We start from the raw sequence: 121,896 nt of genomic DNA on the forward strand, positions 1-121,896 counted from the left end.
AGCGTTGTTTATTGGGCCGATTCATATTAAGATGGCTGCGGATCCTCAGCGGAATGGTGGGGTGGAAGGTACATATTATTTGTCTCTTGATTTGAATTTTTCTTCGTTTGCGGTCGCGGAAGGTTTTAGGCTGGATGATTGTACTGACGAGTGAAATCAGTAGACGAGACGGAGAAGGAAGTGCTGGAGCGTCAAGGTATGTTATCTATGGTTTTGACGGATATGTATGTGATAACTGATTGGTCTACTCTTACCTACAGCTGCAGACGACTCGCAAGCATCCGACAACGACGGCGGTGAGCGCCCCGTCCGCCACAAATTAAAAGAAACCTCGATCACTTCGGCACCCAAGACTTCGACGGACGGCGACGCCAACATGACCGGCAATACGCAGGAAGGAAGCTCCAGCAGGGCCAGCAGCAGGGGCAGGAAGCGATCATTCGATGAGGATGAGCCGGAGAAGAACGAAGACGATGCAGGCCACCGTCGCAAGCGGTCGCGCGACTCGAACTCCGAGGAGGAGAATGCAAATGCCGATGTCGACGTGGAAGTCCCGCAGCCACAGAAGGGAGAGGAAGTGACACGGGATATTGCGGTTCCGAAGAAGAAGAGGAGCAGGGATCAGTTGGATAAGGATGAATCGACAGTCGGTGCTTCGGGCGAGAAAGCGGAGCAGAATGCTGCGGAGGAGGCCTCGACGGAAAAGTCTGAAGTCGAAGGACAGCCCGAGAAGAAGAGACATACGGATGATGCGCGAGAGAAGGAATTGGTGAGTCCTATGTGGGTATGGTGTGTTGAGTATAGAAGCTGATGCGCTGCGGTGCTTGACAGGCTCCTATTACCAGCGCGTTTGCGAATACATCGTCGGTTTCACCATTTGGGGCCATCGGTGCGAAGACCAAGGAAGAAGCAAAACCCGCTGCCGCCACATCATCAACTGCTTTTGCTGCGTCAAGTCTGGCCGCATTTGCCAGCTCGGAACAATCGCCCTTTGGCTCCCTCGGAAGCTCCACGCCCTCTGTCTTCAAGTCGCCGGCGTCGACGGACTCTCCTCAGCCGGCTGCTACTGGATTTGCTTCTGCAGCCGGCACATCGGGATTCGCTGCGCTGGGGTCCGGTTTCTCTGGGTTCAGCGGTGGTTTTGCGGCAGCCAAGCCCGCCGGTGGACTTACGAGCTTTGCCTCCCCTAGTGCTCCCAGTGTTCTGAGCGGCTCCAAGACGTCTGCTTTCGGAGCACCCGAAGACGAGGAAGAAAAGGAGGAAGATGAAGAACAAGCCGGTGACAGCGGTCCGGGGGAGTTCGAGCAAGACAAGACGGACGAGAGATTTTTCGAACGTCCGAGTAAGTGGTCTATCGAATTTCGAATCATTGGATCGAAGCTAATGAAGCGCAGTCGAGACGGGCGAGGAGAACGAGAAGACATACTTCTCATGTAAAGCCAAGCTTTTCCACTTCACGAACAAAGAGTGGAGAGAGCGTGGCATTGGGACCTTCAAGGTCAACGTCCGTGTCACGGACGGAGTAGAGGACAAGAAGGCAGCTCGCATGATCATGCGCGCAGACGGTGTGCTGCGCGTGATGCTGAACACGCCCATCTTCAAGGGAATGACAGTTGGTGATGGACAGGGCAAGGAGCCCAAGTCGAAGCAGATCAACCTAGCCAGTTTGGAAAGTGGCCGCTCTGTTCCGATCTTGCTCAGAGTAAGTCACCCATCGTTACCTACAACAGCTAAATCAAAGCTGACCGATCCCCGTAGACCGGAAGCGAAGACCTCGCCAAAGAATTATACCGCGTTGTTCGCGACCTCCAGGAATACCAGTGAGCATGAACATGCAATAGCAGCAGCAGCACACACAAACGTGTCTATTGGATACCTTCAAAAAAGCGCCAGTAATTGAATACGACTACCACCATCGCCAGCAGCAGTCCTAGTCCCTATCAACGGACTAGAATCTAGGAACTACTACACCATCTACATAGGAAAGAGAAAAAAAAAAAAAAAAAAATCAACCAAATGGGTTGGCATTTTGCATTTGGGCCGAGGAGTCAAGAAACCGGGGTTGTGTCTTGCGCGTGGCTTGGGGGAATTACCATCAACCTATTTATTTTACTTTTTTTTTTACTTTCTTTTGTTTATTTCATTTATCACTTTTTTTTTTTTTTTTTTTTTTTTTTTTTTTTTTTTTTTTTTTTTTTTCTTTTTTTTTTTTTTTTTTTTTTTTTTCCTTAGTATACACAGCCATTCTCTTCGTGTATGTTTTCCTTGGGTTTAGGAGGTATTTATTACTACTAGTATATTAAGTTGTATACCGTTTGCAGCTGATACTGGTAGAGAAGATACTAGGGAGTAGATAGTGGGTGGTGAAGTGAGGGTGATCGATCCACAATAACTAACTAGTCATAGACTGATCTAGCCCTAGTTCTTAAGTTCTTACGTGGTAGTAACTTAGGTACGTACATAGTTTTGGATCGACATTCACGAGAAGCTAAGCTACATAAGCTAATCTTATCGCTGATCAGATGAGAAATCATCATGCAGAGTTGATGTTGATCAGGTGGGACGATGTCTGCATGCGTGTATATGCAGTGTCTATCATTCTCACTATTTGGTAGTTCGTACAGTTGTAGCAGCAGGTACGAGTCAGTTTGATAATACTATGTTATGTTACGTATCGACTTGATGTGTCATGTTGGATGATAGCTCATAGTTATCCCTGCTACTACTATCTATCTAGTACTGCATACAGTGCCTAATGACTACTAGGTACCATTTCTGAGATACTGATATCAAATGATAGATGAATATGTGCTATCGACCTGCGATGGTATAAAACTAATGTGAATAGAAGAAGGCTGTCCTGCAAGCAAGCAAGCAAGCAGTACGTATCTCGCCAAATAATCAACAATTGCCAAAGGAAGCAAGCAAGCAGTACAATATGTCCATAACCCATATACACGAACCCATCCCATAAGCAGATACACCCTAATGATCCCCACGACAAAAGACAGAAAGAAGGAAGGGAAGGGGGAGGGGGGGAGGGGAATATCACTGCGACTTAACCAACCACCCCACAGCACCCAACATCAACCCCGCCAACAGCACCGTCAAAATCCACGCGCCAGCTCTATCCCCCGTCTCAATTTTCTCCTTCGCCGTCGGATCCTTCTCATCCTCACTCGTATCAATATGGTGTTCTGCCGCATCGGGATTCTCATCGATCGTCTGCGGTCCCGACATCCCATCCCCCAACATCATCAACGCCCCCGTCACCCCGCCCAACGCACTCATCTGCACTTCCAGCCCCATGCTCCCGTCCCAGGTATCCTGGTGCCAGCGCACGCCGCACAGATTCTCCAGGCCGTCGCCGGTGCCCGAACACTGCTTCGAGATGGCTGCCGCGGAGCCTTGCAGTTTGGGGAGGATGATGTCGTGTGTCGACGGGACAAGGAGGGCCGTGAATGCGAGCCACATTGCCACGTACCCCTTGAAGCCGAGCTGGTTGCGGTCGCAGGATAGGATGGGTTCGCAGGTTACTTCCGAGAGAACGGTGCCGTCGGAGTAGTCTTGGGGGAAGAATTTGGTCGTGATGGAGGTGAGGAGGTTGTTTACTCGTTCTTCCCATTTGGTGGAGCCGTTCGTCTGTTTCATTTTATTCTTTGTTAGAGAGCTGTTTGTGAAGAAGCAGAAGCAGTGGGGTGGAGGACGTACGTAGTTATACATGAACGCCGCACCAGATAGATACGTCCCGTAGTTATACGTCCATTGGTTATTCCCGATGTCCTTGCAGTTGGCTTCGTTGGAGGTACTATCTGCCACATTCCAGATCGTGGCATTCGTGTTCAGGAGCGGTGTTGTCTCCGACCAGTCGAAGATCTTCTCCGCCCATTCGGCATACGTATCGTTCTTGGTGAATCGGGCGAGTCGGGCAGACAGCTCAAAGAGGCCCCCGTTCGAGATGGCGTTCTTCATTGTGTAGCCGGCCTGGTAGGGCCAGATCTGCCAGCGCATGCCGCCATCGCAGGTGGTGTCGTCCCAGCGGTTGACTTGCATGTTGAAGACGGCGCGCGCGAGAGACGTCCATGAGGGCTTGCCGGAGACTTCGGGGAAGCCTGTTTCGGAGGCGGTGATGGCGGCGAGGCCCCAGAACATTTGGTCGTCGTTTCCCTGTAGATATCGATATATCGTTAGTCGAGCTGCTAGCTGGGATTATACTGGGTGATATCGAAAGAGGGAGTGGGGGTCGTACCAGCCATTGACTGTAGTTGGAGGAGAAATAGTCGTAGTTTTCTCCCGCTTGAAACATCAGATCATGCTGCACGACGGAGTTGTAGGTGTCGACCCCCGAAGCCTGCCAGAATTGGATCAGGGTCATGAACATGGCCCCCGCGATGTACCAGGTGTCGGTGAGCTTGCCGGGAATGCCTTCGGTTTGGTTCTGTTTGTAGAAGACCATCAAGGGGTCGGCGATGGTGGAGCCGGCGGTTGTGAGGGAGTCTATTGACATGATGTTTAGCGATGGACATGTAGCTGGGCATTGGATGTGGGTAATGGCATACCGGCATCGTTGACTTGTATACCCAGATCGGAGTAGGCCCGTTGGCTGTGTAACAGGAGCAGCAGAGAGGCGGTTAAGTGGTGACTGCGCATGGTGAAATGGGAGTCTGACGGAGGACCATCCAGCTATGTTGGAGAGTACAACCAGACCGACAGGAAAAGCAGCCGAAGTGATAGAAACGACCAGGCAGCCATAATGAATTAATGGTGGAATTTTTCAGGGGGTCAGACTGAGACGCCAAGGGAGGCAAAGACCCTTGGCACGCCTGGCCAAGAGCGACATTTTGGGCGGAAACGAAGACAAGCTGTTGGGATGCTATATTTGGGACAAAGGAGTGTCGCGGTTGGCTGGGATGAGATCTTGAGGGATGGCCGGAATAGCGGACAATATCTGGATAAAGATGGACGAGAAGATACTGATGATGGAAGTGATGATGAGCATTCAGGGTCTCAAGAACAGGACCCTTTTTTCCCCGGATTCCGCATAACAACACCTCTTATGATCGCCGCCTGACAGCCCTAAACGGGTTATTCTTAGCGCGCGCGAACCGTTCCCCAATTGGAACTGAAACAGAGACTCGCCGTCCTGACACTTGACACTTGATCAGAGCTCCTTTACGAGGAACTGTGGTTCGCTGTCTGACCAGCAGTTCTAATTAGAGAAACACTAAGCTAGTCACCATATTGCATACTGACAGTCCAGATGCCCATTCCTGGTCCCCATGCAAACCCGGCCATGCGCTCGGATGTCGTGGCGTCTTAGTTTTCAATACTCACGAAAACGGTTACCCACTCACAATGACCACATCAATAATGGCGTTTTTATTGCAAGATTATCTTTCGGAGAATAATCCCTCCCCAAAAAGCAAAAACAATCAGCAAAAGTATATCCGACCGAAACGCGATTCGAACGCGCAACCTTTTGTGCCGAAAACAAACGCGCTACCATTGCGCCATTCGGCCAGTATTTCTGACTAACAATGTCCGACTAGCCTTGTTGTGTACTCCAAATGAAAGACTATCGGCCGATGTCCTATTTAGGTAATATTGGATGCACGTGACATCGCGTTTCTGCGCATCCGAAACCTGCTTCACTTCGAATATTGATATGAGAACGCGCACCCACCGCATCCACAATGTGGCGTCAGTATGGCCGGTTCGAAAGCACAAGCGGACAATGCAGATACCTCATCGGGCCGGAAACGAGCCCAAGATGAGCCAGAGCCAGAGCAAGATGTCCCCGAGCATGCCGACCCCGTATCCAACAGCGCGTCGACAGACCCAGCGCCAAAGAAAAGGCAACGTCGCAAGCCCCCTCCGAAGTCACCGGCAGAGACGCCGGAGAAAGAAGACAGCACAAGTGCCAGCTCAATTGCAGAGAAACCTTCCAAGGGAAAACGCAAACCCGCTCAACTAAAGCGAACTCCGTCCGCCCCATGGCCGGAGGCATTCAAGAGCCTCGCCCGGACACACCGCGCCCTGAACCTCGTGTACACCTTCTGCTGCACGCGAAACCACTTTGCCACCACTTTCGACAACATCAGGAATGCGGTTCAGGCGCAAATGCAAGGCCAGGAGCTGACCGTGGAGGATGTTGCGCGGGTGAAAGTTCTCGTGCCGCGCGCGGTGCGCTTCGAGTATGTCGATGAAGCCAAGCTGGAGGTCATGACGACTGGAGAACGCGAAGGGACACAACTAGGCTATGGAAGGGATGCACTCGGTGATGCGGGAATGCCCACGACAAAGACACTTCTCTTCGAGCTGCTGGACGGAGATCTGAAGAGACAAGTGAGGCATCCGCAGACCGGGGAGCCAACCAAGCCCGTGCGGCGCATGAAGAACGAGGATCTGAAGATGCCGGTGTACAGCCAGAAGCAAATGCTAGACTTGATCGAGAAGCGAAACAAGAAATTCACCGATGCAATCGACGCCTTTCTCGTCCAGTGCGAAGACGAAGCCGTCGACCCAGTCCAGAAACTGGAGACGGAAAAGCACGCCTGGATTCCTCATCCGCCGGATGACGATACCCCCATCACTGCACCCTCCACTCTCCCACAGCAAATCCCCAAAGAACGCAAATCCATGTCAGAGATCGTGGAAGAGATTCGCCAAATGGACTGGTATACAGCACAAATCGTCCCCGAAGGCCACCGAGTCTTCGACCCCCAGCCCGCCATCTACGGCGACCTCACCTTTCCACTCTCCCAGAACCTCGTCAACGCCCTATACAATACTAAGAACATCACTCAATTCTACTCCCACCAAGCCGAAGCTATCAACCACCTCCACGCCGGCCACCACGTCATCGTATCCACCTCCACCAGCTCCGGCAAATCCCTCATCTACCAAGTCCCCATGCTACACGAACTGGAACACAACCCCTCCACCCGCGGCCTATACATCTTCCCAACCAAAGCCCTAGCCCAAGATCAACGCCGCAGCATGCAAGAGCTCCTCCAATTTATAGACGGCCTACAAGGCACCCTCGTTGAGACCTTCGACGGCGACACACCCATGTCCAACCGCAACCTCATCCGCGACGAAGCCCGCATCATCTTCACCAACCCGGATATGCTCCACATCACCATCCTCCCCCAAGAAGCCGCCTGGCGGACCTTCCTCCAGAACCTCAAATTCGTCGTCGTCGACGAACTCCACGTCTACAACGGCCTCTTCGGCACCCACGTCGCCTTCATCATGCGTCGTCTCCGCCGCATCTGCGCCGCCGTCGGCAACCACTCCGTCCAATTCATCTCCTGCTCCGCCACCGTCGCCAACCCCTCCCAACACATGCACGCCATCTTCGGCGTCGACCCCCACTCCATCCACCTCATCGACTCCGACGGCTCCCCCTCCGGCCGCAAGGAATTCCTCTGCTGGAACACCCCCTACAAAGACCCCAACGACCCCTCCTCCGGCCGCGCCGACAGCGTCTCCGAAACAGCCCGTCTCTTCTCCCAACTCATCCTCCGCGGCGCCCGCGTCATCGCCTTCTGCCGCATCCGCAAGCTCTGCGAAGTCCTCCTCCAAGCCGTGCGCACCGAACTCGCCGCCCTCGACCGTCCCGAAATCGCCAACATGGTCATGGGCTACCGCGGCGGCTACAGCCCACAAGACCGCCGCAATATCGAAAAGGACATGTTCGAGGGCCGTCTCCTCGGCATCGTAGCCACCAACGCCCTCGAACTAGGCGTCGACATCGGCTCCCTCGACGCAGTCATCACCCTAGGATTCCCCTACTCCATCTCCAACCTCCGCCAACAAAGCGGCCGCGCCGGCCGCCGGAACAAGGATTCACTCTCCATCCTAGTCGGAGACCGCTACGCCACAGACCAGCATTACATGCGCAACCCCGACGAACTGTTCACGAAACCAAACACAGAGCTGCAAATCGACCTGTCGAACGACCTCATCCTCGAAGCGCATCTCCAATGCGCCGCTTACGAAAAACCCCTCTCCCCTGCTATCGACGAAGTATACTTCGGTCCTCAACTCCACACCCTCCTCGAATCCCGCCTCCTCCAAGATAAATATATCCCCTCCCTCTACCACACCCACCCGCGCTTCCTTCCCAACCCGTCCCGCTCCATCGCCATCCGCGATACCGAGGACCAGCACTTCGCCGTCATAGACACGACGAACGCCCGCAACGCCGTCCTCGAAGAAGTCGAAGCCTCCCGCGCCTTCTTCACCATCTACGAGGGGGGTATTTTCCTCCACCAGGGGCAGACGTATCTTGTGCACGAACTCAACACATCGATGTACTTCGCCCGCGTCTCGCGCGTCCATGTGGATTATACCACCCAGCAACGCGATTACACCGACATTGACCCCATCGAGACGGAGAATATTCGTCTTCTCTCTACACCTACACCCTCACACACTACACCTTCATCCTCAAACTCAACCCCCACTCCACAACCCACTAATACCAACACCAATATCAACACAAATACAAACACAACAGTAACAGTAAGTAAAGCCTACTTCGGCTCGATCCTCGTCCACGCCGTAGTCTACGGATTCTTCAAAATCGACAAACGAGGACGCATCCTCGACGCCGTACCCGTGGACAACAACCCCCCGATCGACATTCACACGAAAGGAATGTGGATCGACATCCCCCCGCTAGCTCTGGAAATCCTCTCATCAAGAAACCTCAACATCGCAGCGGCGATACATGCAGCCGAGCACGCGATCTTGTCGCTATTACCTACTTTCGTGGTCTCTTCGCCAGGGGACGTGCGGACGGAATGTAAGGTTGCGAAGAAGGAGTTGGGGAGGAAGTTACAGATGGCTGTACAGGATGCAAAAGGGTCAGTGGGGATGGATAAGCAGAAGTTGCAGAAGATTCTGCATCCACCTGCGAGACAGAGGCCCGCGAGATTGACGTTTTATGATGCGAAGGGGGGAGCATGTGGGTCGGGGATTGCGGCGAAGGCGTTTGAGTTTGTGGATGTGTTGTTGGAACGGGCTGTGAGGCGGATTGAGGCGTGTGGGTGTGTGATGCCGCAGGGGTGTTTGGAGTGTTGTTGTGATGAGAGGTGTAAGGAGATGAATGAGGTGATGAGTAAGGCTGGGGCGGGGGTGGTGTTGAGGTGTTTGCTGGGGTGGGAGGTGGATGTGGATGCGTTGCCGTGGGGGGAGGAGATGGGGGTTGCGGATAATATTGGGGAGTTGAGGGGGGGATTGGAGACGGTGGTGCCTGCTGTTGAGGTGCCGGGGAGAGTTGGATTATCTAGAGGTCAGGCTGGTTCTGGTTCTTAGGACGGATGTGTATAGAGTGTGTTTATTGTTCTGTATGTGTGTAGACCGTATATTGGGTATCTAGCGCATGTATAAGATCCAATGGGTATGTAGGTATGTAGGTATGTCAATAAGTAGACAGATTCCTATCCAATGTCTTGCTCCAGGCCAATCCTCGTGTGGTATCCGGGTATCATTTCGTTCCAGTCTTGCATGTCACCTTGCGAGAGCAAACGAATGTGGGTTGGGTCATCAGACAACCAGTGATTATTCATTAAGGTGTAGCGGTGACCATGGCGTGACCGGGTGGAGGAGGGTAAGAATCATCGTTGGATTCGTTACTATGGAACTCGATGCTGTGCTTGGGTGTTTGTATGTACTCGTTCGTTATGCACAGTGAAACATGCTGCGTCTGTTGTGCAACCAGCTGCAGTGGTACAGCAGGCTATCATGATCGACCTTCCGTGTTCACCGATGCGGGACTCCCCTCGCTGGAGGGGTCGTCCAGGCTGATGTTCCAGAACAGCGTCTTCATATGGCTGACATCCTCGCGGAAGTTATCTCGAGGGTGGCTCGTGCGTTCTTCCGTCATCGCTCGCACCTCACGGATGATGCTCGGGTATCCTTCATCGTCTGGCAACCACCAGCGATTGACTTCGGGTTTTTGCCACGAGGCTGCCAGTGCCGCCCGGAATGTGGCTGCAACGACGTATCTAATCCAACACGGTTAGCTGATATCTAGTGTCGTCCTAATTGGCAATACTTACCCGCTTTGCTCCAGCTGAGCGAACTTCCTCCGCGCCCACATTATATACCGTTCGTCGCGCGGACAGAACATGGCAGCCATCCCGATGCTGTTCTTGAACGCCAAGATGCATCCGCTTTCCTTCATCGGCCATCGATCAACCGCCTCCATCAGCCGGACCAGCTCTACCGAGAGGGATTGCAGTTCTTCCACCGATGATTGCTTCACCGAAAGAAGTGACTGATACTTGTACATAGCCTTGGTGGAGTAGTAATCAACCCACGTCATGTTGACTTCCCACAATGGCCCGTGGTGCATGCCCCCAGGAACATACGGATCCACGACATCGTCCGAGGTCAAGGGGACGCGATTAGGGTACTCCTGCACGGTGTATTCAGAGTCGTTGAACGATTCCAGGATGGTCCGTACCCTTTCCAAGGTCTGTCCCAACAGTTCGTTCTGGACGATAAACTCATTCACAGGAATCAGTCCACGCGACAACTTCGCATACAGCGACGCCATTTCCAAGCCAAACCGGCGGTTGATCGAATTTGCCAACGCCAATTGCTTCGTGGCATCGTTTGGATGGCGGGCGGCCTCCTGAGCATCAAATTCCTCTTTCGCAATATACCAGTCACGACTTAGTATCGTCTCATTTCCGGCCAAGATCCCTGCTACCACGTCGAACCGGGCGTACCAGACGAAGATGTTGCTGTGAAGCTCGTTCAGGTTGGCAGACTCTGGCGTTAGAATCTCCCGCACCAAGGCATGAGCAGCCTGATGGTGGCCAATAAGGTTGACCCAGTCCCCGACAGATTCCTGGCGAGTCAGTATGGTTCTGAAAAGCACAAAAACAGGCTGAATGTCTTACCTCGAAAGTGGTGAGGACAAGCACCGTGATCAGGGTCGCCTCATTATGCGGCTCACCTGAGCCTAGGGACTTGCGCAGGAGCTTCAACGCGAAGTTGTAATATTTCAAGAAGGTGTAAAGCTTCCCACTGTTATTTTGAACACAGTGGTGATATGCAGAAAACCCCACAACGGCGTACAGCAGGGGATCATACTGCAACGCCAGCTCAATGATACTCTGATGAACAAACCGGTCATTGACCGGTTTTAAGAAATAATGACGGTAGGTGATGAATTCTTGGTGGTAGTTGAGATAAAATCGCAGGTCGTCGGGCAGATGTGCTATACTGGGCAGAGTTAATCCATATGGTTCGGGCAAGGTGACACCGACGCTGGCCGACCGAGCGCTTAGCGAGTCATATCTAGATGACGTATCCGAGGACGGGGACGGCGAATTACTATGCTCAATGCGTGCACCACCCGAGTCGGTCGCAACAGCATGCTTTCCACCCTGCTGCTTCAAAGACTGACCACTTTGTCTTCTGGGGAGGTTGGGTTTGGACCATGTGGGTGCGGCTGTTGGGGACAGTCGGGTACTTGACCCGACACTAGCTCCATCTTCATCCTCGTCGGCGATGGGCTCCAAGACGCGGAAGTCCTCGGATCCCGGGTGACCGGAAGTCTCATTTCCACGCAACAGTGATCCTCTGGGCTTGGACACACTACGGGTTCCTGACTTGGATGCACCTGTGGCTGACGGATAGACGCAGTCGCGGTTACCCTTCCGACATCTGTCGCAGACGGGACGTGCTTCGTCGCACTTGATGCGACGGGATCGACAGGTGAAACAGCCACTGCGAGTGCGCTTATGCTTCTTCTGGTCGGAGGTGGGTTGAAGGAGCGACTGGGCCTTTGGGGGCACGGACGGATAGGAGGCGGCGACGGCGGTGGGAGGTAGCGGCGGTTGGGGTTGCGCGGATGGATTGTGCCAAAATGCGACACTATCGGGGTATTGTCCGGTCCCTAGAATGGAGTAGGCGGAGAGAGGAGGGTTCTGGTCCTGCAGCGACAGGAATGAAGGAGTATAGCCAGTCAAGGCGGCCTGGGAACTGGAGTATGGAGGTGCCATGGTGTGATTCGCATCGAAGAGCCCAAGCGGTAGAGGGCCGAGATGGCCGGCATCGACTACAGTCGTTCAGCACCGGATAGATGGGCACCGATGGCGGGGAGGCCCGATCCGCATAGCCAGCACGCACTGAAAGGGAGCTGATGGGAGGAGAAAGATGACAGGAGGAGGAGGTTGAGTCAGAGGAACGCTGATGGAAGATGAGAAAGTTGGTAGCAAACAGTTGGTGTCCGGGTGATTGCAGGAAACAAAGAGAAGGAACGCGGAAGGGAGGGGAGGGCAAAGGTAGAGTAAGAGTTAAGAGGGTTTGGAAGCCACCAACCACGCAGCAGAACAATAGGAAATAAATCAGAAGAGAGGAATGGAAAAAGAGGATAAAAGAAGTCAAATAGTGTGAGAGGAATAGGATGTAAAAATAGAAAGCGAAATGGGAAGAGAAAGAGAAAGAGAAAGAGAGAGGATTGGGGATGGGGCTGACCGGAAGAGGCAATGCATCCAAAAGCAATCCAAGCAATCAATCAAGGGCACCACAACTTTAACTTCCCATCCTTCCCCTTAGTCTCGTTGCTCCTCTATTATCTGGATGACCCGCCAGCGCTAGAACATGGTGGTTCTCACCTTAATTCTATCCCATTCGTCTGTCCGGCATTAATTAAGCCCGCCCTAATTTGGAGTCAAGCCTCCCTAGTGGCCTGGCGGTTGGAGTATCAACCTGAACCTTTTTGCTGCTGCTAGTCCTACTACTAGATGGATACTACTACTGCTACTTGCTCCAGTGGGCCACGTTGGATCTCGATGATCGTCCTCTCACGCACGACCTGTCGATGGATTATCCACGTCTGTTGGGAAAATCCGTTCTTTGCCCCTGCCCAGGTTTACGATCCCCATCACGGAGGAGGTTTCGGAAGGTGCCGACAAGCTGGATACTACCACTCCGTAGTATACAACTCTGTACACGCCGGCCGGTGGTGGCTAGCTGATTGCCTCCCTCCCTCTCCCCCATGAGATCACTTCACTCTATCCTGCCGCCACAATGTCACGCAGTCGTCACTCTAACTATCACTCCTATCTAGACCCATCCACGGATCAGATTACAGCCAGCAAAAGTTCATCCTCCTGCCAAGAGGCTTGCGCACAAGACAAGGGAATAGTTTCCTCCCCGCCAAGCGGGGACGGCGTCATTCTCAGCCACGGCTTCTCCCCGACGACAGTACAAGCCATGGTTCCGTGGGTGTCCGCTCAATCACAAAGCCTAGGGCATTGTCTCAAATAAAGTAGAAGCTAGTCCGGACATTCTGCTCGGAGGCTGTAACAGCGTCATGAATCAGGCCAGCAGTCTGGGTGCAACCGGAGCCGTGGGTGGGTGGATCCGCCCGGCTCCGAGAAACCTATCCTTCACATTGTAGAAACCCGAGTGAACGATCTCCGAGTCAGGGTGGCCATGCTTGCCTTGATCGTTCAATCCATGAATACGGTGCCTGCGGATGCTGCTAAGGTGATCCCTGCGCAAATCCCGGATGTTGTGTGGTGTTTTGACTCGTGAAGACGCCGACAACCACGGCATTGTAGCTAGCCTAGACTTATACGGACTCGTAAAGTATTAGTGTTCATAACATTGCATTCTTGCTCCTCCACCTTAAGAGTCATTGCAATTGCAGTGGATGCGGTCAAACCTTCTTTGAAGGGCCAGCAACCACTAACGCCGTCCCATTGCCACGGGCGACTCCGCCAGCCCCAGCTGGGATCCACTTGAAGCCGCCAGAATGCTCCTCGGCTAATCTGAAACTGCCCCTAACCAATGACACCACCCGATCTGGGAAACATTTGCCGAGACGTTCGTTCGCCCACGCACTCGGAAAAGCTCTGAAGCAGCTCTGGGGTCCCCGTCTGTCACCGGAAATGGGGTTATAGCACCCGCTGTGAACTATAGCAGGGGCGACTGGACGACATCCATGATGGGGTCGCTCAGCCAGCCAGGCAAGCTGGGAAATATTGAATTTAAACTGCGCCAAGGTGATATGATGGGCCGCATTGCGTCGTCGTCGTCGGCCGTAAGAAATGGCCACCACGACGGCGTGGCCTCGCAGGGAGGCAAATTGGATTCGGGTCAGTCGGATGTTCCTGATCGACACTGAGGGTTTGACAGCTGAGTAGGCTGAGTGGCCTCCGCTGGTGACTGGTCGCCGTCCACCCAGATCTAGCTGGGGCCACCAATCTAACCGGCACTGGGCGAGTCTTGACGGCCCTAGTCTCAGCCGTAGGTCCCCTAACAAATTTATCGCCTCGTACTTCGACGCATCGCTGCGGCCCACATTTGCCCTAATCCACTCTTTACATCAATTCCTTGTCTGCGACGAGACCAAGAAGAATATGACATATTCAGAGAGAGACAGTGAGAAGAGGAGCTTACCTACTGTCAGCCGGTCGGCACCTGAATTTGGTTCGCCGCTGGAAACGTGGCAGAGAAAAGTAAGGTTTGCTGAGAACTGGTGCCGACGGTCGCACGTTGTCCTTATCCACCATATCCATGATTAAACAGGTAACCACCACGAACTGTGGACCAAAGGTAATAATTCACCCCTCTCAAAGAAGGCAGGCGTCCGGAGAAGCTGTGGGTGTCTCCATGTGGACAGTATGTTTGCTTCTTCTTAAAGTGTGCCAAAAACGGACGGTTCCCCTTTCCATGCGGACCCGGCATGAGGCATCTGGCCCTGACCTTTCTTCTTCCACCACCAATCACGGAGACTATGGAAATTAACCGTACCTTTCTGGAAGAGCCCGGAGCCTCAGGCGGCTGGGACAACGGATATGCGGAGGACCAACTGCTCCGTCTGTGGAGGGGATTTGTGGCTAGTCAATCAACAACTTGGCATTAAGGAAATGAGGCCCATATAGTGACTGCTCATAGGCTGCGCAAACTAGGTGATTTCTGGGATACCTGGTCCATCAGGACGATCCTTGCAGTTCTTTGAACTGGAGAGTAGGCAATAATACGTTCTTTCTCCATCCTAGGATAATTTGGGACGCTCTTGTTGATCAATAAACTATGAATAGAGTGATCATCCTTGCTATTGTGTATTCCTTTTTATCCGGCCTTGTATGCATGAATGATATGCAGCCATTGGCCAGTCCGGACCTGCACTCATTATGGCTGCACGAGTCATCGAGAGTAAAGAGTGCAGGAAGCCCCGGGCATGGCAAATGGCATGTGCCGCGGGTTCACTAGTGTTCGGGGAACATAGTCGGGGATCTCCAGTCACCCAGGGACCCAATCAGCCAGTACTTTGTAATAGCAGACTGCTCCACCACAAATGACCCTCGGGATTTCCGCTGAATAATTTCTGGACCTAGACTATAGCACTCACGCACAACATATCGATCAGAGAACGTTTTCAAACGGGGTCTCTGATGGGGCATGGCGGATATCAGATCACGCGGAAAGGCTTCAAAATGCGTTGCTTCCACTCGATGATTGCTGCTAGGAGGGTAGATCTAGATTCTGCAGATCATCACATTGATATTATCCTTCCCGTAATCCCCATTGTTGCTCTCCCAGTGGTCGAGAGTCATGGCAGCGCAAGGAGAAACGCAAGAGCCAACAGAAGAATACGAGTACGTGCTATGATCCGGGCCGCAGGCCGGAAGTCAACCAAGTACCCAGCTGGATTGGGCCGCTAGTTAATTTTGTTTCCGGTGAAGCTATGCTGCGAATGGAGCGAGTAAGGGCAAGGGAAAGAGTTCCGTGCTGCTAGTACGGTGGCCACCAGTAGAAGTGCCGAGCCACGACCCGTCCAGCGTTGTTCTATCACCATATCATTGTCGTCCGGGTGGAGTCGGCGCGCATACCTTCCCAACGCAGGATACTAGACGTTATTCCTCGAGCCCACTCATGATGTTACCCTAGCATAGATAGTGTACGTGGGTACAAACTAGCAAGGGCCACAGCAAAAGCACTTTGTCTTCGGGGGGGACGGAAAAGCCGTGATGCACATCAGCCGTTGGATCCTCACGCTGGCCTATCAATGCGTCGAATTAACTGAGAAGTGCATTAGGAGAGGGGAAGGTTTCATCCGTCGGAGGCCTCTGTCGTAACGTACCATCGGAGGTGATGTATTCGTGTCGAGGGTAGAAACTGTGGACCAGAGGGCTCATTCAGAATTACTGGACCTGTTTAAGCTCCGCTTTACTGAATCGTTCAGGCCAGAGGGCTGACTCTGCAAAACATTCAGATATGGACAGTAGCAGCCATGCCAAGTAAGTATCCTTGTGAAACAAGAAATTGAGCCCTGAAACTAGCATCAGTAGTAGACACTGGAACCCGAGGGAGGAGAAGGGGAAGGGGATCGGAAAGTGGGGAGAGAGCAACCAGGCGGAGACCAGGCATGGCATGACCTTCCTTAGAGTAAGGATTTAATCTCTTCTGGGGCGTCAACCAGACGATCTTCAACTTGTTGGGCCAATCTCGATGATGACCAGACAGGAGAACTCTGGTTTTAGTGCATTGGAGCTGCCGGTGTGTTTTCTTGCTGGGTCCAAGCGCATGCTTTGTGTGTGTGCAGCCTGAGGCCTTGTCTGTCCCTTCTGCCCGAGTGCCTTGGGAAAGAAAGCAAGCAATTCGTGCCCATTTGAGCTGCCTCTTTCAGTATGGAAAGTACGAACGTGCTCCTGCCTTAAACCTTGGTGCACTAGCAGGGAGCCATGCCGGCCCAGCAGAAGTACTACGTGACTGTCCAGGGAGAAACCACGCTAAAAAAACCCTAGCAAATTGCTGTGACCGTGCTTTCAACCGGTTTAGACTGGGATTTACCAGCCAGCAGTCACTTGGCAAGAGGGGAAAGTAGATTCTGAAGTCCGGTCCATGTGGGAGCCACTTGATCTCGTATCTGCGCGTCCAATACGTACTACGACTCTCTAGTATCCGGTGACTATAGTGCCATTATATTAAAAGACGAGACGGCGCCGGATGCTCTAGCCATTCATCGTGAGTCTCTCCATCCAAGGGAGTTAGTTCCCAGAGAGGGTTAAAACTCCGTCCCAACCTAACAACCATATGAGGAATGTCAAACGCCCTCGTATGAAGAGCGCGCGTCCATTGCTGAAGTAGCGTTTTAATAGTCGACTTATCAACCCAGCAGACATTATAAATGCCTCTCAGTCCATTTCGTAGTAGTATATGGTATCTTAGACCCCAATAGTTAGTAACAATCATCACTCATAGCCAAAAACACTGATCCACCAGCCACACCCCTCTCACGTAAGAGCAATAAAATCTACCTGCTCTCCTTGACCTCCTGGATCGTAAGCTTCACCCCCTCAATGACCACTCCCCACTCAACCTCATGCACCTTCTGCTCAAACTTATGCAGATCCTCATCCTCCCTCTTCACAAACGGAATTTCTCTGACCAGAATGGGCTGCCCCATATCCACCTCCGAAATAACTCTATGGATCATAACACCCGTCTTATCGATTTTCCCTTCCAACCAAGCAGCATGCGCACGCTCAATAGCGTTCTATTATACCCACCCATCCCAGAATTACGTCAGCATGATTCCTTCTTCCCACGGATAAATTTTAGAGTGCACAAGATAAGGGGGGAACGAATGAAGAAGAGACAAATAAGAAGAATAAACATACCGCCCCATTAAACGCCCCGGGCAGAGCCGGGTGCAGATTAATGATATTAATCTTAGCTTCCTCCAACGGCTCCAAGAACCTCGGCGACAGAACATGCATGAATCCCAAACAAGCCACCATTTCCGGCTTGTCAGCCAGTACCAATCGGGCCAATTCGGCGTCGTACTCTTCCCGCGCCGCCTGAATACCCTCTGGTGTAGCAGGGTGCTGTTTCTTGTATTTCACCAGGTTGTGGTATTGCGTGGGGATGTTGGCCTGTCGAGCCCGCTCGAGACCATACGCATTCTGGCGGTTGGAGATGACGCGCACGATCTGCGTCGAGAGTTGTCCTTGCTGTGTCTTGTCTATCACTGCTTGGAGGTTGGAGCCATTGCCGGATATGAGAACGGTAAGGCGCACGGGTGTGTCCATATTGGCCATCTCTAATAATTATGTCCTTTCTGTTGATTGGGAGAGGGAGACGTGGTTTTGGGAAGGGATCGAGGGACTAGGATCGGGGGTGTTTTGGTCTCGTAGCGGGGTAGGTCGGAAATTTTCTGGAGTGGGTTCTTTTCTTGGTTTCCCTGGCTGTAGAGGATCAGCAACTTTCACTCAATTGATCCCACGGTGAGGGGTAATATTCGCGCACCAGGCACGCGGCGAGTCTTAGCAATGGCGCGGAGTTTAGGCCTAAGAGAGTCGGACTTCAAGGCACAATCCAACTGCGTAACGAGCCAGTGGATGGCAGCCAGACGCGGGGTGGTGAACTGCGGTGGGCTGAGTCAGCCGAGGGGCGGAGATGCGGGACTTTCGCCGGGGTTGGGCTCCGCTCCGCCACTCCCAAGTCAGTGTGTCTGGTTGGCCCAAGCTTATGGCTGGTCTCTACTCAAGAGTACGACGACGAATAGCGTTTCAATCTCAAAATAACAGGCTGTATGCAACTAATATGTACCAAGTCAACTGCTATTGCCGTGACTGCCCTGGCCAGAAACCCCTTGCTACCAATGCGCAATCGCCCAAGAGCCGTAGCTCAACCAGAGAGGGGAATAATACAAAAGGGAAGAGACCAGTAAACGAGAACTCAAAGACTGAAGTTATGTCACAGGAGCCAGATATCATGCACTCGAGTAGGTCCCGTATTTATGGCAGACTGCGGCGGGCCACAAAACCGCAACCACTCTGACATGCCTCACGCGTCAGCTGCCACACCTCCTTGAGAACCCTCCCACGGCCCTTGGCCAGAAAAGACCACTTGCTTAATAAATCAAGAAAAGTGTTCGCCGTGCCTGCCCTCCGTGAAGTGAAAAATAAACCAGTGAAAGACGTTCGTTAGGGTATGAGATAGAACGCTTCATGCTAAGCTTCAAATAAGTCAAGTTTATGTGGAGAAATGATGAATCGAAAGAAAATGACCAACGCAGCGCATGTCCTCCTACTTACGCTGCTGCTGCGCTAGGTGCATCAGGCGTGGGTTGATTATTCGACGTCTCGGCTACACCTTGGCCTCGGCAAAGTGGGCATGAATTACGGCCCGTGGTCAACCACTGGTAGAAAGTCAGTCAGTCTTTGAACCCTCCGAGGAAAGAAATGGACGAACCTGATCAATGCAATCCCGGTGGAAAAGGTGTTTGCATTTGGTCAGTTGCCGAAGCTCCTCTGCCGCCTCGTAGTCACTGAGACAGATCAAGCACCGCTCGCCTTCGGGAAGTTGGATGGCGCCAGCGCCTTCCAGACCTTCTGCAACCAGCGAGCCGGCATACTCCACAAGGCGGAACAGTCCACCGGCCGTAGAGAGATCCTCCTGGGTCGCAACAGGTGGCTTGACAGGCCCAAGCAGAGACGAGAGCAAGATCATGTCTTCGTACGTTGGATTCTACACACGCGTTAGCCACAAAACGCATCGACCAGGGAAGAAAGAGGTTGAGCGAAGAGGGTTAAAGTTGAGATCTCTTACATCAGTAAACAGACTTGGCGTTGCAAAAGCAGGGTGATTCTCTGAAAGATTGGTCCCGACAACGTAAATCAGCCAGCTTCTTCCCGTGGGTGGTGTAGCATTGTCGGGTTCTACGACACCGTTACGCCGGACAGCACCAGACCCTAGGTCACGATGGCGTGCATATTCTGAGTCACTTCGACGTCGCTGGCGCGTATTCAGCGGAATACCGTCTTCAGCGGGCTCAACCGTGGGTTGCATCGGTCGGTTGGTGTCAATCGGAGGCAGGGTACCTGGTGACATGGCCGAAGCAGTCGAAGGTCTCCGACTAGGAGTGGACGCGCTGGATGACACGGCGGATAATCCCGGTTCAGCTGGCGTCGAAGGAGGAGGATGGGGACCTGGAGGGCTTTCCGAAAGCACCGAAGGGGCTGCAGATAGTGAGCCTAATGGGGCCCGGGTGCCCGCGTCAGACAGCCGCCGCAGTGGGGTCGGTCCTCCTTGTGAAGAAATCTCACTGCCCGTGGGAAGTCCACTAGGATGCTGCTCGCCCTGGAGCCGGATAGGTGGAAGCCTTGGCCGCCCATCTGGACGTGGCGGAAATCCAGAGCCGTTCTCGTGATTGCGTGCTAGATTCCCAGGCGTTAGGAACGGCAAGCGGAGCAAGGCATCCAGTCCAGTTCCTGGATTACCTGGCTGATCGCCGCTAGGCCCGTTCCCAGAGGGGACCGATCGTACACCAACCACTACGAGAGTAACAGTACGTCCTTCAGGTCCATCAGTAGGGTTGTCCACATCCATTCCGCCGCCGTTGTTATCGGTGTTCTCAGCGTTTGCCGTTGGACGATTCAATGGACCGCTCGGTCGAGTACCATCTGAATTGGCAAAGCGGAAGACTCTCAGGAAGTTAACCGGGGTCGGAGGACCGTTGTCGCCTGCCGCACTCTCTCCTTCGTTGGGGGCCGTCTGGGTGGACGTGGCGTGCTGTAAGCTCTGTATGAAATTATCCAACGAACCATCAAGGCCATCATTACCCAGAGCCTGAATGTTGGGCATAACTGGACCAGCTGTGCCAGAGAGCTGAGCGGCAATGGCGGCAGCGGCCAGTTGAAGGACACGCGACAAAGGGGTCTGTTCCTCTCGACGCATGGCTCGAGACGGTCTTGCTCGCAGCAATCCCGGGAGTTGCCGTAAGCCAGGTGGGCCTTGTGTAGACTGCGATGACATAGGCGAGGTAGGACGGGTACTGCCTACAGCAGGTTCTACCGAATCAAGCTCATGGGGCTCATCAAAGTCCATCTGGCTATCCATTGACCTTGAATAAGGAAGAAATCCGTCGGCGTCTTCACTAGAGACTGGGTCCAGGGGTGGTTGTGGGATCGGTCCTGATTCTTGGGCCGATGCGTTCGGGAAAGATTGGCCGAACATGTGGCCAATTGGTCCTGACAGTGAGTTTCGGACACGATGCAGCCGAGCACTGCGGCGCCATGAGCTTCGCGTAGGTTCTGGGGTGATCTCTGTGGTAGGGTCGAGGAATGAGCCGGAACGAGCGGGATCTGACGAGAGAGTTGGATCATTGCGGGGGATGAAGTACGGCCCACGTAAGGAGCGTCGCCTAGAGACGCTTCTCGAGCTGAGGGAATTGAACGGGCTAAAACGGGCGCTGCTATGCGTGGCTTCCGATCTTGGAATCGTCCTTGACACGATACCGTGGCGATGGGCGTGACCTTCTGCTGGTGTTTCTTCTTCGCTGCTTAGCAATCCACGGATCACCGAATTAGGAAGGATCCTAGAACCCAATCGCGACATGGTTGACTGCCTTCTGGCAGCCATTCGGGCAAATATATCCGATCGATATTCCCGCTGGCCTGGCTCATATTGCGGGTCGTTCTCCTCCTGTATTGTTCTCATATGTCGTTGTTCACCACCTGAGAGGTTGGGATGCCATATCTCGGCAGAAGGATCCGGATGAGCGGGGGCTCCTGAAGTTGTTGGAGTGTTGTCATGGTCTGTCTCTGTTCCCGACCGGGGCTGGTAGTCCCCAGTCTGCTCCGTGTTGTAGCTGTTATTCATTGCTTCATCCCTATTTCTGCGGACACGGATCGCGTGGAAAGTAGGAAAGTGTTCTGGAGGGGTACTGTGACGACGATTCCGTTGTGTGGAGGAAGACTGTCCCATAGTAACAATAACGCAAGGACGTGGCGATGGGAGTCTATAAGCCGCCTATTGCCATCGAAAGGTGGATGACTAAAGGTGCAACCAGCATTAGTAAGATGGCAGACACAGCAGTGACTCACTTCAGGCACGGTCCGATGGGCAGAAGTGAAGGCAGGGAAATCGCGACCAAGAACAGATGGTGAAGTGGTGGCCGATAAGACAGCTCTTGCAGGCAATACACTCTGACAACGCCACTAAGAAGGGTCCCGACTCCTGAGGACCCTGGAATTGGCCCTGATAGTTTCAGGCAGAACGTACCATTGGGCAGTCTTCAGTGAAATGACATGAATTCAATTCTTGTGCGAAATTATTGTTCTCGATTTGCAATTCAAGGTCCAAATGTGTTACTGCAGGCGGGCGTTGGGAAGTGAACGTGCCTGATCGCACCGTGTGGTAGGCCGTTCGGAGTCCAGGCGGCTGCGAACGAGCGTTGGGCAAAAGGCGGAAACTGGGAGGTCGGCAGAGTGAAGAGGAGCAATTTCCCCCGCTAAGAAGATCCTAAAAGGTGTAGAAAACTATCTGAAGGCCAGCCAGCAGGTGCCGATTCCTTTTAAAGGGAGCCACAAAGGAAGGACGTGTGATGGGATTAAACGCCGTACGACATTCGGGGGGAGCGACCCCACGACTTAACCGGAGGCTACCGTAGTTGTTGCAGCTTAGAGACGGGTAAGTATGGGAGTTGTTGGCGAGACAGTTGTCCAGCAGTGAACATGAATGCCAGGGTGAAAGAGAGATCAAGAAGTGCGAGAAGCCCTGGGGGCCTCTGATAGATGATGAAGCACGGAGGGAGCGCCCCGAGGATGAGGAGGATGACGATGATGGAGAGGAGATGATGAATGATAACAGTTGGTTTCGGTTTGGCTGCTGGTCGGGCGGTTTTGGTTTTGGTTTCGGCTTGGCTTCGTTTTGCTTACTTGACCTACAGTCCGTCCCATCTTGGCCTAGTCCCTTCGCGGGTGGTCTTACATAGTAGCTTCTGATTGGTCTTAATCTTTAAGGCGATCTTGCCCGTGACTCCAACTGTCCCTGAAACGGTTTAGTGGCCCGGCGGTTTCGGCGGTTTCGCCCTCCTGGATCCGATCTAGTGTTATCTACTAATGGACTAGCGCCCAATGTGTTCAAAGGCGGCATGATTTGTGGCACTGCTGATTGGACAAGAAGTCTGAAATAAATTGCCTCAGGTGTCTCCTCCCATTTTTGGACTTCTCTGAACATGTACTGCGGACCTTCTTTACTTCCGATTCTATCCATCCTTTACGATCGATGATCGTCGGTGATACAGATTAGTGATGGGGTATTTGTGGACGTCATTCCTATAAACAAGACACATTGAATACGCTCAAGCCACTCGTCCCCATCACTTTTCATGCGGTGATCCTTGCTGTCAAGGCCCACGGGACCTCCCCGTACCTCAATAGTCCTCCTCTTCTGGAATAGGCCGTTGGCATTATTGTCATCCGTGTCTCTATGGCATCTGTTCCTGCTGCAGCAGTCTTTTCTTTGCCTCTCGCCCCATGGCAACAACCTGCCAGTGTGCGCGTAGCTCAGTACGAGCCTAGGAAGCGCAAGAAGGATTTCTCCGACTGGGGGGACGATGATGACGATGTTGATGGCGACACAACAGATGCGGCATCAGAGGCAGCTCCTGGTCCATCACTCACCCTCTCCCCGGATGAAGCCCATCAATATCGCATTGCTGGCCTTGCCTTCAACCAAGAATTACCTGGGGGCAATTTCCCACATGCCCCGGTTAAAGATCAACCGACCCGTCGGCAGACACGAAACCAAGTCCTGAAAGAGTTGACTTCGTTGCCATCTCCAATCTATCCTCCTCAGTCTGCAGCCCATCAAGGGAATCTACGTCTTCAGCATCTGGCCGTGCTATCTTCCATTTTGCACCGTTGCCTCCTGCAGAAAGACTTCGTTCGAGCGGGCAGGGCGTGGGGGTTAATCCTCCGTGAAGAAATTGGGGGCATCCCAATTGACGTCCGCACTGAAGGGAGATGGGGCATTGGTGCAGAAATTTTGCTCCGGCGTGACTGCCAGGTCTCGGACACGTCTCCTGATAATGCACAGGAACGTGATGCAGAGCCGTCTGAGGCACCGCCTTCCAAACTCTTATTCACAAGGCAGGGTTTTGAGAAGGCCAAGCAGTATTACGAAACCCTCATCATTCAGCACCCATACCGAAAAGCGGCACCTGATGCTATAAGCTCACTACACTTTTATCCTGCCATGTTTGGACTTTGGGTGTATGTCACCCAAGAGGAGAGCAATGTTTGTCGACAGAAAATCTGGGACGCCCATGGCGCGTCCCCTGACGATTCGGAAGGAGAGGATTCTGCGCTCGATATACAACACCATGATGTCACCCGACAGAAGACGCATGCGCTGATTGCCAGTGTTAGGAAGAGTGAGCTGGAACAGGCTCAGAAGATTGCAGCCAGGATGGACGAGATTCTCGGATCTCCCCCATACTCCGACTCTCCTGAGTTACTGGAGCTCCGCGGAATGATCTCTCTCTGGATCGCTGATTTATTTGTCTCATCACTGCCATATGGGCGAGCAGAGGGAGATATGGACGATTATGATTCCGATGAGACCGGTTCATCATCCGCCGAAGATCTTCAAGACTCGCTTCAAGAGCGGCGAGAGCGCCGACTTGCAGTTGAGAGGAAGGAATACGAGGTACAGAAGTCGCAGGATTATTTTGCGAAGGCCAAACAGCGTGGCAAAGGGGTCACCTCTACGTTTGGAGACCTGCATATAGATGATGATGATGCTTCATTTGGGTATGCGGATTAACGAGACATGCTTAAAGATATGTATGGATGTATTTTACCAACACAAATAAAATAAATGTAAAATCAGATAATGATATTCACAAAGTATTCATAATCTATAAACTTCCCTCTCATCTCTCAGCTCATTTGTAAGAAGCTGGATAAAACTGGCAGTATTGATGCCCATCGGTCACACGTGACCTCGTGTGGATGCCTTGCGCGTGCCTGAAGAATCAACGCGTTAGCCATTTTCGACCTCCTCTCAGAGCCATCGATTCAATATCCTCACAACCATGACCGGACCCACACGTTCTAGATAACAATTGTAAATTGCAAGTCATCCACAATCATTCCGGCATATCGATCAGCCCCTTCCCCACTTGCTCTTTGTTGAATACTACCCTTCCTTCTCCTCACCCCGCTCAGACTCGGGTAACCATGGGAGTGGGCGATTATGTGCACTCAAAAGAGGCTGGCCAGCCTCGACCACGCACAACTGAAGCCTCAAACCAGTCACGGCAGGCTCTAGCCGCACAAGCAAGGGTTGACGTCCCTCCAACAAATCTGGTGGCGCCGGTGCCCCTGCCAATCAACAAATCAATTCCCCTGGAGCATTATTCAACACCGGCATTTAGCGAGCAGATGCCTCAGGCGCCCGCGGAAAATGGCGTGCATAGAGACATGTTTGACACCGATGTGGAAGGCATCGACGACTCGACTATCGCTGCGACGAGTGTTATGGGCGCAGAGGATGCTCCACTTCAATTCCAATTACGACCCGCCACAGTTCCTCAATATCAGGAGGCAGCGCCAGTAGCGGATGAGAGGCCACTGCATCCGTCTCGATTGCCACGCCGTGCTTACGATGGCAAGTGGTACGAGAATCTTGGAGACAACGCTATGAAATCAGCTGGTTTCGACTCAGAAGATGCCGATGATGCAAGTCAATTGACCTCCATGGCTGGAGACGATGAACGATCTGATACAACTGAGGACGGGAACTACGCCCGCAGATACAGATCCTCCACCGAGGAACCATTAAGCAAACGACTACAGAGCTTTTGGACCGCCAGCAGGAGATCTTATCACAATCCAGAACCACAAGCATATCCCGAACCATCAAAGACTGCTGCTGCTCCTCCTCCTCTGCGGCAATCCACATCCGACGCCAGATTATCAAAACAGGCTCTACCCAATAGGAAAGTCACACTGCCACGCAGTATGACAGCAACTCCACGGACACGATTCAGTCCACCAAAGCCATCTCTCCTAGAACAACTGGACATAACCCCAACTCGTCGAACCTCAGGTCCTCGACCCCAACCCGGCAAAGAACCAGGTATCACCAGCACTACCAACCACCACCAGCGCCACAACTCCGACGACAACCACCTCTTCAACACCAGCCGCGACAGCCTACCACCCCTAACCACCTTTGACATGACCAACATCGACGACCTAGACGTCGACGACGATGACCACGACCCAATCAACGACCCCTTCGCCCGCCGCAACTCCGTCCAACGCATCGTCTCAGAGGACGACCCCGACTTCCAACCCACCAAGAGCACCATCACCATCGGCACCAGTACCAAAAACAAGAAACGTAACCTCGAATCCGACTACCCACCCGAAATCCTGCGCCAAAAATCCTTCAAGGACCTCCAATCCGAACCCTTCGACCACACCCCAACCGCACCCGCCAAATCCACCCCCACCACCACCACGCCAGCCCCCAACACAGGCCCCAACGCCACCTCAGACGAGAAAATTGACTTCCTACTAAACTCCGAAGACAAAGACCGCCGCGACTTCTTCTCCACGCTCACGATGAACGAATGGGAAGATTACGGCGATCTCCTCATCGACCAATTCAGCAACGCACTTTCCAAGATGAAAGATCTCCGCCATGCAAGACGGAAAACGGCGGCATTGTTTGAGGCGGACATTGCGAGGAGGAATGAGGTGGTGGAGGAGCAGTCTGCTGATTTGACGAGGAAGTTGGAGGAGATGAGGAGTGGGGGGGCGGAGGTGTTGAGGGGGAGGACGCCTTGATTTTATTTTACCTAATATATGATATAAGTGAGAGGAGTTTAACTTGCATATATACTTAATGGCCTTCTCGGCGAAGGATGTACTCGCTTGTGTTGATTCTATTTCTATGTTTTTTTTATTGGGGTTGTGGTATGTGCGTGCATGGACTGGAGAATTGCACTTTATCACCAACATTTCGATCATGATTTCGTTTATTGTTATAGGATTAAGACTGTATTTGTTTCTTGTTGTTTCTCGGGATATTCAAGGTTTATGATAGAGCTTACGTGAGGATGACCATCACTATACCATGTTTCAATTACTGCTTTGTTATGTATGGTTTTCGCTGAACAATCCTCATATCACCATCATCATTTAGCAATATCATTATACTCCACACCTATACTCCCCCAGCTCATAGCTTGAAAGTAAAATCTGCATTTGATTAAACACTAGCACTGCTAGCTATGTCTTCGACCTAAATGGCTGCAAATGCAAGACTTGACTGAACCTGGACACTTGAAAACACTGAACACCAGCAGTGGTCTACAATCTCAATGATATAACACACACATAAACACAGAACGCGGAATCGCCATGGAGAAAAGAAAGGATACAACGAAGAGGGAGATAGTATGAACAACCATGTGGGAATCATATGCTTTAGGAAAAGAAAACGGAGAGGAAAGCATGCAGTCAAGTTCAGTGGTTCTGTTTCGATAGCGCTACTGCAAGGCGCTTGTAGTCATCCAGCAAAACAGATACATCGGCGATGGTAAGCTCGTTGGCGTTTTGCATCTGGAGGAAACGTTGAATAGGCGGGTCCACCCGCTCTACACGGGGCGGGGCGGTGTGCACGCTCGACGAGGAAGTCTCTCGGGAGAGGATCGAGGCTCTGATTCTCTCAGTGGGTGTGTTGGGCGATGGCATCGAACCAGGAGTGTCAGGAGTTCCAGGGACACCGCGTCCAAAGTTGCGGATCATACCGGGGATGTGGTTGAGTGGGTTGAGGGTGTTTCCAAAGTTTCGCACAGATTCAAGTGGTGTAGGCGCCTGCGAGGTCGCGCTTGCTGGGGAAGCCTGGGGCTCTTCCTTCTGGGGGCCTTGAGAGACAGTTGCTTTTCTGGAGCTGCCCTGGGTCCGAACACTCTCGACACTCCGGTCGCGTGGTGTTCTCTGGCCACTGACCAGCCCTAGGAATGTATCCTCAGCCTTCGATCCGATGCGCCTTAGTTGTGGGCGGTCAACGGGACGAGACTCTCTTCCGGCATTTTCGTCCTGGTTCAGGCTATGCTCCGTAGATATAGGGTTGTTGACCAGACGTCGAGCATCTGCCAAGGTCTTGGGCAGTACTGGGTTCCCATCTTTGACAGGGAACTGATTGGACTGCAACTCTTTGAGGCGGCCAAACAGGAAATTGAAACTGCTGTCCAAGGATGCTCCAATGTTCTTGAGCCCCTGGTCGGCAGTGTTACGAACAGCATCGTTAGCAGCACCGAGCACCTTGGCAGGGGGCTGGAAGAGGTTGTTCAGCCGCCGTTGTTGGGTGCTCGCCGATGACTGAGGTCTGGGCAAGCTATCCGAAGCTTCTTGTCCAACTGATTTGGAGAGTTCAGGTGAGGCTGTCACTGGTGTAACCGACGATACTGCTGCTTCCTTGGTGGTAGTAGGAGACGGGAGGGAGTCGACCTTTCCGGCCGCAGTTGAAACATCATTGGATGCCTTGGTCTGGCCTTCAAAGGCCTCCTCGCCGCGCAATTCAGACAGATCTACATTTTCAAGAAAGCTAATGGCCGCTTCCAGATTAGTCAAACAATATGCGGTTTCACCGTCTATCTTATTGGATGACCTAAACCGCTGGATGAATTGTAGGTTGCTTATAACGTTAATCCCCTCAGGAGGGCAAGTGATCAAGGAATAGATCAGGGTAGGTAATATCTCGTCAGCAGAAGAAGATGATGGCAGGAGCTTAGTCAAGGCATCAACTATGGCCTTGTGCGCGGCGGCAAGTTGTTGAAGTTTGCCCAAAGGATACTTGTCATCGTTCATCTTTGCCAAGCAGTCTCGCGCAGCAGAAAGACATTCATCCGCTTCTTTTTGCTTGTCTTCATCGATAGCACTCAGGTCGATCTCGACACCGAGATCCTTCAGATTAATGCCAACTACAGAGAGAGCCGCTGTTTTTGAGCGCAGTTTCTCGTCTCTGATTTCATCCAATGTACTCTTATGTCTCCATAGCTTGTCGTAAATAGTCTCACAAGCTCTCCGTTCCACGGCTTCTTCCAAGGCAACACGCTTGGTTGCAAGATGCTTTCGCGCAGTCCTCCTTTCAGTGACTTCTGATGCTGTCAACATCTGGCGGCCATCTGAACCTGTATTACTAGACTTGCCCTGCGCGGCACGGTACGGGGAAGGGTCACGGTTTATCCGGGAAGCAAGAGCAGAGATATGTGTAGCTATGTGTGATTCGGCTCGGACGTAGAATTCTTGAAACCGGCTCGATACTTTCTCGATAGTGGGAGGAGAGGAGTGTACCTTGGCAGTAAGAGAGTGGACAAATCTGCCAGTAATAACATCAGCATCACATCAACGTGTAGTGATAGTAGAGGTCCGACTGTACCTGTCTGTCATACTTGCAAGCTCTATTGGTAGTTCCTCCGTGTGACCCAAGCTACCTCGAGAGAGCACCGAGGTCTCCTCACTCTGCTGCGCATCGTCGCCGTAGCCCAAGTCGGCAGAGCCTGATTTCTCAAACAGGTCAGGGCTGCTGTTCCGGTCCTCCTCGGCCGTGGACAAGGGTAACGGGAGCGCCTCGGCGTCTACCGACTCTGGTATTGCCACGGACTGAACAGTCTTGGCTCTGGAACGAACGAAAGGGCTCGTCTCGGGAGCGTCCATCCTTGGGAACGAGCGGGCCGTGTGTAGGCGCGGCTTTGCAGCGCCATCGTCGGCAGAATTGGCAGACATGGTTATCTTTGAAAGAGTGACAACGAGGTATCAGTCCGACAAGTGTTGGGCTTTCAGCTGCTCATATGATCGGCTCATACGAATGCAGTAGTTGGGGCCGGTGCGTATAGATGACACCTGGAACTTTAATCTGGCAACCCCAACCGAACGGACGGGTTCAGGGGGAGAGGGCAAGAACTAGATCTGGGTGGGATTAGTTGTCCAAACCACACATCATGAGCAAACTACCTCGCAGGCCAGTTTCAAAAGACGTCAGACCTCTAAGAAGATGAGAGGAAAGTCAACAATCAATAGTGGCTCATGATTGCGCGGCGGAGTAAGCGTCGGCGAAACCCAAAAGCGGCGGACGTCACGCGCCAATCACGTGTGGCAGTCACGCTTTCTCCGCAATCGGGATTCCCGATGCGGCCTGTCACGATAAGTGATCTTCGCCTAGCTTGGAGTCGGTTTTTGATGCATTCCTACCAAGCGAACATGCGAAAGAGTTCGAGTTCAATTCAAAGAGAAAAGGTATCAAAAACGCAACTTTCTTACTATTCGTTCACAATCGTGGCTATGTCAAACAAGCATGACTAAATGAAGCGTCAATTGAGTAAATAGGTATCATAGCTATCTAACATTCATCATTCTATGATGACTATGCACGTGGAGTAAAGAACAAGGCTAAATCAGAACAAGGGTAAGATACTGTAATTTACAGACGGGAAGACTTGGAGTGGTCAGCCTTGGCCTCGGTAGCCTTCTCGATGCGGGCACCCAGATCGGGGTTGACACGATGGAACATGCCGTAGGTGGCCTTGCGAACACGCTCGTGGGCGGCGCACAAGTGAGAGGAAACGTTGTGGACAAAGTTGTCCTGCTGGCCGGGCTGGCGACCCAAGACCTGCCAAAGGCCGTTGGCCTGCACATAGTCCTCATCGGTGACGGGCAGCTGCTCAACAACGACGGAACCGGCCCACTTCTCGTGCTCCTGACTAGCCTTCACGGGCTGGTAGTTGTAAGGACGGAAGGTGGAGGGATAGTTGGGGTTGGCTCCGTAGTTGCCGTGCACGTTCATGTACCCATCACGGTGCCAGGGGCTGAACGAGCGGAGCGGGCAGTTGACGGGGATCTGCTCGTAGTTGCCGCTCAGACGGTGGCGCTGGGTGTCAGGGTAGGAGAAGAGGCGGGACTGCAAGACAGGGTCGGCAGAGGGCTCCACGCCCGGCACCATGTGCGAGGGGGAAAAGGCGGCCTGCTCAACCTCGGCGAAGTAGTTCTCGGGGTTCTTGTTCAGAGTGAGCTTGCCGAAGCGGCGCAGAGGAACCTCACTCTGAGGCCAGACCTTAGTCAGGTCAAAGACGCTCCAGCGGAACTTCTCGGCCTGCTCGGGGCTCAGAACCTGGACGTAGCAAGTCCATGAGGGGTTCTCGCCACGCGAGATGGCGTCGAACAGGTCCTGGGTGTGCCAGTCGGGGTTTTCAGCCGCCAGGCGAGTGGCCTCCTCGTTGTTGAAGGTCTTGTTGCCCTGGTCGGTCTTCAGGTGGATCTGGACGTAGTTGAAGGTGCCGTCGGGCTTGATCCACTTGTAAGTATGGCCGGAGTAGCCGTTCATGTGGCGGTAAGAGTAAGGCGTGCCACGGTCACTGAAGAGGTGCATGACCTGGTGAACGGCTTCTTGGTGGGTGGAAAGGTAGTCCCAGAACATGGTGGCATCCTTGAGGTTGGTCTGGGGGTTGCGCTTCTGGGTGTGAATGAAGATGGGGAACTTGGCGGGATCACGGAGGAAGAAGACAGGGGTGTTGTTGAAGACCCAGTCCCAATTGCCCTCTTCAGTATAGAACTTGATAGCGAAGCCACGGGGATCACGCGCGCTGTCCGCAGAGCCCTTCTCACCACCAACGGTTGAGAAGCGAGTGAACAGCTTGGTCTTCTTGCCAATGCCCTTGAGCATGTCGATGACAGTGATGTCGCTGATGTCATCGGTGACCTCGAACTCACCAAAGGCGCCAGCACCCTTGGCGTGGACAACACGCTCTGGGATTCTCTCTCTGTCGAAATGTGCGAGGAGGTCGATCAGGTGGAAGTCCTGAAGCAGAAGGGGTCCGTTGCGGCCAACGCGCTGGGCAGCCTGGGGGTCCATAACCTGAGATGTGTCAGTATGTTATCCGTAAGTGGACCATATGATGTCGGCGCAGCATACTGGACAGCCATTGGAGGTGGTGTAGATGGGCTTCTCATTGTAGCGGTAGGTCTCTATAGGACAGACCTGAGTTAGTCCTTCTGTTACGCTTCAAAAGGATTAAAAGGCAGGAAAGTATAAACATACTGGGTTGGTCGTCCTTGCCCATGGTGACGGTTTGTGATGTGAGCTAATTGAGAGTAATGCAAGAGGAATGATTTGAAGATTGCGACAAGCCGGGGAGAGGAAGATGTGGTCCGGCGGGCTAATATAGCTGAATGCGGGGTTTAAGTAGATTGGAGAGCTAAGCAGTGGTTCGTTGATAGGGACAAGGAAGTCCTTGGGAGGAATGCGGGGAGTAAAAAAGGCCACGGAATGGGGTCCCAATGAAGGAAGAAGTAATTGCAAGAACTGAAGCAGCAGCGGCAAGGGAAGAAGAGATTATAAGGAAAAGAGCAGACGATCCATTGAAAGATTTGAAGGCGGGTGGCTCGTCGCCGAGGGAGGCAGATGGGGAACCCCGTGCAGCAACAGCCAATGATGAGGCCGGGGAAGGTCAACGCGGTGGTTCCACGGAATCGCCTGCCTCGATCAGTCCCGCTGCCCGTCCGATTTCCCGCCGGTTCAGGTACTATGACTTATGCCATTGACCTGAGATCAATTGATAGTTGAGCTCACTTATAGAACTCTATATTGGCCTGAAGCTATCCAAATGCTTCTGGGCAGCAATGAAAGAAAGTCAAAGATTCATTTGCACATTAACTTTTCTCGGAAGCACGAAACAAAGAATATGACCCAAAAGGAGCTTTCCGATACGCTAATTTACCCCGCACAGTTGCAGCCAATTCCGTCAGGGGTGTCCACCAATCAGCATCATCTCGATGTCAGAATGTCAACTAATTCTAGATTTCCCCGCGCTATTTCCACTGAAGGGAAATTGACTATATTAACTATATTGAGGACGATGTGGAGGATAACTCTGTTCTAGATAGTTCACTAATATAAGTGGTGTGGTGTGGACGGAGATCCCTAACACGTAACCACCTAGACGAGCACTGAAACGGCCCGAGGTGGGCATGCAAAGATCCCGGGAGCCTACAAAATGCGCTAAGATTCGAGGTTAGTTTATCCGCTAGTGATTTAGTTGGCTGTTGTGGTCTGATAAAGTGATAATCAATCTTAGTCAATGGACCTGGCCAGAAGTTGCCTGCCTTTCTGCAGCCCGCCAGCCCTGCAGGCACTAATACTCAGTACTACCGGTTGGCCGTCTGGACCTTCCGCGATCCCATCGTAGAAATCCTATCCGGGCGTATTTCTTGCCTCATTGGGAAAGTGGCTGACTTTGCTGATTCTCTGCAAGAGGAAGGCAATCCTCTTTGACCTTCCTAATCAGGTGATGTGATACTTCGAGCTGTTGTTCGTTCGTTCGCTGTTACCTAAAATAGTTATTAAATGAGATCTTCATGATAAACATAGCTAGCTGGATGAACGGTATATGATCAAGGGGAGTAAAGTGATGATGTCTCGATCGCGATAAAAATACCCCCCACATTCTTTGGAACACAAGTATCCCTGTATAATTTTCTCCGCCCAGGACCTTTCCATTCGCTACTGTGCGATATTCATGAATACAATTGGCCGAGGTAACCATTTGTCTGTCTCCAGCACCGATTGCGGCTATGATTGTCGGCTTGTCAAGTCAAAATAATGATCACCCGATTCCTTGACGTTATTGCGAAAGTTATTTCTCTACCGACAGCTACGTCAGATTCAACGGGGAGTTCCCCGCGGAAAGCTCCGCCCTCCGAAGCGGAGCGAAATTCTCCTAGTGGAATAGGAACCCGAGCAGCAGATGCCTCGGAACACCCGCCCGCTCGGTTCCGATCGCGTTCATGCGAGTTTCTAGTTTACGCTTCATGCTTTGAGTTTTACTCATCCTCAGAAAGTCGATTTGTCCTGCAAACACGCAATTCATATAGATACAATCAAATCAGTTATTAAGCCATACCCATTTGAGCGAGAAAGCAATTAACATCCGTCAAGCCCATTACATAGCAGATTCATCAAGTCATGTCATATCCAATCGGACCTCGCCATCACCTTTACTTCCGATCAGCATTCGCACCGGATCTGTCGCCATTGATGCTGCTAAGGATGTCTCCAGTCGACTGTCCGACGCCCCGGGTTGTGTTGCCCAGGCCTTCAGTGGCACCGCCAACAGTCTTTCCAAGACCCTGAGTCGCACCGCCGGCAGTCTGACCGAGTCCGCCCACAGTGTTTCCCACAGTGTCTCCGAGTCCTCCCACAGTGCTTCCAACAGTGTCACCGAGTCCGCCCACGGTCTTTCCTAGGGTATCGCCGACACCTCCAAGGAGGTTCGCTATATACTTACGCATTAGCAACAGGTGTGTAATGGTATCGAGGTATTATGGGATTTGGTACCCAGGGGTGCGAGAACTTCAGAACGCGATCGACTAGTTAAGTCAAGGCACAAACTAGGGAGAATATAACATAGGAACAGTAGGTGCGAGGGTCGATGGTCACTTACGGTTGTTGTTGTTATCGTTGCCAGAAGACATGACGTCGATATCGCGGCAGCAAAGCTACTTCAGTGAGGAAGTTCTTGGAGGAAAGAAAATTATATCTTGAATGGAAGTATGATTCTTAACCAGACTGATGATGCAGTATAGATCGAATCCATCGCCAAATGTTGTGATATCTGTTCTTTTTATATACCAAGGTACATAGGCACATGTGTCCAACATCGAAAGTCGCCACGGGACGCTCCATCCCCCTATGATATCATCGTGTTCTGAAACCAAGATGGTACCACAACCCGCAGCCAATAAATTCGGGCAATCGAAAATCTGATGGCAGCGCCTGATGACGCTCGTCCGCAAAATGATGAAATAAGGCCCTGGCCGTTATGACAGTGGCGCGACGACCCCTACCTGCGATGCTGGTTATGGTGCTCATTGGTCCCCACAAACATCCGCATACGTAGGGAATATGCGAGTAAATATGGTACTATAGCAGCACGAGACCATATCTTTCTAACCAGATATAGGGTTTAGGCAGCGATGGGAACCATCTTCCTAACCAACCTGCACTGTCAGACTTAATTTGCGCAACAACTATCGACCAAGCGGAATGATCTGGGCAGTTGCAGTATTGGGACTCATCCCTTCACTCTGGTCCACTGGTCCACGCCGTCGGGATGGCTAGTACTAATGACCAGTGACTACCAATAGAGAAATGGCCCGTCAGATCATCGATAGGAACGGGCTTAGGTTCTAGTACGATCCGCCTGAATTCATATTGTATAATATAGCCGTCAACCACTTGTAACTCACGGACGAACAGAAAAATGCCCCCAATATCAACTTGAATCAGATAACACCTTTGTATCCTCGCTCATAATGGATCCCCCCTATCCATCACCCACCCCAACTTTAGCTTGTTCCGACCTAGGACATGGGAACCTAAAAAATTATCTTCCAATCGACCAGGGGGCTGTCAGGGTATTAGCAGATGCACGTGATCGAAGGTCTCCAAGTTACCCAGCCTATGTTCAACGAGCATGTTTTTGGGCACCCTCATTCTCTTCACCTGGATGAGTAACTCGACCACATTCCGAACCACAACAGGATAATCTTCCTCTTTCAATGCCACGACTAACAATCGCAGGTGCACAAGATCGTACCGTCCACATTGGTCCTCGTGAAACCGGCCACGCATGTCATGTACCGAGAAAAAAGTTTCATGGGAGGGGTTGACGTCCTTCGTGAACGGGTATTGCGCGAGCGAGATGTCGAAGCCGTGGAGGTAGAGGTGGTTAGAGGGGGGTAGGGTGGAGGGCGTCTGTTACGGAGGCGAGCCAGATCCTATTTCTCTCACCTTGGTAGACCTCGTCTTTCTTGCCTTTTTTATAACGTTCAGGGTTTGTGGTTCTCCAGCGTATAGTTGGGGATAGGCGTACCCCGTGCCGGTAGCGACAGCTCGCCATGGTGCATGATAATAAGTACGTAGGGAATGATAGCGTAGAGCCCACCAACAGTCACACAGTTGACAACAAGAAAGAGATGTTGAGAAAAGAGATGAATTAAGACAAGGGAAGATGCGATCTCAAATACCATCACATCCGCTGCCGCCGTCCCTCTCCCAAGAGTCCGGAAACCCCCCCTCACACGCCCTCTCTAGTAACCTCACTAGTCCCCTCTCCGATACAAGCAGAGACATGCATCCCTCACAGAACGGCGAATTCCCTGGCGCGATTCACTTCAGCTTGACAATCCCGCGAGTAATGGTGGATCATCAGCCTATTTGGGAACCGTGATACCATGTCCTACTCTTACAGACCCGTCTGAAACTACATTCCATGTCCTGTTGTAGAGAGACTAGTTATCAAACCCCAGTTGCGGGAGCAAGTCAGGGACTTTGCCAGTATAGGCTGCTTATGACAAAAAGAGCCCATCCACAAGAGCAATTAGTATGAACAATTATATTAGATCTCCGAGCTTAGGGTTCGAAAAACAGTTCGCTCCAAAACACATCTTGGATCCTGCTCTTCGCGTGTGCAAGCCCGTTGGTTCCAATACGTCCTACCTATCTATCCTTTCAAGATGATATCAACAAGGAATAATCATCACGAGTGGCCAGCGATGGATTTTGGTAGATTCTGGACATGTACCGGAGTTTCCTTGGCTAACATATCAATGCTGTTGTTCTGTTGCTTGAAGATCTCCACTTCACATCCGCCTCGAAGGATGGCCACTCGTAAAGTTGCCAGTATATTATTTGCGGCGTTTGAATGGAGGTAGACGGCACCATTGAACAAGGTGGTAGCATCCTTCCCTAGTGCCAAGCGCATCATCGACTCGCCTCCAGGGTGTTCATGAATAAACTTCGACACATCGTGAACGACTCCACCGATTAGTATTAAAAGATGACCCTGCGTAACCTTATCATGATACTCATCCCACTCCATAACAGGTAGCTCACTGAGTGGCGGCCCCCAGTCAAGAGATTCTCTTTCAACATTCAGTTTCTTGAAGACTTGCTGTAGCCGGCTCTTACCAATCTCATTTTGCCGGAAACGTTTCAAATCGTAGGCTAGTCCCAGTTGTTCGCAGAGCCTGATAGCCCACTTGGTAATATCAGGCTGATACCATTCAATCCCATTGCGGTAGTCGGAGGGAAACTCATGGTGGAAATTGTGATACCCCTCTCCCATCGTGATGAGAGCAGTGATGAGATGATCTCGGGATGAGCGGCGGTCATCGTAGGGCTGTTCCCCAATCCAATGAGCCAATGAATTCACACAGAACGTCGCCTGGTTAACAAAAAAAGACCGAAGGATGCCTGCATAGAGGAAGCCTCCGTACCAGTCGTTCCAGCCCAGGCCAGCGACTAGGGTTGGGAACCCCCATCCCATGAAGAAAGCAGCAAGGAAGTAGTACCTATGCTGCAGCGCCACCACACAGTCATTCTGGAGATCGGATATATCCACCCTGTTGTTTTTCCGGGGCTGTTTCGTGATCACCCAGAGAATATGTGCATGCAGCAGACCCTTCTTGACATTATATGGGTCCTGATCTGTGTCAGTATATCGATGGTGGGCTCTATGTTCTCGAACCCAGAATTTGATAGAACCTTGCACCGCTCCTGCACCAAATGCTGCTAGCAGCCACTTGAGTGTTGGGGAGGCGGAGTAGGATCGATGGGCCCATAATCGGTGGTATCCTGAGAGTTATTCACGTATCAGTACTATATTATTGGTCTGAATGCTACATATACCCATACGTCGACTGCACTTGACCCGCTACTTGAGGACTCACCTGCGGTCACGGATATTGCAGTTGTAACGTAGTATATAATCGACAGTACCAGTGTTTTCCGATGCATAGGAACCCAGGGAACTTGTAGGAAGGCAACAAGAGGAATGGTTATCAGCATGGTAAAGTTGAACCAACGGACTTTATTACACCAGGACGAAAGGGTCGTTATAAAATCGTCTTGGTGTGATTGGCCTGCTGTTGGTATTTTCTCAGGCTGGGTGCTGTGTAGCCCTTCTATCACCTTAGGATTCCTCTTTCTTTCACCCATTGTGACGGTATCTGGAGTTGGGGGAAATCTCTGGAAACAGGAAGCTAGAAGCAGTTCGCTGGACACATCCTGGTGGAAGACGCCCGTTGTTAAATATATCCACAGTTTGTGGGATGCTTAGGTCGACGCATGCAGGCAACGTCATCTCTAAACTTAAATCTCGATATTTCCAAGGTCGTCTGATTGTCCTCCCTGTTTTCATTTTCGTTACTTTTTTTAATGGATACGTCCAACGACAATAGAGTGACCGATGTATATCCCATTATGCCTAACATCCGGGGAATGCGGATCCCCGGATGTATTGTGCAGAGACAAGTGTAATATTTAGGTCAATATACGGCGAGTACTTACTCGACTGGCTAAGATGTGAGCCAAGCAGGTCTGGTTGACGAGATTTCTCCAGTCAAAGAGAAGGTATGGCCACATCTCATCGCTGCCTACGGAGAAAAGGATGCCCTTTCTTGGTACTACCGATGGCAGATCTTTTTTATTGCATCTGCATATTGCACTAATTGTGAAGGTGGTCCCCTTCCTGGCAAATGAAATTGTGAGGTAGTTCCTGGTGTGACACCGTTACCAACGAGCAGCCGATGATCACCTGAACGACTGCCTCTGGATCGGAAGCTCTGTTACGGGCAAAACTGGTGTAGAACTCCAGCGATAGCACTTGAAAATCGAGGAACTGCACATCATCAGACGATTTGTTTCAAGCCGAAGGAGACCGCATACTTTCTGCGGGTCTGCGGCAAGGCCCCCTGCTATTCCTGTGGATCCATACCGCACCGTAATGGGCATAGTAGTACTTTCGACAAGGTGTCGTAGATACTGACGGAAACGACATTCTAACCCTTGTTCTATGTTAGTGGCCATTCAACCTATGCCCTCCTTTGGGGCTAGAGGCTGGGGCTGCATCAGAAGTCTTCTCCGTAACCGTAGTTTAATCGCTTCAAAAACAATGCGCGGGCCAATAAGGAAACCGACCCATCCCCATGAGAGAGCGATTCAATACTTCTCCCTTTAGCAGAGAGCAGACAGCTTGATCCCTGGTCCCTTGGAACGAATGCTCGCTACCATTTTAATCTTACCTTCGGGGGTCATCAATGAAATCCTGCTATTAAGGGGGGGTTCCCCGGATATGGTGGCCAAGTGATCTATTGTGGAAATGGAGTACTCTCCTTCCAGAGAGTTGAATGGGGAGACATAGAGCTCCTTGATGCATTTCGAGGGCACCATTGTTATTGCATCGCGCTCAATGGTTGATTTTTCTAATAGTTTTACGTGATATGCAAGACATTCTTCAAAGGTGTTGTTCACTTCAAGTACAAGACCCGTCAATGTCCGTTCCGCAGAATACGTATACCAGTAGGTTGCAGGGTTGAATGAATACCCCAAAATTTTAGGAGCGGTAAGTAAATAGACATCAGAGAAGTCTACCATCCCGTTCCAGGCACAAAAACGTACTGCCCCTCGGCCTTCTTTTCACCTCTCCATCGGACAAATGTCCCTATCCAGAGGTACGAATAGGAGAATATATACACACTGGGAGAGAGACGAGTATGCCTCAGTGTGCATGGATAAAGAGAAGTGTCACACATTCTTTTTACGTGCCTCCAAGTTCATATCATTGCCGGACAAGGATAAATAAAATAGTGGTTTGATATCGCAGATGATGGGTCCGTATATAACTAAAATGTTCATAAGCTGATCCTTGCCAGATACAAAGCTGCTAATATGTCTCCATTATGTACAATTTCATAGTTCCTGTCAAGGCGAGTGAGAGTCCATAAGTTAAGCTGCTTCCGTAATATGTGTAATTCTTCCAACCATGACCCAAGGTTAATCGATTACCATTATGAAGCCCAATGAGGGGATAGGAAACGATCAAGCAATCCTCACCGCCAGTTCCTTTACCGCTAGTTCCCTTCACAGAAAACGCAACAACCCGAGGCACTTACGGATTGGTCTCCTTGCGATGCTAGTTCAAGCACGAGCTTTACAGACTTTCTGTCAGTTGACGTTCATCGCTCGAAGCAATCATGATGCCTATGGACTTACCATTAGATTTCGGATGGATGGAATGAAAGCTACTAGTCCTACAATTTTCCTTTTCCCAATTACCTAACCGCCTAGCCCTGATAAAGCGCGCTAGTAGATAGTTGATCTTTGTGCAACTTCGAGTGCGACTTGTCTCCAATAGTCCGTGTACTGTGTTACACAATCCTTAAGGAGCCTGCGTAATCTCTTTCATTTTACGTAACTAGCACCCTGACCAGCTCCGATGTAATTGATAAGAGGGTAACACAACATATGCAAGACGCTGCATCATTCAGACACGGGACATACGTCAATGAAATTGACCTACTACAATTGACCCCAGTACTTTTGTTAGTACAGTGAGAAGGTGCAGGGATCTGAATCCTTTGTTTTCTACTGTTCATATGATTATCAATACCTCAGATGGCCATTCAGCGTTTGCATTCAAGGCTTCACCATGGCGATCTAAAGAAGGCGGTGCCGTATGGGAGATCTACCGCTTCAAGAATCCAAATCCCTGCAACTCTCCACCGTACTAACAACTCACCGGGGTCAACCAGAGTAGAAGATTTTGGGTCTCGTCCAAATTTTAATCAACGTTGCTCAGGAAGTTCTGATTCTAACCCGTAATAATCCTAAACTCAGTTTCTCTGACCACTCCTTCTTGTGAGATCACACTAGAAAATTATCTCCAAATATGGAATCCCTTCGCCAAATCATAATCGAAAAGCCCCTATCCAGCGCCAGTGAAATTCTTGAGCAGCAATTAGATGGACTTTCAGAGGCTAAGCAGTTAGATCTGCTAACAGAGTTGCTCACAATTGGTCATGAGGCCGATGAAAGAATGGCCGAAGTGATATATGCCGCCTGGTGCCACCTATGCGAGAAGGATCTCTGGTCCATTCAGTACGACACCCTAGAGCAATATAGAAGAGTCGGTGGGTACAAGGGCTGTAGCAATTATCGTCAACTTCCATGAATTGGCACGCGATCTCAGTCTAAGGGATATCGCCCACAACAATGACCTCAACAGTGACAGAAGTCAGAACCTACCAACAACACGCGGCAAGCGTTTCAGGCAATACAGACAATAATGAATTTTCCGGTCCTACAGACAGACCGGCAACCACCTTCGACGCGATAACCGATCATGCCAGCCTGCATAGAGAAGCCGAGTATCCCAGCGGCACGAAGTTCTGGCTCCTCATGCTCACCCTAGCTGCCGTTCTAATCTTAAGCAGCATAGACATGAACATCGTCGCCACAGCCGTACCTAGCATAACGGACTACTTTCACACTGTTGCAGACGTCGGATGGTATTCCTCTGCATTCAGACTCTGCCAGTGTTCCTTCCAGTTTGTTTTCTGCAAGGCGTACAAGCTCTTCTCTATCAAGACCGTCTTCTTACTTGCCAATGCCATCTCCATAGCAGGTTCGCTACTCTGCGGCGCCGCCAGTACCTCGACCATGCTGGTCGTAGGTCGGGCTATAGCTGGCCTAGGATCCGCAGGCCTTCTTTCCGGGTGCTTCATTATCCTCGTACAATCAACACCTTTACACAAACGACCCATATTCACCGGCATGATGGGCGCCATCGAAGGCCTAGCTACGCTATCCGCACCACTTCTCGGCGGAGCCATCGTGCAGTCCATTGGCTGGCGATGGTGTTTCTACATCAACGCACCTCTCGGTGCCGCTACCCTAGCACTGACCATATGTTGTTTCTCAGACCCGCCAAAATCCAGCGCCATCGCCCGCATGAGCCTCAAACAAAAGATCACGCACCTCGACCTGACAAGCAACCTCTTATTCATCCCAGCACTAACATCCCTCTTCCTAGCCTTTTCCTGGGCCGGCACCAAGTACTCCTGGACCAGCGGCCCAGTAATAGCCTCTCTGATCACCTTCACCATCCTTATGGCCGCCTTCATCTACAACCAAAAACGCCTCGGAGACGCCGCCGCCCTTCCCCTCCGCATCATGAAACACCGCAGCGTCATCGCCGGCTGCATCTTCATCATGTGCGGCAACAGCACCGGCAACGTCCTCGAATACTACCTGCCCACCTACTACCAAATCGTACGCGGATACACCCCCGCCAAAAGCGGCTACATGATGCTCCCTATCATCATCGCCGGCACCGTCGGTGCACTCATCCACGGCTTCGGAACCAGCGCTATCGGCTACTACGCCCCGTTTATGCTTTTCGCGTCGCTCATGATGCCCGTTGCCGCGGGCCTCATCACCACCTTCAAGATCAATACTAGTTTCGCGGAATTGATCATATACACTGCCTTCTCTGGCTTGGCCTACGGTATTGGTTTCTCCGGTCCGCAGAACGCTGTCCAGACGGTGTTGCCCGTGGAGGACGTGCCGCTGGGTACGTCTATCATGCTTTTCGCTCAGTCGTTTGGTCCCGCTGTGGCGATTGCTGTTGCGCAGGTCTTGTTCGTGGATCAGCTCTCGGTGAATCTGAGGGGGCTTGCGTCTGGCATTGATGGGGTGGGTATCGAGAATAGTGGTTTATCACAACTTGTGGCAGATATGTCGCCGGCTAAGACGAGGGATGTTCTCGTGGCGATTGATAGAAGTCTTATACAGACCTGGTATTTGGTGATTGGACTCGCATGTGCCACGATGGTGGGGAGTTTGATGATTGAGTGGCGGTCGGTGAAATCGAGACGCGATTAGATATCATCCAGCAATACCCTACACAACACTCTATATAAACGGATAACCTTACACTCCCTCCTCATGAAGATTGAATGCAGCCCTCCCCGGATCGCCCACCCTCCCCACCTCCAACAACACCCTCCAAACCCAAACCCCCAAATCTACCTCCCGAAAAGCCCTCCCAAACCACTCCTTCCCATTCTTTGCAATTGCCTCCGCCTCTCCCTCCCCTCCCTACTCGACGTAAAATACCTCACCACCTCCGGTACCTCCTCCATCCCCAAACTAACAGGGATGTAATGTACCCAAGGCCATAGCCTCTCGTCATGCCACTCTCTAAACAGGGTCTGTTTCAGGGGTGCTGAATTCGACACTAACAGGCTATAAAACCTCCCGCTAATACCGTTCCCATCTAGGTCATATACAAGTTTTGACTGTAGACCCTGGTCTTTATCGGCCCAAGAGTGCGGGTGGAAGAAGCGGCGTTGGGCACGGCAGGAGGAGGGTGAGCAGTTGAAGATGCGGGTGAATGAGATGGTGTAAAGACGGGTGTTGAGGAAGGTGGATCTTTGTGAAGAGACCGAGGTTGGGGTTTGGTGGAGGTAGGTGTAGTGGTGGTGTGAAGGGTTTGTGACTAGGCTAACAAAGCGTTGGCGGTGGAAGTTGTGCCAATCGTTGGTATTTCTGGCGAAGGCGCCGGTTGTAGAACCGGCCCAGTAGAGGGTGTTTTGTTTTTGATGCCATGGGATGTCTTTTTCGGGGGTGTATTGGAAGTCCGGTGCTAGGTAGGCCGGACTGGGGTAGAGGATGTCGGTCATGGTGGAGAGGGAGCCTGTGGAGAGGATTGGGAGGAGGCCTGTTATGGGGCGAAAGGAGGTTGGGCTGAGGAAGATGCCGTGTTTTGTGCAGTACTCTGGGTGGAGGCAGAGGTTTTTGGCTTGGTTTGGATCGGTGATGAATGGGAGGTTTGGGGCTTGGGCTGGGGTTTGATGGTCTTGGGTCTGGGTACTGTTGGGTTGGTAGGCGCAGGGAGCTGATATAGTATCCCATGTTGATTGTCTGGACTGATCCTTTATGCTCGGACTGGTATGGATATTGTTTGGTGGCGGGGGTATCACCCTTGGCTCATCGAGATGATTGACCAGGAAGGTAACGTCAGGGAGAGTAGCGGGTATATTTTCAAGTAAGGTATCAAATGTATCTTGAATATCTCGATCAAGCACGCGGAAATCATGCGAGCATTTTGTTTTGCGTGAGCTGCCGGAAAACGTACAGGTCCAAAGCTCATTACCGGGCAGATTTCGCGAATTTACAATGTTATCGTTGATCTCTTTTCCACTTAACTTCAATAACGGTAGTATACTGTCGTATATAGCATCGTAATCGTCAATTATCGGCGACTGATGAGCAGACGCATATAGGAACCAATCCTTGAATCCAGGTGGTGGCTCGATCTTATAACGTAGGCGATACTCGTCGCATGCAGCTGCGTATGTGCGGGATTGCTTGTGGAGAGTTTCTTCGAAGTCGAGTCTGGCTTTATCCATCAATGCTGCGATGGGGTGGTCTTCGACTTTTGTGTTGTTTATGGCATATATAGTCCATATGTTTGCGATGTATGGGATAACCGCTGCGAGACTAAATGTCCACACAATCCATCGACCCTGTAGACTTGGGAGCACTTGGGTAAGTTGGGCAAGTACTAGTAATGAGGCGACAACGTTCAAAAACGCTTTGAGGTCTGATGACTGGTTTAACGGGCTATTGGCGGACAGAGTGCTGAAGATTTCGATCAAGATAGCTGCATTCCAAGAAGAATGGTAGATCTTCGAAGCCGTCAGCAGAGTACCGTATACTGTGAAGCGTTGGGGCTTACTGTCTGAATTGTGAAGAAATAAGCAAGGGCCTTAAATGCGCCTGAAGCAAGTATGTTAAGGGGATGTCCCCAGGAATAGCTGAATATGATTATTTCCGCCACGATTGTCGCTGCCAACATTGGTAGAATTCTGGCAGCGAGGTGGAATGACGTCAACTCGACATTAATGCAACCAGGCAGGTCTCGTCCATGCTGTGACAGGATAAGGATGGAAATGCCTAGGATACAGGCCAAGGGGATTAATGAGAGGCCCCATTCAACAAGGTTCGCTGAGGATGCGAGACTGAATGTTCCCAGCAATGAGATGAGGCAGGGCCCGTGGAGCGTTTCCGTCAGAAAGGAGAAAGAGCTCCTTCCTATCGAACTGTGTGTGCGGAGCTGGAACATCTTTCCTGATATCAGCAGTACTGGAAATAAAATCGGCTGGTGTCACATCAGTAATGTTTCTCGTTGAGAGTGCTTGCCTGACGCACAAAACTTTGTAGGACCCCAATTTCTGATTTGAACCAAGAATATATGCATACGCCGACTGAAATCAACCAGAGGTGTGTTGAACGCAAAGATCCAGCTCTCGCCTGACTAGGGTCCTGTTTAATGGTATATATTGAAAACTGGTGATATATAGAACTCAGTCTAAATAATATGGGCAGTGTTGCCCATGCCACCATTTCGGAGCCTATTTCAGCGCATTGTGTGAATGAGTGGTGTGACAATAGTTGCGTGAGAAGGGCAAGAGAAACCATCACAACTGCCTTGTCCACCTGGACAAACGGATTAATTGTGAACATGACGCAATTACGCTATGCTGGTAAATCCATTCGCACAGGTGAGTATAAGTATTCGCTGCTCTAGAATGAAGAACAAGGTGTATTCGCAGAGATTTTGGCATTAATCTGTTAAAAAATGGAAAGGCTGGCTACGAGGTGTTTAGCGCTGGGAAATGAAACCCGACGCACACTTACGTCTAGCACTGTCAGACTGGCCGAAAAGGAGGGTACTGGGTAAATGGACTTCTGTCAGCTCACGCATGTCGATCATCCCACATGTCCAATCTGAATCGTGTAGCCTCACGAGGGATGTTGGTGCTAGAGGATAAAGTAAGTGGCCTAGTTAGGGCACCGAGTAGGCCCGATCCTTTGTGCTGAATCTCACTGTTTCATAGGCGCGACAAGGCTGCTAACACGCGGGGTAAGGCTGAGAGCTCTTGTCATCCAAACTATATCTGGTTAATCAGGGTCTTGGGATTGCAGATCATCATTAGATTTTACTAAAAGTTATGCAGGTGTCCGGGATGTACAGCCACAGTAAGATTATAGTGAGACAGCTGAGAACAGCTAGCCGTAGTGTTACTAATGGAACTTTGTGTTTCTTCCTATGACCAGTTGAAATCCTGGAAAGAACAGATCTTACCAGGTGTATAGTAACTAAGATGGAAGATATCTCCGTGTGTTTACTCCTTGACAGTCAGAAATGGGAAATCAGGGGTCTGTCAGTAAGTACTGGCGATCAAAAGCGGCTTGGTCTATATCGCGCCTCTCGGCAGGATTGGAGGAAATGCAACAATGAGCCAGTCATCTAAGAGAGCTTCGAGAACGTAGCTCTACTTAATTACAGTATTTGCTGTACTACTTATTACCTGATCTTGTCAAGGCGCCCCCATACGGCTCTAATTTCAGGCTTATTCATTCATGACTTACTGCTAAGTCACCTTCCTTCTTATCGCCAATGCCCAAGACTATTGAGCCTCCCCTATCTCGACTATCTCGGACAAGAAAACAGTCAAGGTGTATATAGAACCGTAAAATAGGGATCTCACTTGGATGGGAACTTGATTACGGAGAGGCACATTCTTTGTGACGACTACTTTCTACCCTGGGCAGACATGGCAGGCGATCAGCCACTATTCAAAGAGAATGAATATCTGGTCGAAGTACTTACTAGTGCTTAGAATTTATGATGTCCAGACGAGCCAGGCACTGTTTTTTAACAAGATTTTCAAGATTTAGTATCTGAGCATAAGCTGTGACGCTTGATAGTAGCCAAGGACATATCCAAACTCATTTATATATTGCGGATACTCTTATGTCTTGTGAACCAATGATCTACTACTAAGTCTACCGGACATGTTGGATTTGATCACTCAGCTAGTACATAGTTGCAGTATAGTATGAGTATGAGAAAAAGAAAAAGGAGGCAACGTCAGACCAAACATAGTAGTAACATTTGAGAGCTACTGTGTATCATCATATCACTTAGCTCGCATCGTTCTAAACTCATATGAGATGACCCAGAAGACACGCACTATGCACAGGCTTAGTATGTCTGAAAGGATATGTATTATTTCACAACGAATCAATAGTCCGTGGGAATCCAGATTTTTGATCATGATCAGACAAATGCAGTGCGTCTTGCTTCGCACAACCAACTTTGATCTAAGCAGTAGGTACAGTACTAGTAGTGTCCTATCTGAACCTGGATGGAGCCGCGTATATCGCATTGACCAACTAACCCCGACCATTGGACGTGTAGGTAACCGGAAGAGGACCAATCAAGCTACACAGGTAACATGTGATCCTGTAGGGTCATGATCGGGTATTTGCATATACGCCATGTGCTCAACGGTGCTGAATCTGTTGGCCATTAGATAAATATTAGATCGGGGTTAAACCAAGAAGTGATCCTTCGTGGCGTGATTTCATGCATATACGCATAGATTAAGAAGAAAGTCAGCGTGGCCAAGCTTCATCCACATGCCGGATTTGGAAATGGACAGGAAGAATCGGAGATCGAGGCGGATCCTACGGGATCAAGCTTATCGGAGATTTTTGGCTTGCATTTTCTGCCACGAGGCACCTGCAGACGATGCATATTAACGTGCATACTTCGATCGATTATACTACTTTTGTACAGTGATCAACTACACGTTGACTTCCTTTTTTTCAGTTGAGTTGAACCATGATATCCTATTAACTTTGTGTGTATTTTTCTGCTTCTTGTGGACAATAATTGGCGGAGGGGCATGCCGTCCCTTATTTTTCCCCGCAAACCCCTCGTGTCGGATCCCGGCGTAAAATGAGACTTGGCTTGGCTTTAGTCGGAGTTTAATTCTTGCCTGGGAATTTGTGTCAGCCAGATCTATTGCAAACCAAATGATTCGATCCGAAATCAAGAATACGAGTCAGACACTATTGCACGCAAGCAAATGACACCAAACCGGTTCCTGCAGTCGGTGGGGGGCGCACTATGCTGAGTATGCTCACCACCGCCGGCCCCGCCGCCAGCATAAAAATCTAACGATGGCCGTCCCGCTACTAATGCGCTCCGGTCCGGAACGTCCCTGATTTTCCTGCTGCCCTCCAGTGATTGATTGTCCGTCTCCTCCCTCTTCCCTCCCTCCTCTGTCCTCTTCACCTCCTCTCCCCCTCCCCTCCCCCTTTCACCCTTTTCTCCCTCCCCCGGGATTGCCTGCAATTGCTCGCCAGCATGGCTTCCCCCAAGGTTCCGGATGCCATTGCCCCGGCAGAGCAGCCGCCATCGCCCTCCACCGATCGCCAGGATTCCATGGCGTCCGCAGCCAAGATCATCCAGAATGCCAAAGCGGCCACGGACAAGGAGCAGAAGATGACCCTGCTCCAGGGCGTCAAACTCTATCCCAAGGCCGTTGCCTGGAGTATCCTTATTTCCACCTGCATCGTCATGGAAGGCTACGATATCAGTCTTGTCAACAACTTCTACGCTTTCCCTCAATTCAACCGAAAATACGGCGAGTTGTCGGCGGATGGAACATATCAGGTGCCAGCACGGGTAATTGACTCCCTCCCCTCTATGTCCCTGGGACATACGTGCAATTGCACCATCATCCCGCACGCCATGCAGTGCTCGCGTGACACAATTGGCTAACAAAACGTCTCCAATGCAGTGGCAATCGGGTTTGAGTAATGGTGCCTACGTCGGAGAAATCATCGGCCTCTTCATCAATGGCTGGGCCTCGGAACGCTTCGGATATCGTTATACTATCATGGCTTGTCTCGTTTTGATCACGGCGTGGACTGCCATCTTCTTCACCGCCCCGAACGTCCAGGCGCTGCTGGCTGCGGAAATTCTGGCCGGTATTCCCTGGGGAGTGTTTCAGACATTGACTGTCACCTATGCGTCGGAGGTGTGTCCGGTGGCGCTGCGTGGATACCTCACGACCTACGTCAATTTCTGCTGGGGATTGGGACAACTGATCGGTATCGGTGTGATCAAGGGTATGATCAATCGGGATGACCAATGGGCGTACCGGATTCCATATGGACTGCAGTGGATGTGGCCATTGCCCCTCTTCATCGGGATTTCTCTCGCACCAGAATCCCCATGGTGGTTGGTCCGGAAGGGCAAGATCCAACAAGCCAAGAAAGCCCTGCTGCGATTGACGAGCGTGAAGCGAGAGACTAACTTCGACGCCGACGAGACCATCTCGATGATGGTTCATACGACATCCCTGGAGAACAAGATCACCACCGGCGCCAGCTACCTGGACTGTTTCAAAGGCACCGACCTGCGCCGGACCGAGATTGTCTGCATGGTGTGGGCGATTCAAAACCTGAGCGGCAACTCTTTCTCCAACTATTCGACCTACTTTCTTGAACAGGCAGGCCTGAGCACCGACAATGCCTATGCGTTCGCCATGGGCCAGTACGGAATCAACATGGTCGGCGTCTTCGGAGCCTGGTTCCTCATGTCCATCGGCCTGGGCCGGAGAACACTCTACCTGTACGGCCTCTGCGGGCTGTGCGTCATGTTGCTCGTCATGGGATTCCTTGGCCTAGTGCCCGAGGAGCACAAAACTCAGGCCGCCCTGGCAACCGGCTGCATGATGATCATCTGGGCGCTCTTTTATCAATTGACCGTCGGCACGGTCGCCTACTCCCTTGTCGCCGAGCTCTCCACCCGCCGCCTCCAGATCAAGACGGTCGTGCTCGGCCGCAACCTGTACAACATCGTCGCCATCGTCTGCGGTGTCCTGACCCCGTACATGCTGAACCCGGGCGCATGGGACTGGGGCAACTATGCCGGCTTCTTCTGGGGCGGCATCTGCTTCCTTTGCATCGTGTACACGTTTTTCCGGGTCCCGGAGCCTAACGGACGGTCGTTCGCCGAACTCGATCTCCTCTTCGAGCGGGGGGTCAGTGCGCGCAAGTTCGCCCAGACCCAAGTCGATGTGTTTGACGAGACCATGGAGCATGGGACGGTCGATCACTATCAGACGGAGAAGACAGTGGCGGCCGATGTGGCGGCCGTTGGGAAGGAGAATTCGAACTCGAATCCGAATGCGACTTCAACTTCACCGCAATGATGAATGACGCTCCTTTTGTAATAACAATTAATATAATAATGTACATAGAGACCGCTAATAATGAACATAGACGATTAATGATTCATTCTCATGCTTACTGAGTCGTTAGGTGGGCTTGATGTTACTACTTTGACAATTGGCAGGTTCCTCATGACATCTCCAAGACCAACCCATCATACTATCCAATCCACTTACTCATTCGACCACTCCGGCTTCTTCTTCTCCGCAAACGCCGTCATGCCTACCACCGTCAGCATCAACCACCTTCCAAAGAAAAGAAAGAAGCAAACTCACCAATCTTCTGATCCCTACTCCCAAACAACCCATGAAACAACCTCCTCTCAAACTCCACCCCCTCCCTCAACCCAACCTCATATCCCTTATTCACCACCTCCTTACCCGCCACCACCGCAACCCTCGAATAACCCGCAATCGTCTCCGCCGTCTCAACCGCAACATTCACCACCTCATCCTTACCCCCCTCCACCACTCTCGCCGCAACCCCCCACTCACCCGCCTCCTTTCCACTGAAGTTCTTCCCCGTCAGAATCAACTCCATGGCCTTACTCTTCCCCACGGCCTTGGTGAGCCGCTGCGACCCGCCCGCTCCAGGGATTACCCCCAATTTGATCTCAGGCTGTCCGAAGGTCGCGGTCGACGTGCAGTAGATGATGTCGCACATGAGGGCGAGTTCGCAACCGCCACCCAGGGCGTAGCCGGAGACGGCGGCGATGACGGGCTTGCGGATTGCGTTGGCGAGGTGCGACCACGGGGCGATGAAATTGTTGCTGTATGCGGAGGAGAAGGTTAGGGGGGCCATTTCTTTGATGTCGGCGCCGGCTGTATCATTACATCATATATGGGTTAGTGGTGTGTTGATTGTGTTATTGGGAGGGTAGTGGCGCACCTGCGAAGGCTTTCTCACTGCCGGTGATCACGATCGCACCGATGTCCTTGTCCGTGTCGTAGGTGGTTAGGGCATCGTTGAGTTCTTCGAAGAGTGGGCTGGAGAGCGCGTTGAGGGCTTTGGGGCGGTTGAGGGTAACTGTTGCATTTCGGTTGAGGTTGTGATTAGCATTGAATTAAACTCATGCTTGTTGCTAATGCTATTGTTTGAAAGGGACTGGGGAAAGGGCATACTCAGTCCTACTCCCGGCTTGGGAGTCGAGGTGAGGATGTGCTCATATGCCGAGGTTGCGGTTGCGGAGAACGGACGGCCGCGGGCAAGAAAGGAAGTCAGAGGGATGGCGGTGCGGGAGGAGACGAGACGGGAGCACTGGCGGGAGAACATATTGAGTTCAATTACTGATTATCTAGTATATGAGAGGAGAGAGATGTGTGAAGAGATCAATTGCAGATGTGGTCGAGAGAAACAGTCGGGGAAAGGGAAGGGGGATATGATGATGATAGTAGCAGCTCCCCGCAAATCCCGCCGAGTTAACCCCGGCAATAGCCGTGACAGCTTTTGCACGTGATAGCTATTTCTGAGTCAGCGGCCTCTGAGGCGCAGTCATCATGACAGTGGCTGGTGTTCACCCAAAACGGGCTTAGCGGGTGCAGCCGGGCAGTGGCCAGTTTTCCCGCGAGCAGCTGCTGGCTGGCTGGGCTGCTGTCCTTCACCTTCATCAGCTGAAGCACTTTCGCATTCCTAATCCATTGCTTTCTGTCCGTGCTCGGTGCTGTCTTTGTGCCCTATGCGCTGAGTCTGCTGGGTGCCTTCTTGTCCACTTTTTCGTCTCCTCTCTCTCTCTCCACACTCTCCTCTCTTCTTCTTGCTACGCGATAGATAGCCACATCCACATTTCCACCATGGACGTTCCTGAGCCTGAGCAGACGCCTTTCACGGCCGTGACGGCGCAAACCTCGAAGCTGGCTAGGGTATGTGCATATAGTCTCTCTGATCTGGTTTTCGCAATACCTGTCGCAATCCTGCACCCAGCGCAGACGACATGCCCATCCGCTACCCCAACAAACAACTCCTACCCACGGACCATGACATGACATGATAAGCTAACTACTACCTCACACAGCAATACCAAACCTACCTCGACGCCTCCACCCCATTCACAGCCTACCGCTGGACCGGCACCGTCGTCCTACTCCTCATCTTCTTCCTGAGAATCGTCCTCGCCCAGGGATGGTACATCGTAGCCTACACCCTCGGCATCTACCTGCTCAACCTCTTCCTCCTCTTCCTGCAACCCAAGTTCGACCCATCCCTGACGCAGGATGAGGGTCTGGAAGACGGCGACGCCGCCGCTCCCAGCCTGCCCATGAAGCAAGACGACGAGTTCCGTCCTTTCATCCGCCGTCTCCCCGAATTCAAGTTCTGGCACTCGGCCACTCGCGCCATTGCTATCGGCTTCGTGTGCTCGTGGTTCGCCGTCTTCGATATCCCGGTGTTCTGGCCTGTCTTGGTGGTTTACTGGATTATTCTGTTTGTGTTGACCAGTGAGTATACCAAATTCTGCTTATCTTTGGTGGGAGGCGAAATTGGTGGAAAGGCTAACCCGAATCAACCTTACTAGTGCGCCGCCAGATCCAGCACATGATCAAGTACCGCTATGTGCCGTTCTCGTTCGGTAAGACGCGGTACGGTCGGTCATAAAAGCGACACAAACACACAAAAAGAAAAATAGATATATCTTTTCGTCTGCCTGGATAAATGAGTCACGGCAGATTGCAATGAGATGTGATGAGACGAGACGATGATGTGGTGTGATTTGATGATGAAATTCGTCATGTCATGCTATGCGATGCTTGGCTTTGTGCTCTTCTCTGACGGCTTACCCTAGTACGTCTATATATTATTGATGAATAAGATGTGGACCGTCCGGGATACTTCTCCCTTTTCCTGTCTATGCCTTACCCCATGTACTCTCCTTCATGCCAGAACAGGTTGTTGGTAGACACATGAGGACAATGGACAAGACAAACAAGCACAATAACTACCTTACACCCCCTTTAATTTTCGCTGTTTCCTTCTCTTCTCTCTCCTCTTCATGATGATCTTTCGAGTGTGACCTCGTGTGGCCCTTGTGTGTATGTGTGTCTGTCTGTGTGAAACTGACTCTATGAAACCATACTACCGGGATGTTATACCAGTATCTTCCTACTATTCAATGTGTACAGAATTAAGTCAATGCCGTTTATGCTTATTATTCCCTTATTATTTCTTGCTTTTACCTGCTTCTACTTCCCTGTGCTATATTAGAACTTTAGCTCATCTTCCGTGTATTCTGTGTCGATTTACTAGTATTGTGTATGACGAATAGATAAAACTGTTATTACTTTATAGTATCTTCTAGGATAGAGAACAGCATCCCAGGGTGTAGTATGTATGTATGTTCTAGATAGGAACTTGACTGATACTGAGGTGGTGGTGGTAGTAATTGGTCGGGTTTGATTGGTTGGGAAGTGAGTACTATATGGTAGCAGAGGGAGGCAGAACCTGAGGTTTCCGTCTCTTATCTCTTAGTAGTCCTTCAGGTTGCAGAAGGGCCATAGTCTTTACTGAGTCATACAATGTGTGATGTGAAGTAAGTAGGAGTTACTTGTGGCATACAGGTAGAGTTCATTGTCTATTCTAGACTTTTGACTATGTGCATAGAGTTGAAACAAAAAAATCAAAGGGTAAAAGATAGAGGCAATAGGAGATATGGAGGAAAGCAATGTTTACAATGCCATCAAGGCAGTAAGTGTCAATCAAAATAGGTATGGAAGAAACATAGCAACATTAATATTTGAGGGGGAAAAAAGTAAAATCATATCTCAAGATGCTCTACGCTGTTTCTCTTCGGGGTGATGTTGTCCAATGACAGAGCAGACATGGCGCGACTAGGTGCTGGACGTTCGAGTTCTTGCGTCTTGGTGCAGATCCAGGTGGAGGCGTACATGTTCACACTGTTTTCACGTTAGTATAGTTGTTGATGTGGTATGATTTCAAATATTAGGATGCTCACCGATCAATGCAAGTGCCCGGGAATCTGGCGCCAACGCGGCGTGCGGAGAAACCGTTCTGCTCGAAATGTTGGATATACCATGGCTCGATGCTCGCGGAACGGAGTAGTATCCGGCCACCCATCTTCAAGGCGTGGTTGAGCTTCTGTGCTTGGATGGAGGCTTCTTCGCCTTCCGGGTCGAACCAGTCCATGGAGTCCATGACCTATTTGGTCCGTCAGTTTGAATGTATTTGTGAGGGTTGATGTAGGAACATACCACAGCGATAGTCAGGCTGCGCGGCTTGATCCGCTTGATTACCTCGTTGATCTCGTCTGTGTGGATGCGGAGACCGTCGAATGCGCCAGGCGAGGAGAGCTTCACATGGGCTTTAGGGGAGAGGTATGCGGGATGGCACCTTTTACTGTTAACTTGCTTTCGGGGCAGGTCAGCTGTGTAAGACTTACCTCCGTGAAAACTGTCCCTGCAAGCAGAGAAAGTAAAAGTAGTTGTCATTGCTGATCAGAGTGTCCTGGACCACCGGATCCAAGGTGTCCACCACGTACTCCCAGATCGACTTGCCGCTGACATCCTTCGCCTGCTTCATGTCCTTGTTCAAACCGTTTCTCTTGAAGTAGTCATCGATAATCATGTTACGCTGGTTGCGAGGCACGCCTGCGGCCTTCCATGCGAACCATTCCGTTCCCACCACCGCCCAGTGAAGAGGCTTGCTCATCAGGACGGAACGGATTCGAGGCCAGATCTTGCGCTGTTCTGCCAAGGTCTGGGCCTCACAGAGCTGTCGTACCTGGCTTTCCAGGCCGAAGACCTTGAAGAGGTAGCGGACCATCTTGATAGCGTGGCGCGATCCACCCGTCTCGTAGAGTCCCTTACCAGAAGAGGAAGTGAAGATATGGGTATGCTCCAGCCAGTACTGGAAGGCTTGACTAGACAAGTGTGGGCTCAGTCGGGAGATGAGTAGGTTGCGGAACTCGGGATGCTTTCCTTCACCGAAGATCTTCCACACATCGCGGTGGCCCAGAGCCATGAAGCTAGCCACCTTGAGTTCCAGAAGGTGGTTCTGATTTGGGTTCAAGTCAACCGCATGGACACGACGCGGGCTCTTCTGAAGGTAGTCAAGAATGTTGTCACCGGCGCTGGTGATGGCCAGAATGACATCGTCTCGCTTGATGTCCAGCAGGCGGTGGTCAACGCGGGGGTCTTCCCAGTTGAAAGCATAAATATACTCGTTTCCGAACTGAGTGTGCTTGGGGAGGAGGTCATTGTAGAAGATACGGTGGTGGTGATTCTGGTAAAAGGACGAAGGGAGAGGCAGGTTCGCGCTCAGATTGATCACAGCCGACTCATAGGCCTTGGATCTGATTTCCTGAGTGCTATTCACAACAGCAGTCTCCATCTCCTTGCGATGGTTGGCGGGAGAGAGGTACGGCGACTCTGTGAACGAAGCATTCAACTTCTCGATGGCTTCGCGACCTGAGTGGGTGGTCGAATCTTTCTGGCAACCGACAAAGATGTAGTATGGGATACCACCCAAAAGGTAGTTTCTCTCGCTGGCAGAGATGACGGTTCCGAATCGGTACTCCAGGTAGTCACGGCGGGCTGCCTCCAAGCTGACCCGGTCCACGTCGAACCAGGCACGCCAGAAGACACGACCGAGCCAGTTCACATGTCGGTTGAAGGCACCGCCAGTGTAGTTACGCGACGAGACATCAACAATGCTTTGGACTATCGGGGGTTAGGAATATTGCGTCGACAGATTTTACCAGACTTACCATAGAAGTCACAAACTCCGAGAACGCCAGTAGGCTTCAAGAGTGCAGGTAGCGCGTCGATGACACTGTAGTAGTCTGCATCATATAAGCTCCACTCTTTGATATGTCACTAAGTGCACCAACCTGGAATCATAGACAGGCTATAGCTCATTGTTGCCAAGTCGGCACCGGCGCTGCTCTCGTTACGGGGGTCGACCTTGTCATCCTCCGGTAAACGGAAGGAGCGAGCATCCTGGCAGACAACGTGGACGTTCTTCCATCCCAGCCTTTCGAAGCGCTGGCGGGCCACCTCACAGAGCGAGGGTGATAGATCTACCAGATAAACGCGGGAGAAGAAATCCTTGACGGGTAGGAAAGCAGACATGGCTTCAATGTTGTATCTAATAGTGGTTAGGGGTCGGTTGGATGTTGTGTCCTCGAGATTGCTCACCCAGTGCCTCCGCCAATCTACATAATCAGTCAATGCTCATCACCCGGTAAGACTGCATAGGTGATACTTACATCAACCCAGACAGCCTTGCCAGACTGAAGCTGCTTGTTCTCGACCTTGTGCTTCAGTTGGGCTGCAACCAGACCCAGCATATCCTCTCGACCGCGCAACAAACGTTTGCGAGTGGCATCGTAGACGCCAGCCTATGTCCGTTTCTGTCAGAAAATGGAACTAGGCCGTCGATTGGCGGTCATCTGGCATACCTGCGTCTTGTAGAAGCTCTCGAGAGCATCCTGTTGACCATTTCCGTGCTTCTCGTGGGGTTTGAGGAATGTCGCGTATGCGAACTTGAGATAGGTGAAGACACCGCTATTGTAGTCAATTTTGCGCTTCTGTGACGACAACATCATGACCACTGCGACGAACGCGCAGACCGCGAACGCGGTGCCGGCAATGTAGACATGCAGCCAGTTCAATCGGCCCCAGAAGGGACCGGTCGCGCTGCTGGAAGACATGAGGGCACAAAAGGTTGTAATGGGATAGAATTGAAGCCTCCTGTCGAAAGAAGGACAGATGAGAAGCAGATCTCCTGCCTCGCGAATTGCGAGGACGGGCGGCTTCTTGAATCAATTGCTCTGCAGCACCAACAGAGCAATGCGGGAGAAGTTGGCCACATCTTTGGGATGCACGCCCCACTTGCGACAGCCCCTCCTGGTCCGAGTTGAATTCTAAAAAAGACATGAGCGCAGCGCGATGCCCTATCAGGGGGACACATGGTCCGGGGATGATAAGCTGCATTGGCTGTCCGTGGTAAAAGAGTGAATGGCTCGCGGGAAGAGGTGGAGGAAGGATCTCCGGGTGGTTCTTGGAGACCAGCTGGCACCGAATTGCAGTAGGAGACACTCGTTAGCAAAGGATGAAGAGGAGAGTTGCAGAGCTTCAATGTATGGATGCATCTGCGTATAGTTCGGGTAGACCAATCAAGGGTGCATGTGCCCGCACGCCGTGGGCTCCCGGAGCCACTCGCCGCCAATCAATCCCGCACGCCAGCCCCAGGCACCCTGATCTTCCAACTTATTGGTACAGGGCCCGATCAACGGTCAACGCTCATCCATCGTCTTGCCAATAATAGCTGTGATATTCAGAGGGTGTAGGTGGCAGATCCTCGATGCAGATGCACTGCCGTCAATTGCCCCCTCCCCTTCATTCCTCCATCCCTCTTTTTCGTCGCTGGCCAGGTACTAGGGCGATCCCGGATTCTGGGAGAGGCACAGGTCTGATAAACTTCGACATCCACGGTCAGCTGGTGAAATATGGTGTTGCATCAAAGTATAAATCTCCAAATCTACCCGACCTGACAAAGGAGCTAGTGGCCGGTCTGTGACTCTCCACACTGCTGCGTATTCACCCGGTCCATGCATGCACGCATGCTCCTCGCCACTGAAGCTTCTGTACATTATATACTCTTCCTTGTAACCGCGATAGCCGAGTGCTTTACTTTTTCTCCTAGACATGTGGGAGAATTGCAATGCATCGGTACATGCTTGCTGGTCGAGTCAAGTACACCTGTATGAGTCTCTGTCATAAAGGAGCGGAGACCGTCGACCATGTATTAGCCAGCGTTAGAGGAATATACTAAAAGATCAAATACCCAGGTTCTACATATATCAATGTGTTTCTGTCCTGGGCCTGTCATTTTCCCAGAACTAGATAATAGAATTTAAGAAACCGCACTACATCTGATTTAGAGCCGGAACACCGCTTGCATTGTACTAGAGAAACGGCCCCATCACCCCAGATCAATTGAAGGCTTATTTTACTGGCAGCTCCAGTAGAGAACAGCTCTGTTCTAGGCTGCATATCTACGTTCATTAAATTGTGATAACTATATATACTATATAGGTACATACTCGTCATTCTATCTTCCAGATGATCCAATAGTATTCACATTACCGATCTGCAATCCCCGAAACAAGATCGCGAGCCAGTCCAGCAATAATCTCCAACCCCGTCATATCGACACTTTCACCACCAGGCGACCTTAACCTCCTAGCCGGCCCATCAAGCCGCTTCCACACCTCAATATACCTCTGATTATCCTCATTCAAGCCCATTCCCCGAAATATACTGCGCATCCCATAAAAGTTCCTGGCTTTCTCCATATCTGAAAGCCACACCGCCGTCGACGAGCATCTACCCGTCAGTCTAGTCTCCATCTCCGCTTGGATCACTCCAAGCCGGATACAATGCAGAACTAGGGCTGCAAGTCCTGCTGCTAGGGCGGTAGAGATTGACGAGCCAGACTTTTCCTCTGAATCAATAGGCAGTCCCTTCTCAAGATAAGGGCTCCGCGGGGATATCTTATGTCCGGGGAAGATGAAGCTCAGGTGCTGCGGGTTGCCGGATGGGCCGTATACCCTGCCATCGGCTGTGGAAGCTCCAATTCTGAATATGCGTCTGTCGAACGAACAGGGATATTCAATTTCGCTCACGGCGCCTTTGTCGGATGCGGCGCCGAATAGGAGGATTTTGGCATCTAAGGCAGCTCTGATTGCATCTTGTAGTGCAGTTATGCTGCTTTGGTTATCATCTGTTTCTTGGATCGTCCAGGACATGGAGATAATGTCCACTTCCTGGCGGACCGCTGCCATTACGGCCTGGGGTAATTGTTAGGCTAGTCTTAGGTAGGTCAAAGGCAGCACTTGTAAGGACTCACCAGTGCAGCACTTTCGCTGAGATTTGCCTACCACCACCACCCTCAGGGCCCGGATGCATCTCAAGTTTGCAGACATACAATCTGGCCGTCGGACAAACTCTGCAGATCATATCAGCCATCATCGTCCCGTGGCCACCACCGGATATGTAATATGGACTGGTCCCGTTGCCATCAAGGTATGTGCGGTCAAATGATTCGCCTCCGATGACCTTCCCTTGAAGGGACTCGATGTGAATATCGACTCCATCATCAATGACAGCCACCTTGATATTTTCCTTCAGCACAAGCGTATCTGTTACGGGCACCTTGACATTTTGAAGCTCGTCCGCAAATCTGTCTATGCAATCCAACCACCGATTGGGCTGTATTCTTCTCTTTCGTAGGCCGATTGACATGTTAGCTAGGCTGGCCGTATCTTTGAGTCGCTTGCTTGTTGAAACACCAATTTCACTTTTCCTGACAACAATTGGTTTGCGAGGCTGAGCTAGGTTGCTGTTCTTGGTGTTAGTCCTTCTAGCAGCATTGATTTCTTCCACTGCCTGGTTGAGCCTTGATTGAAGATATTCCACTGCGGAAGTAACTTTGTGAAATGCTTCCGGACCCTGAAGATGGTCAGAAAAGGTGAGTAGAATCATCAGGGCGGTAGAATTACCTCTTCCTTATTCCATACCAGATGAACACATTCGAGCTTCTCCAATCGTAGAAGGCCATCCTGCTCAGTCCAGTCCGTCAAGATAGATGGATTCCCGCTCCATCGAAGATAAACTTCTTTTAAACCCCGGCAAGCATTGAATAGCGTCTGAGAACTCAAATCGACCTTTCGCCATGACAACGTCTCTATTTCGAACCTGCTGAGGCAATCGGCGATAGCCTTATCTGTGTGGGGCGCATCTTCTGTATCATGAACAACAACCTTGAGAATGTGCCTCACATTTTTACAATAGAGCCAGTTGAAGAAGAAGACGAGATCATTCGGGCCTTGATCCTCTTTCATGGTTTGAGCTAGCTTTTTCGCTAGCGTTGAACCTGGAGCAGGCCCAGGAGGCTTTTGCAATAGCACAGGTCGGAACGATACGTATCGCAGGACTTCGTCGAAGACCATATGACGGTAGCTGTCTTCGAATGAGTCTTGTGATATGGTCAATGGACCTTGAGAGAAGTCAAATGACAGGTTGACATCTGGTTTGACATTAGGACTGCCTAGACAATGTTGTGTTGGTACTAAATGCGTACTTTGTATATTTGCACCATAGAGGAACCTCGTTGCCGAGAGCTGATCTCTAATATTCCGTTCGGGAGCACTTTCAAAGGTTGAGCGAAGGTAGTACAGTTTGATCTCTTGTTGAATGTTGTCTGCATACGAAGCTGTATGACTTTCTCGAGACATGTTCATCCTTGGTTCTTGCCTAGACCACCATCAGTAAAAGTTTGACCAAGTACCTTCAATCAAAATACCTCGGATCACACTTCTCTATCTGCTGCTGCTGCTTTGTAGTGGTCTGGTTTACCGGCAGCTCGTCAAGCGCTCTCCTACCTCCGACTAGAGTCGCCTGGTCTTCAGTCTTTCCTGCCAGAATCTCCAGAGAGCTCCCTGCATTTGCGCCCTGATGGCCCATATGGGCTTTTTCCCGCGTGTAGCGGTGGTACTCGTACACGGACAGACCGGGCGGATCTGTCGTGAACTGATCCAAAGCCGCATCTCCGCGTGCGATGAGCGCCTTCACAAGGCTCAGTTGCGAGGCAGAAGACCGGTGATACTCGACTGCCAGATGCAAGGGGGTAAGACCATTCTTATCGCGCGCCGAAAGGGTAGTGTTCGACGTCCCCTCAATAAGCTTCAAGGCATAATCATGGTCCATAAAGTGATGAATGGCAGCATGGATACAGTTCCGTCCGTTTTCAGAAGTCTGCCGCAGAAGAATGTCCAATTCCGTACCATTGATCTCCTTCAATATGGCGTCCACAAAGGCAAGGTTCCCATATACAATAGCAACATGCAGAGGGGTCCTTTCGTTGGCATCCTTATATTGCAAGAGATGCCCCTTTTTCCTCACCATGAAGCGTATAGCAGTGCTGTGTGCCAGCCTGCTCGCCGCTATATGGAGGAAGGTCTGTCTATCCACCCGAGTCCTCTCGTCCAGGACGTGGGAATAGTCGGCCAGGAACACAGCTCGAGAGCTCCCGTTTCTTAGATCTAAGGTCTTGTTGCAGATTTTGGTGATGATCTCGTCGAAGGTGGCCTGCACCTTGTCTTTTGGAGACGTCTGCACTGCGTACTCGATAGAATCGTCATCGTCGTAATCCAAGTCAAGATCGGTTTTGTTGGCTGTTTCGGATGGTGTGGCTTCTCGGAAGATCTTCAGTGATTCTTTGAAGATCATGGTGTCGATGAAACTTGTTTGGGTGATCTCAGAGCTGTATAATACGATGAGCTGGAAGTTGTACTCCGGGACCAAAGCGCTTCGGGTCCATCATTGTACCCTTATATAGTATAAATATAACTCTTCTCTTCTAGATTCGTTGGTCAGACTTAGATAATGTGGAAGCCCCTCCTGCAAGACAAAAGCGGCCCATATATCTGGCGCTTCTGAACAGCCAGTGAAATATCTCTATCGCTAGCTCTCATCTACACGGGCGGCTAGCGGCGAGAAGCCCTATCATCTCCGTGCCGCCTCGAAACTAGTAGCTTGTGAAGATTCCGCATTATTGAGTGCTTTTGTCTATGCAGAACGGGCCTCGACCGAATTTCAGTAACCTTTGTATTATTTCCTTAAGACGAAGAGACGAATGATAATGACTCGTCTGGAAGAAGAAACTGTACATCAAACTGATCATGCGGATTTTTCTTAACAGTTCCATTAGCGCGAGGACGCGGGAGGATGATGCTTAAGCACCCACCAGGCGCCACATTTAGCATTCCACGGTTGCTTATTCTTGTGGTTCATGGAGGTGAGACACTCGGTTATGTGTCGCTCATTGGTCAGGCTAGGGCTGCATAGGCGCGCGCATAAAACTACTCCTTTACCAAACCAAACCATATTCATTGGTTCGCAGATAGAGAAATTACCCACACTATAGTTGTGTGATTCGCGTCTAATGATGCACCTAGGAAAATCTATTGTTAGTAAGTTGAGGAGAGGGGCGGAAGTAACCGCATACCTTTTACAGGCGGATAAGATCTCTAGGTAACAAGCCACCTTTCTTCGTTCTAACGCTCCTTAGACAGTAGGCGGACTCTGCATGCAATTTCTTACTTAGTATTGAATTTTTAAAGGTTGAAGTTGCCGTTGCCATGAGAGCAGCTATCTTGCTAGAAAGGAAAAGACGAAGGGAAGTTCCAGGCCAATGTCTCCATTCGGGCAAAGGCGGACTGGAAGACGCAACTTGAGTGGCTGGTGGGGTCAACAAGAGCAGATGATCCCGTTCTGTTTGACCCTACTTTGAGTTCCACTAGTGACAAGTACGATGATATGGAGTTGAAGATGGGTGATATTGATCTCAACGGTATCTCGGAGATTGTGGTAGAAAGCGGAAAGACCATGGCCTAGACATGGGAAGTCGCTGTACATTATAATGCTTTTGTCTGCTGCTACTGTATGCCATGTTCAGGATGTTAGTTATTCATTATCTAATATCATATAATGTTCTTTGGCTGGCCCTTCCAAGCCATAACAACCAGTCAAGGCTGGAATAAACAGACGGAATATATACCTTCGAACTTGTGGCTTGCAGCCATTCCGATATTCAAAGTGAATGCGCTTGGAAATCACCGCACTGCTGCCTGTCACATCTTGGGTCACAGTGCAATGAAGGTTATTACCAGGATCTGTCTCTGTGCATCGGGTATGTGCAATTTGTTCACCCCTATCACCTGCATAGCTAAACGCGGATATAAAACAGACACGATGTCTCAGCTTCTACCAGAGTCAGACTATATACTAGAAGCGGCAGTGACAACAGCTACAATCGAAACACCATGGAGAACCTACCAACAGAGATTCTCGGAATGATAGGGAAGTTCATTGCCTTGGACATAGATGGGAATTGCGAAAAGATACGGAGATCGACCTTGCTTGCTTTGACTCGGTGCTGTCGGAAATTCCACAAGATATTCGAACCATTACTCTATTACCATCTTGACCTGGGATACGGCATCCCCCTGACCCACGCCCACATCCGTCTCGTTATTCTTCTCTGGAATCACCCCGAAGTGGCAGACTGGGTTCGCAGCGTAAAACTGTTCTGGTACTTCGACAAAAATATACCAGTGCATGACGCTAGTGACGAGGATATTGATGAATTTGCGAAGTTCGTGCCCAGAGCACTAAGCAAGATACTAATGCCAGGTGAAGCGTTCACAGACGAGTGGGAGGAATGCCTGCTCGAATTCAAGATGGAGGCTTGGTTAGGAGTCTTGTTTGTTTGCTTGACGCATCTAGAACGCATTGAATTTGAACATGAAGACTCAGGTCTTTTCATCATCATTCTATATAAAGCCGCAGAGCGAGAGCAACCCTTTCACGAAACCCCATCATTTCCTTTCCTTCGAGAGGTCATTGCTCACTGCCAACTTGATGAAGGAATAACCGAAACTTTCCTCACTCCGTTTCTCTATTTCCCAAATGTCCAGTCTATCACAGGTTCTTCGATCTCGACTGAATATAGCAGTGATGATGGGTGTCATCTCTACTCTCACGAACCACCCCTCTCAGTTGGTCCCATAAAACAGATTTCGTTGGGCGATGTCCGGATGTGCACCGGAATGCTCGAGTGGCTTCGAGTTTGCAAAGAACTGGAACATTTCTCAATCGAAGCCTCACTTCACCCAGACGCAGAGGTGATTGAAAGACGCTTTGAGACTCGAGAACTTTATCAGGCTCTTCTTCCATTCAAAGATACCCTCAAATTTCTCAGCGTGGCATATGATAAGCAGTACAATTCTTGGCTTGACATGAGCGGGGGAATCCCTGTTTGCGAGGATAACATCCCGTTTGAGTCCTTCCAAGAATTCTCTGCCCTTGAGCAGTTGACTGTTCGGCATGCCCACCTCGTATCAATTTTTTCGCACGCTGCTATCAAGAAACCTAGCATTGGTCGGCTTGTTGACAGGCTTCCGAGCACCCTTCGAACTCTTTCTGTCCAAGACGTTCTCCCCGATAATAGTGGTCTGCTGGCGGAACTCTTGATGGTTGCTCAGGATCGAAGCTTATTTCCTGACCTGAAGAGTTTGAAACTCAGGGACAGGTCTCTGATATGGACTGCATCAGGTGATGAAACGATACCGGATGGAACGACAGTGGGTGGGGCAGCAGCGGGATTGAATATGGCTCTCGTAAAAGAAGAAGCCGACAGAGAATATGCGGATACAGAAAGGTTGAGGCGGGAATGTGAGGCTAGAGGTATCGACATGCAATGGATCATGGAAGGTATGTCTGACAGCGAAGACGAGGGTGAAGTACGTAATGCAGGACGTTAAGCCAAAGCTATCGTTACTCAATGCACACCTGCCTAAAACGGCAAGCATTCTGATCGGATCAGTCTGGTCTCTGGTTGGTGATTTGGACATCAAAGTTTTGAAAAGTCATTCAATGTTATAGTTCGCAGTGGAGTCTCATAGAGTATCAAGAGTATCTTCTGCACCGGTCACCAGGCCGAAATGCTGCAATGCACTAGCACCCACTAAAGCAACATATCCATCTTCCTGCAAGAAATTTCCCCATTAGATGATCACGACTGGACTGCAAACTTATAAGCAGTATATAGTGCTCAATCGCCATGGGCCGACTTGATGCTGCGTAACTCTATAGACGAACATCAAATACTCACTTTTCCTGCTCTAACTCCCACTAACCACCTCGTGGCCCACAGGATAGATGCACTTCAATTGTCGAAGATAGAGTGTTGAAAACTTAAAGAAACATCTTCCAGCCAGCAGAATACTAACCCATGAGAATGCGCTATGATACTGACAAATGAAATGACATATACTAAAAGCAACTAGGTCTGGGCTTGAAGGAGACAAGGCACATACTAGGAAAAATGCATTAGTAGATTAGCGATAATTGCCCTTTGGGTGTAGCATTCTCGATGATCAAGCTTTTCTTGCAACCATACTGTCCGATTTTTAAACATTTACCAACTTTGAGGGTTGCAGATTCCTTCCAACAAGAACTTTTTCAGTACGCCCAGAAATTCCCCCTATTTGCTCCCACGCCCTCACAATCTCACGGCAATGTTTTGTATCAAATGAAAATAAACTGCAAGTATCCATGCTCAATAGTCGCAATGACCACAGTACCCGCATTCTTTATCGCAAGCTGTGAAGTCTTTTGGGGACTCGGAGCCATATCCATAATCGTAAATCTCATGCTGCGGGTAATAAGTGTCACGAGGACTTGACCATACCGAAGACTCCTCGTCAGGCTGTCTTAGTTAGCAAGTGTCAAATAACGGTTTAGGCGCATTACCTCTTCATTAAGAGCACTCTGTATCACGCTAGTATCCTGATGACTCCAGCCGCCTTCATATTTCTCATTCGCACGCAATGATTCCTCAAGAAAGTCTGCACTGGGGAAAGAATCCAAGACTCTTCGGACATGACAACCGTGCTTTGTTACCCAGTCAACCCCAATACCATAATCAAGAATCCTAGTCACAATCTGCTTCAATTTGTCCCGACCTGAAACCCTTTGTCTCGTAGTTAGCTTACTTTCTTTCATTGCAGGTATAACTAAGGCTTCTACTTCCGCGACATTGACTTCATCGTCGACAGAAGAGTCGAAACAACCACAGAGGAATACGATCATGTTGGAACTGGTAAGTCCAGAAGTCCAAGAGGATTCAAGCTCAAGCCCAAGATCAAACTTTTGATTGAGCCAGTCAAGGCATAGTAGGGATAGGAGATGGTTCGACCTAAGGGATATTCGGTCTGGCGGAAGTAGGAACCTCAGCACACTCTTCAAAGCCAAATTATCTGGATCGGCAGCTGGAGGATTCATTTCAGGAGACTTTGAATCTGTTCCCTTTGCAGGGATTTCCTAAAACCTTTTCAATGATCTGATATGCCCTGTTAGCTGAGATGGCTGACCTCAAGTGATCTTGCTATAGGGTCATGTTGTTTTTGAACAGATGCTTCGCCTTGGCTTAAATCGGCCTTATATTCCGAGCTCTCGATCCCTACTCTTATTTCCTTCATTTGATGCTCTTTCGTTCGAAGGGCTAGATCAATATCTCGGGATGGTCGTGCGAGGTTGACGCGCCAATGATGCGAAATAGTAGGATTCCTCTGGTAAAGATTGACTTCATAAAACTTGTTGTGTTTTTCACATCTGAAGTTCTTGTACCTTTATGATCTTAACGATATCTTGTATGAACTTTTGATCGTCATCACGTACGAATTCAGTTTTTCGAAGTTCCAATCAATTAAATCTCCTTCGGCAACTTCCACGAACTGGGAGCCAGTTCCCGCTGGCGCGAAATATCTGATGGACTCCTGTGGCCCAAAGTTGACCTGCCTCACAAGCTGAACTGCATAAGGCACGGTGTCGGCCCCTACTGAGGCCAAGTCCAGAGTGGGAGAGGATTCAAGCTTGGTCCACTGCATGAATGCCTCGAATTTGTCCTCGTGATCGAGCTTCTGTGGGCGGTACGGATTGATAGAGGGGCAACAAAATATCGAACTCATTGTGTCGATGAATATGATCTAAAATAGACAAGCTAAGGGGTTCCTTCACTCAAGTCCGATCTTCCTGAAGGTGAAGTTCAAATAGTGTAGGTGCTGGTGGCGACTTTATCAGCGAGGGGCATTAGGATGCCTCGTATTAAAACTCGTATTCCTGGGTATATGTGTATGGTATTGTTAAGGGAGAGTTCTGGTCAGCTATTTAGAAGCTTAAAGACTGTCTCGTGATTTATGACTGAAATAGCAGAAATGAAATGTTTAGAACGTTATAAGTCGCCCCCTGTTGGCTATTTGGCCCCATCTCAAACTGCCCTGATTACTCCGTACATCACCACGCAACACATCACCTGAGTCAATAGATCACGAAAGCCAACGGCTAATAATCATCGTCAGGGCCGACAGTTTGTTGCTATGGCTCGGATATAAACATAACTATGTAGATGTACTGTACGTCGTACTGAACGTGGCTTGTCATCAGATTATCTGCATGTGATGATAATGAGCAAAGACTCCGGTTTACTCAGGAATGCGCACAACAGCCCGTCCCTCGATCTCAGATCGCCCCAGTCGCTGCAGGACATCATCGATGCAGTCGAACTCAAAGCACTCAATATGTGCTGTCACATCGCCTCTTACAGCCATCTCCATCAACTCTTCCATCTCCTTGGCGGTTCCGGCGGAGTTGCCAACAATTGTTAGTCCTGTTTCATGTCAGCATCTGATCGTGATTAATTGAGCTGGAAGAAGACAGTGACAAAGATAGATCACCTTTCACAATCATCTCAAATGGCGTCGCCGGTAACCTAAACGGCACACTCGGTATACCGACGCATACCAAAACACCCAAGCTGCGAAGCATTTTCATACTCTGCGTGTATGCTGGCTCGTTATTGGCTGTGCAGATGACAGCATGCGCACCTAGCCCTGAGGTCAGAGTCTTTACCTCACGCTCTACGTCGTCTGTTTTGTAGTCTAGGAAGGCGTGGGCTCCTAGGGAGAGGCACAGCTGCTTTTTCTTCTCGCCGCTACGCTGGGTAAGCTACAAGACAATGCGATAATAGTAGCACCATACCTGTCAATTGCAATGACTTTGAGTCCCTTCTTAGCAGCAATCTGAACACCCCTTATATGCCGTCAGCTTTATCTGCCGGGAAAGAAACACCTGCAGATGCACATACATATGTCCTAGGCCTCCACCTGCTCCAGGAAGCACAATCCAATCTCCGGGTCGAGTTTTGGTCTTCATGATCGAGGAGTACATAGCGATGCCCGCTGCGGTGAGATTAGCTTAGATATTTCGAGATACCAGGCGACCAGTTGTACACACCGCACAAGAGTGGTGCAGCTACGTCCGGTGCTAGCTCAGGAGGGATTATAGTTGCATGAATCGCAGGACTGACGACGTATTCTGAAATCCAAACACTGGTCAGCAAATAGGTTTAGAGCCGAAACATTAAGGACACTCACGTTGAAATGTTCCTGGGACATTCTGCACCTAATTAGCATAACCACACTAATAAGGCCTAACAGTATCTTCCTACCGCTCCAGCATTCTTCTGGTAAGGACACGCCGTATTATTGATAGCGCAAATCTCACACGCCAAACAGGAGCTATAGAGCCATCTGCATAAACCCTCAATTAAGATCCGTCTCTGTATATCAATCGCCGTACGAACCGTATTCCAACTCTTCGTCCCATCCACGTTTGCTCGTCGAGACCACTGCCCACTACGCGCATAACAGGTCAGGTATGGACAAATGCTACCGAGGCAATTGCATGAGACACTTACCTTTCACCACCTTTCCCACTCCTTCATGACCCGCTACATCCGTCAACATGGGGGTTTCCCCGCGCACGCTGTGGACATCCGAATGGCATACGCCGGAGTACTCGAGCTTGACTAGGACCTCTCCCTCAGTAGGTACAGGAATCGAACGGTCATTTATAATCTGTAATCTGGAAGTGGCATTTGCCCCAGAAGGTGGGAGAACAGCAGCGATTTGGGTTTGAGGAATAGCCATGTTGTATGTAGTAGTAAGTGAAGTGGTTGCGGAGATGCGGAGCAAAGCTGGTGGGATGTTGCGGGGTAAATATACTGCTTTGGATACACAAGATTAACCTCAAGGGACCGTTATAGACCAAGACACTGAAGGCGTGGTGCTGGTTCGCATCCGAGGAGTCTGACTTCCTTTATGTGCAAATCAGATAGGACTCACAGGTATGAATGTTTATCTCCTCATCGTGCAAGATTATCTATCCGGAGGCTAATCAGAACCTATAGTTAAATACTATCGGGACTGATAGCCTGGTGAGCGATAGGCTCGGAGTTGATAAGGAGATTAGATATTGGAGATTGGAGTGTTGCTATCTACTTTCCGCCAGTTGCTTTGCGATACATTAAAATCATGCTTGGCTGGGCGTTCTTCATGGCTCATTTTTTGTTCAAACGGATCAGTCGTGAAAATGATGTCTACGAGCTAATCATGGAGACAGATCAGAGTGCCCATATGATTGGAAGACCAAAATATAATCAAACTTCTTCTGTTTCAGATACCGCTTAAATGATACTTTCGATATACACCTGGGAACATCTCTTAATATCCTTTGGCTAAAGTCTTCACATCTATGCACCAAAGTTGGAGGAATCCTGCAACTTCAACCTAATCATAGAATAAGAGCGGCGTAAATCATTGATGTAGAATACATCCAGTCATTTCAAATAATTATGATATTATACTAAGTGTGAAGGTTTCGATATCAAAAAGGTATACTGTATAAACGACATGAGCCCTGAACAGAGTTGCAAGAGAAAAGAGGATGTAAAAGTGGGGATAAGTGAAAGACACCAAGGAAGAACGAGAAAGCGTTCAGGAAGCAGCCGATCCCTACCACCTGGAAACGAGAACATATATCCGAAGAAATCTATGAGATGGTACAATAACACCGTCGCTCATGCATTTTCAGACTGTAGAGTTTGCTGTAGATAATTGGTCAGCATTTATCCAAAGTGAAGTGTAAGGAGCTTGAGGTTGCACATACCACCAGCCAATCCATGCCTTCGTTAAGACCTTTACCGTCGATAGCAGAGCATGCGACGATGCTCCAGTTTCTATCCCGTAGCTCTCCCAGCTTGAGAGCCTCTGATATCTCGCCGGCGCCTTTGGCGCCAGGCTGGTCCTGCTTATTGGCAAATACCAACAGCGCCGCATCACTAAGCTCCTCCTCATTCAGCATGGCCGCTAGTTCGTCGGCAGCCGTACTGAGACGTTCAATATCTGTGGAATCAATGACGAATATGACAGCAGCGGTGTTCGCATAGTAGCAGCGCCAGTAGGGCCGAATGGATGTTTGACCTCCGAGATCCTGGATGACAGCGGTACGTCAGTAACCTCAGTTACTCTCTCTCTCCTTGCCAAAAGGCATCCATGATAAAAAGTAGCGTTTACTCACCCAGACATTGAAATTCAGGTTGCGATACGTCACCGATTCCACGTTGAAACCAATGGTTGGTATCGTAGTAACAACTTCACCAATCTATTCCTGGCACATCAATAACGGCCTCTAGCTAACAGTCGAGCAGCTCTGCAAGACTATACGCACCTTGAGTCTGTATAGAAGGGTTGTTTTTCCGGCGTTATCCTAGAGATGGGAGCGCGGGTTAGTATGAAGCTCGCTAGTAGCTGGATGCCTAGTGCCAAAACATGGATATACCTACCAAACCGAGGATGAGGATGCGAATCTCCTTCTTCGTCCAGAGGAAGGACCACATACGAGACAAGGAGCCTCCCATGTTGACAAATTTTAACAGCGACAGGAGCAGAGTAAGACTTGGACAGAGAGGGGGGCCGCGGAGTTGGACAAGAGAATGACGGACTAGCGAGAGATATTGCGGAGGGAGGGTCGGGCGACGAGCGGTGGCGGAGAGGATGCGGCGAACACGAAAAGGACTCGCTCCGAGCAGAGAGCACCTGCCAAGGTGGATGTGAGGAGATGTAGCAGGTCAACGAAGGGTCGATTTAACGGAACTGAATAAAACACAGCTTGACACGAGACAAGGCCACGATCAAGAGCTGACTAAATGGCATGGAGGGATGGTAGGAGGCCATCATTGGCCCGCGGTCTCCTGCCGATCGGCCTGGCCCAAGCTCAAATCAACTAAGGATGGGCTTGGATGGGGATGCGGTTCACTACCGCTCGCTCGCCGGTGTTGGTTTCCCATCATTCACATTGTCGTCGGATTCCTGCCTCTCCTTCCCCTGCTCCCAGCCACGACACCTTTCGCTCCACCATCCCTCTTCACCTCTTCCCCCCACGCGCCACCTCACCGTTGGGATGCACCTTATTTGAATCCGAATCGACTCCTTCCGACATCCTTCGCGATCCGCTCGCGATTTGACCCGGTCAACTTTCTCTCACTCACACCCTACTCAGAGATTACCGGCTGCCGGTCTAGCAACAGCCATGGTCGGCAAGAAGTCGGGAAAGGCTCTCCTTCGGGATGAAGGTACGTGCTCAGTGGTCCAATTATCGATCATACCTTCTCTGCTAACACACCTGCTCAGGCCTGGAGCGGACCGATAACAATATGGAACTCTCCAGCTGGCCTCAGATTCCTCCAATCAACCAGAAGAACTACTACACGTACGTCGCTATACCTCCATCTTCGATACGCAGTTGTGTGACTACTCTGCTTGCGCTCTCTATCCGCCCACCTTCAACGCTGACAATCATTTCCTTCATAGAGACTATCTGAAGCGCGATGACCAGTATCTGGCGTTCAGACTACAGAATGAGGAGAATCGAAATCGGATGGCAAAAACGGCCAAGGACCGCGATCGTGCCCTAGCCATGGCAAAGGCCAACGACCTAGGGCTGCCAGAAGCAGATGCGGAAGATGGCGATACCAACATGGAAGATGCGGAGGACACTGCTACGGAAACAGTAGGCTCGAAGGTTATTGTTATCCACGTGGGTAGTCAAAACCTGCGAATTGGATTGGCCAGTGATGCTTTGCCTAAGACTGTGCCAATGGTGATTGCGCGGAAGGCTGCTTCCAGCGAGTCCGAAGACCAAGAGGAACCTTGTCCCAAGCGGCTGAAACTGGACGATGGCTCAACCATGGACCCGGAGAAGATGTTTGGCCCTGAGGTTTGTTTCTCGCCTACTCTAGCTCATTGTCTTGGCTTCTAACCCGTCACAGTTTGCTTCCCAGTATACGACGATGTCAGCGGAGCTCAAAACCCACATGCGACAGAACAAGCGTCGAACACTGCCAAACTCCAAGGAAATGGTCGTCAACTTCAACCGGAGGACCGTGCCAGAGACTATTTCAGAACACAACGATCCCATGCGCGTGGAATGGACCGAGATCCCTGACCCGGCACCCGAATACATTGTGGGACAAGCGGCCCTGAGGATACCCGATGATTCGAAGCCTCGCTATAAGCTTTACTGGCCAATAAGGCATGGCTGGTGCAATGAGCGAGATTATGATAATAAGCGGCTTCTCTTCCTTGACATCTCCCTCATCTTGGAGGATGCTTTCAAGACCCAACTGGGACTCACCAGCAAGAAGGATTGGCCTCAGTACTCCTGCGTCTTCGTTATCCCTGATATCTACGAAAAGTCTTATGTCACCCAAGTACTCGAGTTGCTCATGAGAGAGTTTGCCTTTGCACGAGTCTGCTTCATCCAGGAAAGTCTAGCAGCTACGTTCGGCGCCGGATTCACCTCGGCTTGCGTCGTCGACATTGGCGCCCAGAAGACATCCATATGCTGCGTCGAGGAAGGCATGTGCGTGGAGAACTCTCGCGTGAACCTGAAGTATGGCGGGTTGGATATCACTGAAGTGTTCATAAAAATGATGCTTTACGACAACTTCCCCTACTCCGATATCAACCTCTGGCGCCGATACGACTACCTGTTGGCAGAAGAGCTGAAAAGGAACGTTTGCACCATGAATGAAGCGAGTGTATCGGTGCAAGTTTTCGATTTCCATCTCCGCGTTGCTGGTCAGGATACCCGGAAGTACTCTTTCAAGGCTTACGACGAGGTTCATCTGGCGCCGATGGGCTACTTCCAGCCGACCATTTTCGATCACTCGCAGAAGCTCAAGGGACGCAGAAAGCTGATTGCCCGCTCGGTGGATATCTACGACGGACAGCCTAATGACCCGACATCAGCCGCCCAATCACTTATTCTTTCCAGCATCGCTCCCCCTCCCACTAACGGCCAGGTGAACGGCGATGCGCAGTCGAACAACGTGGACGTTCAGGCTACCCCCAGCCGGGCCCAGCAGTTCAATGCCCTTAGTCGCGTGCAAGAGCTTGAAGCAACTCCACGATCTTCAGTCGCTGGCTCCCCTGCGCCGGAAGCAGTCGGTACACCTCAGGCCGGCGCTGCTACCCCTGCCCCGAGCGGGCAAGGCCAGAGCACGTCGCAGCCCCGTGGGCCCACTGTTGAAGAGAGGGACGACATTCTCCCCGTATACCCTCTGGACAATGCGATCTTGACCTCTATCGCTCAGGCAGCTCGATCGGATGAGCGTAAAATGCGAGACTTCCTCGGCGGTATCATGGTGGTTGGAGGTGGAAGCTTGGTCAATGGATTCCACTCGTTCCTAGAGGAGCGTCTGCAGGCTCTGCGACCAGCTTTCGCTAAGGAGATCATGATTGGCACACCGCCGCGAGACCTTGATCCGCAAGTTGTTGTCTGGAAGGGAGCGAGTGTCTTCGGCAAGTTAAGCGGAACGAATGATAGCTGGATCGGCCAGCTGGAATACGACCGACTGGGACATAGGCTCATGGCATACAAGTGCATGTGGGCTTACTGATCTTCTGCCTTTCCCAGAGGGCTCTGGCGATTCCTGATCTGAAAGGTGGTGTTGGTATGACACGGGAACACTGACACAATTTTGTAACTCTATTGAATTTCAAGCTAGCTTTCTGTTTTGATCCACCCATATCCTGCAGCCTAGAGTTACAGGCATCAAATACGAATAATGACAAGTGAATGGAACATTCTGTAGTATGATACAATATTCACGCCAACTTCCTTTCAGACTGCAATCCAACTATAACTGCCTGCATGCTCGGAGCATCCTTTCTCCGAACCTTCATTCACGTTGACTCACGCTAACTTTGCTAGTCAGGCGGTAAAATACTGCAGAAATGAGCCGGCCACCCCCATGTAAGTTTATCCTGCATCTCGATGCTCGCAACCGTGCATACTGTTTGTCGGTGCTCACTGACTGCGTTATCGCCTCCTTAAGCTCCCAGGGAGTTTATAGTGACTCGTCGGCCCCGGAGAACTCCTGGTTATCTTGTGCCTACCTCTGAGATTCCCCCGCTTACCCTCCCAGAGCCACGTAAGTTTCAACGAGCTGTCGCCGCACGCGCAAGTTGGGAGCTCCACTAAAGTGTGTTACAGTGTACAGTTCACCTTCCTCTGACGACGCTGAACCAAAGGAATTGGTGCTCTCCGAGTTCCGAGCGAGCATGTCGAAATCCAAGGACAGCGGCTCCTCCGGGGGCTTTCACCAGGAGTACATTGCTTCTCTCCGCTACCGAAATGACCTGCCGCCTCCGGATATGCCCCCGAAGTTCCTCGATATCCCACATGAGGGCTTGGACCGTTTCTTGACCCCGGGATTTGCCTCCAATTTGGCTCGTCGCGAGGAACCTAACATTGATGTTGACGCGGAAGGTGGTATGCCAATCGACTTGGTCGGTATTCCCGGGCTTCACTTGGGTGATGAGAGCGGTATGTATTTCGGCTTGCATGATCTGATCTTAATTGAATTGGCGGCTGACAATTGTTGGAAATTCAGCGATTATGGCCCCTGAGAACCCGGAACCCATTGACCAGGCTGATTTGGCGCTTCTGATGACGCCGGAGCAGCTGAAGAACCCGGCACCGAAGAATACCAACGTCAGTTTCCTTCGCCGTACGCAGTATATTTCCGCCGGTCTTCGGGCGCCTGATGGCCCCAAGGTCGCTCCCATCCGGACGAAGCGCGGGATGGACAAGACCAAGTCGCAGGATGACCCGACCTACATCAAGAAATATCTCCAGAAAGGTTTCGATATTGCGTATCCTCACAGCAAGCACGTCGGTGAAGATACAGCTAGCAAGATTAAAGGCCACACTCCTACAAAGCTTGAACACGATGCATGGGCCCACCCAGTGCACCCTGATAACCCTAAGCTGAAGCCTGTCGGATTCTATCCGCTCCTCCCCGATCTGGAAGGATTCCCGGACCCGGGTGGTTTTGTCCAATTCAAGTTTGACAAGGCGCCTGTTCAGGATGTTTCAGGGAAGAGAGACAAGCGCATGGATGTGGCTATACTGCTTCCATCGGCACCGGAGGAACGCGTTTGCCAAGAGCACAACACGAAGGCGGCCTTGTATAAGACGAACCCCAACCTGTACCCTGACCCAGGTCCTATCCCATGGGATTACGATCTCTATCTGCCTGAGAAGAAGGATGCAGCCAAGAATGTTTCGGCAAGTCTGCGCATCACCAACCCGGACCGCGATAATGAAGCGCTGTACACTCACGACGGAGCCGACAATACCAAGTTCCACCGCTTCGACCGTGTCCGCACCTACGCTACGAGCGCTCAGACCTTGGGCAACGATCAGAAGCAGAAGGACATCGCGTTGACGCTATTTGACCCGGAGGAGGTGAAGGATGGAAAGCGCGACGGTCTCGACTCAAGGCAAAGGGCCGCGTACTACTACCCCATTCTTGGAAAGACCCGTCTCAAGCCTGAGAGAGCCCGCACCATCGCTCAGGCCGGTCTGGCACCTACCCGTCCGAAGACCAAGGAGGATCAGGTCGATCAGATCCAAGTGGTGGTGCGCGATCCCGACGAGGCAGAAGTGTACAAGCGCTCTCTGCACAGGGCCGCCATTGACCCGAAGTTTGCCGAGTCGATGCCTCCACCCCCCGAGAATCCGGAGAACGATGCTGAACCTGCCAAGCAAGAGGAAGACGAGGGTGAGCACGACGTCGACCGTCAGGCCTCGCCTGAAGACGCGCACGACGATGCTGGCAATGATAGCGACGAGTAACTGGCTCGGCCTTCTATCATATTGCATCCTCTAGGCGCTATGACGGCGGCAGGCATGCCTTCCTGAGTGTAACTTTTGCTATGCATTACAGTTTACATACCCTTTCATTTGTCATTATGCTAATGTTCCTTGGACTTGTTCACATTGCATGGCCGTCTCCGAAAGGGGTCCGCGCTGCCAGTCGCATTGATGGGCTGGTTGGCAGGTATCGGAGTCGAGGCAGCAAAAGGCGTTGTGTGGCATGATCATCTGGAGTTACGTAGCGAGAGTTTGGTTCTTTTTCATTGTTGCGGCCGTGCAAATGCACAGAAACAGGCTGCCCCGGCGATTGATGTACATCCCGTAAATACTAGTCAACAATCTATGATCCTGCACGAAGAACACGCTCCGTTTGTCTGTCTTAAAGTTTCTACGCTACACCGCCCGGTTTGTTGGTTCTGCCGGCTAAACACTTGACCGCCTCGGGACGTTGACGCAAAAGAACCGGATATTCAAGACGCTCGCAGCAACATCCATCCACTCCGGCAGCTTTGTCTTTGCTCGACCTGGCGGCGTAATTGCGGCATCTGTGGCTGCTATTTCGCTAGTTCGGTGGAATTGACCTGCAATTGACTGACATTGAATGGTGAGTCGCTGCCATGATCGATCGAATCGGCTGTTCTTCGGCATAGCAATTATATCAAGACATAGTCTTGACGAGCATATGCTAGTGCTTCAAGACCCAATTGCGATTGACTACCTACATACTTTGCATCTTTTCTAACACACCTAAACTGACACCTTTCTAGGTCAATCGTCCTACCCCTCATAGTCACCATCACTAGACTCCACCCCACCACTATGGCTACCAACGCTGTGGCTCTGGCCTGGAGATCCGCCGGCCGCAGAGCACCTGCTCTTCACTCTCTCCGCGCTACTCAGCGGCCCTCAATCCTCCACCGGGAGTCTCTCCTCCGTCAAGTCCGCTACTCCTCGGACGCAGCATCCCAGACCAAAGAAGCAGCCAAGGAGACCACCGCACAGGTCACGGAAACCGTGAAGGAAGCCCCCAAGAAGACCGGCCGCAAGCTCAAGCGCACCGTCTGGGGCACCTCCCTGGCCCTGACCCTCCTCGCCGGCTACATCTACGGCACGGACACCCGCGCCAGCGTGCACCGGTACGGCGTGGTCCCTCTTGTCCGCCTGCTCTTCCCCGACGCCGAAGATGCGCACCACTTCGGCGTGGACATCCTGAAGACCCTCTACAAGTACGGTCTGAACCCGCGCGAGCGTGGCGACCCCGACAGCGATGGCGCTCTCCTAACTGAGGTATACACCCCCTCCCCTACCTCCCCTCCCAATTTCATCCCTATACTCACCCACCACCGCAGGTCTTCGGCTACACCCTCTCCAACCCGATCGGCATCTCCGGCGGCCTCGACAAGCACGCCGACATCCCCGACCCTCTATTCGAACTCGGTCCCGCCATCGTCGAAGTCGGCGGCACCACTCCCCTCCCCCAAGAAGGCAATCCCCGCCCACGAGTCTTCCGCCTCCCGTCCCAGAACGCCATGATCAACCGCTACGGCCTCAACTCCAAGGGCGCCGACCACATGGCGGCAGTCCTTGAACAGCGCGTGCGCGACTACGCCTACGCGCACGGGTTCGGCGAGCACGAATTGGCCGAACAACGGGTCCTGAACGGCGAAGCCGGCGTCCCGCCCGGAAGTCTCCGCGGAGGCAAGCTGCTCGCCGTGCAAGTCGCCAAGAACAAGCTCACGCCGGACAACGACATCGAAGCCATCAAGCGCGACTACGTCTACTGCGTTGACCGTCTCGCCAAGTACGCCGATATCCTGGTCGTCAACGTCTCCAGCCCTAACACCCCTGGTCTTCGCGACTTGCAAGCCACCGCGCCCCTCACTGCTATCTTGAAGGCCGTTGTCGGCGCAGCGAAGAGCATCGATCGCAAGACCAAGCCCTTCGTCATGGTCAAGGTTAGTCCGGACGAGGACGCAGACGAGCAAGTCTCCGGTATTTGTGACGCGGTGTGGGGGTCCGGCGTTGATGGTGTGATCGTGGGTAACACTACGAATCGTCGTCCGGAGCCGTTGCCGAAGGGGTTCACTCTTCCGCCCAAGGAGCAGGATGTCTTGAAGGAGACGGGTGGGTTCTCTGGGCCGCAGTTGTTTGATCGTACAGTGAAGCTGGTGGCGAAGTATAAGAGTTTGTTGGATGCTAGTGCCCCTACTTCTGCTGCTGCTGTGCCTAAGGCGATCGAGGCGGCCGAGCCGGATGTGGAGAATGTGCCTCCTACTGTGAGTGAGGCTGTGGAGGGATTGCCTGCTAGGAAGGTTATCTTTGCGTCGGGGGGTGTGACGAATGGGGCGCAGGCGAGGAAGGTCCTTGATGCGGGAGCTTCGGTTGCGATGATGTATACGGCTATTACGTATGGGGGGTTGGGAACGGTGACGAGGGTGAAGGAGGAGATGAAGGAGAAGTAGAGAAGAGGTAAGTGGGTAGCTAAGTACTAGATGTGTGGATTTTAAAAGGAGCGACCGGGTTGATTGGGATGGGTGGTGGTTTAGTAGGTGCACGTAGATTAGAGAGGATGTGATATTGTAAATAGAAGAATAAGAGTATGTTTATCTTTTTATTGCTACTGACACGATATAATTTCATGGAGCCTATCTAGTGTTGAGTATTTATGGCAGAGTATCGAAGTATACTGTAAATAGGTAAGGCTAATACAGATGTTAGCTGGTTTGCCGTAGCTGTTTCTGTTAGTCCATCAATGTTGCAAGTCAGTAAGGGTAGGGTGAATCCTCCAGAGGAACGATAGCTTCAACTGTCGATAAGGGTTAGTCACTATAGTTAATGTTTCTGAGCAAATACCTAGCAGCAGCTGCTGCATCAAGCTAATTCCCTGACTAGGTAGCTATGCAGCGGATGACGTGAACGACCCTGTGCCTCGATAATCTGGCAGCAATCAGTGTCTCTACCCTGAGGCACATCAGTGCCACATCATCATCATCCTCTTCATTCTAATCCAGCAGCCATGAACAACACAGCAAACCCCTGACCCCTAAATCCTCACCGAAAATAGACCACCTTAGCCCCTTCCAGGATCTAGACCAAGCTCGCACACGTTGCTTGCCAATTCAAGCTTCCCAAATAAAATTAGATTTAAACTACCGACCGGGTTGGCAGGAAGCGATCAGATAAAGTGGGCCCCCTGGTCGGGTCAGGTGGCCGCAAATGTCACACGTGCAGCGGAATGGAGGGGAAGACAAGCTGGTCATGCAGCCCGCCGAAATTTTCTTCAACCTCACGCGGACTCGAGCGGGCAGGAATCCATCTGGGCCCAGATCGCTGGGAGCGGAGATCCCGCAAGCTTCGAGAAGCTCTTCACCGACTCGGTCGTGATCCACAGTCATCCATGAATCCATCCCACCCGGGAGATGGATCAAGTCGGCATTGCCTGTTTCGAGATCCCATTCCTCCATGGAAGGAAATGAAGGCTTAAACGATGGATACTGCTCGGGGTTGCCTGAACAGGATACCCGACGATGGTGGATATCACACAAAGGTCTTGGAAAGGGGCTGCTAGCAGTCTAAAATTTCTGTTCTTCCGCGTGATGCCCATTCTTCCCCCACATCTAGCAGTAGTAAACACTAGTAGTGTGGTTCATGATGTACTATGTTTGGTCTTGTGTTTTGGTATCGTCCGAGAGCGTAACCCCCGAGTCTGCATCTGCCGGAGCAGCAGGCCGACGATCAGGCCAACGTCTCTTCAACCTCCCTGACCACCTTGCGGACCCCGTCGACTTCGTGGGCGAATCGGCCCAGGAACATGCCGTCGACGGCCTTCCCCAGACCGCCCGGGCCCCACAGCCCCGGTCCGGCACTTCCCCCGTACAAGATCCGGACGTCCCCCACGCGGGTGCCAATCACCGCCTTGATGCCCTCGACCACCGCCGATATGTGATCTACACCCGCCGGAGCGGGCTTCCCAATTGCCCATACTGGTTCGTATGCAAAGATGACTGGTGCCTCCGCCGGGATGGCCTGGAGGACAGCCCGGATCTGGACCTCGCATTCGCTGACGGCCTGCCCAATGGCTTGCGAGGCTACGGGGCCGGGAGCGGTGACCTCTCCAATGCAAACCAGCGGAACCATACCTTGTGCACATGCGGCGGCAGCTTTGAGGCCAGTCTGGTCATCTGTCTCACCAAAGATGGCGCGGCGTTCTGCATGGCCAAGTTCGACAATGGACACCCCCATCGAGCGGAGCGCCAGCGGCGAGACTTCTCCGGTGTAGGCGCCGAGGGGCTCCCAGAAGCAATCCTGAGCCCCAAGCAGGAATGGAGCCGGCAGTGAAGGGGTGTCATCCTTCGGTAGAGTGGATTCCCATGCCTTGATAATTTCCGCACAGGGGTAGACAGTCAGAAAGTCGGGGATGAGGGCTAGCAGCAGCTTGGAGCGGTTCTCCGGGCGGACAATATCATTTTTGGGGTCGAGCAGGGCCCGGCAGTAGTCGAGCGTACGGGTGGGTGTGAAGTACATCTTCAACGAGATGATGAGCAGGTTCTTTGGGAGAACCGGATAGGCTTGCTGGGACGCCATGTTGGGTGACTTGAGGCACCGGTGTAATGAAGGGATGGGACCGGTGAATGACGGTCCTCTCGAAAGTGATTTCCGTAGCAATCAGAACACGATCAACCGGTCTCCACTGGTATAGACTGGCCAAACGAGGTTAGTTGTCTGAAACCTGAGACTATGAAACTCCACTGTGATAATGAGGGCACCCACTCGAGCGTAGAGTAGTGTGTTGATGAACCTGATGTGGAAGGATATTGTGTGATGGCTGCTGGGTCTGAGATTCGATCGAAAGCTTTAGAATCGAGAGAGGCTGGGTTAGCGTAACGGAAATAGCTCAGGGAGGAGACAAGGGAGGGTAAAGAGGGGCGGTGCCAATCAGTCGACCACGGAGTTAGTAGCCATGCTGTGCCGCGGACAATTTCATTGGGGCCTAGTTTAGCATGCAACCGGTATCCCTTTCACAGTTTAGTGTTAGGAGGGAAAAAGAGGAGACACGATGATCGGCCCACGCGAGGTGCATCTGCCATCTCCATCCGCTGAGGTCAGCACCGCCGTGGGAAACCTGGGGAAATGGTGGGTGATTAGTGTGGTATTTTAAGAACCTTGATACTCTATCAGATGTTGTCGGGAAGGGATGAATTAACAGTAGGGGAGCAGAAAAAAGTACGAGGGGTACAAGCCACACTCTGCACATTAGAGAGAAGGCTTGAATGAGAAGGTGGGAATAACGCGAGTCGGGCGAGGGAATCAAAACACACGCAAGAATCTCGGCTTGCAGGACAGCAGAGCCTGCCTGATTGAGACATTGAATGGAAAGATACAGAATCGACCGGAAATGAAGTTGTCCCCAAAGACAGCTTCCGACTGGTCCGCTTAGACCTCATCGGTTTTCCGTGATACAGTAAGTTACCCGGGGGTTTCTGGATACCCTGGAAACGGTATGACTTGTCACTTTCCATCGATCGGACGTCAGCGGGCCACCAATAGTAACTAAAGTCCTATCAGAAGCCAGTAAAACACTAGTCGAGTGGGGATGGTGGGAAGTGGTGGGGCTTGCAGTTGTAACCTCGTTTGGAATTCCGAGAGCCCAGCCTGGACTGTTTTGAGTATCTTGCAAAGAACAACATTACTCGAGGTATGTATGGTCTGTATTAATCACTCAAAAGAGACAACCTTTGGGGGTTGATTGTGGTGCGTGGATGGTGAGAGAACAAGGCAGAGCAACAGCCAAAATTTGGTGAATCTCAAGTTTGGACGTTGGAACGCGTCAATGGTGTAAACTGAACTACCACCATTCGAAAGTAAACCAGCCTAATTCCACTTACTTACTTGGGGGGAGTTAGTTCTACTTTCTTCCCGTGAACTGACTGGTTTGGATTAGACTATCTGTAGCGGGCTAAAAGCCCATGCGCTTTGATACGGATTGGATCCTCCACTTGCTGTTCGCTGCCTGCCGTGGCCCGTCGACCCCAGAATAATCCTGCGACAACAACGGCAGAGTTAGTATACAAGATAGTAGAATGGCTGAGATTGAGCCTCCTACGGGCATGCCACATGAGCCATTCTCAGACCAACGGACTTATCCTTTGACTTGTTATTCTGGTGACAAGGGGACTATGCATGCCGTTGCTGTTGCTGTGTGTTTAGTATCCTATCTTCGTCTAAGATAGTCTACTGTCAATCCCACGTCTATCACAGAACCGATTGCAACTCACTCCGAGCTAAGGTGCCTCGGAATTAATACAACACCGATGCTATCCCGGATGAGCCCACACTCATTCCCGCCCCCTCTTCTTCATCTCGGTATACTTCTATGTATTGGGCAGTTGCCCAGAGAAATCTGAATCCGCGCCAAAGAATGCCTGTATAGGCTTCCTGAATAGGCCAAGTAGGCCGATAATAGTGCGCGGGCATGCAGTTCCCCCTCTCCCCCAACCCGGTTAGCTTGGCCGCGGACCTGACCAGTTACCAAACTTCCAAGACATCCAACAAGGGGGGGAAGAAGGATGGAGGAGAATCCCGGGGCAATCTGGAGTCGGTTCCGAATGGTGATGCAACAGAACCGAAAGGGAAGAAGAAAAAGGAGGAGAACGAAGGGCGGGCTGACATCATTCGGCTGAGCGGGATGGAACTATTCCCGGTGAACTTCACCGTAGAGATTAAGTCGGAAGAGAAGATATTCAGTAGATGATAGTCCCGTACTGTAGACAGTCATGCCAGTATGGCTGTCACTGGCTGAATATCCTCCTAATCTGTCCGAAAGGGTTCACCAATCCGGGCTCAATGCTATTGGTTCCGCTTGCAGGCAGTCGCAGCAAAACAACCTTTGAGAAGTGTAAGAATGCATGACGCCATGAGTGGATCTGCCAGAACCAAACATGGTCCGGCCCAAAACCGGCTTCTCTGGATCGCCTCCAGCTGTGGGGGGTGCGCAAACTAGTGTCCATCGCTGCTGTCGCGCATGAAGCACGAGAAAAAAAAAAAGCATGAGGGATAATCAGTGCTGGTTCGTAACGGCCATTGGGACATGCGTGTCACCAAAACCGAATTGGCGTCTACCACCGAACTTTGGGTCCAGGAGGCACGGCATGGCCTTTCTCTCCCCACTGCATCGGACCTTTCGATCGGAAAGTACTTTGGAGAATGGAGGGGAACAATAGGAGGGGAGAGGGAGAAGGTGAGCTGGACAAAAAGGTATAAAAAGGTCCTTGTCTTCCATCTTCAATCCTCTCTTTCATCACTATTCCATCATCATTTCTATCTACTTCAAGCCACAGTCACTTGTCTGGGACTTCACGCTCCACTCACTACCAATACTTCCTTGAATCCATCTACTTCCTTCCACACTTTTCACCATGTCCGCCGATCTGAAGCCCCTCCGCATCGTCATGGCCTGCGATGAGGCCGGCCAGCCCTACAAAGAGACCCTGAAGGCTGCTCTTGAGAAGAACCCTCTGGTTGAGTCCATCCAAGATGTGGGCGTCAACTCCACCTCCGACAAGACTGCTTACCCTCACCCGGCTGTCGCTGGTGCCAAACTCATCAAGGAGGGCAAGGCAGACCGCGGTCTCTTCATCTGCGGTACTGGTCTCGGTGTCGCCATCTCCGCCAACAAGGTGCCCGGCATTCGCGCCGTGACAGCACACGACTCCTTCTCCGTCGAGCGCTCTATCCTTAGCAACGACGCCCAGGTGCTCTGCTTTGGCCAGCGCGTTATTGGCATTGAGCTTGCGAAGAAGCTCGCCAACGAGTGGGTGACCTACCGCTTCGACCCCAAGAGTGCCTCCGCCGCCAAGGTGCAGGCCATCTCCGACTACGAGAAGGAACTCGCCGGTACTGCTTAAGTTGGATTTGTCTGTCTGTCAGTCAGTCAACCCAGTCAATCCAGTACTACGATGTTCCTTGTCCGTGCGGCATGACATGAACACCAGCCACACCGAAGTAGCAGCGGCAGCGCCATAATCTCCGGCGTGTTACTATAAACTATAGCTTCCTTTCATCACTTATTTTTTTGGGCGAAGCAATCTGGTACGGCTGGATCCGGGCCTTTCCCTTCTAATATCCGACGAGTCAACGATACCACGAGTGTACGGAATGATTTGGCCGGCCAATCTTTCATTAGAGCAGTAGGTAGAAAAATATACTACATTGCTCGAATTGTCTTCTATTTTGTAGACGATTGTCTATATCATCACAAGAATCATTGTAGTCAATCGAGTAACTCTACCGCAAACCCAGTATGGCAATGCAATGCAATTGCTAAATCTCTCTCTCCCCAACATTTGCTGCCCACTCACAACTGCTGACTCATCTGGATTCTGCGGGGATCGATCACCTTCGATTGCTCAACCCACGTCTTTTTCCACTGCACAGGAACAGGCATAAAATCGATGAAACATCAATTGATAAAGATGGAGAACCCAACGTGCCGTCCCGACACCAGGGCTGTGTGGATCACGACTGAAAGCTCACCCGAGTTCATCAATTTCATTCCTGACTGAACCTCCAACAAGGATCTCAGGTCCCAAGAGGGGTAGCTGAACAACAGTACTACTTACCTGGATACTTATACTGGTGGATTGACCAGGTTATCCATGCTCTCGCGGCATCAATCCTCCATTGCGACTATCATCAATCATCCCACTGCATTGAAATCCACTCCACATCCACTATCCGCTAGACAGAACGGATAGATTCCCTAGCACATCCAGTCACCATCTACCTCCCTCAACAACAGTGGAGATCACTGCGCAGCCCCACACATCCGACATCCGAAGCGTTGTTTCTTCGTTCCTTTCATTCGTTCCTTTCGTTCGTTCTTTCCAGCTGACAAAACACAATCGTCACGGAAACAAAAAAAGGGGAGAATCCCGTTGTCATTTACAGCACAAATCAGTGGGCGCACACAACACATCAGCGCACACTCCACACCACACCTCACATCATAGCAAACATGGCACTCGAACTAAAAGAAAAGGGCAACCAGCTCTTTAAAGAAGGCGATTACAATGGCGCCGAGGAGATGTATTCACAAGCGTGAGCATATATCCCACTTACCCCGCTATACACATCCACCACCCCCCAAATGAAATAAATCTAAAAACTCCTACTAAAAACCAATCGGATATCTACAATAAATAGAATCCTCAAGAATCCCAAAGAACCCACCTTCTTCTCCAACCGCGCCCTGACCCGCATCCGACTTGAAAACTGGGCCGGAGTCGAGCACGACGCCCGCGCCGCCATCGATCTCTACGGCGCCAAATCCCCCACCAGTTTGAAATCCTCCTGGTACCTGGCACAAGCGCTGTTGGGTCTGCAACGGCCTCAGGAAGCATACGACGTAGCCATTGAGGCGTATAAGGCGAGTCTGGCGGCGAAGAACATCCAGACGGAGAATTTGTCGCGGACGGTGTTGCGCGCTAAGCAGGCGATTTGGGCGGCCAAGGAGACGGCGCGGATAAGGGAGTTGGATGAGACGTTGGCGAGTGTGGAGGGGCTGATTGAGGCGGAGGTGGAGAGGGGGGTATCGGAGTTGAAGGCGCGGTTGGAGAAGGGGGAGATTGGGGAAATTGGGTTCAGAGAGGATGAGAGGGAGATTAGAGAGGATGCTGAACGGAAGGTGCAGAGGGTGAGGGAGGTGTTTGGGATTGCGTCGGAGGGGAAGGTGGTCGAGAGGGTAAGTTCATCTGAAAGTTCCTTTTGTGAGTTGCTGGTGGGTTGTGCTGATGATATGGTGTAGGTTGTGCCTGATTATCTGGTGGATGGAATTACGTTTGAGATTATGCATGATCCTGTTATTACACCTTCTGGGACCAGCTTTGACCGGGTCGGCATCACCAAGTACGTGGAGCAGGCCAAGGTTGATCCTATCACGCGGGTGCCGATGACAGTGAACGATCTTCGGCCGAATTATGCGTTGAAGGCAGCGTGTGAGGAGTTCTTGGATAAGAATGGGTGGGCGGTGGATTGGTGATTGCTTGCAAATATAGTATGATTAGCATGGCGTTGGTAGTAGACTACTTGATACCATTAACAGGACATATGCTTGTATACTATGATTTAGAGTAATGCAGTGTATACTAGTTATTCCATATTTAATTGACAGATGATGAATTACTGTACGTGTGTTTATGCGTAGTCTTTCTCCTAGTTGGAAGGTCACCTTCCTTTCATCCATCTTGATTACCAGTCTTTCTGTTTTCAGACCTAGCATGCGGTGTCAACGCCAGACAGGCAATATTCAATATTAGTACTTATCCCTAGCATGACCACTCATAACTACTCGAGGTTATCAACACCCACATAACGAACTACTTTGGTATTGACATTGGAAATATATCTCTTAGAACAACGCAATATATTCAGCGCCCCGCCAACCAACAAGAAACACCCCGTAATCAAGACCTGCGCTTTACCATCCTGCTGTGCAGTGATACTCCTTGCTGTGTCAATCGCTTCTTCAATGGTCTCCTTAGTCGAGACTGAACTCGTGCCTTGAGGAACGGTAGCTTTCCATTTTTCAGCGAACAAAGATAGCACGCTAAGATCTGGGAGGGTGGTTGGGAGTATATCTTTCATTTTATTACATCTCTAGTTAGTGAGAAATAAGATAGAGAAGTGATTATGATCCTCACCTTTATCCAACTTTTCAATTTGAGATTTGTCTGCTCGTTCAATGTAAGTAGTGAAGATAACATGATCTGGCAGTGCGTCTTGCTCAACAAGAGATTCTGCTAAGCATTTTAGAAGCGCTAGGCCGTCTCGGTCTTTGGAGAAGTGGCTGAATATTAGGATTCGGTGCATGTATAAATAGTTCATTTGGGTAAGTTGATTGGTTAGTTTACTGGGATAGGGAATATACTGACGTTTGCTCCGCAGACCTCTTGGTAATATCCGAGAACCACTCCGCCGTTTTCTCTAGACTAAGCGTGTTGTGTGCGCCGTCTACGAACCATTGTGATTGTCCGTCTGGGTCATTGATGATTTCGAATCTTCCGATTAGGGAGATGTCCTCCATAGCGGTAGATATGTCCGCGGGCTCGATTACATGGTCGGGTGCTTTGGCTTGCAAGAATGTCCTGGCTAGCTCGAGGGCGAGGGAGCAATTTAGTCGCTGGACGGGGATCCCCAATACACTACTGTCAGTGGGGAGATCAGGATTTAGCGGGATTATAGTCAATGAAGTATTCTTCTCCGCGGCACGAGCGTGCAATACCTCCAAAGGACTATCGTCCTGCGGAACAGATAATGCAGGTGCACCTGGTTTGAATATTCCCGATTTATGCCATGCAATGGAGTCGACGGTAGGGCCGAGCTGGTCAAGATGGTCCAGCCCTAGGGAAGTGATACCGGTGACCACGGGGTTCTGGATGACGTTGGTAGCGTCGAATTCACCACCCTGGTGGACTTCGATTATTGCAGCGTCGACGTTCTCTCGGATGAAAGTGTGAAAAGCGAGCAGGGCGAGAAATTGCAGGTAGCGAGGTGGCTGCTGTGTTGTGTCTGCTTTTCGGATGTTGGTCTCCATAAGCGTGTCCCAGACTTCGAAGAAGTATTTTGTGAATAGGTTCTCCGTTACGGGATTGCTGTTAATTTGGATTCTTTCTCGAATGCATTGTATGTGAGGCGAGGTGTAGAGACCGATTTTACTGGGGAAGCCGGTTCTCAACCCATGTGCATGGAGAATAGAACGGGTGAACTCGCATGTGCTGCCTTTGCCTTTTGTTCCGGTGACGTGGATTATGTTTAGACGAGATATATCTGTGTCCTGTATCTAGTAAGTAAGCTCATTCTCTCTGTAACAGGTAGAGAACCTACCGAATGTCCGAGAGTCTGTAGCCACTCGCTCATTCCATACAGACATGGAATACCTCGCACGGTTGGAGTGACATTTGCTGGGATTTGCTCTGTCTGTACAGAAGGGTTGGTCCTGGGTCGGGCGCGACGTCTGCGCGTTTCCAGGAGTCTGAGGGCATTCTGCTACGAGGTTAGAAGCAGTAGATGAATTCAAGATGGCAGACAGCATACCTCGTAAGTACGAGTGATTTTGTTCTTGGAATCGACAGCCAACATTGGAATGTACTTTTTCTCAATCACCGGGGGTTGTTCTTTGACTATGTCAAGCGTATGTCTGAGTTCGCTGATTCATGAAGTCATCCAAAGACTGCTGGGGGTTATCGGGGGTGACGTTGCATCCAGACAAGGCGAGTCCGCGGAGGTATTCATTGAGCAGTTGGTCATGATAAAGGAGCTTTGTCCGGGACTTCACAAGTACATCTAGTTAATAATGAGTGAAGTTCCAAGCATTGAATATAGACTCTCTTGCCTAGCCCGCAGAGCAGTTGGCATAGATGATCCATGACTCCTGGTGATCTTACTGGAGTGCATTGAAAGTTAGCATTTCAGCATAAAGACGAACACAATAATGAGAAAATAAACACAAAGAATTGTGTAAAACTGCAAATTGTCCTACAAATTAGCATAAAGCTTTGAAAATAGCAAGAAAGAACCTCAATGCTAAGCTATGTAGCTGATATGCACCAAAGCTCCCATTCTAACATATCCAGAAACCCTAGCACTCAACAGTTGAGCCAACAACATCCCATCAAGTAAGCACCAAAACATGAAACAACAAATCAGACAATAACCACATAAAAACAAAATCCCATACTATTGCAATGATCAACAAATAGTCAAATAGTATTGAGTAGATAGTACTATAAGTTGAATAACTAGTAGTAAGTAGTCACCTGAGAAAGATAGTCTAACCAATAACCCGCCGAGTACAGCTCCCCCACCAAATCAACAAATCCCCCCCACTTTCCCTCAACTCACTCATTCTTCTTCCCCTCTTCATCCGCCATATTTACCTACTACCCCTCCAACCCCAACTCCAAACCAAACTCCATCAACTCCTCCCACCAAACAAACCCACACAGCCAAAATGTCCGTCCCCAACTTCTCCGCCGCCCTCGACGCCTCCATCAAGAAGGAGAAGTTCACCCCCGAGGTCCAGGCCGCCGCTGCCAAGGTCGACAGCTCCGTCTTCTCCGACGCCATCAAGGCCGTCCTTGGTGGTGATGACACCGCCACCGTTGAGGGCGAGCAGGCTGTTGCCCTGAAGAACGCTTTCGAGTTTGCTGTTGCTGTTGTCAAGATGCTGAAATCGGAGCCTGGTAATGAGGATAAGTTGGCGGTGAGTATCCCCCCTGCCCCTCCATCTATGGATCGATATCTTTGGAGGGAGGGGAATGAATCTGAGAAAGATGAAGTTGAGAGGGTATATGCTAATGTGTTCTCTCTGTGTGTAGCTCTACAAGTACTTCAAGCGCGGCAACAACCAGACTCCTGCTTCTCCTGGCATGTTCGATATCCAGGTATGGATTTCCTTCTATTTTCTCTCCGCTCCTCTGTATAAGTGTGAGACTAATATATCTGGTATGATGGTATAGGGCAAGTACAAGTACAACGCATGGAATGAAATCAAGCACATCAGCGAGGCCAAGGCCCAGGCCGAGTACATCAAGCAGGTTGACACTCTGATTGAGAAGATTGGAACGAGGGAGTAGATTATAAAACCTAAACCTACAAGATCATATATGAAAGGGATATCATGTGGTGGATGCATTGTCTATTAGCAAGATGAGATGAGTTATGAGCTACTTACTACTCAACCAACTTACTGGCTATTGAGCTGCTTGCATAGTCATTGTTGATTCTTGAGATATTAATATGGGGATGGATGGTATATGGAAAGGATGAGGATAGGATCGGTTAAGCCTCCCACGTTTGACCCAGCCAGTCCGGCTCGCTATGACTGGCCGTCGCGCACCAGGGTATATCCGTCTCGCTGTACCTCGTCAATGGTAGGTCGTACGGCATTCGAAAGCCAACTGTAGTCGTAGTAGGTATTTCTTTTACATCTGCATTTGCAGTCGCACCTGCAGCCGCAACCGCATCTGCATCGGGCATATCCCTCCGGAAGCAAGGCACCATTACGCTTCTCCCTCCAGCACCAGCACCGGCGACTAACTCCGGCCACACCACAACCCCTATCTCCCAACTACATATCCTTACCTCCCCGTTAGCATTCACCGCCGCTCCCCACGCCTGCGTCGATAGATTCGCCGACGTCACCATCGCCCAATCAATCCGGTCCATCTCCGACGACGAGTACCGGATATACGTCTTGATATGCGGTGCTGCGCGACGACGTCCTGCTTCTCTTTTCACCTTCACCTCGTCCTCGGCAACATCCCCAGCCCAATGACACAGATAGGGCCGCATGTACTGCAGCTGTTTCTGTTGCGCTGCGCTTTGCAGCTTCATGTGGATGGAGCCGCCGGAGCCGTAGCCGTTCAAGGAGCGGCGGATTTCGTCGGGTGTGGGGAATATGATGGAGAATCTGGGTTTGGGGGTATTTGATGAGGGTGATAGGGACGTGAAGAAGACGTCTTTAAGCCACTTGTCTGTTTGTCCGAGAGAGGCGACGGAGGATATCTACACCTCGTTAGTAGAGATCCCATAGGCAGTCCCAATGATAGAATCAACCTACCTGAGTTACAACATGCGGTCTATCCTCTGAACGATCAATAGGAACCGACCGCAAAACATCCCTCAGAGCTAGCCATCCCCACAGCGTCTTCCGTGTCGAATCAGTCGACTCCCGAATCTTCTGTTTCGAGGGAACACTAGCGACCAACGCCGCGCGGACAGCGCTGAAGTCGTGTTTCTCTAGCTGCGCGACAAGCGGGCCGGTTTTCTTCGGTCCGTATTCTCTTAAATAAGAGAGAAGGTCACGTTTGAATCGTGTCCCGGGGGTATCTATACTTTCACTCCCACTTCCATTTCCATTGGAACATAATGGGAGTAGAGGAGATCGCCACACGGCCTGGCACATATTTGCCCAGTCGCCTGCGATCATGTTTGCCGTGTGGATGACCACTCTGTACTCATGCATTAGCTTCGTTAGACTCATAGGTGGAGATTGGAGATACATACTGAGCCAAATCATCATGTCTCAACAAGATCATCATCTTGGAATGATGCGTCCCGAACGCTTCGGGCATGTAGGCGGTTATTGCTTCGACGTTGGGGTGGCGCGTACATGCTTCCTATCTATATTATTAGGACCGTCTCATCACACATGTATTCAGATCATATAAGTCAAGATGAAAAGAAAATAATGAAGACAGTGGACCTACATCAATCCTCTGCCGATTCGGGGCATCTCTCTTCCACGAGCCATGCACAACCTTCACCTTGACAAGCCGTCTCACATCCTCATCAAACTGGCTCATCAAAAAATCCACATCAAAGAGGTAATTGAATTGCCAGCATTCGCGGATCAATGGATCGCCGAGAATGTCGCGCAGTCGGACGGTGTCGGTGTTGTGGCCTGAGGAGGCGGGGAGGTCCCGGATGTGGGTTAGTTGGATGGGAGAGGGGATTATATTGTCCTTTTCTGATTCAGCATCATTCTCCTTTTTCGTGGTCTGCGTGCTGGGTGATGCTGGGTGGGTGGCATTGTGTTCTGGTTGTGGTTGTGGCGGTGGTTTTGGTCCCTTGGAGCGGGAGAGTATTGGGGGTGTTATGGAGCGATGCAGGGATGCTAGGGGGTGGTTGTTACTGTCATTGCTGCTGCTGTTGGTCCTTTGGGTAGAGTCATTGTCTGCATGGTCTATGTTGGGGGACAGCTTGGCCCTCTTGGCTGGCAGGTCTGGTTCTTCCATGTTGCGGTTGAGGTGTGGTACACTGGTGAGAGAGTGGTGAGGAAGATGCGGTAGCGGATAGCATACCGGTTACATCTGGATATCGCTAAACATCATACGTAGAAAGCTTACTTCACAACCACGAAAATATTGAGATCTATATATAACTATTACTACACTATTATACACTATACACTTTTACAAGTCTACCACATGAACCGCTGGATCTTTCCCGGTTCCTGGGGCCATTCAAACCCGCAGTACAGGAAGATGTATCCCGTCACCGCGTTGATCACCAAGAACCAATACGTCTCCAGGAACAGTGCCATATTCGTGGCGACCTTCGCATTCAGCTCCTCGGTCGCATCGCGCCCCCGCTGCCGGTGCACGAGAGGCGTCGGCTGCGGTGGCAGATGCAGCCGCCACATCACCCACGGAATGATAAAGTAGCGCGGCTCGACGAGCGGCGCCGTAATGAGCGACAGTGCCGTGGCCGCCAGCCAGACAAGCACAAAGCTCACCTGCGGCGTACCCTGATGCTGCTTCTGCCGGTGCGCAATGTGCTCCTGGATCTTGGCGTACGCATCGAATGAAATCGGCTCCGGCTTGGGCGACTGTGCGGGCTTCTTTGCTGCCTTCCGACGTTCGGCCTTCTTCTGGCTGGGCTCTTTCTGAGGTACTGGCACTGGCTCCGGCTGGCGGGCTGCCGTCTGCGGGACACGCATCAACTGGGGAGGCGTAGAAATCGTTGTGAATCCAAAGGCGGAGATGACCATCCACGCACAGAGGAAGTACACCGCGACAGCAGCATACTTGATAGCAGGGTGAATGCGCAGCAGGATACGGAAGACGTAGAAGACATAGTGACGGTTGTCAGCAAGGGTGAAAGGATGGACGATGGTGTTGAAGTGGACCACAGCCAGCATAATGGGGATAACAACAAGAGCCGTCAACAGCTTAGGGAGGCCCTTTTGCTTCTTCGGGAAGCCAAAGTCGATGAACTTGGGCAGAAGCGACTTCGGGAAAACCAAGTTGACGACCGGCGAGAGCAGAAGAGGCCACGAAAAGAAGACGAAGTAGGGCCAGATGTAGAGCATCTGGGGCAGATGCAGCCCAGCAGTATGATACTCCTTGTGTCCTGCAGCTGTCAGCCTAGCACTTACAACACGACCAATAGACCTACCAAGAACAACACCATCATTCCACAGCACGAAGCCGCCAAACCCGGCAAGTATGAGCAAGTACGGAATAGCAGAGCTAACCACCGAGCCGAGGTTGTTCAGGGCAACAACCACCAGCGAAACAGACGCCTTGAAGTAGTCTATCCCAGTCAGCAATGCCATCAACACATCACAAAGACAATACTAACCTTCAATCGAAGCATCCGAAACAAACGGATCATACAGCTCATTCTTCCATCCCGCCCGAGCAATATCCGCGAATCCCGACGCCTCGCATCTCTTAGAGGACAACCTCAACCGCCGCACGACCTGCAGTCCACCCAGGAAGATCGCCACCCAGAAGATGTTCGTCTGTCTGAAGACCAGCGCCACCAGCCCCAGCACGACAAACACCAGCGTCGAGAGCGGCGCAAACCCACCCTCCGACGAGCGTTTCAGGTCCCAGTTGTACGCCTCAATGACAACCAGCAGCGCAAGAATATCGGTGTAGTATAGGCCGGAGAAGAAGAACAGCGGCGGGAAGAGGCAGATGTTCAAAACCGTATGGCTCAGCCATGCCCCAGAGGGACGTGTGTTGCGCACCCTACGCAGCCGATCCAACAATGTCTGCAAACGCAACGGCAGAGCTACGGCGGTGGCTGCCACGTTGGTCGCACGCAAAGCTTCCGGGGTAAGCTGTGTGGGGGAACCGCGCAGGAAGAGCGCGATCGCGCACAGCACATAGGACCAGAGATAAAGGCCTGGAGGCGTGGTGATCTTGGGATCCCAATGCGTCCACTTATGAGCCCAGTAGGCCTGAGCCTGGGGGACATGGAAGGCCTCATCCAGATACGGTTCGGGAACGACGGCATTGATCCTCATCATCCAAAAGGGGATCAACAGCAGAACAAAAGGAATGGCGTAGCGGGCGGCCAAAGCCACGCCCGACTTGGGTTGCGCATTCATGTCGGTCAATGCTTAGGCAGGAGGTCAACCATGCTCTCGACAATTGAAGTGTGAAAGAGGAGAAGAAGAATAGATCAATTGATTCTAAAAGACACGAGCGGAAATGCAAGCTTGCAATGCAAACCGAACAAACACCGCATCGGGCAATCGACGCCCATCGCGATTGAATTTGAATGAACAACTTCAAGCTCCCCTTCTTTCATTCGGTCGCAAAGTAACTCCGGGGCATGGAATACTCTCCTCCGACTGCCCCGACACGTCCCTAACTCCTTTTTCCCCGGCCAATCCACGCGCAAACGCGAGGGTCAATGGCCTTTCCCCTCCCGCGGGGCATCACGCCCCCGGAGATCTCCTTCCTCGCGGAGATGGAGATGGTCACTATTTTGCCTCGTCAGCGACTCGAGGGGCTTGAATTACTAGGAGTACGACCTATACAAATCATCCTACCCTACTAATCACAACTAATAACTCCTCCTCAAATAGGGCCCCGTCTCCCCCCTCCTCCCACCCCGACGCACCTCCCTCCCCCTCTGGCTCGCCCTCCTCCTCAAACGCCAACGCCGCGCCAACATCCTCCCCCCGCCCTGGCTCCACCCCGAATCTCTCGAACTCATCCTCGAAATCGAGACCCAAAACGACGAATACCAGCACGCTTTTTCCCCGCCGCCTCCACTGCCCGGCCAGCCCGCCCCAGGCGATCACCGTCGCGCTCCGCTCGCGACACCGCGCTACACCCCCTCCGGCGAGAAATACTACCCTGCGCCGCCTTTCTTGCCTCAAAATACAGCACGCGATCATATCCCGCCGGGGGAGCCGCCGGCACTACCGTTTCATTGGTTGGAGGTAGGGACGATGTTGCTGGAGGCGGCGAGCGATGATTTAGTGGACCCGGATCAGACGAGACGACTGTTGAAGGAGCTGAGGGAGGTGCGGATGGCGAAGGTTAGGGCTGGTGTGGATGTTCTGGATGCGGCGGCTGTGGGTGGTGGGGGTGTTGCGTTGACGGGTGTGGGAGCTATGGAGTTGGGAGAGGGGAGGAGATTCATCGCGGGGGTGGTGGATGAACTGAGGTAACGTTCCTAGTGCTTCGTCCATTCTTTTCTTGTGTTGTCGAGTCGTGCGTGGATTGCTAACGAGTCATGTTGATAGGCGCATCGGGGCCTCGAAGGAACAGGCGAGGAGAGAAGAGATGGCGGAGGAAATGGCAAATGGAGGGTATGATGGGACGCAGGACGATGATGATGAAATGGAGTTTTAGATGTTTCTGCTCATTCTTTCCCCTCGTTTTTATATTTGCAATGCGTGGGCTGGTTCATTGTTCAGTGTTTGTTTCATGATGGGAGTTATCGGGGTCAAGTCTATATATGTATGGGACATGGCAGGACATGATCATATTGGCATCGCACATACATCAGACGCATGTATGTATATATACCCTAAATCATTGATTGGAAGTTACTTGGTTGATGGGCCGGGTGTCATGCTAGTAAGCAGGTAGTAGATAGGTAATAAGTAGTCCTGATCATATCCCCCTATCAGAAACACCAGATGCATGCGACGCTCAGCTTAAGATGAGAGAGGAGAGAGAGGGAAGAAAGTAGAAAAAAGACATGACAAGTCAATCTCCGAAAGACAAATGAAAACAACAAATATGCCAATAACAATGGATTGAATCTTACACATCCACAACGCCAGCAACAAGAGGTATATAACAACCCGAAGGAGATCGAAGAAGCACACAAAAGTGATCCAACTGAATACAGAATGAAAGGCATAGATGAAATCCTCCCTTCGAGTAAGCCGTCAATCTGCCTGCCCCTATGACGCGCAATACCGGGACCCCAGAGAGTTAGTTCCAAATTTCCAGTCCCCACGAACGATATAGCATGACTAGCTTCATTGAGCAGCCTGGTCCTTCTGCATCATCTTCCTCCGCGCCGCCAGAATCATCTCGTCCCTGCGCTTCTGCAGTAAGCGCTGGCGCTCCTCCTTGCTCTGCGACCAGCCCGTCGTGGAAGAAGCCTGCGACGGTGCAGACTCAGCGGCGCTGTTCTCGGCCTCAAGTTTCGCGCGGAGGTTGTATCGGGAGATCAGATCCTGGGCATCGGCCTTGGAGGTCGCCGTTTGGGTAGGTTGTGACTGCACGGGTGCTGTATTGGGGATCGCAATCTGGGGTTGGAAGGATGGGGGCGGCTACATGGTAGGTTCGGTTAGCTGGCCATGCATCTGACTCAATGCGGGGAACGAGAAAGGGGAGGAGAGAAGAGATGATGATGAACGACCAGCGGCGCGGGTCTATATGCATCAAAGTGAGATAGGAATGAGGGGAATGACTCACCACTTCCAGCCCCCGACCGGTCAGGATTCTCTCCGTCGTCGCCGCAACACTACCCCCGTTGCGCTGTAAATCCCACATGATCTCACGGGCGCTGAGCTGAGGGAACATCTGGGATATTTGTTCGACTTGGGCTGGGTCGACGGTGCCTCGCGGCCGACTGCGACTGCTGCCTGGCCCGGCCTCTCCCCCATCGCGGTTAAGGAACCATCGAAGCACGAAGAATGACACCACGGCGAGGGTGAGGAGAGAGGGGATATTCAGGGACGGCTCTTCTTCTGGCATTGTTGTGAGGGTCTCTCTGGACGAGGTAGCGGGTATAGGACGAAACGTGGACTCTTGATTGAGTCAGATGGGAAGTCGCGACTCGAAAATGGCGTATGCGACCGCCTTGGAGTCAACGGAGGAGGAGAGTTTTAGCTCGAAGCCCAAAACAAGGCGGCGTTGAATAGAATGCTAGGGATGATGGAGGAGTGATGCCGCGGCAGTTCGTTTGGGGGGAAAGCGGCGAGGTGGCGGTGGGACAATCGGATCCCGGCCGGATCGGGGCGGGCACGTTGACCACCGACTGCGGCGGTGCTTGAGTTTCGGGGCGATTTGGCCAGGGGAAAAAGGTGAGGAAAAAGCAAATAACTTCCCCCCACCAGGAAAAGGGGAAGAAGAACAGCGATTGACTCAACTGGACAGGGTGGCAGAGAACCGAGTAAGGCCGTGTTTTGCTGGCATTCAACTTATGTTGTGGCAGATGATGCGAGCAGTCGGTCGCCTCTTATAGCAAGTTACCAGCACTCCAGCCTCCAACCACTTATTGCATCCTACCGCTGTCTCTACAGAGATCTCCTTGCGTCCGTCATTAACATATCTCATAAGAGTACGGTGTAGAACTGCAGAATCATCCAGAATCATATACATCATCCGAAAACACCCCGTCCCAACCTCCTGGCCTGTCACGTAACGCGCCATGTCCAATGTCCAAACCAAAAGACCCATATGCACCAACGCAATATCGACAAATGAAGAACAACAATCCCAGCTTGAGGTCTACTTCATGTCGGCAGGAGTCAAGGCCTGGACCACACTGGTTCCCTCGCTGAACCTTGTGCGGAAGATCCGGTTGGCATTCTGGAACATGCCGTCCTTCAGCGACACAACGATGAACTGCGATCCCTTGAATCGCGTCTTGATCAACCGACCAATGTTCTGGGTATGCGACAGATCCAAAGCGGCATCAACCTCGTCCAGAATGTACATTGGCGCCGGCTTGAATTGTAGTAGCGCCATAATGAGTGAAAGCGCAATGAGAGACCTAGACAAATGTTAGCTCGTAGCCAGGAAAGAGTAACTCATCGGAAATTCACGTACCGTTGTCCACCACTCAGCTCGGTTAAACTCTGCTTCCAGACCTTGCCCAGAGACACCTTGACTTCCAGACCTTCAGTGATATCCTTGCCCTCAGGAGGTTCTAGCTTGGCAAAACTGCCGGGTAGCAGGTCGTTGAAGATCTGTCCAAAGTCGGCTGTGACCTTGGTCCATGTTTTGTGGAGGGCCTCCTTCTTGTACTCGTTCAAGTTGATGATGGTCTCCTCGATCTTGCTCTTGTCACGAATGACGGTCTTCATCATGTTCTTCAGGGCAGCCTCCTTCTTCTCGACGCTGTCGATCATGTTCATCACCTTGGGGTTGATCTTCTTCTTCATGCCCTGGAATCGCTCCGTCAGGTTGCGCAGTGTCGACTTGCACTCGGCGATATTCTGGTTCTTGAAATCGTATGCCGTGTTGGACCGTCCGAAGTTATCCTTCTCATCAGCGATCCATTCATGCTCCTCCTCCATATGAGCCACCGTCTGCGCCGCGGCTTGTTGCTCCTTCTGCAATTTCTCGAGCTGATGTCCCAGCTTCTGGACTTCCAAGCCCTCCTCCGTAAGTTGGGAGTTCTTCGACTGCTTCGTCCGCTCGAGTTCACGCAGCTCATCATCAAAACCGGTCAGCTTAGCCCTTTCGTCCTCCAGGTGAGCCTGGGCAATATCATGGGCGTCCTATAGATCATTAGCAGATGGTCTTAAGCCGTGACTTGATATTCCTACCTTGATCCGAGCCTGTTCTCTCTTCAGCGACTGGATTTCTTCCATCTGAGCCTTGAGGGTGTTTTCGGCCTCGGCGTTTTGTTCCTCGGCCGCCGACAGATCACCGCCAACTTGCTCCAGCTCTAATCGGGAGTTCTGAAGCTCTTTCTGCAGGGTCTTGACCGAGTTGGAGTTCTCGGCCAGACTCTTCTTCAGGGAGTCCAGGGAAGACTGCAGTTCCGCAAGTTTGCTGTCCTTGTTGTCGTTGAACTCACTCATATCCTTCTCGATGCGCTTGATATCCTTGGATGCTTCGCTCTGGCGAGACTTCGCGTCAGAGATGTCCTTCTTCAGCTGCTCGATGTTCGCTTTCATCTCTTCTACGGCGTGAATGATCTGTTTCCGTCAGTTATACGTCTAGGAAACATGGAAGTGGGACTTACCGAGGAAGACGAGTTGCTGCTGATCTGCTCCTCCGTAAGCTTGATCTCGTGGGTCTTAAGGTCCAGCTCTTGCTTGATTGTACGAGCAGCATCCAGCTTCTTCTTCTCCTTCCTCATTGTTTCCTCCACAGTAGCCAGCTGTCGCTCCTTGCTCCGGATCTCCCGAGTAATCTCATTGAACTTCTGCAGGGTGACAAGCACACCGCTCGTGTTAGGAGCGCTACCTCCGGACAGAGTACCGGATGGGTCGTAGACATCACCCTCGAGCGTTACACTCTTGATCCGAACGGAAGGGTCAAACGTGACCCGCTTAGCTGTATCGGCATCATTGCAAATCAGGGTGTTACCGAAGACGTAGTTCATCGCCGAAGTGACTTCCTCGTCGTAGCCGATGAGCGACAAGGCAAGATCAACCTTTCCGGGAGCAATCCTCTGCGCCGCCCCAATCTTCTCTGCCGAGGCAACAAATGAGGATATCTTATTCAGGGGGATAATGGTCACACGCTTCTTCAGTCTTCCGTTCTGAAGCAGCTGGGTACCGGTTTCGGCGGTGTCGACAACAACGTTGTACAGACGGCCACCCGCGCAGATCTCCAGTGCTGTAGCGGCTTGAAGCTTCTCTTTGTCAAGACTAAAGAGCTGCGCAACCAGACCCTTGACTTTAGAACGATCGAAGTGAGGATGGGGGTCACTGTAGTTGAAATCGACATTTGCAACCTTCCTCTGGAGGCCGTCTGCTCTCTGACGCAGCTCACGGATCTCTTTTTGAAGTTCAGTCTGCTGCTGGTAAAGCTCCTCCTCGCGACCCGGCTCAAATCCTAGCCTAGAAAGTTCTGAATCAAGCTTCTTAGCTTGCGACTTCAGTCCCTCCAATTCTTTCAAAAGACCGGAGTTCTGTTCCTTGGCCTTCTTCGCGCGCGGCTCCTCTTCCTTGATCCTCTTCTCCAAGTTAGCGATCTTGAGTTTGGCCTGCTCTTGTTCAGTGGCAGCCGTGTTTGCACGGTTACGAGCGTCCTGAAGCTGGCCCTGGTAACCACTTTCCTGGCCTTCCTTTGAAGCGACACCAGTCTGCAGGGTCTGGAGCAATTCTTCCTTCTGCTCCACTTCAGCTGTCTGGGCGTCAAGCTCTGCTTTAGCGGCATCATACTGTACCTGAAGCTTATCGTAGACCTTCTGCTTCTCCTTGAGGACCTTCTCCAGGTCCGTCACGGTTCGCTGGACTTCCTTCCTCTTTTCTTTCTCTTCAGCAATGCTGGCATTCTTGAGATCGAAAACGGTGGTCAAACGAACAAGTTCATGCGAGTGAGACTTGACCTCATCCTCCAGAGCCTGAAATTTACCACCCTTCCGTAGTTCCTTATCGCGGGCTGCTCTGACCCGCTTCATATCCTCCTCAAGGTGAGCAATTTCGCTCTTCAGCTTGGCCGCATTGTCTTCCAGCGCCTGCACCCTGTTCCTCTTTTGCTCGCACTCTTGTCCGGAAATCCGTAACCTCTCGTTGCCCCTGAGGTAGTCGTGGGCAACCACCAAGCGAGTCAAGCGCTCCAAGTCGTTCTGGGTCTGTTGGAAGTCGAGGAAAGCGCGCTTTTCGGATCGCAGCTTCTCCAGCTTGGGCTCGATTTCTTCCTTGAGAAGCTCTTCAATTTCGCGCAACTTGAGTTCTTTTTTGCCCATCGTCTTCACAGCCTTTTCCCTCCTATCCTCAAACATCCGTGTACCGGCCGCTTCCTCGATCATGGACAGGATTTCAACAGGTTTCATATTCAGCACTTTCGTGATCCGACCCTGCATAATCAAGAAATTGGGATTGTTGATGTTCAGCTGCACACTCTGGAAGAGGTTTTGCACCGTCTGTTGCTGCGCACGATGTCCATTGATGAGGTACTTGCTAGTGCCCCCAAGAACAATCTGTCGAGTCACCGAGATTGTCGCATATTCCTCGAATCCGATCGGCGATTTCGCGGTGTCACGGTTATCGAAGACAATCGTCACACTGGCCTTGGTCACACCGGCTTGACCACGTTTGTAGATGAGATCCTGCAAGTTCTGCGCGCGAACGGTGGACATGTTCGTGATACCGAGGACGAAACAGATGGCATCGAGAATGTTTGATTTACCACTACCGTTGAGACCGGTGATGGAGTTGAAGGATTCGTCCCTATGTAAGAAACGTTAGGTCTGTCATCATCAAGCAAATTGCATAGTGGAAGGCGTCTCAATCCGCGCATACCATCCTGAGATCACCGTACGCACGGCGTACGATTTGAAGCCCTGTGAGTTGACAGTCAGCGATCGCACATTCTCCGGGCAGCGGAGAACATGAACTTACGTCAATAATAATCTCCGTAATCCTCATTGTTGCGACTCTGATCCAGCCCCATGAACTAGACGATCAGGTGCATGGGAGGGGGGACCGAGAGAACAGTTGCGGGATCGATTGACGTCTGGGGAGCGATTTTGCGGGCGGTGTTTTGCCGTCGGGGCCCAGCGCTGTTTACGGTTTGCTCTTTCGGGGTTGGTGCGCGCTATCGTGGTAATGTAATCATGGAGGGGGTTGCACGTGATATGGTTGTCAGTCAAAGGATATCTGTAGCTTATGTAGCTCTAATAGTAGGATTTTTTCAACAAGTCGTCTCGGTGGCGCAATTGGTTAGCGCGTACGACTGTTAATCGTGAGGTTGAGAGTTCGATCCTCTCCCGGGACGCCACTTTTTTGTTAGTAACCGTTACTACCCAGCACACACACAATATTTGTTTCTCATTTTTATGAACAAATCCAGGGAATGGTTTTCAGAACCCACAGCGGCAAGTACACAAGTCTTGCATCGAGAAGACATTTACCTATGTCGTTTCATTTATATGCTGCTGCGATATCCAACACAAACTGTGGACCTGAACACTATTTGTACCCAATGAGTGGATTTGGTAGGCTTGCATCAGTATATCTTGGTGGTGTGCGTAACAATTCCCCACCGGCCGAAGGTTGACATGATACTACTTAGTTGCATATATAGCGGATGCTACTTATCGATTGGCTGTGTGTTATAGTGTTTCTTCAGACAACTAACTTGAGTACCCTAAAACAACACCCCGAGTTCTTTCGCTTGATACATGCAAGACTGTTTGATAAGCACCTCACAATAAATATATCATTTGTGCACAGATAATTTATTTCAGTTTTTTTATTTATCTCATTTCGTGTTTTTATGTCGTGGCTTCGCTCGTGATTTCCAGATATCTCGATTGCCTAAGGCATGTAGTGGGTGCTGCACAGCTTCAACGTTCTAGATGTTCACAGAAGTGGAATTAGCTATGTATGTACGTGTCAAGTCCTTCGATCAATTGGTTAGTTCAAACATCTCTACTATACCTATATAATCCATCGTGGTTTACTAAATGATTCTTTTTTAGGACATAGAGTATGAAGTAAGTTTAGTGATAATTGGATTGAATGGCATTGTCTGGTACATGTATGTGACTTGATATGCAATGCATGTGTGATGTCGGCCGCACTGCGATAATGTACATCAAGTTTGACAAGGAGGGTGAATGAGTAATTAAAGTCGCAACCTGAAAATCTATACAGTTGTATGAAACCTCGATTTTCGACTCTTACACATTGTGCTTTTTGAGAGAGTCCTGAATGAAATCAAAAGCACCTGGTGCCGCATAATGCAAGTTCAAGGCGTGAGCTACAGCTGGAGCCACATAGGTAGCAGTCTTTGCCTCTGATACTTCCGGATACGGCGCAGGCACATGACCAGCCAAGATATTGGTCGGAGAACTGCAGTTTCCGTTACAAAAAGGCAAATCTTCATTTCCAGCAACGACCGCAACGGGACCTTGGAATTCGCTTGTTGCATTGACAACGTGGGTTAACGTGAAAAGTTCACCCAGCGTGAAGCTTCCCTTGGTGGCATCTGCCAGCGATAGGATTTCGGGGTCATAACCCGGGTCGTAGAAAAATGCAATCTGATTCGATACGGCCGTTCCAGCGACAAGATATCCAGCAGAGAGTCCACTGAAGCGGTACGGCTGGGTTTCCGAGGCAATTGCTGCATTAAGACCCAGGCCAAAACCAGGCAGTCCGTTCGAATCGAGTGCAAATCCAGTCAGCACTGCGGCGTCGAGGGTCTTGGGGTAAGCCGCGGTGACACCCTGGGTCAGGATGCTCCCAAACGAGTGGCCTACACCCACTACAGTCGAAAAGGCGCGGTCACCAAGGGTACCTTGGCGAAGTTTGCTTGCCAGCGTCTTGAGAATCTCCATCTCAAGTGGCGATTGCACGACATTTAATGGGTCTTCTTTTGATGATGCGCCAACGCCGAGACGATTGTACAGGAATGTGGCATACCCTGCGGCCGCGGCGGTGTCGATGTAGCTGTATCCCGAGGCAAAGTCCCAGTAGTGGCGGTCCACGCCAATACCGTGCGTGAGGATTTGAACCTTGGTTGTCTTTGAGGTTTTACCTGCAGGCAGACAATATGTCGCCTCGATATCGTAGCTGCCGCTGACCCGTTGGGTGCCGCTCGTCAGTGATTTCAGGTAGCCATCCCCGCCTGACGACCACAGGCTGACGAGTGTCTGGGTTACTTGCGACTGATTAGAGGGCAAATTGTACGCGAACTTGAGGTTTTTGTCGGTTGTTGCGTTGACTTTAACGATGCCGGAGACGCAATGGGCTGATCCGCCGTTGGAAACGTGAACGGTAGGATTCGCCAACCCGGTCACATTGGGGAAATCCAGTCCAGCAGCACCAGAAAGAGGAGAGGAATTAACGTTCTGTGCCAATGCAGCAGCACCGATCAAGGCAGAAGTGAGGGCTTTCATGGTTATTGTTGGGCTAATCGATAAAGGCGAGGAGCGAGGATATGAGCTGATTTGGATTCCTTCTGAATCGTCTTTCAAGGAATGCGTTTTCCAATCTTCTTATATACTACGTGACCCACATCCTTGTGAGCGAATAATTATGGCATCGAATATCGCAAGAACTCCCCATTCTGGGTATATCTGGAGGGAGTCCAGATCTCTGGAGTCGAACAGTATCGGGACAATTCCAAATACCAAAAAACATGGGCAGCCGAGGGCCGCATGTCCGAATATTTGCCGGCCGGACAGGAGCTGCATGCTAATGTTGATCCAACAGGCCACTGGAACGAGTGTAATGATGCTTTGTCAATAGCGAGATCGTAGAACATCGATCGTATATTTGTCATGAGCCTAGAACTACTGAACGAATTGACTATCAAAACCGATTAATCTCTATGGCGAATGATTAGCGGATCCTCAGATCGATCCTGAAAGATGGCACCATAGGAATCAGCAATTCGTAACGCTTTGAATACTCCCCGATTGATCCAACAAGAATTGACGCTCTCGACGAGGCCAAATCGACAAAGGTTTGGAAGCACGCGTTAGGTATAGCGAGACATTGGACCCCTTCTTATGCGCTATTCCTGTATAGGGCTAATCTAACTCGATTAGCTATGTGGTTTGACTGTAGGTTGTAAGTTGGAGCCGTTCCAGAAGCTCCATATTACCAATTGCTCGCGTATCCGTATTATCAGCGCTGGAGTATGCGCGAAATGACAAATCATGGTTACCAGGAAGGAAAAGGGTGCTTTGTTGGCGGTATCCGGAGGGGCCCGGAGTGTACGGAGAAGCGGAACTGCGTGCAGTATGCTGGCTGCTTGATGTCCATACTGTTGGCAGTGGTGGCGGCGGACTAGTCAGAGCTGGTCTTGAGACCTCCGACCTGTCAGCCACTGGACTACTCCTAGATATAATCTGAAGACCTCTGTTCTTTGCAGCTATGTTTTCCTAGAAGTCGTTCTTCTCCTTTCCCAGACCATTAAAGGTGTCGGTCCTCTGGACTGCATCTAATCTGATAGGATACCGATGTTCTCACTGAAGCTTCACTCCCGGGAGAGCCTGCAGCGATTCTGATGGTTCCCGGAGTAGCTTCACATTTTGGTCTTGCTCCACGATAGCTGTGACAATGTTGTGCGGTGCTATTTTATTTACTTCAAATCGGATGTTCTCCGTCTCGCCCTGGAGTCCCAAGGCAGTTGTCGACAATTTGCTGGAGCTGGATTTGATGTTGTGGAAGTTTAATAGCATTTGGGGACGCTAGGTTGGTGTCTAGTCTTGTGACTGATAGACCCAGATCCGCCCGGGTTGCCCTCGTTGAAGAAGTTACCCCCGATGATGTTGCAAGTGATGCCTAAGTTCTTCCCGCGCAGGCGTTGACTTGTGACGTCTGGGTTGTAGACATGTCGTTGCGGGGATCGCGACCTATCGCGGTGATTCTGATACTTCCTTTCGCAGTTCCTGGATTTCCAAAGATTGAGGGATTCTGTCCGTTTTGTTGCTGGCTTGGTTGGTGATCCTCCGACGTAATTCCTGTGACTTTCCGAGTAATGTTTAATTGGCTCTTAATCGCTCTCATATCCACCTAGAGGGTGATATCGCTTCTTGATGTTCAATATCGCGTTTTCCAACATCTTGATCTCGCTTTACTACTTCTTGGGACATTCATAGAGCCTGTTGTCGCAGCGCACCGTTAATGAGTTCCATCAATTGTTAAAGAACGCCCTGCAATTCAACCATGAGCCCTTTAGTCGATTGTAATTTGTGCAAGGCAGATCCATAATACTAAGCCTGTCATGGGCGCCATATTGACAGGCCCTGTACGTTACGTGTTACCATGAGAACCACTAGTGCAAGTATACCCAGTATGTGTACACCCATCTAATACAAATACGCACTTTCAGTGTAAACACTGTATACGATTTCTCCGCCGCATCTGCGGATGGCGAACTGCCTTACAATCACGATGTATACCACGATGCCCATGTCCAGAAAAACAGAAGCCCACTAATACTGAGGAGTTCCATGTACACTTCTGCTATAAACTTGGTAATGACTCTTTGTCCAGACGAGTAGAACGAAAAGAAAGAGCAGGACAAGCCATAGTTCCATTGGACTTTGGGGCATGGTCCAAGCAAAAAGAGAAAAGGAAAAATATGCGTCCCGGGAGAGGATCGAACTCTCAACCTCACGATTAACAGTCGTACGCGCTAACCAATTGCGCCACCGAGACGACTTGTTGTTTATTTGCGATTTTGTTGCGTATGTGACGGAAGGCGTAATTTCACAAGCTTTCTCTCATCCTACCGAACAGTGCACCGCACAGGCATCTATCGAAATGTGTATTGTAAGGCTTGCTAGGTGTGGAGTCTAAGATCCATCAGCCATTCACACATATTTGGCTAGTTAATGCCTGAATTTGTGTTCATTCACACTACATTATAAATGAAAGTTTTGCTCTAGCAGGCACAACACGTAGGAAAAAGTTAAAAAAAAAAAAAAAAAAAAAAAAAAGGCTAGTTTTGGAGCAATAGAGTTGGCGTCATGGGAACATCACCCCTTCGGGTTTGTTTGGATGTGGTTCCGGTGCAGTCAATGTTTAGTGAAATCCAGTGACAATTCTCTGTCAATTTATCTGGTGTGGGCGTGAGGATCCCGTTGATCTCGCATTCAACTGAGCTTATAAGGGATGTGCAAACTGAGTCTGTTTACTCGGAATACTGTTAGTTCATCTAGTTAGCGATTTAAATCTGGAGGAATCACTACCTAGAGCGCACCAGGCGGTGTCATCCTGACGGCGGGATTCTCTTAATCACCAAGCATCAGTATATATACTATGCGTAACTCGGCACCGGGCTCAACAGCCGCCATCTTTCTCGCGATGTCTTACTAAAGTAAGTTGGTGTCGGGCTGGGCGGCTCTCACAGAGGCAGTGCTCTACTTAACATGGCGATTCTTGGAAACTAGGAGTGCACGTCGAATTTCGTTGGGGCTGGTAGTCCCTCGGCTGTAGCCATTGTGCAGTTCGTCTGTTGCAGTTTGGGAGGTGTTGACGGGCTAAATGGCAAAATAGCCACGGTATGTTGGTGCCATATGTCTAAGTATTACTCACCTTATCACCCTTGGTGTCCGATCCTGCCAGAAAGATACCCTCAGCCTCGGTGTTCTTCTATATAGCTTACTCATCTGCGGTGCTAATAAGCGCGACATGGCATTCTTTTGGTCGGATGCGCTTCACTTCTTAGCGGCGGTAATTGAAATATCACTGGTATACGTCACGGTCCCTTGAGTGCCGGGGTGTGTGTCAGTTTGCAGTTGTCTTCGTCTCTTAGCTCATTTACATGACTGGCTTAGGTAGCGTTCGTACTTCCGGGAAGTATATATTGTTACACCGCAGCGACGGATATATAGAATCAACACAATGTATGAGTTCTGATAGTCCTGAGAAATGTCGGCCACAGCATATAGGTACAGAAATAATATAGTGTCATATCAAATGTTGTGTGTAAAATTGAGTATATATATACCACATTAACACGCAGTTTGCATTGTATTCAGACCATGGGTTGGACTGTAGGGAATGGGTGTGCGTCGTCCAATATTCATCGCCCTTTGGAATCGAGCATTGACGATGCCCGATCTCGTCGCCGGGACCAACAAGTCGTCTCGGTGGCGCAATTGGTAAGCTTGTCCTTCATCAAATCCATTCGATCAATCAGTTACTAATTCAATATAAAGGTTAGCGCGTACGACTGTTAATCGTGAGGTTGAGAGTTCGATCCTCTCCCGGGACGTCCACTTTTTGTATACTATTTGGTGTTGTCGTCGGCCTTGATTTTTGCCCCGTTCTCTTGGATAGCATTGTCTGCCCATTAATTACCGATTGAAAGCCCCGAAAACCCTAGACGCCCGGGGCAATAAACACGACACCAAGTACCGTTTGATATCCCGAGGAATTTGGCCATCGGAAGGTGGTATATCGTGCCACACCGGCAGAAGCCAGGGTCGCGTTGGATACGACTGCAAAAGGCATATGCGGTGACGATAGCAGGTCATTAACAGACCATCGTATACGAAAGCTGACAAAAATCGTCGTACCCACTCCGATGCGAATACAGCAGACGGTTACCTACCCAATAAACACCATCCCCACTGCGTTGCCATGCTGCTGTTATCAGTAGTTGACTCTAATAATCTATCACCCGGCTCTTGTACCCCACGCAGCCTACCATCACCCACACCCGAAAGGGTTGCTGAGAGTAATATGCAATCAGTATGATTACTTCGCTTGCTGGCACCCACCACGACAGCTTGCAGGAATCAATGTCAATATCAATTACACAGCTAATTATTGATGACACAGTGAAGTCGTACGGCTACTTGTGTCATCCCTCGCGTTATAGGTTAGTCTGCTGGCCGCATAGGATGGAGTGCCAATTTCAGAGTATAGTACAACCCAGTCCATTTCTCTTTGTCAGTGTAGTTGATTTGAGGGACTGGGTATACCTAGGCATGCTAGAGACTGCAGATAAATTCCATCCGTTGGCCTCGATAATATTACCCAATCACCGCGAGCAGTCATGGCTTCACGGCATGTACAACATACGACTCTACACAAACTATATCTGTTATGTTGAGGTTACACAAGATTCAAAGACTAATAGCATGGCTTATATAACATAATAGATTCTCGTAGTGCAACAAATCGTCTCGGTGGCGCAATTGGTTAGCGCGTACGACTGTTAATCGTGAGGTTGAGAGTTCGATCCTCTCCCGGGACGTTTCTTTTTTCTTTTTTCTTTTTTCTTTTTTCTTTTTTCTTTTTTCTTTTTTCTTTTTTCTTTTTTCTTTTTTCTTTTTTCTTTTTTCTTTTTTCCATCTATTATTAGCTGAGATTATATTCTCTTTTTGATCCTTTCAATCAGTTTAACTATGTTTTTGCTACCCCCCCCCCCCCCGGTGCGTTATGGGAATTAATACGCATCTTGGGTTTTTGGATCTCGTACTGTGACATCATAAAAGGATGGGATGGAAGTATACGAACAGATCCCGGATACTTCTACCTACTTGACATAATGAATGTAGAGTTAGATATCCGCCCCTGCTGTATGATACCTACTACTGGTCTAGAACATAAAATTTCAGCTGATAATACACCCATCCAATCCAAGTCCCCGAGAAACAGTCACTAAGGTTGCTCGCGGAGACATATCGGAGACATACTCCCTCCCATCCTTCGCGCCTCAGCACCCCAGCCAAGCAGTAGAACGAGCAACAACAAGCAGCCCAAAAAGATATAAAAAGCTGCCATATCTCAAGTAATTCTCCATCCCCATCATCACCCAAACCAACACTCATCTCTTCCAACCTTATAAACATAACACCCAACACCCATCTATCAAAATGCCCCCCCAAATCTCCCCCTCCTCATACCTCACCCCAGCCTTCGTATCCCGCTACCACCTCGCCGAGAAACTCACCGGCGCATTCGTGGCCCCTCTCGTCCAGCACGCCGGCATCCTCTCAACCGCCAGTAATAATAACAACAAACCCCTGGTCGTCTTCGACAACGCCTGCGGACTGGGTATTGTATCTAGCTACCTGAACAGCACGCTGCCTGAAGAGGTCAAGAGACACTGGACCCTGACCTGCGGAGATGTCACGGAGCTGATGGTGGAGTATACCAAGTTGCGGAGCGAGAGGGAAGGGTGGGTGAATGCTGAGGCGAAGGTCGTGGATGCTCAGTGTACGGCGTTGCCCGGGGATAGGTATACGCATGTGGTGTCGGCTTTTGGTGAGTGTGAACATATTGGTTGTGGTGGGGGTGGTGGTGTATTTGTGGAGGAATGGGAATGCATGGATGGTTGGCTGACTGATGATGTGTGTGTGTTGGTAGCGTTCATGATGATACCTGATGCGAGAGCTGCGATGAGAGGTGAGTACTACCATTCTTATTGCGTGTTTCGGTGATATTGTTTGGATAGGTGGTTGGATCGAAGTGAAGAAGCTGACAATGTGTGTGTTTTTGTTAATGGTAGAATGTTTCCGTATCCTCCAGTCCGGGGGTGTGCTTGCGACTTCGACGTGGAGGACTTGTATGTCCATGCCCTTCCATTTCAATCCGCCGCTTCAATTAGCAGGTCTAACCAAAGGTATATCAGCATCCTGGCTCGTCATTATGAAAGAAGCCATCGAAACCACGCCGTGGAACGTCAAGTTTCCCACCATGAAAGAGTTCCTGGCCTTGCATAACGAAGGCTGGGACGACGAGGCTTTCGTGAAAGCCCGGTTCGAAGAGGAAGGGTTTGAAGATGTGGAAGTTATTGCTGTGCAGAGGGAGACCTCGTTGACTGTATCCGAGTTTATGGAGATCGGTGAGGGGATGATCCCTATTGTGACTGGGGCCTTTTGGACACCCGAGCAGCGGGAAATGTATGAGGCGAAGGCGCCGGTGGTGATTAGGGAGTATTTGGAGGAGAGGTTTGGAGCTGAGGGCGTGGTTAGAATGGATCCGGTGGCTGTTCTTGCGGTGGGAAGGAAGCCATAGTCGATAATGAGGTGGATTGGGTTGTTGGGAGTACTTGTGAGAATGCTATTGATTCATCTGTAGTGTTAGTGCTAATGGAAATGCTCTTTTACGTCTTTTATCAGCCAGTTCGAAGCACCAGAAAGTGAGGTCATAGAAGTCATTGAATTCGCATGAATGTCCTTGTCCCGGATAGACCACTAAAGCTTAGAGAAACACCTGTTGCTCGGCAAAACTGCAACACCTGAAACAGTCACCTGAAAACTGGTAGTGAACCTAACGCCATTTGATCCTATCCCCTCCCCCCCCTGTGCTCCTCTCAGACATTCATGAACTATGCGGAAATCCGACCCGTGCAAGACTCCGGTTCGGATCCATCCGGTTATCCAAATCCTCGTAGCGAAGAATAAACTCGCGCTGTAGCATCTGGTCAGTATATGCGTGACGCGAGTCATTGAGAGACGACATCAAGCAGAGACGACGGTAGACATACCCGAACCTTCTTCCAACTGGCGGGATCCCACAATAGGTAGACTCCCCTTTCACTCACGCCGCGATCGACGTCAACAGGACCGGGGTACGTCTCGTCGCGCGTAAGCCAGCACCGTTCGATCTTGTGGTATCTCCATTTCCGACCCATGAGCTCTTCCGCAACGACTTCCTGCAGTAGATCTCTAGGCTGACTGTAGAATATGTAGAACAAGGTCTCGTCGCTGAAACTCGGGATACGTGTCTGGAGAGGTTGGACGTTGGCGACGCTGTAGCACGCCGGGAGAGCGAAATCTTGCTCCAAAGGAACTCCTGGCATGGAGGCAACGAACGGCGAGGCGAATGACGTATGTAAGGGTCTAGGACGGTGTGAGAACAGCCTTCGAAGCTCAAGAAGTTGCCAAAACATACTCTGGTTGATTCAAGTCCAGGCCTAATGTCATGAGATCCTGTCCTACCGCGAGACTGGAGACATCAGCGTTATCGCTGTGAATCATGCGCAGCAGGCCTGCCAGCCCAAACTTGTCGAGCTCGTTCATTTCGGCCAGTGGTAGTTGATCAGAACTTTGCGCAGCCCCCGAAGCTTCCTTCCCAGTAGCGGGAAACCCAGGCGGCCGCATAATGTGTTGCTCGGTGTAAGCACTCTGGTTCGATATTACACTGTTGTTTAACTCCTGAAGCCATGTCAGCATCAAAGCGATAAGCGTGTCTGGTCGCGACCCTTACCTCCTTTTCTTGCCCCGGGACTCTGCTTGACCCCTGATTCACCGGCGACCGGGACGTTTCGATACCTGAATAGACCCTATTAGTTTGAGATCGGGTTGACCAAGTCACTGACACCTACCCCCTGATCCTGCAGTGGCAGGCGACATTATCCGCTCTTGTCCGTTTACCGACGCAGCGACCATGTTGCGAGCTTGGGCAGACTGAGCCTGGCTCACGCCCGTAAACGGAAGGCCACCGTTGTAGTTGCCAAGCCCTGTACTTTGTATCAATGATCCTCTCCGATCTTGACCGAGGTCCGTGGTGATATTACGTCCGAGCGGGGGGAATTCTTCAATGTTGCCGGTTTGAGGTTGCCCCCCGGCACCTAACTGACCACTGATACCCTGTCCACCATTCCGGAAATCGTCCAAACGGTTTGCGAACTGAGCGCCCGAGGGAAATACGTCGTCATGCGAGGGTTGCGATTGCTGTTGCGGGTGGTGGGTCTGTGTCTGCGGAGCTCGTGAGGGTGCTTGGGAGGTAGCATGCTGCGGCCTTTGCACAGGGGTCTGCTGCATCGCACGTTGGCTGGCGTTTGCCCATACTAGATGGCTCGGATTTTGCGTTTGCGATTGCGGAGGCGCTCCAGATAACGAAGGGAAGTCTCTGAAAGGAACAGCCAGGTTTCTCAGCAATAAGTTCGACGTGTCCTTCAGAAGGCCTATCCATAGACCCAATCAAAAAGTGAGAGAGAGAGCAAGCCACACTCACGATAAGTCAAGAGGAGTAGCAGGTTGAGAACCGCTCAAGCTCTGTGCAAACGTTCCCATCGTTCCGATATTGCGCTGCTGGTTGCCTTGTATCCCCGGCGTTCCGCTGACGGGTAGGTTGAAGTTCCAATTCGCTCCGCTACCTGTTTGGGGGTCCGACACCGTTAGCTTTCAAGGCGGATCTACCAGGTCGAGACCAGACAATGAGTCGCACCAAGTTTACCGTTTGGCAGGCGCGCCGATGCTAATGCCGCATTTCGAGCTTGTGCTTGTTGTTGGGCGGGGAAGCCGGACATGCCTCGCAAGGGCTGGGGGCCGGGTCCTGGAAGCCATAACAGTGATCAGCGACATAGCCCAGGTGAACGTGCCAACTTCGGGGGTGGGTGGACTGTTGGACTGCTTCACCAAAGCCGGGGGAGGGGCTTGGCATGGTGACGAGGAAGGCTATTGCGGTCGCAAAGGAAGATCCATCTGGTAGAGAGCTTGCAATTGAAGCCCGATAGATAGCGAGACGCGGATCCAAGCACCAGCCACCCTCCACACGGCACGATGAAGCTCAAAGAGAATGAATGGGCATGAGAGAAAGCATTGATCGGAGACTGCTGGGGTTGCCGTAGCAAGCCCGATCGGGAGGACAAAGGGAAGAACGTGAAAATCACAAACCTGGCCTATTCATAATGCAGAATAGTCGTTTGAGCAGTACAGATGAAAGAAATAAGACTCTGCCGTGTGATTTAGAGAAAAACAGTGGTACAGCATGTGAGCGATAAGAAACCAATGTGCAGCCAGGATCTCTGCCCACACAGTGTTGCGCCGGCTCTGGGAGGTGGAGTGGCTGCAGACGCGCGCTTCTGGGTTCCTGCACGGACCTCCATTAGCCGCCCATTCACGGTCATCCTCGCTTTCTTGGTAACCATGAGCACACGACCACGCACTGGATCGGGGTGGGTGATGGGAAGTTTGGTCATGGATTACTGCATTAATTTTTCCTTTACGACAATATTACTATACATATTAGGGATTATATAGCGCTCAAGACGTGGGGATGACAGATCATGTGCATCACCTTCTTCCCAGCTATCTATGTAATCAATAGCATCATTATCGGCATCCTCTTCCACTTTGTCAACATACATTAGTCTTATCTGACCCGACCATGATAGATACACCCGATCTTATTGGCAGTAAAATATCTCATTCAAACTCATTCCCGGCCCCGAGCGTCCTCCCCACGATGTGCAAAGTAGGAAGTTGTTCCCAGCTGGTCGCACTGTGTTACCAGCCGCAGCCGCACACGTGATCTAGGCGCCCAAAAGTCCGTTCCGTTCGCTTTTGATCCGGAGGCCGCAAGGACATCCTCCACTGAGTCCCTTCGCCGTCACAGGGCTGCTTTACAGTCACAATGCATCGTCAGTCTGTTTTACGACTGGCTCGCCAGTCCGGGGCTTTCCCGCTGGCCGAATTGCCCCCTCCTTACCTCGCCCCGTCCCTCCATTTCTCCATGAACCGGTCGACCGTTCAGTGCTCGAACTTTTCTTCCACCGCCGCTGTCGCCGCTGGCCGTGGTGATCTCAACAAAGTCCGCGCCGTGTCCGCTATTCACCGCACTGGCCCCAAGTACCGATTGGGCGTGTCCAAATACCCATTGCCTAAGCCAGTTTCCCCAGACGCTCTCCCGAAGCGCAATGCCACACCAGACCATGGACTCTGGGGTTTCTTCCCCACGGACCGGACCGCTTTGAGCACGCCGACATACGACATTGAATGCGGTTAGTTTTGGAACTTATAAGGCTGTGGTGACGCTGTGATGCTTACTATCGATCGTTTAGGCCGCTCGTGGTCGATTCAGGAACTCCGTGAGAAGTCATGGGACGATCTCCATTCCCTGTGGTGGGTCTGCGTCAAGGAGCGCAATCGCATAGCTACGAGCGACATGGAAAGGAAGAGACTGAAGGCTGGTTATGGAGAGTGGGAATCCACTGAGCGGGATCGTGTGGTAAGTCCAGTTCTGTTGCTGGTCCTGTTTCAGAATTACGAAAGCTATAAATCTTTCACCATCGCAATTAGTCGATGATATGCAATTGGCTGCTGCTCACTTTGATGCTCAATGTGCTAACGAATGGCTGTCCTAGATCCGCGTCACGCAAAACGGCATCAAGCACGTTCTTCGGGAAAGATGGTACGCCTGGGAGGAGGCCCAGCGTCTCTACAGAAAGGGCTACCGGCCCCAGGAGGATAGCCAGGAGTAAGGGTATTAGCTCCACGAAAGACATCACAAAAGGAACCGGGGTTTGAATCTGGGAGCTCCGATAGAAACTATTGGTCTGTACTTTTGTATGTAGTAGTATGTAGTATATGTTCTCTTATTATTGGCAACGTTTTTATTTTTTGGTTTCTTTTTTCCATTATTTTCTTTGTTTCTCCATGTCGAGATCTCAGCTAGTTTTGATTTTGGCGACCTGATTATCGAGAACCGGTGTTCTGTAGTTCCGTTGAGAACCCTACCTACTGTACCTGGTGGTGGCGGAAAGGATGCCAGATCTAGACTGTCAATTCTCATAACTAGTGCATTATAGAGCCATAAGGGAGATGAGAGCAGATAGTGTGTCCAATAGTCAGAGAGCTGACCAGCTAATCGTTACGTCGAAAGCGGAAGACATGATCGATCCACTGCGGCACGACCGATGGGAAAAAAGGGGCAGGAGGAGCACTCAGGAGGCGAAACTGAAGATGGGATTGCTCCATCAAATAGATTGCCTGGTCGTAAGGAGCAAATCACCCTGAAATGACAACGTTATTTGGACTGGTGGAGCCAGGCTGGCGGGCGTTAAGACAAATAACGAATCAATATTTCCTGATCGATGATCCGCGGGGGGTGCCAAATCTACCCTGGCGACCTCCTTTCAGTTTCGCCCTCCTCCCCTTCAACTTCACCGCTGCCGCCTCCGCATCTTCTCTCTTCCCCTTCTCTTCCTCTTTCCTGCACATCTTCTCTACTACTCATCCGCGTGCCTCTTTGACCCATTCTAAGATTTCTTTTCTGTATATTCTTTCTTCATAAGTCTCCCACCTGAAAACTTTACACACCATGGAGGAGATTGCCCCCGAGTATGATGTTGTGGTGCTCGGCACTGGTATGTGCTACCCCGCCGCCGCTCGACGACAGCTGTACTGACGCCCCTCCTACAGGGTTGACCGAGTGTGTCCTCTCGGGGTAGGGACCCCTTGCTGCTTGCATTTCTAACTGCGGCAGTTTTACTGACAGTTCGTTCTACAGTGTTCTCAGTGTCAAGGGAAACAAGGTGCTTCACATCGATCGCAATGATCACTATGGAGGGTGAGTTGGGCAGCTTCTTGGTAGCTATCCGTCATCCCACCCGCCACTAACCGTGACTCCAGTGAGGCTGCCTCGGTGAACATTGAAACTGTAAGTGCTCATAAATAACTCTCACAAGCTGGATCTAGCTTGAAAATAGCTTACTCTCTCGGAATATGGCTTGCTAACCCATTCTCCACACTCTAGCTGTTCAAGAAGTACGGCAACGTCCAGCCCGGCGACGAGCCCTGGAAGAAGTATGGTCGCGTCAACGACTGGAACATCGACTTGGTCCCCAAGTTGCTCATGGCCAACGGAGAGTTGACCAACATTCTGGTTTCCACCGATGTTACGAGATACCTCGAGTTCAAGCAGATTGCTGGCAGCTACGTCCAGCAAGGCAAGGGTCCCAAGGCCACCGTTGCCAAGGTGCCCTCTGATGCTGGTGAAGCTCTGCGCTCATCTCTCATGGGCATGTTTGAGAAGCGGAGAGCTAAGAAGTTCCTGGAATGGGTTGGTGAATTCAAGGAGGATGACCCCTCCACCCACCAGGGTTGGTCCAAGGACGCTTGATCGTTGTAGCGCCGGCGCTAATGCAATATAGGTCTGAACATCCACAACTGCACAATGAAGGAAGTGTACGACAAGTTCGGACTGGAGGCCAACACCTGTGACTTTGTTGGTCACTCCATGGCCCTGTACTCATCCGATGAGTACATCCACAAGCCGGGTATGGCTGTCGAGACCATCAACCGCATCCGTCTGTACGTGAACTCGATGGCACGCTACGGAAAGTCCCCCTACATCTACCCTCTCTACGGTCTGGGCGAGCTTCCCCAGGGTTTCGCTCGTCTGTCCGCTATCTACGGAGGTACCTACATGCTCAACACCTCTGTTGACGACGTTCTCTACGACGAGAGCGGCAAGGTTTCCGGCATCAAGGCTACCATGAAGGACCGTGACAACGAGGCCGAGTCCATGACTTTCTCCACCAAGACCAAGAAGATTCTCGCAGACCCCTCATACTTCCCCGGAAAGGCCAGAGTCACCGGCTACCTGCTGAAGGCCATTTGCATCCTGAACCACCCCATCGACAAGACCGACAGCAGCGACTCGCTGCAGCTGATCATCCCCCAGTCGCAGGTCGGCAGAAAGCACGGTAAGCTTTTGAATGAGGTGCCTCGAAACTGAATTTGCGCTGACTCTCGCCAGATATCTACATCGCCATGGTGTCGTCGGCCCACAACGTCTGCCCCAAGGGCTACTACATTGCCATCGTCTCCACCATTGCCGAGACGGATGCCAACCACCACCTGGAGCTGGAGCCTGGGTTCGAGCGCCTGGGTAAGATTGAGGAGAAGTTCATGGGTGCTCCTATTCCTCTGTATGAGCCTATCGAGAGCGGTGAGAAGGACAACATCTTCATCTCCAAGAGCTACGACCCTTCGTCCCACTTTGAGACCACAACCGGTAAGCCCCCAGCGCGTAGCCTTGCTGCAGGATGATAGCTGACGTTCTGAAGACGATGTGCGGGACATCTACCGTCGCGCGACGGGCGAGGAGTTGGTTGTTGAGGGTCTCCGGGAGGGCCAGAAGCTTGCGGAGGAGTAAGGAAATCTCCGTGGAATGCATATTGGGGTAAGGTAATATCTTGACGCTACGGGCGCTTTTGAATCGAGTCATCCTAATTTCTTTTGGACTTTCTCTACGCTCATGAATCATACCACTATTGGACTCGCACACTCATTTGGGTTTTGCGTCTTGAAGTAGTAGTCGGGCCTGCATATACATCAGTTGACCTGATAAGTTGGTGTCTGGTGCACCTGACGTGTGAATAATTCTATCTTAACAAATATCTGCAGTGTAGAACTTGCTTTCTATCATTATGCGCCAAGGCCAATTCAGATCTTGGTGTCCGCAGGATCCGTATTCGCCTTATCATGTTCAGCCACGACACAAACACTCCCATCCAACTTCTGAATCTCGGCCCGTAGCAGCGCCATCCGCTTCCCCATATGCACCAGTTCACACACCAGCCGGATCTCCATCCCCACCGGCACTGGCCGGATATACGTAGTCTTCAAGTTCCGACTCACACCACCATAAGAGTACAAGCCCGGTTTGGAGAGTGCCATGAGTAACGTCGAAGAAAGGACATCAACCATGGTGGCCGCACAGCCGCCATGCAGGTTCTGGAGGTAATTGCATTGCTTTGGGATAACTTTCAGGAGATACGAGACGCGAGCCGGGGGACCCTCCGTGGCGGACTCGAACCGAAGGTTGCATTCGTGCGGGAAGAAGTCCCAGGCCTGCGCGGATCGTTAGGATGCTGTTTGCGGATGGGACAACAAATATATAGCACGTGCCTCGTCGTTCTTATCCAATGTAGGAGGCCCCGTAGAGTAGCTGTGCACAGTCTGCTCAAACGGGGTCAGTTGGGATAGCGGACGAACGCTCGGTGCTGGCATCTTGGATGTTCGGAGGGGAGTTGTCGGAGCCATGGCCGCGGATGTCTGGGTGATGGATGAATGTATGTGACTAATATGATGAGCACGTGGTTTTCTTTTTGGTCAGGTTGTTATTATTGAGAATTATGTAAAGGGGCTAGGGGAAATCTACTTTTATAGCTCATTGAGCGAGAAAAGAGGATACTAATTACTCTGTTGCATGGGTGATCTCTTCATAGTCCGATGTCCTTGGATAAGGGTCCAAACAACCGAGGTTGCCGGCACATCGTAAACCTGCTTGTCCGTACGGACCTCTTACTTGCCCTGGAAGTATACGATAGCTGCTCAGGTCCATGACTTGTCAGTTCCCTTCTTGGTAACACTTTCTTGCCTTTTTAACTTCATTGTATAGTTTATGTGGGACATTCAGGCGTGGTTATTTGTCCCGGCATTCGGGCCGTGATATACATACAAGTTATGCCATGATGCTTGTGATTCTAGCCAGTGGGCTCCGTTCGTCATGGACCTATTCTTAGCCACTTTCACAAGGATAGGATATCCTGGGAGATGGTAAAGATGACAGCCTATACAGTCTTGTGGTGAGTCTGAAAAGATGTTGCTAGTATGTATTGTCATCATGTTCTTTCCAACTTGTCTCTCAAGAACATGCACCTGACCTGGCGTCATGTCTTCTGCCTCAGGCATGAAAGGCACCCGTGCCTGGCCCGACTCCATCCAGACTCTCCGTCAACAATCAAGACAATCCTTCCATTGAGCCAACCCCTGTCTATGAGAATAGCTGGCAGTGGCCATAATCAGATCTATATAAGCTATATGATTTTGTCTAATTAATATCATAACTTTCTGTCCCCTCATCCCGACCACCAATCTCATCGAAACTCCCGGTCGCAGTCCAGAAATATTTCCTTCTCCGCATCTATCCCTCCGCTCCAGTGCCGCACCCTCTGATGTTTTCTATGCGCGCCATTGACCTATCTTCATTATATACCCGGATATAAAAGACGACTATTACAAAGCTGCACCTGCGAGTGGTGCAGCTAGACCTCCCCCGACGACGCAATACCCATTTCAACACAATGAAGGACCCGCGCGCCAGCAAGAGGAGAAGGGTGTCGGACGCACAAGTGGTTGACGAAGATGGAGATACCACCATGGGCGAGGGCGCTCAAGATGCACCCATCTCGCCAGCAATTGAACAGACGAAAGCTGCGTCTCCCGCAGCCGAAGAGCCAGAAACGCCAGCTACATCGAGGTCAAAGCGGCGGCGATCTTCGCAGGGCGCCGCTGTAACTGGAAAGGAGGATGAAGTACAAACTACAGATACACCTACGAGGGGTGGAGTACGGTCAAGTGGACGCCAGCGAAAAGCGCCGCAGAGGTACGGAGACGAGGTCGTGAATACGCCATCGCGCAGGAGAAATGCTTCTACCCCAGGCGCGAATGGGTCAACGACGAGGAGCGCTCGCAGGGCCAAATATGTTTCGGAAACCGAGGGCGATGAGGAAGAGGACGAAGCAGAGGTCGTCGACGATGATGATGACGACGAGGACGAACCGTCTCCGCAACCGAAAAGACGGCCGACACGGACGCGCTCGAAGAAAGCTACAGTTCGGTTCGAGACGGATAAAGATGATGCGTCTAAGAAACGAGACGAATCGCAGATGTCTCCTACACCGGATGAATATCAGGATGGGTTGGAGGACCTCGTGTCCATGCAGTTACAGCAGGATCTTGTCAACAATGACTTGACCAGCACCGAGCAGACCGTTGCCGCCAACGGGGAGCCGCTTCCAGAATATGCTGCGAAGCTCCAAGCCCTTGTGCAAGAAGGTCTGACAGAGGAGCTGCGGTTACTGACAGGATATGTTACGCAAAAGCTGAACGGCAAACGACGGGTGCCACTGAAAGGGCTCGAGACTGAGTATCACAAGGTCAACCATTTGATTGAACAAACTGTTGCTGTCGGTGAAGGTAACTCGATGCTACTTCTGGGATCTCGTGGAAGCGGAAAAACCGCGATCGTTGAGACGATCATCTCGAAGTTGGGAAAGTCGTACAAGAATGACTTCCACGTTGTCCGTCTTAATGGCTTCCTGCATACGGACGACCGATTGGCGCTCCGCGAAATGTGGCGTCAGCTTGGCCGTGAGACAAACACTGAAGATGAAGCTGGCAAGGTTAGCAGCTACGCTGATACCATGGCTACACTCCTTGCTCTTCTGTCGCACCCAGAGGATCTCTACGGTCCGTCCATTGAATCAGGTACTGCGACCGCAGCAAAGTCCATCGTCATTGTCCTGGACGAGTTTGATTTGTTCGTCACACACCCTCGCCAAACACTGCTGTACAACTTGTTTGATATCGCGCAGGCGCGCAAGGCCCCAATTGCAGTGATTGGACTCACCACCAAGGTGGATGTGACGGAAATGTTGGAGAAGCGAGTCAAAAGTCGCTTCAGTCACCGCTATGTCTACGTTCCACTGCCACGATCCCTAGAAACCTTTTCTGACATCTGCTTCGTTGGACTCAACCTGGAAGACGAGGAAGTCTCGGAACTGCTTGAATTGGCTGATGGCGAAGAGCAAGCCATCCTCCAATCTGGCAGCTGGAGACGCTTACTGGAAGGATGGAGAGCTTATCTGCAGGTAAGTGCGCCTCATTGCGCGACAAACAACCACACAGACCACGTTTTGCTGACCCTAGTGGGCAATTCCAGGGCCTATGGATCGACGAAGCGTTCGCATCTCACCTAAGAAGGATATACCATCAAACTAAATCCGTGAAGGAATTCTTCACGAGCGCTTTGATTGGACTGAGCGACCTCTACCACAGCATCCACTCTCTCACTACTACTCCTGAAGGAACATCTTCCCTGGAGATCCCCACCGCTACCACCTTCACCAGTCACCTTCTATCCTGCCCGGACCCTGCCCCTCTCCCATTCTCCGCGTCGTCCACCGCCTCCGCAAGTCCCTCATCCCTCCCGCTCTCGCTCCTCCTCGCAGCGACCCGCCTAGCAGCTCTATACGAACCCGGCGTCGAGACAACGCAGCTCCAGAGCGCTGCGCCACTGGCACTCTCCTTCCCCGCAGCGTACGCAGAGTACGTGCGACTGCTGACGACAGCCAAGACATCAGCCTCAGTGTCCGGAGCCGCGGTCACTCCGGGACGGGTCTGGGGTCGGGACGTGGCGCGCGAGGCATGGGAGAAGCTCGTCAGCTGGGGGCTGATCAGCCCCGTCGGCGGGGGCAGTGGCACAGCAGACGGACGGATGTTCCGGGTGGAAATCAGCTTCGACGAAGTAGTCGAGATGGCCGGTACGGGAGGATCATTAGGACGGTGGTGGCGGGATGGCTGAGCAGGAATAGGGAATGTTGCCTGCACGGTGCAGGGAATTGCCCGTGTGAGGTGAGGGGGGAACTCAGCCTTGCTTGTGTTCAACAACGGGAATATGTGGGTGTCTAGACTAAACTTACTTGGTACTATGTTGCATTGCATGAAGAGGAATCTTACACACACACACGTTGCATGTTGCACATTCCGTTACTCCACATAAAGGTTTGAGGGGGTGGGACGGACGGGTCGAAGGTACTTACTTACTTTTCTCATCGTTGGTAACAAATATTTTATCTGCCTATTCCTTATACTAGGCAGCAGCAGCAGCAGCAGCAGCAGCAGCAGCAGCAGTAGCTACCTATCCATACCGCCTATCTCTAGACAGAAGATAGCTGCCTAGACAGCATTTACATAGACGTCTGCCTAGGCGCGCGCGCGCAGAGAGAACCAACAACCAACAACCGAAACAAGAAAAGAACAAGATGGAGGAGGGGGAAAATCTACCTTGCAGAAAGCCTAGCCTAGCGAATACCTAGACAGACATAGTCTAGTGTAGTCTAGTCTAGTATGTAAAATAATGTTTTCCCCACAATAGAAATAATCAGATTATGTAGTAGTATCTGGGTAATATGCATGAGGCAGTAAGTAAGGTATTAAGCGGCTGTGTTAACTTGTTTGAGTAGTAGGAAGGTAGGTAGGTGGTTGGTATATAATATTACTTATTAACTTAAGTACTAACATATTAATTCATTACTGTGTGATTTGTTGTTGTTACTAACTAGGTGGGTAAGTAGTTGCAGTAGTGATGATAATCAGTGGGTTTGAGAATTTTTACCCCTCATTACTTATTAGTTAGTATCAGATGTTGCGAGTGGGATAAATTTCCTCGCTGGGTTTGGTGTTAACTACTAGTAGTTAGTAGTACTAAGTATTAACGTAAGGTGAAGCTAGAATTGTTTGTGTCTTTTGTTGTGGGATGAGTGGTACAATGTGGATGGTAGTATGGAATATATATATATATATATATAAATTATATCATTAACAGGTACGGAGATCTATACATATTCGAAATAGTATCGAACGAAGTCAAGATTAAGTATGACTGCGTATGGTTATTATGCTATATGGTACGATGAATTGGCCGAGGGAATTGACAGAACATCCATACATAGTACTGTAGAATGATTGACGACATGTGGTTGAGCTGGTCGGATATGACCGAATTGACAGAAGTCAGTACTTAGTTCGAGTTCGAAGGTCC

At 50.9% G+C, this 121,896-nt stretch overlaps 44 protein-coding genes and 5 non-coding genes across 49 annotated transcripts in view; 23 read left to right on the forward strand and 26 right to left on the reverse strand.

Moving 5' to 3' along the window:
- The window catches only part of BO85DRAFT_249252 (nuclear protein export protein Yrb2), a 2,024-nt gene extending 104 nt beyond the window's left edge, over positions 1-1,920 (forward strand). The window contains exons 1-6 of the mRNA XM_025654917.1: positions 1-68; positions 161-196; positions 261-769; positions 832-1,342; positions 1,395-1,702; positions 1,759-1,920. The exon at positions 1-68 is cut by the window's left edge and continues 104 nt beyond it. Coding sequence (XP_025517669.1) covers positions 32-68; positions 161-196; positions 261-769; positions 832-1,342; positions 1,395-1,702; positions 1,759-1,824 — 1,467 coding nt within the window. The 5' untranslated portion in view covers positions 1-31 and the 3' untranslated portion in view covers positions 1,825-1,920. The remainder of the gene's footprint in view (positions 69-160; positions 197-260; positions 770-831; positions 1,343-1,394; positions 1,703-1,758) is intronic.
- A 945-nt stretch (positions 1,921-2,865) lies between these two features.
- Positions 2,866-4,852, reverse strand: BO85DRAFT_249257 (glycoside hydrolase family 76 protein). The gene is made up of 4 exons (XM_025654918.1): positions 4,560-4,852; positions 4,250-4,497; positions 3,712-4,167; positions 2,866-3,642 (listed from the first exon to the last, which is right to left on the reverse strand). Exons 1-4 carry the CDS (start codon positions 4,648-4,650, stop codon positions 3,049-3,051), a joined length of 1,389 nt encoding a protein of 462 aa, XP_025517670.1. The 5' UTR covers positions 4,651-4,852; the 3' UTR covers positions 2,866-3,048.
- Positions 4,853-5,232: 380 nt separating this feature from the next.
- Positions 5,233-9,324, forward strand: BO85DRAFT_518519 (ATP-dependent 3'-5' DNA helicase; the record flags this gene model as incomplete). The annotated part of the gene is made up of 1 exon (XM_025664978.1): positions 5,233-9,324. Exon 1 carries the CDS (start codon positions 5,707-5,709, stop codon positions 9,322-9,324), a length of 3,618 nt encoding a protein of 1,205 aa, XP_025517671.1. The 5' UTR covers positions 5,233-5,706.
- Positions 5,449-5,520, reverse strand: BO85DRAFT_t102. The gene has a single exon. It is a non-coding gene; the product is annotated as a tRNA-Arg (tRNA).
- A 213-nt stretch (positions 9,325-9,537) lies between the features above and the next one.
- On the reverse strand, positions 9,538-12,114 carry BO85DRAFT_249326 (Zn(II)2Cys6 transcription factor). The gene is made up of 3 exons (XM_025654919.1): positions 10,920-12,114; positions 10,071-10,867; positions 9,538-10,016 (listed from the first exon to the last, which is right to left on the reverse strand). The coding sequence occupies exons 1-3, from the start codon at positions 12,024-12,026 to the stop codon at positions 9,752-9,754; spliced, it is 2,169 nt and encodes a 722-aa protein (XP_025517672.1). The 5' UTR covers positions 12,027-12,114; the 3' UTR covers positions 9,538-9,751.
- A 4,825-nt stretch (positions 12,115-16,939) lies between these two features.
- Positions 16,940-18,387, reverse strand: BO85DRAFT_447616 (phosphoribosylglycinamide formyltransferase). The gene is made up of 3 exons (XM_025659755.1): positions 18,289-18,387; positions 17,661-18,227; positions 16,940-17,536 (listed from the first exon to the last, which is right to left on the reverse strand). The coding sequence occupies exons 2-3, from the start codon at positions 18,078-18,080 to the stop codon at positions 17,294-17,296; spliced, it is 663 nt and encodes a 220-aa protein (XP_025517673.1). The 5' UTR covers positions 18,081-18,227; positions 18,289-18,387; the 3' UTR covers positions 16,940-17,293.
- Positions 18,388-19,075: 688 nt separating this feature from the next.
- Positions 19,076-21,750, reverse strand: BO85DRAFT_367554 (RING-H2 finger protein; the record flags this gene model as incomplete). The annotated part of the gene is made up of 3 exons (XM_025655819.1): positions 19,076-19,183; positions 19,237-19,512; positions 19,537-21,750. The coding sequence occupies 3 exons, from the start codon at positions 21,748-21,750 to the stop codon at positions 19,076-19,078; spliced, it is 2,598 nt and encodes an 865-aa protein (XP_025517674.1).
- Positions 21,751-23,015: 1,265 nt separating this feature from the next.
- Positions 23,016-24,674, forward strand: BO85DRAFT_447619 (uncharacterized protein). The gene has a single exon (XM_025659756.1). The coding sequence runs from the start codon at positions 23,257-23,259 to the stop codon at positions 24,592-24,594; it is 1,338 nt and encodes a 445-aa protein (XP_025517675.1). The 5' UTR covers positions 23,016-23,256; the 3' UTR covers positions 24,595-24,674.
- Positions 24,675-24,855: 181 nt separating this feature from the next.
- On the forward strand, positions 24,856-27,011 carry BO85DRAFT_447620 (uncharacterized protein). Its single transcript, XM_025659757.1, has one exon. It carries the CDS (start codon positions 25,215-25,217, stop codon positions 26,625-26,627), a length of 1,413 nt encoding a protein of 470 aa, XP_025517676.1. The 5' UTR covers positions 24,856-25,214; the 3' UTR covers positions 26,628-27,011.
- On the reverse strand, positions 26,976-29,864 carry BO85DRAFT_447621 (VPS9 domain-containing protein). The gene is made up of 2 exons (XM_025659758.1): positions 29,227-29,864; positions 26,976-29,166 (listed from the first exon to the last, which is right to left on the reverse strand). The coding sequence occupies exons 1-2, from the start codon at positions 29,571-29,573 to the stop codon at positions 27,309-27,311; spliced, it is 2,205 nt and encodes a 734-aa protein (XP_025517677.1). The 5' UTR covers positions 29,574-29,864; the 3' UTR covers positions 26,976-27,308.
- A 257-nt stretch (positions 29,865-30,121) lies between these two features.
- Positions 30,122-32,225, reverse strand: fgaCat (catalase easC). Its single transcript, XM_025657765.1, has 3 exons — positions 31,882-32,225; positions 31,756-31,808; positions 30,122-31,698 (listed from the first exon to the last, which is right to left on the reverse strand). The coding sequence occupies exons 1-3, from the start codon at positions 31,901-31,903 to the stop codon at positions 30,268-30,270; spliced, it is 1,506 nt and encodes a 501-aa protein (XP_025517678.1). The 5' UTR covers positions 31,904-32,225; the 3' UTR covers positions 30,122-30,267.
- Positions 32,121-33,114, forward strand: BO85DRAFT_457838 (uncharacterized protein; the record flags this gene model as incomplete). Its single annotated transcript, XM_025661546.1, has 3 exons — positions 32,121-32,362; positions 32,783-32,853; positions 32,918-33,114. The coding sequence occupies 3 exons, from the start codon at positions 32,121-32,123 to the stop codon at positions 33,112-33,114; spliced, it is 510 nt and encodes a 169-aa protein (XP_025517679.1).
- A 546-nt stretch (positions 33,115-33,660) lies between these two features.
- On the reverse strand, positions 33,661-34,203 carry BO85DRAFT_447623 (uncharacterized protein). Its single transcript, XM_025659759.1, has one exon. The coding sequence runs from the start codon at positions 34,128-34,130 to the stop codon at positions 33,837-33,839; it is 294 nt and encodes a 97-aa protein (XP_025517680.1). The 5' UTR covers positions 34,131-34,203; the 3' UTR covers positions 33,661-33,836.
- A 2,022-nt stretch (positions 34,204-36,225) lies between these two features.
- BO85DRAFT_510770 (acyl-CoA desaturase) lies at positions 36,226-37,839 on the reverse strand (the record flags this gene model as incomplete). Its single annotated transcript, XM_025664566.1, has 2 exons — positions 36,226-37,476; positions 37,572-37,839. 2 exons carry the CDS (start codon positions 37,837-37,839, stop codon positions 36,380-36,382), a joined length of 1,365 nt encoding a protein of 454 aa, XP_025517681.1. The 3' UTR covers positions 36,226-36,379.
- Positions 37,840-38,839: 1,000 nt separating this feature from the next.
- On the reverse strand, positions 38,840-39,149 carry BO85DRAFT_447625 (uncharacterized protein). The gene has a single exon (XM_025659760.1). The coding sequence runs from the start codon at positions 39,070-39,072 to the stop codon at positions 38,857-38,859; it is 216 nt and encodes a 71-aa protein (XP_025517682.1). The 5' UTR covers positions 39,073-39,149; the 3' UTR covers positions 38,840-38,856.
- Positions 39,150-40,698: 1,549 nt separating this feature from the next.
- Positions 40,699-42,652, forward strand: BO85DRAFT_249541 (MDR family MFS transporter). The gene has a single exon (XM_025654920.1). The coding sequence runs from the start codon at positions 40,894-40,896 to the stop codon at positions 42,562-42,564; it is 1,671 nt and encodes a 556-aa protein (XP_025517683.1). The 5' UTR covers positions 40,699-40,893; the 3' UTR covers positions 42,565-42,652.
- A 55-nt stretch (positions 42,653-42,707) lies between these two features.
- On the reverse strand, positions 42,708-44,542 carry BO85DRAFT_518529 (glycosyltransferase family 90 protein; the record flags this gene model as incomplete). Its single annotated transcript, XM_025664979.1, has 2 exons — positions 42,708-44,372; positions 44,423-44,542. 2 exons carry the CDS (start codon positions 44,540-44,542, stop codon positions 42,708-42,710), a joined length of 1,785 nt encoding a protein of 594 aa, XP_025517684.1.
- A 3,311-nt stretch (positions 44,543-47,853) lies between these two features.
- On the forward strand, positions 47,854-49,760 carry BO85DRAFT_467452 (putative MFS alpha-glucoside transporter; the record flags this gene model as incomplete). The annotated part of the gene is made up of 2 exons (XM_025662189.1): positions 47,854-48,226; positions 48,342-49,760. Exons 1-2 carry the CDS (start codon positions 47,906-47,908, stop codon positions 49,758-49,760), a joined length of 1,740 nt encoding a protein of 579 aa, XP_025517685.1. The 5' UTR covers positions 47,854-47,905.
- Positions 49,749-51,170, reverse strand: echA (enoyl-CoA hydratase echA). Its single transcript, XM_025659761.1, has 3 exons — positions 50,901-51,170; positions 50,668-50,805; positions 49,749-50,600 (listed from the first exon to the last, which is right to left on the reverse strand). The coding sequence occupies exons 1-3, from the start codon at positions 51,049-51,051 to the stop codon at positions 50,017-50,019; spliced, it is 873 nt and encodes a 290-aa protein (XP_025517686.1). The 5' UTR covers positions 51,052-51,170; the 3' UTR covers positions 49,749-50,016.
- A 399-nt stretch (positions 51,171-51,569) lies between these two features.
- BO85DRAFT_486223 (Rer1 family protein) lies at positions 51,570-52,368 on the forward strand (the record flags this gene model as incomplete). The annotated part of the gene is made up of 3 exons (XM_025663374.1): positions 51,570-51,638; positions 51,791-52,211; positions 52,289-52,368. The coding sequence occupies 3 exons, from the start codon at positions 51,570-51,572 to the stop codon at positions 52,366-52,368; spliced, it is 570 nt and encodes a 189-aa protein (XP_025517687.1).
- Positions 52,369-53,524: 1,156 nt separating this feature from the next.
- On the reverse strand, positions 53,525-56,437 carry BO85DRAFT_510789 (class I SAM-dependent methyltransferase; the record flags this gene model as incomplete). Its single annotated transcript, XM_025664567.1, has 9 exons — positions 53,525-53,663; positions 53,723-53,925; positions 53,979-54,117; positions 54,167-55,445; positions 55,493-55,567; positions 55,616-55,872; positions 55,923-55,939; positions 55,994-56,125; positions 56,186-56,437. 9 exons carry the CDS (start codon positions 56,435-56,437, stop codon positions 53,525-53,527), a joined length of 2,493 nt encoding a protein of 830 aa, XP_025517688.1.
- A 1,434-nt stretch (positions 56,438-57,871) lies between these two features.
- On the reverse strand, positions 57,872-61,019 carry BO85DRAFT_368290 (subtilisin-like protein; the record flags this gene model as incomplete). Its single annotated transcript, XM_025655860.1, has 5 exons — positions 57,872-58,579; positions 58,650-59,240; positions 59,291-59,817; positions 59,872-60,044; positions 60,094-61,019. 5 exons carry the CDS (start codon positions 61,017-61,019, stop codon positions 57,872-57,874), a joined length of 2,925 nt encoding a protein of 974 aa, XP_025517689.1.
- A 1,595-nt stretch (positions 61,020-62,614) lies between these two features.
- On the forward strand, positions 62,615-64,114 carry BO85DRAFT_367596 (uncharacterized protein; the record flags this gene model as incomplete). The annotated part of the gene is made up of 1 exon (XM_025655821.1): positions 62,615-64,114. One exon carries the CDS (start codon positions 62,615-62,617, stop codon positions 64,112-64,114), a length of 1,500 nt encoding a protein of 499 aa, XP_025517690.1.
- Positions 64,115-64,911: 797 nt separating this feature from the next.
- On the reverse strand, positions 64,912-66,380 carry BO85DRAFT_476388 (uncharacterized protein; the record flags this gene model as incomplete). Its single annotated transcript, XM_025662776.1, has 5 exons — positions 66,033-66,380; positions 65,726-65,966; positions 65,348-65,675; positions 65,106-65,317; positions 64,912-65,061 (listed from the first exon to the last, which is right to left on the reverse strand). Exons 1-5 carry the CDS (start codon positions 66,320-66,322, stop codon positions 64,912-64,914), a joined length of 1,221 nt encoding a protein of 406 aa, XP_025517691.1. The 5' UTR covers positions 66,323-66,380.
- Positions 66,381-66,511: 131 nt separating this feature from the next.
- Positions 66,512-68,635, reverse strand: BO85DRAFT_417215 (zinc-dependent alcohol dehydrogenase). Its single transcript, XM_025657766.1, has 10 exons — positions 68,537-68,635; positions 68,110-68,415; positions 67,996-68,047; positions 67,861-67,942; positions 67,787-67,808; positions 67,647-67,727; positions 67,498-67,591; positions 67,392-67,442; positions 67,088-67,344; positions 66,512-67,020 (listed from the first exon to the last, which is right to left on the reverse strand). Exons 2-10 carry the CDS (start codon positions 68,339-68,341, stop codon positions 66,836-66,838), a joined length of 1,056 nt encoding a protein of 351 aa, XP_025517692.1. The 5' UTR covers positions 68,342-68,415; positions 68,537-68,635; the 3' UTR covers positions 66,512-66,835.
- Positions 68,636-68,876: 241 nt separating this feature from the next.
- BO85DRAFT_393572 (ADP-ribosylation factor family protein) lies at positions 68,877-70,110 on the reverse strand (the record flags this gene model as incomplete). The annotated part of the gene is made up of 5 exons (XM_025656886.1): positions 68,877-69,297; positions 69,360-69,683; positions 69,771-69,854; positions 69,921-69,959; positions 70,036-70,110. The coding sequence occupies 5 exons, from the start codon at positions 70,108-70,110 to the stop codon at positions 69,271-69,273; spliced, it is 549 nt and encodes a 182-aa protein (XP_025517693.1). The 3' UTR covers positions 68,877-69,270.
- Positions 70,111-70,525: 415 nt separating this feature from the next.
- Positions 70,526-73,345, forward strand: BO85DRAFT_393574 (putative chromatin remodeling complex subunit (Arp8)). Its single transcript, XM_025656887.1, has 4 exons — positions 70,526-70,824; positions 70,883-70,961; positions 71,063-71,468; positions 71,521-73,345. Exons 1-4 carry the CDS (start codon positions 70,782-70,784, stop codon positions 73,150-73,152), a joined length of 2,160 nt encoding a protein of 719 aa, XP_025517694.1. The 5' UTR covers positions 70,526-70,781; the 3' UTR covers positions 73,153-73,345.
- A 156-nt stretch (positions 73,346-73,501) lies between these two features.
- On the forward strand, positions 73,502-75,774 carry BO85DRAFT_417224 (uncharacterized protein). Its single transcript, XM_025657767.1, has 3 exons — positions 73,502-73,686; positions 73,749-74,081; positions 74,149-75,774. Exons 2-3 carry the CDS (start codon positions 73,817-73,819, stop codon positions 75,393-75,395), a joined length of 1,512 nt encoding a protein of 503 aa, XP_025517695.1. The 5' UTR covers positions 73,502-73,686; positions 73,749-73,816; the 3' UTR covers positions 75,396-75,774.
- A 140-nt stretch (positions 75,775-75,914) lies between these two features.
- Positions 75,915-78,029, forward strand: BO85DRAFT_393582 (dihydroorotate dehydrogenase 2). The gene is made up of 3 exons (XM_025656888.1): positions 75,915-76,020; positions 76,184-76,703; positions 76,766-78,029. The coding sequence occupies exons 2-3, from the start codon at positions 76,236-76,238 to the stop codon at positions 77,876-77,878; spliced, it is 1,581 nt and encodes a 526-aa protein (XP_025517696.1). The 5' UTR covers positions 75,915-76,020; positions 76,184-76,235; the 3' UTR covers positions 77,879-78,029.
- Positions 78,030-79,015: 986 nt separating this feature from the next.
- On the reverse strand, positions 79,016-80,330 carry BO85DRAFT_249727 (triose-phosphate isomerase). The gene is made up of 2 exons (XM_025654921.1): positions 80,187-80,330; positions 79,016-80,116 (listed from the first exon to the last, which is right to left on the reverse strand). The coding sequence occupies exon 2, from the start codon at positions 79,998-80,000 to the stop codon at positions 79,152-79,154; it is 849 nt and encodes a 282-aa protein (XP_025517697.1). The 5' UTR covers positions 80,001-80,116; positions 80,187-80,330; the 3' UTR covers positions 79,016-79,151.
- Positions 80,331-82,435: 2,105 nt separating this feature from the next.
- Positions 82,436-83,631, forward strand: BO85DRAFT_476394 (RpiB/LacA/LacB family sugar-phosphate isomerase). Its single transcript, XM_025662777.1, has one exon. It carries the CDS (start codon positions 82,832-82,834, stop codon positions 83,318-83,320), a length of 489 nt encoding a protein of 162 aa, XP_025517698.1. The 5' UTR covers positions 82,436-82,831; the 3' UTR covers positions 83,321-83,631.
- Positions 83,632-84,429: 798 nt separating this feature from the next.
- Positions 84,430-85,452, forward strand: BO85DRAFT_367181 (putative U-box domain protein; the record flags this gene model as incomplete). Its single annotated transcript, XM_025655811.1, has 3 exons — positions 84,430-84,512; positions 84,618-85,155; positions 85,219-85,452. 3 exons carry the CDS (start codon positions 84,430-84,432, stop codon positions 85,450-85,452), a joined length of 855 nt encoding a protein of 284 aa, XP_025517699.1.
- A 305-nt stretch (positions 85,453-85,757) lies between these two features.
- Positions 85,758-87,551, reverse strand: BO85DRAFT_366981 (folylpolyglutamate synthase; the record flags this gene model as incomplete). Its single annotated transcript, XM_025655803.1, has 5 exons — positions 85,758-86,067; positions 86,125-86,322; positions 86,345-87,246; positions 87,297-87,458; positions 87,507-87,551. The coding sequence occupies 5 exons, from the start codon at positions 87,549-87,551 to the stop codon at positions 85,758-85,760; spliced, it is 1,617 nt and encodes a 538-aa protein (XP_025517700.1).
- Positions 87,552-88,298: 747 nt separating this feature from the next.
- Positions 88,299-89,181, forward strand: BO85DRAFT_447640 (ACBP-domain-containing protein). The gene is made up of 3 exons (XM_025659762.1): positions 88,299-88,674; positions 88,790-88,855; positions 88,931-89,181. Exons 1-3 carry the CDS (start codon positions 88,423-88,425, stop codon positions 89,045-89,047), a joined length of 435 nt encoding a protein of 144 aa, XP_025517701.1. The 5' UTR covers positions 88,299-88,422; the 3' UTR covers positions 89,048-89,181.
- A 37-nt stretch (positions 89,182-89,218) lies between these two features.
- Positions 89,219-93,364, reverse strand: alg10 (dolichyl-P-Glc:Glc(2)Man(9)GlcNAc(2)-PP-dolichol alpha-1,2- glucosyltransferase). Its single transcript, XM_025662190.1, has 8 exons — positions 92,559-93,364; positions 92,373-92,510; positions 91,400-92,327; positions 91,173-91,232; positions 90,683-91,121; positions 90,480-90,592; positions 90,034-90,424; positions 89,219-89,978 (listed from the first exon to the last, which is right to left on the reverse strand). The coding sequence occupies exons 1-8, from the start codon at positions 93,313-93,315 to the stop codon at positions 89,253-89,255; spliced, it is 3,552 nt and encodes a 1,183-aa protein (XP_025517702.1). The 5' UTR covers positions 93,316-93,364; the 3' UTR covers positions 89,219-89,252.
- A 109-nt stretch (positions 93,365-93,473) lies between these two features.
- psf2 (DNA replication protein PSF2) lies at positions 93,474-94,974 on the forward strand. Its single transcript, XM_025654922.1, has 3 exons — positions 93,474-93,737; positions 93,799-94,385; positions 94,465-94,974. The coding sequence occupies exons 1-3, from the start codon at positions 93,624-93,626 to the stop codon at positions 94,571-94,573; spliced, it is 810 nt and encodes a 269-aa protein (XP_025517703.1). The 5' UTR covers positions 93,474-93,623; the 3' UTR covers positions 94,574-94,974.
- Positions 94,975-95,211: 237 nt separating this feature from the next.
- Positions 95,212-95,935, reverse strand: BO85DRAFT_486240 (CUE domain-containing protein; the record flags this gene model as incomplete). The annotated part of the gene is made up of 2 exons (XM_025663375.1): positions 95,212-95,508; positions 95,654-95,935. The coding sequence occupies 2 exons, from the start codon at positions 95,933-95,935 to the stop codon at positions 95,212-95,214; spliced, it is 579 nt and encodes a 192-aa protein (XP_025517704.1).
- Positions 95,936-96,305: 370 nt separating this feature from the next.
- BO85DRAFT_476401 (condensin subunit SMC2) lies at positions 96,306-100,649 on the reverse strand. The gene is made up of 6 exons (XM_025662778.1): positions 100,486-100,649; positions 100,387-100,427; positions 98,157-100,314; positions 97,735-98,109; positions 97,013-97,686; positions 96,306-96,956 (listed from the first exon to the last, which is right to left on the reverse strand). Exons 1-6 carry the CDS (start codon positions 100,510-100,512, stop codon positions 96,692-96,694), a joined length of 3,540 nt encoding a protein of 1,179 aa, XP_025517705.1. The 5' UTR covers positions 100,513-100,649; the 3' UTR covers positions 96,306-96,691.
- A 138-nt stretch (positions 100,650-100,787) lies between these two features.
- Positions 100,788-100,861, forward strand: BO85DRAFT_t95. Its single transcript has one exon. It is a non-coding gene; the product is annotated as a tRNA-Asn (tRNA).
- Positions 100,862-101,768: 907 nt separating this feature from the next.
- BO85DRAFT_368097 (alpha/beta hydrolase) lies at positions 101,769-102,986 on the reverse strand (the record flags this gene model as incomplete). Its single annotated transcript, XM_025655849.1, has 1 exon — positions 101,769-102,986. The coding sequence occupies one exon, from the start codon at positions 102,984-102,986 to the stop codon at positions 101,769-101,771; it is 1,218 nt and encodes a 405-aa protein (XP_025517706.1).
- Positions 102,987-105,184: 2,198 nt separating this feature from the next.
- Positions 105,185-105,258, reverse strand: BO85DRAFT_t101. The gene has a single exon. It is a non-coding gene; the product is annotated as a tRNA-Asn (tRNA).
- Positions 105,259-106,688: 1,430 nt separating this feature from the next.
- BO85DRAFT_t96 lies at positions 106,689-106,819 on the forward strand. Its single transcript has one exon. It is a non-coding gene; the product is annotated as a tRNA-Sec (tRNA).
- Positions 106,820-107,732: 913 nt separating this feature from the next.
- BO85DRAFT_t97 lies at positions 107,733-107,806 on the forward strand. The gene has a single exon. It is a non-coding gene; the product is annotated as a tRNA-Asn (tRNA).
- A 458-nt stretch (positions 107,807-108,264) lies between these two features.
- On the forward strand, positions 108,265-109,673 carry gtmA (gliotoxin thiomethyltransferase). The gene is made up of 4 exons (XM_025659763.1): positions 108,265-108,819; positions 108,922-108,960; positions 109,064-109,120; positions 109,187-109,673. Exons 1-4 carry the CDS (start codon positions 108,429-108,431, stop codon positions 109,570-109,572), a joined length of 873 nt encoding a protein of 290 aa, XP_025517707.1. The 5' UTR covers positions 108,265-108,428; the 3' UTR covers positions 109,573-109,673.
- Positions 109,674-109,701: 28 nt separating this feature from the next.
- On the reverse strand, positions 109,702-112,310 carry BO85DRAFT_447648 (NOT2 family protein). The gene is made up of 8 exons (XM_025659764.1): positions 112,179-112,310; positions 111,730-111,837; positions 111,517-111,658; positions 110,885-111,411; positions 110,767-110,831; positions 110,452-110,714; positions 110,045-110,399; positions 109,702-109,968 (listed from the first exon to the last, which is right to left on the reverse strand). The coding sequence occupies exons 1-8, from the start codon at positions 112,189-112,191 to the stop codon at positions 109,879-109,881; spliced, it is 1,563 nt and encodes a 520-aa protein (XP_025517708.1). The 5' UTR covers positions 112,192-112,310; the 3' UTR covers positions 109,702-109,878.
- Positions 112,311-112,469: 159 nt separating this feature from the next.
- On the forward strand, positions 112,470-114,105 carry mrpl4 (mitochondrial 54S ribosomal protein uL29m). Its single transcript, XM_025659765.1, has 3 exons — positions 112,470-113,284; positions 113,345-113,511; positions 113,648-114,105. Exons 1-3 carry the CDS (start codon positions 112,918-112,920, stop codon positions 113,762-113,764), a joined length of 651 nt encoding a protein of 216 aa, XP_025517709.1. The 5' UTR covers positions 112,470-112,917; the 3' UTR covers positions 113,765-114,105.
- A 225-nt stretch (positions 114,106-114,330) lies between these two features.
- On the forward strand, positions 114,331-116,914 carry BO85DRAFT_447651 (secretory pathway gdp dissociation inhibitor). The gene is made up of 8 exons (XM_025659766.1): positions 114,331-114,649; positions 114,705-114,729; positions 114,793-114,852; positions 114,915-114,942; positions 115,039-115,384; positions 115,436-115,990; positions 116,044-116,301; positions 116,354-116,914. The coding sequence occupies exons 1-8, from the start codon at positions 114,604-114,606 to the stop codon at positions 116,440-116,442; spliced, it is 1,407 nt and encodes a 468-aa protein (XP_025517710.1). The 5' UTR covers positions 114,331-114,603; the 3' UTR covers positions 116,443-116,914.
- BO85DRAFT_476407 (PaaI family thioesterase) lies at positions 116,733-117,332 on the reverse strand (the record flags this gene model as incomplete). The annotated part of the gene is made up of 2 exons (XM_025662779.1): positions 116,733-117,140; positions 117,285-117,332. 2 exons carry the CDS (start codon positions 117,330-117,332, stop codon positions 116,733-116,735), a joined length of 456 nt encoding a protein of 151 aa, XP_025517711.1.
- Positions 117,333-118,053: 721 nt separating this feature from the next.
- BO85DRAFT_476408 (origin recognition complex subunit 4) lies at positions 118,054-121,144 on the forward strand. The gene is made up of 2 exons (XM_025662780.1): positions 118,054-119,944; positions 120,016-121,144. The coding sequence occupies exons 1-2, from the start codon at positions 118,376-118,378 to the stop codon at positions 120,655-120,657; spliced, it is 2,211 nt and encodes a 736-aa protein (XP_025517712.1). The 5' UTR covers positions 118,054-118,375; the 3' UTR covers positions 120,658-121,144.
- The last annotated feature ends 752 nt before the right edge of the window (positions 121,145-121,896 follow it).

Source organism: Aspergillus piperis, assembly GCF_003184755.1.
Source record: "Aspergillus piperis CBS 112811 unplaced genomic scaffold BO85scaffold_5, whole genome shotgun sequence".
Classification (NCBI taxonomy): domain Eukaryota; kingdom Fungi; phylum Ascomycota; class Eurotiomycetes; order Eurotiales; family Aspergillaceae; genus Aspergillus; species Aspergillus piperis.

Excerpts from the sequence above, each read along its gene's own strand:
- BO85DRAFT_476408 (XM_025662780.1), top strand. The coding sequence starts at position 118,376 with ATGAAGGACCCGCGCGCCAGCAAGAGGAGAAGGGTGTCGGACGCACAA. Across the intron at positions 119,945-120,015 it reads GATGGAGAGCTTATCTGCAG|GGCCTATGGATCGACGAAGC; the intron begins GTAAGTGCGCCT and ends GGGCAATTCCAG.
- BO85DRAFT_447640 (XM_025659762.1), top strand. The coding sequence starts at position 88,423 with ATGTCCGTCCCCAACTTCTCCGCCGCCCTCGACGCCTCCATCAAGAAG. Across the intron at positions 88,675-88,789 it reads GTAATGAGGATAAGTTGGCG|CTCTACAAGTACTTCAAGCG; the intron begins GTGAGTATCCCC and ends CTCTGTGTGTAG. Across the intron at positions 88,856-88,930 it reads CTGGCATGTTCGATATCCAG|GGCAAGTACAAGTACAACGC; the intron begins GTATGGATTTCC and ends ATGATGGTATAG.
- BO85DRAFT_249257 (XM_025654918.1), bottom strand. The coding sequence starts at position 4,650 with ATGCGCAGTCACCACTTAACCGCCTCTCTGCTGCTCCTGTTACACAGC. Across the intron at positions 4,168-4,249 it reads CCAACTACAGTCAATGGCTG|GGAAACGACGACCAAATGTT; the intron begins GTACGACCCCCA and ends CGATATCTACAG. Across the intron at positions 3,643-3,711 it reads CGGCGTTCATGTATAACTAC|ACGAACGGCTCCACCAAATG; the intron begins GTACGTCCTCCA and ends AAAATGAAACAG.
- BO85DRAFT_417215 (XM_025657766.1), bottom strand. The coding sequence starts at position 68,341 with ATGGCTATTCCTCAAACCCAAATCGCTGCTGTTCTCCCACCTTCTGGG. Across the intron at positions 67,728-67,786 it reads TGTCCCAGGAACATTTCAAC|AATACGTCGTCAGTCCTGCG; the intron begins GTGAGTGTCCTT and ends TTTGGATTTCAG. Across the intron at positions 67,592-67,646 it reads AGCTGCACCACTCTTGTGCG|CGGGCATCGCTATGTACTCC; the intron begins GTGTGTACAACT and ends ATCTCACCGCAG.
- BO85DRAFT_447620 (XM_025659757.1), top strand. The coding sequence starts at position 25,215 with ATGCCTCAGGCGCCCGCGGAAAATGGCGTGCATAGAGACATGTTTGAC.
- psf2 (XM_025654922.1), top strand. The coding sequence starts at position 93,624 with ATGGCCTTTCCCCTCCCGCGGGGCATCACGCCCCCGGAGATCTCCTTC. Across the intron at positions 93,738-93,798 it reads AGGGGCTTGAATTACTAGGA|GGCCCCGTCTCCCCCCTCCT; the intron begins GTACGACCTATA and ends CTCCTCAAATAG. Across the intron at positions 94,386-94,464 it reads GGGGTGGTGGATGAACTGAG|GCGCATCGGGGCCTCGAAGG; the intron begins GTAACGTTCCTA and ends TCATGTTGATAG.
- fgaCat (XM_025657765.1), bottom strand. The coding sequence starts at position 31,903 with ATGGGCAAGGACGACCAACCCA. Across the intron at positions 31,809-31,881 it reads GGGCAAGGACGACCAACCCA|AGACCTACCGCTACAATGAG; the intron begins GTATGTTTATAC and ends TCTGTCCTATAG. Across the intron at positions 31,699-31,755 it reads CCACCTCCAATGGCTGTCCA|GTTATGGACCCCCAGGCTGC; the intron begins GTATGCTGCGCC and ends GACACATCTCAG.
- BO85DRAFT_249541 (XM_025654920.1), top strand. The coding sequence starts at position 40,894 with ATGACCTCAACAGTGACAGAAGTCAGAACCTACCAACAACACGCGGCA.
- BO85DRAFT_447648 (XM_025659764.1), bottom strand. Across the intron at positions 110,715-110,766 it reads TCCCGGGGCAAGAAAAGGAG|GAGTTAAACAACAGTGTAAT; the intron begins GTAAGGGTCGCG and ends ACATGGCTTCAG. Across the intron at positions 110,400-110,451 it reads CTGGACTTGAATCAACCAGA|ACCCTTACATACGTCATTCG; the intron begins GTATGTTTTGGC and ends ACACCGTCCTAG.
- echA (XM_025659761.1), bottom strand. The coding sequence starts at position 51,051 with ATGTTCTCCCGCCAGTGCTCCCGTCTCGTCTCCTCCCGCACCGCCATC. Across the intron at positions 50,806-50,900 it reads CAAGCCGGGAGTAGGACTGA|TTACCCTCAACCGCCCCAAA; the intron begins GTATGCCCTTTC and ends GAAATGCAACAG. Across the intron at positions 50,601-50,667 it reads CAGTGAGAAAGCCTTCGCAG|CCGGCGCCGACATCAAAGAA; the intron begins GTGCGCCACTAC and ends GTAATGATACAG.
- BO85DRAFT_476401 (XM_025662778.1), bottom strand. The coding sequence starts at position 100,512 with ATGAGGATTACGGAGATTATTATTGAC. Across the intron at positions 98,110-98,156 it reads GCAGCAACTCGTCTTCCTCG|ATCATTCACGCCGTAGAAGA; the intron begins GTAAGTCCCACT and ends TGACGGAAACAG. Across the intron at positions 96,957-97,012 it reads GAGCTGAGTGGTGGACAACG|GTCTCTCATTGCGCTTTCAC; the intron begins GTACGTGAATTT and ends ACATTTGTCTAG.
- mrpl4 (XM_025659765.1), top strand. The coding sequence starts at position 112,918 with ATGCATCGTCAGTCTGTTTTACGACTGGCTCGCCAGTCCGGGGCTTTC. Across the intron at positions 113,285-113,344 it reads GACATACGACATTGAATGCG|GCCGCTCGTGGTCGATTCAG; the intron begins GTTAGTTTTGGA and ends TCGATCGTTTAG. Across the intron at positions 113,512-113,647 it reads CCACTGAGCGGGATCGTGTG|ATCCGCGTCACGCAAAACGG; the intron begins GTAAGTCCAGTT and ends TGGCTGTCCTAG.
- BO85DRAFT_393582 (XM_025656888.1), top strand. The coding sequence starts at position 76,236 with ATGGCTACCAACGCTGTGGCTCTGGCCTGGAGATCCGCCGGCCGCAGA. Across the intron at positions 76,704-76,765 it reads ATGGCGCTCTCCTAACTGAG|GTCTTCGGCTACACCCTCTC; the intron begins GTATACACCCCC and ends CCACCACCGCAG.
- BO85DRAFT_447623 (XM_025659759.1), bottom strand. The coding sequence starts at position 34,130 with ATGCGTAAGTATATAGCGAACCTCCTTGGAGGTGTCGGCGATACCCTA.
- BO85DRAFT_249727 (XM_025654921.1), bottom strand. The coding sequence starts at position 80,000 with ATGGCGTCCCAGCAAGCCTATCCGGTTCTCCCAAAGAACCTGCTCATC.
- BO85DRAFT_447619 (XM_025659756.1), top strand. The coding sequence starts at position 23,257 with ATGGCATCTGTTCCTGCTGCAGCAGTCTTTTCTTTGCCTCTCGCCCCA.
- BO85DRAFT_417224 (XM_025657767.1), top strand. The coding sequence starts at position 73,817 with ATGTCGAAATCCAAGGACAGCGGCTCCTCCGGGGGCTTTCACCAGGAG. Across the intron at positions 74,082-74,148 it reads TCACTTGGGTGATGAGAGCG|CGATTATGGCCCCTGAGAAC; the intron begins GTATGTATTTCG and ends TTGGAAATTCAG.
- BO85DRAFT_476394 (XM_025662777.1), top strand. The coding sequence starts at position 82,832 with ATGTCCGCCGATCTGAAGCCCCTCCGCATCGTCATGGCCTGCGATGAG.
- BO85DRAFT_447621 (XM_025659758.1), bottom strand. The coding sequence starts at position 29,573 with ATGTCTGCCAATTCTGCCGACGATGGCGCTGCAAAGCCGCGCCTACAC. Across the intron at positions 29,167-29,226 it reads CTTGCAAGTATGACAGACAG|ATTTGTCCACTCTCTTACTG; the intron begins GTACAGTCGGAC and ends TATTACTGGCAG.
- BO85DRAFT_447616 (XM_025659755.1), bottom strand. The coding sequence starts at position 18,080 with ATGGCCAATATGGACACACCCGTGCGCCTTACCGTTCTCATATCCGGC. Across the intron at positions 17,537-17,660 it reads CCGGGGCGTTTAATGGGGCG|AACGCTATTGAGCGTGCGCA; the intron begins GTATGTTTATTC and ends TGGGTATAATAG.
- BO85DRAFT_393574 (XM_025656887.1), top strand. The coding sequence starts at position 70,782 with ATGGTCGGCAAGAAGTCGGGAAAGGCTCTCCTTCGGGATGAAG. Across the intron at positions 70,825-70,882 it reads GGCTCTCCTTCGGGATGAAG|GCCTGGAGCGGACCGATAAC; the intron begins GTACGTGCTCAG and ends ACACCTGCTCAG. Across the intron at positions 70,962-71,062 it reads AACCAGAAGAACTACTACAC|AGACTATCTGAAGCGCGATG; the intron begins GTACGTCGCTAT and ends TTTCCTTCATAG.
- BO85DRAFT_447625 (XM_025659760.1), bottom strand. The coding sequence starts at position 39,072 with ATGGTGCCCTCGAAATGCATCAAGGAGCTCTATGTCTCCCCATTCAAC.
- BO85DRAFT_249326 (XM_025654919.1), bottom strand. The coding sequence starts at position 12,026 with ATGGCACCTCCATACTCCAGTTCCCAGGCCGCCTTGACTGGCTATACT. Across the intron at positions 10,868-10,919 it reads TTGTCCTCACCACTTTCGAG|GAATCTGTCGGGGACTGGGT; the intron begins GTAAGACATTCA and ends CTGACTCGCCAG. Across the intron at positions 10,017-10,070 it reads GCTCAGCTGGAGCAAAGCGG|ATACGTCGTTGCAGCCACAT; the intron begins GTAAGTATTGCC and ends GTGTTGGATTAG.
- alg10 (XM_025662190.1), bottom strand. The coding sequence starts at position 93,315 with ATGAATGCGCAACCCAAGTCGGGCGTGGCTTTGGCCGCCCGCTACGCC. Across the intron at positions 91,122-91,172 it reads CCAGCCAAGAGGGCCAAGCT|CAGCAGCAATGACAGTAACA; the intron begins GTCCCCCAACAT and ends AAGGACCAACAG. Across the intron at positions 89,979-90,033 it reads GACCGCATGTTGTAACTCAG|ATATCCTCCGTCGCCTCTCT; the intron begins GTAGGTTGATTC and ends AACGAGGTGTAG.
- gtmA (XM_025659763.1), top strand. The coding sequence starts at position 108,429 with ATGCCCCCCCAAATCTCCCCCTCCTCATACCTCACCCCAGCCTTCGTA. Across the intron at positions 108,820-108,921 it reads GCATGTGGTGTCGGCTTTTG|CGTTCATGATGATACCTGAT; the intron begins GTGAGTGTGAAC and ends GTGTGTTGGTAG. Across the intron at positions 109,121-109,186 it reads GACTTCGACGTGGAGGACTT|CATCCTGGCTCGTCATTATG; the intron begins GTATGTCCATGC and ends AAGGTATATCAG.
- BO85DRAFT_447651 (XM_025659766.1), top strand. The coding sequence starts at position 114,604 with ATGGAGGAGATTGCCCCCGAGTATGATGTTGTGGTGCTCGGCACTG. Across the intron at positions 114,650-114,704 it reads TGTTGTGGTGCTCGGCACTG|GGTTGACCGAGTGTGTCCTC; the intron begins GTATGTGCTACC and ends CCCCTCCTACAG. Across the intron at positions 115,991-116,043 it reads GCAGGTCGGCAGAAAGCACG|ATATCTACATCGCCATGGTG; the intron begins GTAAGCTTTTGA and ends GACTCTCGCCAG.